This window comes from Vipera berus (genome assembly GCF_964194415.1).
Source record: "Vipera berus genome assembly, chromosome: 3".
NCBI lineage: Eukaryota > Metazoa > Chordata > Lepidosauria > Squamata > Viperidae > Vipera > Vipera berus.
The window spans coordinates 110,286,127-110,410,428 of record NC_138204.1 but is presented as its reverse complement, the minus strand read 5'-3'; the positions used below and the strand labels follow the sequence as shown (position 1 = coordinate 110,410,428).

The window sequence follows — 124,302 nt, the reverse complement described above, 5'->3', positions numbered from 1 at the left end:
TATAAATATATAATACATGCTGTTGTCACCCACAGATTCATGCATTCATATACCTGAGTGTCATTTCCCATTTTTAATTTCCGTGCAAATACAGGCACGATCATTGTGTATACTAAATGTAATTTAGTGTAAAGTGAAATTTTAGCACAGTGCCCAGTGAATCCTTTAGAAGCTTGTCCTTTTTCCATCAGAGTTCAGAATGGACTTAAGCAGCATAGAGGAGTTAATTATGACAAAGAATCACTAATTGTCTTGGAGAGTATATCCTGATTATATTATATTATGCCCAGCCATCAGAATTCACTTTGGAGAAAAACACTGACAATAATATATATATAGCACAGCTAGAAAATATGGACTGTGAATGCTGTTTTATTCTGTATTAAATGAATTTTTGAGGAAAATTGCATACCTCAAAATGTATGCAAATATAAAGAGCAACAATCTTTGTGGATCTGTTCCTGACCTATAGATTTAAGATAAAATCCTCAAGATGTCATATTAAAGCTCAATTTAAATGTAAAACCATCACCAAGAAAACTATTTCATATGCTTTTGTATAATCGCCATTTACTTCAAAGGGAGGCTTGAATAGCAAAGTGGTTCCATGGATTGTAACCTGTCGCCTTTTCAGTGCTCCAGTATTTCAGAAAATTTAACAGCAAGGTTTTATGGCCTGTTTGGCAAGGGGGAGGAGGACAAATGGATGATCTTCAAAAAAAAGTGGCCTTAGCATTTTTGCAATACTTGAATAAAAGTGTGTATTCACTAAAGAAATACCATAGCACAGCATTCAGAGACCTTTGATGTCACTGCACAATAAAGCCTTTTTTAAAGCAAGTTTATTAATCAGAATTGAATTATGTTCCAGCAGCAAAAATAGTTTTTATGGTTGTAAAGTAATTCTTTGTAAATTGTACATTGTCAATATAAACAGGGAAAACTCATCTGAACTAATTTAAAATCTCATGGATAGAGTGAAAAACTATACATTATAACACATTGGAGTAAATAAAAGTTTTGAGAGAGCCTTTGCTTACATTTTCAGAGTTGTCTAGGAGAAAGTATTCTTCCTTGCATACTGTGCTGTGCAGATACTGTTCCTGCCTATGTGTTTATGTAAGTAACTTATTCATAGGTTTCCAGGCCAATTTCAGCCAATGTACACACTTCTTTGTGTAGTACGGCTTGGTAGAATACAGGGTGTTAAGGTTCATGTAATTTTGAAATGTAAAATAAACCAGAATAGTCTCTGGGTACACCAATGTAAATACCTTTGTTATTTTGAGATGTACTTTAAGAGTATAAAGTCTGTAAATGGTTTATAAATTATACAAATAGTTTATCGGTCTTTAAAATAAAGTATATTTATTCATATGCTGTTTGTTCTGGGTAAATGTAGGTCCCAATTCCCTTAAAAAATATTCACCAGTGACAAGTGTGTTTTAATTACCCAGATTGTTTTCTTGATCAAACCAGTGTCTAATTAATCCAGTATCATGTTTCCAAGATCAAACAAAGACCTCTGGACATTCCAACATGAAGATATTTGATTATTCCTTTAATAATGGAGTCTCCTATATGCAGAAAATATGTTTACTAATATTAGCAAGGATTATTTCTTCTCAGTTGCCACTTAAGGTTCTTTAAGCCTAGAAAAGAAACAGAGAATAACTATAGCAAAAGGCCACATTGGTCTTCATAATCAATGTTCTGAGTCAATATTCTGAGTTTTCATTACTAATCATGGCTTAAATTAATAAATACAGACAAAATTCTTACTAAAACAAATTTATTGTAAGAAGCAGCAGACAGTATATAAAATGAGAAAAGGTAATGGGATGTATCGTCGTTTGTAGTACATTGCTATACAGTCACAAAATCACTCAATATAAACTTTGTTCAGAGTATTTCAATAAGAGATTACCTGGTTCCAGCCAAAGCAGCAAGTAGAGGAATCATGGAAGAAAGGCTGAAGGGTAGAAGAAAAGTATTGGTTTTTTCCCCAAAAGTAAATATTCCTTATTTGATTTTAAAATTTATTTTCATGTTATTCAGGCCAGTTAGAGAGTGCATTCACCTGCTCAGATGAGAAGTTAGCCTACTTAGAGTAGTCATATTGGGAAGTCCATGGGGGCAAAGGATGCGAGTCTTCATACACATTCCTAGTACAGTATCTGATACGATTAAGCCAACACATAGCTGAAGGAACAGACTCAGAAGACAGGATGGGGCAAACTTGCATTTTCCCTCATACCTTGGAAGTCTGTTATTGAAGGGTCCTTAATGCTCTCTGAGCTTGGTTGTTTTCTTGCAGACATTTCATTACCCAAACTAGGTAATGTTATCTAATTTGGGTAATGAAATGTCTACAGGACAACCACCAAGCTTGGAGAACACCAAGGACTCCTCATTTCAACCCTCAGCTACAAATATTTTCCTTTATTGATAGGTTTCTTATTTCCACAATATTTTAAATGGATGGCCATTTTCATATCTTATTATATGAAGTTATTTTCTCTTCTTGAGTCTGAAAACACTCCCAGTTAGGCTGCTTGGATGGCCTTTAATTCTAGAATTATGAAGAAAAAAAGGAAAGGAGTCAAGCAAATCCACAGTTTATAAAACAATGGTCCAATCTCTGAACATGCAGGACTTCCAGATTTGGATTAATTTCACAGCGAAATAAATGAATTTTTTTTCACCTCCAGCTTTCCCCCCCCCCCATTACTACTTTATGTACTGAAATATGATTTCTATGCACTCATGAATATCATACCTTCTATTCTTTTTATCCATATTCAGTATTCTTATCCCACAATGCTGAATATGGCATACTACGGTACTGTTTATGTGATTAGGTAAGAGGGGAAGACTATCACCAAAGCTGAATTCCTTCAAACAACTATGTGTGTCTTAAGAATATATTAAAGTAGTCCCTTAGTCAGAAAGGTGTTTTCTCATTTATAGTAGAAAATAAGTGTTAAGAAATACTGTGTTGGGTACATACCCAGATATTAGTTAGAAAGAAGAACTTAGGGCTGAGCTGAATGCAGATCCCATGAGTCACTCTAATACTGATGGAAACGAAGGAAAATATTAATAAATGTACGAGAGCAATTCGGAAATAACCCTCCGTTTGGTTATCAATGACAGACACTCGCAGATACAGAACTTTTATGATATACATTAGAAAACTATAACATTACTTTTTGACATTATCACCATTCAAATTGAGGTGCTTGTCATAACATCTTACAAAGTTTGAAATTCCTTACCTCAGTGCCAAATCTGGGCTATGGAGGGGGAGGTGATCAAAAACATCCCAATGGAACTGCTTCGAAACTCCTTGGGTGCGCCTAGTGGTGTGTGGGTGAGTATTGTTGTGAACCAACACCACACCAGAAGTGGTGCCACAGAAAATCCCATCAAATGTGAAGATGCCAAAGGTGTACTGCTAGTGAGGTTCATGGAGCATAGTTCAACCATCAGTTCAGTAGTCTACTGTGAAATGTTACGAAAACTCAGACAAGCCATCCATAACAAGCGTTGGGGCATGCTGACTCCTGGTGTTGTGTTGGTTCACGATAATGCTCGCCCGGACACCTCTAGACGCACACAAAATTTTTTGAAGCAGTTCCATTGGGATGTTTTTGATCACACACACACATACACACACACACACACACACACACACACACACACAATTAGCCCAGATTTGGTGCCGAGCAACTACTACTAAAGAATTTTAAACCTTGTAAGATGTTATGACAAGTGCCTCAATTTGAACGGAGATTATGTCGAAAGTAACGTCGTAGTTTTCTAATGTGTATAATAAAGGTTCTGTATCTGTATATCCACTGATAATTTATTTCCAAATTGCCCTCATATTTAACTGATAGCCTGTATTTGCCTCATCAAGGGCAATCTTAATTCCTTCAGATTTCACTATTTTCCCCCTGTTGATGGTCAGTGTGGCACATTTTTTTCAGTCTAAAAGCCATTGCAATATCTTGGTTGTATATATGGATAATGTTGAGCAGCGATTCCATTTCAGATGATGTTTTTCCATATAGCTCCAGATCTTTCACATTTATTTATTTATTTATTGATGGGATTTATATCCCGCCCTATCTCCCGAAGGACTCAGGGCGGTGGGATAATCTGGCAGACATTTTTAATGTTTGATGGCCATGGCCTGACTCACATGACTTTCAATGACTCTGGGTGGCTCACAACAATTGAAGAATTTGCAATAAATTAAATAAAAGATAAAAGATGCCAGGTTCCTTCAGATTGTGCTCATAAAGATATCCTCAAGTCCTTGTGTCTTTTGTCACGTTGTTCTTAACCTATTCTGACATATCAATATCGTTTTGATAATTTAATATTTAGAACTGTACACAAAACTTTAGGTGTGGGATTACTACTGCAGAATAGAAGGGAATATGAACTCCATACATCTTTGATACAAAGCTTTTAACACATCCCAAAATGGCATTAGTTTTTGTAGCAGCTATTGCACATTGCTGCTCATGTTCATTTGCTTCTAATGACCTACTTAAGTTCTTCTCAGATGTGTTTGCAAGTACTGAACTCCCCTTCTATTATGTTTTATTTTTCCTCCCTGCATGTAATATCGTACATTTCTACATGTTGAAAGACATCTTTTTCCTTTCACCCAGTCTTCCATCTTGTTTAGATTAGATTACAATCTCATTCTACCATCTTAATTGTTGGCCAAATCTCCTAATTATATGATGTAGTATCACACATTGTTTGGACAGTTTAAATGTATGTGCTACAAGGAAGGGAAAGCTCTGTCAGGCTTTCAAGGTTCTCTTACTATAGACTGTCAAAAATGGATCTCCAGTATTTCTTATGGAATCAGTTTCCTGACCTAACCTACCTCAAAGGGGTAACCTGAATTTTGATAACTGGCAGTGTTGTACCAAAGAGAATGAAGGCAGGAATAATTTTCTACTGTTCCATTGCTTAATAATTTTTACTATTAGGAAACTCCTCCCTATTTCCAAGTTTGGATCTGCCTCTGACAAGCTTCCACTCTTTGCTTCTTGTCCTATCTTTGGGTGCTATGAAGAATAAATTGACACCATCTTCGCTGAGGCAGCCCTTCAAATATTGGAAGACTGCTATCATACCTCCCCTCAGTCTGCTCTTTCTTAAGCTAAACATACCTAGTTCTCTTAACGGTTCATCATGTTCATCATTTAGTTTCTAGACCCCTTATCATCTTTGTTGTTCTATTTTTTATCTGTATCACCTTGAAGATATTTAAGCAGCCCTTCCACTTCTTTTGGGGTTATAAAACCATATGGAGATATAACCTATTCTGAAATTCATGTTAAGCAGCTGGCAAGGTAATACAGGATCCAATTTGGGTCAGTCACCGGGACCATGAGGTTTTGTCTTCCTAGCTTTCGTACTTGTGCTGAGCCCATTTTCAGGGAACCTCTCTCTAGCAGAATGTGTGCTGTTCTGTGTGCGATATTTCTAGTGCCTGTTGTATGTGGCTTTTTAGATGTTGATTGGGGTGTATTGATGATTGGCTTTGAAGTCACTAACTGTTGTTTGCTTGTATTGCCCAGCTCTCGCCTTCTAAGTACTTGATGCATATTGCTATGCATGCTCCATCAGCCATGTTAAAATCTCTTTAGGCTGAGCAATTATAATTACAGTATCAACAGCAAATAAATTCATTTTATGTTCTTGTGCAGTTATTTCTGTACCAAATTCTGTTATTTTGGTGTAGCTGAATTTCCAGTGGTTGCTGTGCCAGTAAAAACAAAACAAGAAAGGGAGGACTTCCGGGTGGCAAGGTTCCGTCGATGGCGGCTGTTCTGGCCGTCAGCCCCCGCTGCTTTCCATTGGAGCCACTAAAACAGCGATGATCAGCTGTTTTGCAGCTCGGAAACCCTCTCCTCAGGAGAAGAAGGGAGGGTGAGTGTACAGGTAGGGGTAGAGCTCCCCTAGACCCCCAGAGTTTACATTCTGGGGGTTGAATGGTGAGAGCCCCCCTGAAGCCTGAATTTGCTCCGGACTCGGGGACTCCTCTGCTCCAAGGCTTTGGAGCGGAGCAGGACGCTGCAACCATCCCTGCAATCAACAATTAATTTTGGATTACTTGGATGCAGGAAGAGCTGTGCAGGAGAATATTGAAATAGCAAGTATTTGAACTTTAACTCTGGTTTACTTTGAAAGAAAAAGTTGCAAGCGGTGTGGAAAGTGAAAGTGCGCAACGGAAATTAACTGGGTGTTAAGATGGCTTCCCCCTTCATGGATTACTGCCTTGTTGTGGCAAAGGGGCTTCCGTAACTCAATGAAGCTATGAGCTATGCCGTGCAGGGCCACCCAAGACGGACAGGTCATAGCAGAGAGTTCTGACAAAACGTGATCCACTGGAGAAGGAAATGGCAAACCACTCCAGTATCTTTGCCATGAAAACCCTATGGACAGTACCAAAAGGCAAAATGATATGATGCTGAAAGATGAGCCCCTCAGGTCGGAAGGCGTCCAATATGCTACTGGGGAAGAGCAGAGGGCTAGTACTAGTAGCTCCAGAAAGAATGAAGCGACTGGGCCAAACCCGAAAGGACGCTCAGCTGTGGATATGTCTGGTGGTGAAAGGAAAGTCCGATGCTGTAAAGATTCTTTCTCCATAGGAACCTGGAATGTAAGATCCATGAATCAAGGCAAGCTGGACGTGGTCAAACAAGAGATGACAAGACTACACATCGACATCTTAGGTATCAGCGAACTAAAATGGACAGGAATGGGTGAATTTAATTCAGATGACCATCAGGTATACTACTGCGGGCAAGAATCCCTCAGAAGAAATGGAGTAGCCTTCATAGTCAATAAAAAAGTAGGAAAAGCAATACTGGGATACAACCCTCAAAATGACAGAATGATCTCAGTTCGAATCCAAGGCAAACCATTCAATATCACAGTAGTCCTAGTCTATGCCCCAACCACCGGTGCTGAAGAGGATGAAATTGACCGGTTCTATGAAGCCCTACAGCACCTTATAGAACTAACACCCAAAAATGATGTCCTTATCATCATGGGAGATTGGAATGCTAAAGTAGGAAGCCAAAAGATAACTGGAATAACAGGCAAGTTTGGCCTTGGAGTACAAAATGAAGCAGGGCACAGGCTGATAGAATTTTGTCAAGAGAATACGATGGTGATAGCAAACACTCTTTTCCAACAACCCAAGAGACGGCTTTACACATGGACATCACCAGACGGTCAACACAGAAATCAGATTGACTATATGCTCTGCAGCCAAAGATGGAGAAGCTCTATACAGTCAGTAAAAACAAGACCAGGAGCTGACTGTGGCTCAGACCATGAGCTTCTTGTTGCAAAGTTGAGGCTTAAATTAAACAAAGTAGGGAAAAGCGCTAGGCCAGTTAGGTATGAATTAAATCATATCCCTGTTCAATATACAGTAGAGGTGACAAATAGATTTAAGGAATTAGATCTGATAGACAGAGTGCCTGAAGAACTATGGACAGAGGTTTGCAACATTGTACAACAGGTAGCAACCAAAACCATCCCAAAGAAAAAGAAATGCAAGAAAGCAAAATGGCTGCCTGAGGAAGCTTTGCAAATAGCTGAGGAAAGGAGGGAAGTGAAAGGCAAGGGAGAAAAAGAAAGATACGCCCAATTAAATGCAGAATTCCAAAGAATAGCTAGAAGAGATAAGAATGCCTTCTTAAATGAACAATGCAAAGAAATAGAAGAAAACAATAGAATAGGGAGGACCAGAGATCTTTTCAAGAAAATTGGAGAGATGAAGGGAACGTTTCATGCAAAAATGGGCATGATAAAGGACCAAAATGGCAGGGACCTAACAGAGGCAGAAGAGATTAAGAAGAGATGGCAAAATTACATAGAAGAACTATACAAGAATGAGTTTAATGTCCCAGATAATCCCAATGAGTTGGTCACTGACCTCGAGCCAGACATCCTAGAATGTGAAGTGAAGTGGGCCTTAGAAAAGCTGAGCAACAACAAAGCTAGTGGAGGTGACAGTATTCCAGCTGAGCTATTCAAAATCTTAAAAGACGATGCAGTAAAAGTGCTACACTCAATTTGCCAGCAAATTTGGAAAACTCAACAGTGGCCACAGGATTGGAAAAGATCAGTTTACATTCCAATTCCAAAGAAAGGCAGTGCCAAAGAATGTTCAAACTATCGCACCATTGCACTCATTTCTCATGCTAGTAAAGTTATGCTTAAAATTCTACAAGCTAGACTCCAGCAGTATGTGGATCGAGAACTACCAGAAGTACAGGCAGGATTTTGAAGAGGCAGAGGAACTAGAGATCAAATTGCTAACATACGCTGGATCATGGAGAAAGCTAGAGAGTTCCAGAAAAACATCTACTTCTGCTTCATTGACTATGCTAAAGTCTTTGATTGTGTGGATCATAAGAAACTGTGGCAAGTCCTTAAAGAGATGGGCATACCAGACCATCTTATTTGTCTCTTGAGAAACCTATATGCAGGCCAAGAAGCAAAGTGAGAACTGGACACGGAACCACTGATTGGTTCAAAATTGGGAAAGGAGTCCGGCAAGGCTGTATACTGTCGCCTTGCCTATTTAGCTTATATGCAGAGCACATCATGAGAAAGGCAGGGCTAGATGAATCAAAAGTTGGAATTAAGATTGCCGGAAGAAACATCAACAACCTAAGATATGCAGATGATACCACTCTAATGGCAGAAAGTGAAGAGGAACTAAAGAGCCTCTTGTTGCGAGTGAAGAAGGAGGTAGTGACAGATTTTATTTTCCTGGGCTCCAAGATCACTGCAGATGGGGACTGTAGCCAAGAAATTAAAAGACACTTGCTCCTTGGGAGGAAAGCCATGGCAAATCTAGACAGCACACTAAAAAGCAGAGACATCACCCTGTCAACAAAAGTGTGTATAGTCAAGGCTATGGTCTTCCCAGTTGCAATGTATGGCAGTGAAAGCTGGACCATAAGAAAGGCTGAGCGCCAAAGAATTGAAGCCTTTGAACTATGGTGCTGGAGAAGACTCCTGCGAGTCCCTTGGACTGCAAGGCGATCAAACCGGTCAGTCCTAGAGGAGATCAACCCTGACTGCTCTTTAGAAGGCCAGATCCTGAAGCTAAAACTCAAATACTTTGGCCACCTAATGAGAAGGAAGGACTCACTGGAGAAGAGCCTAATGCTGGGAAAGATTGAGGGCAATAGAAGAAAGGGACGACAGAGAATGAGGTGGCTGGATGGAGTCACTGAAGCATTAGGCGTGAGCTTAAATGGACTCCAGAAGATGGTAGAGGACAGGAAGGCCTGGAGGAACATTGTCCATAGGGTCACGATGGGTCGGACACGACTTCGCAACTAACAACAACAACAAGATGGCTTCTAAATCAACCAAAGTTCCTAGAAGTGCTGGTGCTTCACCAGTTCAGCATTCTTCATTACAGGGTTTGATGCCTCCTCCTGTGGCACCCGCACCCGCATTAACATTAAAAGATTTACAAGATGCTTTAAAAATACAATCCCAGCAAATAGGTGAACTTATTGAGGAGAAGAATACTGAAATAAGAGCAGACATTTTAGCTGCATTTCAAGGGCTTGCAGTCTGTATTGAGCGCCTGGATGATCGTATGGAAGAGCTGAATCAAAATAATTTGAGACTGGATGCTAAAATGTTGGAAGCTGAAAATGTGATGGAAAAGATTGATGATGATGTAGTTATGATACAATATAGAGATATGGAGTTTGCTTTGAGGATTAGAGGATTGAAAGAGGACCCAAAGGAAAATTTGAAAGAGTTATTGGCACAAGCCCTCGAACCGATTTTGGACCGTCAAGCAGAAGATATTATGGGGGATATAGACAAAATATTTCATGTCAATTCTTGGATTGCCAGACAAAGAAAATTACCTAGAGATGTGGTGGTTTACTTTACAAAGAGATCAATCAGAAATGTGATTATCCAAGCCTTTTATAACAATAGATTTAAAGTTGCTGAGCAAGAGGTTTTAATTCTGAAAGAGATTCCTCCAAGAATTTTAAGGAGAAGAAAAGAATTTGCTTTTTTGGCAGATGAATTAAAGAAACGGCAGCTTCAGTTTAGATGGGAGATTCCAGTAGGCTTGGTGGTGAATTATGCTGGCACGACATATCGTCTTAATACAGTTTTGAAGGCACAAGATTTTTATTCTAACATATTGAAGGCAGGTCCTCCGCCATCTCCAGAATTCAAAGGAAGGAAGGACGAAGGAGAGCATCAGACTCAAGTGGAGAGTATACAAGGAGCTGAAGGAGTTATTTTGCAGAAGGTTAAAGAATCTCAGCAAATTTTAGAAGTTGAGCAGTCCCAGACGTCGTCAGAAGATGTTAAAGAACAAAGAATGACACAGGCTGCAATTAGACAAATGAGACAAGAACAACAGAAAGCTACAATCATATCTCAAGAACCTACTTATAGTGAAGCAGTGGGAGGAGCGAAACCGAAGAGGCAGGTGCAGGTGGTTTTGCAAGAGGCGCTCCAAAAGCTTCAGGTCGCAAAAGTTGGCGACAACTTTTCTAACCTGGAATGTTAATGGATTAAATTCCACGCACAAGAGAAAGAAAGTATTTCAGTATTTGAAACAATTTAAAAATGATGTTATTTGTTTACAGGAAATGCACATTCGTGCAGCTGATCAAAAATATCTGATAAACTCTAGATTGGGTACACAGTTTAGTGCGTCTGCTCCAGATAAGAAAAATGGAGTAATCATTTACGTGAAAAAGAATTTAACAGCTAATTTAATTGAAACAGATAAACAAGGAAGATATATTATAATTGAACTGTTAATAGAAGGCAAGAAAATACTTTTGGTTGGATTATATGCTCCTAATCAACAGCAAGGAGAATTTTATAAACTTTTACATAGTAAGAAAAAAAATTGCGCATGCCCAAGGTGGCGGACGTGCTGGGCTGAGCTTCGTGGAGCGTTCCCAGTTTTTGGCGTCCTTGGTGGTCTTTTGGGGGTCCGACGGGTCCGCAGAGATGTTCTTTCTCTGTGTCGAGGTTCGGAGGGACGAATGATCTGAGAAGAAAGAAAGGTCGGCATTTTCGTTGGAGTTGCAGCCCTCCATTTTGAATTCCATCTGAGAGCTTCGGCACTTTTTCGGAGGTCCCGGTGGAGCTGGGAGGAGCCGCAGCTTGGTGTTGTGATTCAGGGCCAGCCTGTGGGTCCGGCAGCTGGCTCGGATGTCTCGGATGACTCAGACGAGGGGGAGGAGGAGGGTGTTGAAGACGAACTTGCTGATGATGGCTTGGAGGCTTCGCAGAGCCCCCAGCCAGGGCCCTCTTCTCAGCTGCGCGAGCCCGACAGTGCGGATGATGATGACCCACAGCTGGCCCTGTTCAAGGACGCCCGACGCAGGAGGCAGTCAAGCAGGAACAAGCAGAGAAAGGCTGTGGGACTCCTCGGAAGGAGGCACAGGGAGGCCACGCCCTGAACTCTAATAAAAGGAGTGTTTGGGGAAGGGCTGGTTGCTGAAAGCAACCGCTCCGTTTGAGGATCAAAGTTCCGGTATTTTGTTTCTTGTTCTGTTGTTTTGCTTGTGAATTAAACTTGGCAGACGCCTTCCAGCCTCAGTTGTTTTCCAGTCTCTACCGTTTGTACAGGGGTTGCCTTTCTGCAAGGCCGGTAGTAGGCTGGTACAGAACACTTGGAGGGCTCTGAGCAGTGGATCTTCGGAGCCGATAGAGCCGCGGACTAGAGTGGCCTCCGGAATTGCCGTATGCCTGTGAAATGGAAAATGGCCCGGCGTTGCTGTGGAGCGGCAGGCAGTGAGTTGAATGGGAGCGTCATGCCGGTTTATGGTTTCTTCGCGGTCTGTTTTCAGTGGTTATCTGAGGCTGTTTTACGCCTGTTTTCGGCCGGGGAGACCTACGGCTGGTGTTGGACTGTTGGACTGTTGGCGCTGTGTGTGGCTGGCCGGACAACACAGGTTAGCTCGTGCCTTCTATGTTCTGGCCATCTGGACTTCAGCTGCCTGCTTTGGGGTCCATCCATCTGCTGTTCAGCCTCTCTTGTTCTCCCCGCTTTGAGAAGAACCGTGCTCTCCAACTTGAACATTGTCATCTCCAGGTTGTTATGCCTGATAATTGCTCTTTTTTCTCTTTCCCCCCATGGACCCACTGGACTTTAGAAGGTCTTGGATGAGCCGCTGTGAGAGGGTGGCTCGGATGTACTATCATCTATACCAACCTATACCATCTGCTGCCTCCCTAGAGGTGAGAGATCTAGGGAGGTATGCCTTATTTGGGTTGGTATTCCGTCCGCTCCAAGATGGATTTGGGCCCTCCGTGAGAGGGAGGTGCCTGTTCTACTTTGGAAGTTACTTGAAAGGTACCCAGCTCAGTGGCAGGGAGCTGGTGGACTGGACACTTTCGACCTTCTATTTTTCATCTTCCTGACTGACTGACTATGGGACTGCCTAACTGGACCTACCTGGACAATGGTCCATTTGTCCTATTCTAGCACAGACTTATTTGCGCTCAGGGGTGCCCCACCTTCCTGGGCGCGACCCGCCTTTGTTTCCATTGTTTCTCTTGATGACGGGCCCAATTATTGGGACCCCGAGAGATGGTTGGGCAGGGACAGGAGCCTCTATCACAAATTTAATAGGAGGCCCCTGGTGCGCTTTTTAGCAAAAAATTTTGTGGGGTTAGGGAGGGGGGTGGGTTCACAGGTTTGGTTGGAAACTGGGGGGGTTCCACCAACCGTTTCTCAGACCAGGCCTGGGATTGATCACGCCGTGACGGGGCTTGGGTTGGGTGCCTATGGGGCCCCGGAGTGGGGTGTGGGATTGCCTATTCCCACGGCGGTAGGGAATGGCCACAGGTGCATGAACAGAGGGCCGTATCAATATCTGGGAGTGCATCCCCGCTGTCTCCAAGCGGTGATGCACTCCGACCCTCTGATTTCGGCCCATGGTACCGGGAGCAAGGATGAGCAGCCACCTGAGCTCAGGCTCGTGTATTTCAATGCCAGGTCTGTAATGAATAAGGCTCCTCTCATTCGTGAGTTGGTTGAGGAGGAGCATGCGGACCTGGCTTGCATTACGGAGACCTGGTTGGGCCCAGAGGGCGGTGCCCCCCTGGCTGATCTTTGCCCATCAGGTTTCCGGGTGCTGCACCAGCCTCGGGCCCAGGGTAGGGGCGGTGGAGTGGCAGTAGTTGCAAGGGAGACCTTATGTCCGCAAGAGGTCACCATGGTCCAGGTAGTCGGGTGTGAGTCCCTCCTCCTGAGATGCGGCCCTAGAGCTCAGTTGGGCTTGCTGCTGGTGTACTTTTTGCCTAGTCGCGTAGCAGCAGCCCTGCCTGAGCTTCTCGATATCCTCTCAGGGTTGGTGATTGAGTTCCCCAAACTTATGGTTTTGGGTGACTTCAATCTACCATCCCTGGGGAGATCATCTGAGTTAGCTCGGGAGTTCATGGCTTCCATGACGGCCATGGACCTGATGCAGGTTATTCAGGGCCCAACTCATGGGGGGGGGGTCACATGCTCGATTTGGTTTTTGTATCCGGACGGTGGTTAGATGATCTGGGTGGGGGCTCTCCAATTGTTACACCCCTGTCATGGACCGATCATCATCTCCTGCGGCTGGTCTTCTGTTTTGCCACTCCCTGTCGTGGGGTTGTTGAGCCAATGAGATGGTTCCGCCCTAGGCGCTTGATGGACCCTGAGCGGTTCCAGGCGGTGCTTGGGTCCCCACCTGCCTCCTTTGCCCATAGCTCGGCCGATGCCCTAGTGGAAGCCTGGGAAAGGGCGGCTACAGAGGCACTCGACCGAGTTGTACCCATGCGGCCCTTGACCCAGCACAGATCCCAATGGGCTCCATGGTTCTCCATGGAGCTCCGGGAGATGAAGCGTCAGAGATGGGGCCTAGAGAGCTGTTGGAGGTCCAGCCGATCCGAATCCGACCGGTTGTGACTAAGGTCGTTCACAAGAACTTATCTCGCGGCAATGAGGGTGGCAAGGTCTAACCATTTTGCCACCCTCATCGCATCTGCAGATAATCGCCCAGCCGCCCTGTTTAGAGTAACTCGCTCCCTCCTTAATCAGGAGGTGAGGGAGGAGCACTTGCAGGGTCGTGCCAAGGAGTTTAGCCGATATCTGTCGGACAAAATCGCTCGGATCCGGACCGGTTTGGACTCTGACTGGGCAGAGTCTGACGATGAGGACACGGGCAGTCTTGTCGATGTCATCTGGGAGGAGTTTGACCCTGTGACTGCTGAAGACGTAGACAGGATCATGGGGAAGCTGAGCTCCACCACGTGTTTGTTGGACCCGTGTCCCTCCTGGCTGATTTAGGCGGCCCGGGATGGGACACGAGGCTGGCTCCAGGCAGTGATAACTGCTTCCTTGAGTGAGGGTAGTTTTCCTGCCGCCTTGAAGGAGGCGGTGGTGAGAATTCTCCTCAAGAAGCCTGCCTTGGATCCAGCTGTATTAAACAACTTTCGTCCGGTCTCCAACCTTCGCTTCCTTGCGAAGGTTGTTGAGAGCGTGGTGGCGCAGCAGCTCCCTTTGTTCTTGGATGAAGCTGATTATCTAGACCTGTACCAATCAGGCTTCAGGCCCGGGTACAGCACGGAGACGGCATTGGTCGCGCTGGTGAATGATCTCTGGTGGGCTCGGGACAGGGGTTGTTCCTCTGTCCTAGTCCTATTAGACCTCTCAGCGGCTTTCGATACCATCGACCATGGTATCTTGCTGCGACGTCTCAGGGGGTTGGGAGTGGGAGGCACAGTTTTTCAGTGGTTCTCCTCCTACCTTCTGGGACGTTCGCAGTCGGTGTTGGCAAGGGGGCAGAGGTCGACCTTGAGGCCTCTCATTTGTGGAGTTCCTCAGGGATCGGTCCTCTCGCCTCTCCTGTTCAACATCTATATGAAGCCGCTGGGTGAGATCATTCGTGGTTTGGGGTTGGGTATCATCAATATGCTGATGATACCCAGCTTTTTATTTCAACCCCAAACCACCCCAGTGATGCCCTCGACGTGATGTCCCATTGCCTGGAGGCGGTCTGGGTCTGGATGGGGAGGAACAGGCTTCGGCTCAACCCTGACAAGACTGAGTGGCTGTTCGTTCCGGCATCCCGGGAAATTCAGATTACTCTATCTCTTGCCATGGGGGGTGAGTTATTGTCCCCTGTAGATAGGGCGCGCAACTTGGGGGTCCTCCTAGACTCACAGCTCTCTTTAGAAGAGCATATTGGAGCTGTGACTAGGGGGGCCTTTGCCTAGGTTCGCCTGGTGCGCCAGTTGCGGCCCTATCTGGACCAGGATGCCTTGCGTACAGTCACTCATGCGCTTGTGACCTCTCGTCTGGACTACTGTAATGCTCTCTACATGGGGCTGCCGTTGAAGACCACTCAGAGGCTCCAACTGGTGCAGAATGCAGCCGCGCGAGTTGTGTTGGGAGTCTCCCGATACTCCCATGTTACACCTTTGCTCCGCGAGCTGCATTGGCTGCCGGTTTACCTCCGGGTGAGATTCAAGGTGTTGGTAATGACTTACAAAGCCCTACATGGCATGGGTCCGGATTACCTACAGCAATACCTGCGGCCGGCGTCAACTTCCCTCCGTCCAGTGCGCTCCCACAGAGAGGGCCTCCTCAGGGTGCCTCCGATCAAAGAATGTCGACTGGTGGCCCCTAGGGGGAGGGCGTTCTCTGTGGGCGCACCAGACCTGTGGAACCGCTTGCCGGTTGAGCTCCGGATGGCCCCCGACCTTCGCTCCTTCCGGTGGGATCTAAAAACTTATTTATTTGAGCAATCCGGCCTGGTTTGATGGGTTTGGGGGTTGGGGTTTTAACATGGTTTTTAATTATTGTATATATCGGGCATAATATTTAATTGTTTTTTAACTTTTGTACTCTGTTTTTTAATATTTATTGCCCTGTACACTGCCCTGAGTCCTTCAGGAGAAGGGCGGTATAAAAATTTAATAAATATAAATATAAATATATAATTCAATGGGATTATAAATCATGTATTTTGATGGGAGACTGGAATGGTGTCCTGGATACACAGAAAGACAAAAAAGGTCTTTTTAAAAGTATACCAAATCATACTAGATTGCCTAAATCCTTTTTTGAGATGAAAGATGACTTGGAATTGAGAGATGTTTGGAGAGAAAGAAATTTGGAAGAAAAAGATTTTACCTTTTTTCCGATAGACATCAATCCTTTTCTAGGATTGATTTTGTATTAACTACTAATGATTTTTTTCTAGGATTAAGAAGATTAAGATATGTCCAAGAACTCTATCAGATCATAGTCCAGTATGGTTGGAACTGGAAAAAGAGAGTGGAGATAGGAGGTCTTGGAGATTGAATGAAAATCTGTTTAGATATCAAGAAAATGTGGAAGAATGTAAAAAACAGATGAAAGAATTTTTTAATATAAACATGCATAAGGGTACTTCTATTGAAATGGTTTGGGATGCAAGTAAAGCTTATATGAGAGGAGTGTTAATATATTTGAATAATAAACATAGGCGTAAATTGGAATATAAGCGAAAAGAGTGAGAGGAGGAAATTAAGAGGAAAGAGAAGGCTCTAATTTTGAATCCATCTGATAAGAGGATTAAAGAGGCAATTACTTTGTTAAGAGGTCAGTTTAATATGTTGATGGCAGATCAAGTGGCAACCAACCTAGGTATGTTAAACATAATACTTTTTGTAATGCTAATAAGGTGGTTAGCTTATTTGTTAAGGAAGAAACAAAGGTCACGTAACATAGATAGAATAGAATACAAGGGTAAAGAGGTGTTTCAGCAAAATCTTATTAAAAAGACTTTTGTTGAATTTTATTCTAAGTTATATGTTAGGGATAAGATTCAAGGTGTAGATATAGATAGATATCTACAAGAAGTGAATATCCCTGTTCTTACACAAGAGCAAAGGGAAGAGATGAATCAACTGATTAATGCTGAAGACATTATTTTACCAATTAAACAATTAAAGGTGGGGAAAGCACCAGGAACAGATGGCTTGACTGCCGTTTACTATAAAGATTTACAGTTAGAAATGGTGGAACCTTTAAAAGAATTATTTAGAACAATCCAATCTGGAGGAGAAGTGCCTCCATCGTGGAAAACAGCTTTCATATCGCTGATTCCGAAGGAAGATCAAGATCTTACCCAAACCAAAAATTATAGGCCAATATCGCTCTTAAATACTGATTATAAGATATTTGCAAAACTTTTAGCAAATAGATTAATGAAGGTAATGCAGCAAATGATTCATAGTGACCAAACAGGATTTATAAGTGGTAGACAAATGAAGAATAATGTGAGACATATTGTATATTTATTGGAATTTTTGGAAAGAAATTTTTATTTAAGGTACTGGAGAAAATGAAGTTTGGGGATAATTTTTTACAACCTATTAGGCCAATATATCAGAAGCAAACAGCTCAAATAATAATCAATGGTAGTTTGACAGAAATATGTAATATTGAAAAGGGTACAAGACAGGAGTGTCCGTTGTCACCTTTGTTGTTTGTTTTAACATTGGAAATATTATTGATTAAGATACGAGACTCAAATAAAATTAAGGAAATTAAAATAAGAGATCAAGATTATAGATTGAGGGCGTTTGCGGATGACTTGGTTATTACATTAAGTCAACCGACTTACTCAGTTGTAGATTTGATGGAGATAATATTGTCATATGGAAAGGTTTCTGGATTTAAGATAGATATGCAAAAAACTAAAATATTGTCTAAAAATATGACTATAGAACAAAAGGTTGTTTTAGAAGAATTAACGGGATTTGAAATAGTAAAAAAGATTACATATTTGGGGGTATATCTTTCAGCTTCAAATGTAAAATTATATAAAAATAATTATGAATTGTTATGGTTAAAAATACAAAAAGAGTTAGATAGTTGGAAAAAATTACAATTATCCTTATTGGGAAGAATTGCAGCAGTACAAACGAATGTTTTGCCAAAATTTTTATTTTTGTTTCAAATGATACCTATACTTAAAAAAGATTCAAATTTGGAGGAATGGCAGAAAGGTATTGGTAAATTTGTTTGGGCAGGGAAAAGACCAAGAGTTAAATTTAAGATAATGCAAGATGTACGTGAAAGAGGTGGTCTTAAAATGCCCAATTTTAAATTATATTATGAGGCTGCTGCTTTATCATCAATTAGTGATTGGTTTAATTTAACACAAGGGAGACTATTGAATATTGAGGGTTATGATTTGTTATTTGGTTGGCATGCATATTTATTGTATGACAAGAAGGTGGATAATGTTTTTAAGACACATATATTAAGGTATGCTCTGTTGCGAGTTTGGAAAAAATATCGACATAAGTTAAATTATAAAATACCAATTTGGGCAATACCTAAACATGCAATAGAAAATATAAATGTGGGATTTAAACATGATGTGACTACATATAAAGAAATTCTTAGGATGGAAAGGAATGTATGGCAATTAAAGCCATATAATATTTTAAAAGAAGGGAAAATAGTACAAACTTGGTTCCAGTATGGGCAGTTACATGCAAGATGGAAAGAAGAGCAGAAAGTTGGTATTTCGATAACTGATGGAAATTTGGTAAAACAAATTAGAGATCAAGGTCAAGCACATATAAGAAGGATATATAATGTACTGACAGAAATAGACTCAGAAACGGAACTTGTTAAAGATTGTATGATAAAGTGGCCCAGAATTTTCAGGAGGTTATAACAATGGATATTTGGGAAAAGATATGGGCCAGAAATGTAAAATTTACACAGGCTCAAAATTTAAGAGAGAATTTTTATAAAATGTTTTATAGATGGCATTTAGATCCTAAAAAATTAGCAAGTATGTATCCGAACTGCCAGCCTAAATGTTGGAGGTGTGGTTGTGAGGATGCAACGTATTATCATATATGGTGGACTTGTAAAAAAGTCAAAGCTTTTTGGATTAAAATTTGGTGGAACATGCAGAAGATATTTAAGAAAAAGATAAGGTTTTCTCCACAGTTATTCCTGTTGGGTATTATTACAGATTGTACTGTCATAGATACTAAATTGATGTTGAATTTAATTACGGCAGCAAGACTTTTAGTAGCGCAATATTGGAAGAAGGAGGAACTGCCTACTATAGAAGAGTGGACTTTGAAAGTTTCAAACCTGTCGGAAATGGCAAAGATTTCAGCATATTTGAAAGAACAATCGCAACAGAGATATATTGTGGAATGGAGAAGATGGATCGAATATATTCAGAATAAATATGGGGCTAAAAAGTTTCATTTAGCATATGAATAAGTATTAGTTTTATATGATGTCTTATTAGGTATTCATTATTAGTTAGTTATTTAGTTATGTTTAAGGGGAGTTAAAGTGTGATAGAATTTAATGTGTTTTGTTTTAGTTAGTTAGCATATTTTAGTTTAAGTTTGTAAAAGTTAATACCCTGTATTCAGCTCTGGGAGATCGGGGGGGGGGGGGGAGGGGGAGGGAGAGTAAGTGGGGGGGGAAGGGGAGGGAGGGAGTTTATGTTTTTAAAATGTATTCTAAAACTTTTCAATAAAAAAAAACAAAATAAGAAAGGGAACTCCCTTGTCTTGTCCCCTTGGATTTTGCACATTGCTATGTAATAAGATTATTAACAAAAATGTTGCCTTTTTTCTTTATAAATGCTCTGTACCCATGGACAAAAATTACGGTTACAATCTGGTTTTTTTCTTCCAAAACTACAAAATAAAAAGGCAATTCCAAATTGCCAAAAGCTTTTTTCAGCATCAAGAAAAGTCATAGCCACTTTTTTATTTTTCTGATTTACCTTATCAACAACAAATATATTTCAAAGAGATACACAAGAATCTAATATTATATCTTCTATAATTCTTTGAAATAAAGGCCATCTTGTCAGGATGTATCATTTCAGTTAAAAAGCCATCTAGTATCTTAGTAAGAATTAATGTTAAAACTGTATAATCCATATTCAGTAAAGAGATGGGCTTCAGGATGCATTGAATCTTTCCCTTTTCTACAAATCAAACAAATGAAAGCTTTCTAATGAGAGGCTGACCTCCAAGTAGCTTTAAAACTGTATTTTTTAGGTAGAATAGTATTCTTTATTGGCCAAGTGCGCTTGGACACACAAGGAATTTGTCTCCAGTGCATAAGCTCTCAGTGTACATACATGCAACAGTGATAAGTCATAGATCATAATTCATAAGATACAAGCATCAATTGATAAATTATAATATACCAATAGGAGAAGGTAGTAGGAAAAATGAGAGGTGAGAAAGAGGAGATGACATGGATAATAGTTCTACTACATGGGTAAAATATCTTTAGGCATAAGTCGGTGCTGTGGGAGTTAAATGTTCAGCATAGTGATGGCACAGGGGAAGAAACTATTTTTGTATCTAGATGTTTTGGTGTGCAATGCTCTATAGTGGCATCCTGAAGGGACAAGTTGAAATAGATTTATGTCCAGGATATGAGGGGTCTGTAGATATTTTCACAGCTTTCTTTCTTGCTCGTGCAGTATACAGGTCCTCAGTGGAAGGCAGGCTGGTTGCAATTGTTTTTTCTGCAGTACTAACTATTGAAGTCTGTATCTATCCTGTTTGGTTGCTGGGCCAAACCAGGCAGTTATAGAGGTACATATGTAGGTAGAATTAGCTGATTAGTTATGAGTTATGGTGAAAGTTAAATGAAACTACGATAAGAAATATCCTGAAAATCAGATATTAAAAGCAACCATTGGATGTGCTACTTCATACTACTGTATATTTCTGAAATTTCCAAGGAAGCTACCTGGCTGCTGGTGAAGGACAATGTTTATTAATAGTAAATCAGATGAATTTATTTTTGTGGAAGAACAGAAATGTCCTTTCAAACCAGAGGGTTAATCAGAATGACAAACTCTGCCTCTATTGTACACTCATGCCAAGATACACACTTACCAAAGGAACAGACTAGATGCCACAGTGTTGCAATGCATGCTTCTCCCTTTCCTCCCTCACAGTCCCCCCCCCCCGCAGATACCCATTTTTTTTACACTTTTGCCTTCACCCCAGCATAGTATTCTAGCAAGAAAAAGTATAATGAAGTCATGGATACTTGTCTTCAGTTTCTATCCCTTATCTCTACAGACAACAAAAGAGATATTTTGAATTCCTCAGTTCCAGGGCCAAAAAAGCCTTTTGTAGAGATGTCCCCAGCAGCTATGCTGTGGGATATGATGCCAAATCACTGAGAGAGGAGCAAACATTGGTTTCAAATCTGCAAGGAAAAGCAACAGCTGCAGTCAAGATTTTTAGCCTAGCTTGGAATGTCCTTTGGCTGAAGACCAGCTTCTGATTTTGGCACAGACTGAATTCATTTGGAGAAGAAATTAACCCACATGAAGCTTTATTCTTGCTATCTTGGATTCTCAACTATCTGAAAATGCAGCAGGGAGCAAAGTTCATCTTCAAAACATCTTCACATTTCAACAATAAGGAGAAGTGAAAAGTTCTAGACCAGTTTCCCCCCCCTCTTGGACTATGACAACTGAGAATTAGGAGAAATAAAATCCATATCATTCAGTGTTGCAGGTTAGAGAGTGACTGCAAATCTCTGCCAAACGTTGGATTTGTTCCTGAGCTCTAAGGTGAATCATTTTACCAAGACAATTTATAACAACTCTTTTGAACACACCAATAATATAATGGGGGATAGCAACAGCCTAAAAAGAAAGAAAAAAGGTCTCATGTGTCCACTGAATCTGTGCTATTCCTTAAATGGCCCCAATTTTTTCAGGTGTCAAGGGAGACCAAAATACTCTTGTAGCTGCTCTAAGAGTCACAATTGAATCTTAAAACAAAATCCCCTTCTTTAAGTTCAGACTGCCATATTCTACCCCATGCTCAATAGAAAGGAAGCAAGGAAGAAAAATACAGGTAATCTTCAATTTATAACGGTTTGTTTAGTGACCATTCGAAATTACAGCATCATTGAAAAAAGTGAGTTATAGCCATTTTTCACACTTACAATGGTTGCGGTACTCCCATGGTCACGTGATCAAAATTCAGACACTTGGCAACTGACTCATATTTATGACGGTTGCAATGCCTTGAGGTTGCATTGCCTTTTGTGACTTTCTGACAAGCAAAGTCAATGGGGAAACCAGATTCACTTAACAATCATGTCAATAACTTAGCAACTGTAGTGATTCACTTAACAACGGTGGCAAGAAAGTTGTAAAATGGGGCAAAATTCATTTAACAATTGTCAAATTTTGGGCTTAGTTGTAACTATAAGTCGAGGACTACCTGTAGAAGCCAGTTGTTGGCCTCCTACTCCTGGCTTCTCAAGAAGAGAGGATGCCTAACAACCATTCATTGATTTGTTTGTTTGTTGATTTATTTATTTATCACCCATCTGGTTTCAAAGCAACTTTGGCTTTGTAGGTGGAGATGCAAAGTCCATAAGCTCACATTTATCTTGAGGACAGAACTTCCTCCAGCAAAAATATGGCTGGTTCTAAATAAATATAAGGCCTTTCAGAGCAGCTTGTACTACCCTGAAGTTGAACTGCAAATAAATCAGCTCAGCTCTGCTGGCTGGATAAACATCCCTCTGGAGTTGCTTTCAAAGTGGCACAGAAATCCACTAATTCAGAAGGCTGTTGGTGTCTGAGTTTCCACAGCATTATTCCTGACTGACAAAACAAAACTGCTGTGTTCGTATGACACGCTGCACCTAAAGGCAGAAACTATTACAACTTATTGTTTCTCTTGGTTTGACATGGTGGGTTCAGTAGTATGGTTTAGTGCAGGAGTTGCAGCTTGTCAGGAGGGGAGGGGGCAGAAGTTCCCCCCCCAAAAAATAACTTATTTAGTCAAGAGAGAACAACTCACTTTGCACGGTTGCCTTACTGCCATATTTAAGCTGCCCAATGATGTATCACTTAAAATGTAATGGTTAAAAATGTGTTATTTCTTGGCCAGTCCTAACACCAAAGAGACATCAGATCACGAAAATGTCTCTGTCTGTAGCCCTAAATACAGATCCCCTTCCTTTCAGGTTTTTGTGATGACATTTAGATGCCTTCAACATGCCTCTATATTATTTTTACCTTTTGTTGATCTTACTGTGATTTATTTGTTTGGCTCTTGTGAGCAGCCCAGAGTTGGGCAGCATATATGTTTTATGAGTTGTTGTTGTTGTTATATTGTACAGACAGTGTTGAAGGCAAAACTTAGGTCTTAAATTCATCTATTTTTACAACAACTGAAAAGAGTTCAGGATAAACAGTGAAAATAAATTGCTGTTATTTGAAGACAACCATCCATTTGAAGGAAGCCAAGTTCTTCAAATTTAGCTTAGTTTTTACCAAGTCTGAAGGTGCATCCATGAGGTTTTCTTGGCAACGGTATAGAAGTGATTTGTTACTGCTTTCTTCTATGTCCCAGACCAGCTTATAATGTTGGGATCCTTTGGTCATCCCCATTTAAGACCTAAACAGGTGCAACATTGCATAGCTTCTCAGCCCCAACAAAATACCCCACATGCTGCCACTTTCTGGCAAAAAACAATTTCAAAAAGGAAACCATTAGATTCAGAGTGGACAGAGAAGCTGTGGAGGCACAGCAGCTGGAATGCAGTATTGCAGGCTAATTTTGCCAGCTGCCAACAGTTCGATCCTGACCAGCTCAAGGTTGACGCGACCTTCCATCCTCCTGAGGTTGGTAAAATGAAGACCCAGATTGTTGGGAACCATATGCTGACTCTGTAAACCACTTAGAGAGGGTCGTAAAGCACTGTGAGGCGGTATATAAAGCTAAGTGCTATGGATACCACTGGGGTTGGTTGGGGCATATCCACACTTTTTTTTAAATCTTGCAGTTTTATTATGAAACTTTCTGTATTATAATCAACATTTGCACACATTTTACTTGTCTGTGATTAAATTGTCATGCAATCAGATAGAAATCTGACTTTTTAAAAATGTAATTATTCATCACCTAAAGCAAATGTATTTTTAACTTAAAATATTCCCTGCACAGCCTTATGCACTCACACGAATTATTTATAATTATTTGTAAGGAACAAGATTAAGCATACTACCTAAGCTGCTCCTGTTCTGGGCTCATAACATTGATTCAAAATTGGCTTAAGAAAATCTTATATGAATTGAGGCCTTTAGAGCCAACAGGTTGCAAAGTATGGAGTTTCAATAATAGACTATCATGTCCTTTCCACATTTCTTTTCCAGGGAAAAAATAGCAATTGTTTTCCCTTCTTGTGGATGGGTCTTTCCAAAAGAAACCAGTTCAAAATCCTAAACGTTTTTCCCCCTCATTATTATTTTCCCTGACAGGTACTTTCCCTGCTTACTTTTGTTTTATGCTCCAAGGATTTATCGTTATACTGTTTTCCTGTCCTGGGAGGTAGAAGAGTTTTACCTCCAGATCCCAAATAGCTCAAACAAACCTATGATCTACCTGAGAACTGGAAATGAAACCCTTCTACCTTGCATGACTACAAAAAAGATAAATCTGTGGACTTATTTTAAAAAAATACAAAGGAAAGCCCAGGGGAAGGTTACCTACTCAAAAAAGGGGGGAAATGTCAATTTTCTCTATGTTAGAGAAAGATCTTAATAGCTATGGTGTTTCGTCGGTACTGATGAATGGAAATATAGAAATATGATAAGCATAAGTTTAATTAAAAGGGCAGACTTTTTTTGGTCAAAACAACCAATGAACTATGGGGATTAGCCTACAAACTAAAGGAATCTAACCCCAAAAGACAGGATCACTCAATATGACCTAACAGAGAAAAGTCTTCTTCAGAAGTAGAGCAGAGAAACATGCCCTAAAGTCATTTTAAATATCAGTATAGGTGACACCATCTATTTTTCATTTCAAAAAATAGTTCCCCCACCCCCAGCAACCCCCATTCTGCGATGGGGTAAATGGGCAGTGCACGGAAGTCCTTGATAAATATTACCAGAATTGTTGAATTGATTGGAAAACAAAAGTTATCATATACATGTAGTCCTTGACTTACGACCACAATTGAGATCAAAATTTATGTTGGAAAGCAAGACACTTGTTGAGTGAGTTTTGCTCCATTTTATGACCTTTCTTGCTACAGTTGTTAATTGAATCACTGCATTTGTTAAATTAGGAACATGGTTGGTACGTGAATCTGGCTTCTCGATTGACTTTGCTTGTCAGAGAGTTGCAAAAAGTGATCTCATGACCCCTGGGACATTGCAACCGCCGTAAATATGAACCAGTTGTCCAGCATCCAAATTTTGATCATGTGACCATGGGGATGTTGCAATAGTGATGTGAAAAATGGTTATAAGCCAATTTTTTTCAGTCCTGTTGTAACTTCGAACAGTCACTAGACATATGGTTGTAAATTGAGGATTACCTGTATATGTACTATTTTCAGATGAAACCCCCCCTCCCAAAAAGCAGTAGTGGTCAAAAATTATGGTTCTCCAGTTCAGTCTATGACCTGCACTTGGGAATAACTTAAAATGCTGCACCTCTCAAGACTGAGCCTGTTCCAGACAGCAGAGCTCAAACACTTAATTTTCCAAATTAAAAAAAAACATAACTAAAGGATGTTTCATAATTTTTTAATAAACATAATTAAGATTCTTATTTAGATGAGCTGCTAATATTGCAGAAGTTCTTTTGTTATGCTAATGCTTGTATGTTGTAGTTTCCAAGAACATTTCAACATCATCCTCCGATTCCATTTTCTTTTTTTTTTTTTACACATTGCAAAGGAGGCTTCAGTCTAACTGGCTAACATTCCAGGTTCTCCCCTGTTCATCCCTTTCTGCCTGCTATAGTTCCTGAATACCATGTGGCCTTTTGAGGTAAAAGCATAGCAGTTTTCTGTTGTAGACACTTACTTCCAGGAAGACAGTTCCCAATGTCAGAATCCATTTATATTTCATTTCTAACTCTCTTTCTGTGCAAACCCAAATCTCACCCCACCCCTCTTGGATTCTGCCATTCCCAAGGAGGAAAGGGAAGAAACATGGGAGTTTATTGCCTCCATTTCCTCTCCTTAGATTTAACTTTTTGTTTATCTAGACTGCCTGTTGCCCATTACAATAAGTTCGATGAAAGGCATTCTCTCTCTCTGATCTTACGAGCAACTAAGAAAGGGGGTGGGGAGATTCTGGTTTGTTTCTCCGGATGGAGTGTGAAGGGGAGGGAGTGATTGTGCTACGAATGGACTGATGGTTCTCCCTTTCCCATGAGGGGCTTACCACCTGAAACTTGACTGATCCAGAACTGACCAAATGAACTGAGGAGTGGGGTTTTGCTTGGGGACACTTTAAAAATATTGATCTGTGAGGAGATTTTTCAGATCTTGTCTACTATACCTTCTATCATCTATGTCTTTAAAAAAGTTCCTGCTTGGACAATCTTGTCTCCAAGAGTCTTTCTTTCTTAAGATGTGGATTGGAGTGGGTTCTGAAAGTTCCCAGTAAAGCAAGCCATAGGAGGTAAAAGGCTTAGCTTAACTTCTTTTCATCTTTTGACATTGTAATTGCCACTAAAAAATTATCTTCCTACAGCTGGCAGAACCTGTCATGCAGACTTACTTGGTGGAGTCTTAGGGTGTAATATGCTGAACGAATCAACACAGCTGAGGAAAGACAAGATGCACGAACAAGGATTAACAAGTCCCATGAGCACAATGGCTGGGCGGAGATGTTGAAGGACAGACTTGGGTGTTACCTTAGTCGGATCAAAGTCTCCCAAGTAAAGGGTGCACAATTAGCAAGAGCAAATCATGACCCAGGTAGAGAAACGTTGTGGGCCATAGGTGTCTTGGAAAAGGCTGGTACAGGACCAAGGAGAGCTACAATGAGCAAGTAATTGGACTGCAAACACTTTTGAAAACATACTTGATCATGTCATAAGGATGATAAGAATGTGGCATAATGGATCTTTCAACATTGTTTGTATTACTGCATTTAGCTCATTTTAGGATTTGGGTAACTCCAATGGAACGTGCATGAATATATCAGAAATATATTTTGAAAGAATAATTTGCAATCAATACCTTAGAAATGATTCAAATGTTGTGACCTGAGTTGACACTTTATCTGACTATGGAGTTTAAAATGTGACTACATTTTACTTCCTTGCCAACTATTTCAATTATCTAACTATGGCAATTGAGAGAGACAGTTTGTTCTAGTCTAGGCTAAAAACCAGAGGAGTGTGAGTTTTAGTCCCACTGTAGGCATGAACTCAGTTAGGTGACCTCAGTCTTAGCCTTAGAAATAAGGCAGTAACAAAGCACTTACAAAATTAAGCAGTTACTAGCAATCAAGCTTAACTCAAAATCTCTCTCTCTCTCTCTCTCTCCCCCCCCATCCACCCTCCCTTTCTCTCTCTATCCCCTAGGTCAGGCATGTCAAACTGCCAGCCTGGGGGCCAGATGCATCATACTGAAACCGCACCCACCCCATTGCCGGTAACGGGGAAAAAGTTGTGATATGTCACACGATGTCACATGACATCACGAGTTTGAAATGCCTGCCCTAGATGATCTGATCTCCCTATTGCTTAAAACATTTTTTGATTATACAAGTCAAAATCATATTACTTTATTACTCTCAGACTATAATCTCATTATAATATATAAAGCTACTGTTTTGTGCTGGATTCTACAAAATCTCTGAGAAACTGATTGCAAATAAGAGCCAACAAAAGACAGTAGATTAAAATGTCAAACTATACTTTTGCATCTGTGTGTCACTAAGTCCTCTAAGTTTTAATTTTTATTACCATCAATCTTCTCTATATCACAGCTGTTATAGTTGTAATATTAATTTTGAGTACTACATACAGTATTTTTTTTCTTCTATTCAATCATGTCTGAAACTTGGAGATTGCCTGTACAAGTCTCTGACGTTTTCGTGGTAAAGTGTTTCAGAAGAGATTTGCCATTGCCTCCTTCCTAGGGTTGAGAGAGAGTGACTGGCCCAAGCCTGGCTTCCTTTGTGCACAAAATGGAATTAGAGCTTTTAAAAATGTTCATACTTTGTGCTAGTAGTGTTATCATTATTTTTGTACTTTTGAGCTTAGTCCATTTCTGTATAGCAGTTGTTTTCTTACTGTTTAGTAAGTTGTTATTTTATCAATTTGTTACTATTGATTTTCTAACTGTAAACATTAGATATCAATACAGTATATAATTTATGAAGTAACTTTTTCTTCTATATAGTTTTAGTATAAATATTTAATACTAGCAGACATATCCATCATTTTTTTACATTTTATAGCCAAACTTGATAAAATTACCGGTTTTAAATTTGCAGTTTTATGTTATTTTATGCTGGCCCATGACAGGAATGAAAATTATTCATGAGAGCTCTCTGACTAGATTAAGTAGCATGGATTTCTTTTTCTAAGAGCATCTGTAGACACAAGCAATTTGTACTACTTATATTTAAAATTAATTTCATATGGCTTTCACTTGCAAACCCACTGAGCACTGGGGAAAAGCTTATTCTTGAGGGAAACCTCATCTTCCATATTTACAACTGCACCACACAAAATGTGGGCCTAATTCATACTTTCAGCTATAATCCTCCTCTGAGAGGAAAAGTTACAGACATAATGGCTATGTTTACAAATTCTATGTTATTGCATTAATTCATAATGAAGTTTGTTTAAAAATATACCACTTAATATGTGTCTTTTTGGATAGAGTCTTTTAACTGGTTTCTTTTAATCATGATTTATTGTATCTGTCCCAAAGGCTGAATTCATAACAATGCTAAACCATAAACCACACTTTACAAACCACCATGACTAGATTAGAACATGTTAAGCTTAAACCAGTGACTGAAATGCAAGTCACAGTTTTTGCATTGATTCAGGGACTGAATGTATGAGGAGGCTGTAGTAGATATTCAAGCAATGAGATAATTTCAAATTGCAATCATTGGCACCTGGGATGGGACTCCAAGCTAACCTCTCCAATGGATTGGGACCGGTAAGCCCCATCTTGCCAGCAGCAGACCCCTTGTGTCTATGGATGGGTTTCCCAGGCCCTGCCCATGTGGAACCAGGGTAGTAAAGGAAGTTTTGGGTTTGAGCTCAAGGGCTGCTTTGGAAAGAAGGTGAAGGTGAGTACCTCTAAATTTTAACTTTAAAGCCCAGGGAAGTGAGAGAAATGTGTGTATGTGAGTGAGAAGACCGTTTTCCCAATCACAGTTGGATTTTGCTCCCTCTGGCCTTTCCTAACTGCAGAAAGGATTTGTTCAAGTGGCAGACCTTGGAAAGCCTGGGGGTTTGGCCACAGTGCAGGACCTTTTGTTAGGGAAAAGGGAGAGGCTATGTGAAAAGGGAATGGAATGAGTGAATGAGAGAATTGCATTGGGGCAACCAGATGGTAAGGCCCTGTAAGCAAAGCTCATCTGTAGGAGGGGCTCATACTACTGCACAAAGCAGTTTTCCTCCTGAGTCTGAAAACTGATGGTAGGTGAGGAAGAAGGAGGTGTCAGTACCTGTTAGAGCTGTGAGTAGCAGGTCCTCCCCAGACCCCTTTTTGGTCTGAAAAGTGCGGGCGGCGGAGTTCCCTAAGTAGGAGAGGCCCGTACTTCATTAGGGAACTGAAGTCCTCCTAGGCAATTTTTTTGTGTGTGCCCAAAAACTGACAGGTGGGGCAGCAGGGATAATTTTGCTAAGAGTGGCTGGGCAGTGCTGCTAGGACCCAACTAAGCCGATTGAACCCCGCATCGTAAGGGGAACATGGTTAGCTGTAGTTCGAGGGTGGGAATTAGGTCACCTATTGGAGATTTGCTTGAGGTGTGGAACGAGAGGCGAGTGCCCGTCCTGGATGGCATGAAAAACAAACAAGCACAGAAAATTTGTAAAGAATTGGCTTTGCTCAGGGCTTTGCTAGGAAACCAATTTGGCTAAATAAAGGTACTACTTAAAAAGGAAATTAAAATATAGAAATAGTGATTTTCTTTCTCTCTTTCTATGCAACCATGTGATATGTTTAAGATTTGTGCCTTCCCTAATTTGAGTTAACTTGAGATTTATGATGGTCCCTAATTTGAGTTAACTTGAGATTTATGATGGGAGTGACTAGGATGTGTAGAACTGAAAGTTCTGTTTCCTTTTCTGTTCTCTTGTCTTTGTGTGTGTATGTGTGTCAAAGTCTTTGTGTGTGAGGTAAATTCAAAGCCTCAAACAGGAACAGGAAACAACCTCAAGAGCCCCAGAGGGTATAAAAACCCATTCCCTACATGTGCTCTCACTCTTTTCTTCCAGAGCCATCTTCCTGTCCGGCTCTCCTCTTCAATAAACTGCAACCTTCTTTCTAAAGCAGTCACCATGTTGTTTATTCCTGGCTTGGACTGAACCATGGTGAAGACTTTTCCTTCAACAATACGTACAAATTTAAATTGAGCTATAAAAATGGCAACTGCTACAATTAAACTAAACTATATACTGTTTCAAACCGTATATAGAACAATTTGTGGTGGTTCAGAACAGCTCTAGAACTGTGTAACCAGCCTCATCTGAGAGCAGTTTTTTTATGCGTCTACTGTGATTTATTTAAAACTAATGATGCTGGTGCTTCCTTTACACTCCTGAAGTGTTGTTGGTTAACAAATCACACAGAAATAAACTAGACATTCCAGGAAAAGAAACTGTACATTTGGCAAAGATGACTTGGACTCAATGTTTGGCATATAGCAGCATTCACCAACTTTTGCAATTTGGTAGCCTGGCTGTGGGGGGGGGGGACAGGGCAACTGGGCCATGTGAGTGGTGGGGTGGTGCAAACAGTTTGACTTGCACAAGTGGAGGGCTGGTGCATAAATGCATGATTGCCCACAACCTGCCACTCATGCAAGTTAAGTGCGTGCACAAGCACATGCTCCAGCCAGCCACTCGCATGCCCAATTCCAAATAAGCCACGGCCTGGTAGTTGGGGACCCCTGGCATACAAGACAACCTGGCTCAGTGCTTGTAGAAAAAGCCACATGTTGAAGGCTCTCTTGAAGACAAGCAGGGTCAGGATATATATTTCTCAAGAGGGGATGCAGTTCCAGAGCAGACACATCTCTTGGCCTGATGAGACCCAAAGTCCATAGTTGGACATGAGCATTCCTGCAAATATCCATACACTATGCCATAGACTAGAGGGCTTTGTAGACAACAACTAGTACTTAGAATTGCACCTGGAACCCCACTAACCAGTGCAGGTTGTATAATAGAAATGTTACATGGTGTACATGTTACACTAAGGTTTATCCATCATTATTTGCACAGCTGCATTCTTGATCAGCTGTGGTTTGCGAGCGATGCTTGAAAATAGTTGAGCTTACAAATGAACCGATGGAAACTCTTGCCACATCCTGCCTCCTGGTTCCAGATTTTAAAGCAATCAATATTCTCTCCCTTCCAAGAAAATTCAAGCATACTGTTCTAGTATCTGCCCTTTGGCATTCTTCAGAATTCATTTCCCCATCTTTCTCATCCTTGCTACCCAAAAAACATTGCCAACATAGCAACACCTACTGTTCTGGGGAAATATTTGGTTGCAAAACTGTTGTTGGCTTATTCAGTTGTCATCCTAGTTTGCAGTAGCAGCAGGAGGAAAGGCAGCTTTTGTACCCAGAAAGCTTTTCCTCATAGTACCTGTCCCACGATGAAGATGATGACAACGATGATAATGACCATCATCATCATCATCACCCATTATCATGTTCAAACAACCAGACAATTGTACACAGCAGGAATTTAAAAACTGAATGAGATGTGAGGAATTTATTATATTTCCCTTTTGCAGTTGGTGGAGAATGGAGAAATGCTTGTAATGCCAGAAATGGAGGCAGCATTGTATTCTATTGATTGTATTTTCTAATGATTGGCTAGAGAAAGTTTTCTAGACAACACCAGCCTTGCTCGTGGTTTTCTCCCTGCACTCATCCATTTGATATGGCAGATCTGAAGATGACTGCGAGTCAGACCTGAACTGCTTTGGGGAAATTGGAAACAGAAATAATAATTATGTGGAAGTGTCCATAATAGAATAACATAGAATAACAGAGTTGGAAGGGACCTCGGAGGTCATCTAGTCCAGAGGTCCCCAACGTTTTGGGCACCAGTGACAAGTTCCATGGAGAGAAGTTTTTCCGTGAACCGGAGGGTGCGTGGTTTTGTGTGCTGCCTGCATCCCGCAGATGGGGCTTTGTTTGTTTGTGCGGACTGGTTGCTGGCATGCCGCAGCCCACTACTGATCCACAGACCGGGGGTTGGGGACCCCTGATCTAGTCCAATTCCCTGCACAAACAGGACCCTCTATACCATTTCAGACATGGCTATCCAGACTCTTCTTAAAAGTGTCCAGTGATGGGGAGGCTTTTTATACTGTTCATGTAGTCCTTATGATTGGTCATTTAATGATTGGTCCTTATGATTGGTCATTTTCTGTGGCCTTGGAAAGGGTGATTTATGGCCTATAAAGCATTTTTGGTTCAATGACCCCATTTTGAGCTTTTGGCAACTGCCTCATATTTATGACTGGTTGTAGTACTCAGAGTCACATTATTGCAATTTGCAATGATTTTTTTGCCAGTTTTCAGCAAAGAAAGGCCCATTCAGAAGAATGGGTTCACACTTATGACTACATGACTGTCTTAATGACTATTGCAAAAATGGTAGTAAAATCGGGTCCTGTCATGTGGGTGCCTCAGCTTACAACTATCACCACTTATGACTGAAATTCTAGTCCCAATTGTGATTGTTAAGTCAAGCACTTACCTGTAGTCTAAATCAGTGTTTCTCAAACATAATGGCTTTAAGATATGTGGACTTCAATTCCCAGAATTCCCCAGCCAGTCAAGCTGAACAAAATAAGAATCACACTAAAAAACAAAACAATTTTTTGCCTGTGACTCAGCTAAGATCTGCTTTCATATTTAGAACACAAGGAATAACAATACTGTCTTTTGGTGAAATGTGTTGAAACACATTGAAAAAATGCACTTTGCAACAGCAAAGTAATAAACACAGTTTGTACTTATTTGTGTCCTTGCTTGTATACATAATCCAATCATTACTCACTGTTTAAAATTATTTTCTATGTCTGGAAGCCTCTTTTATGATCTTAATTTTTTAGACAGCATGCCAAAAGTGACACATATTTTCTCAGGGAGAGAAATATTATTCTATTTCTGTTCTCATTGACTGATACAGATTACTACATGGATTCAAGGGTGAATTTTTTCTACAAGGGCACTTCCTTCCTAGCCAAAGCTTATATAGTAATCCCTCATATTCCTTGTCTAAGACTAGGATGCCTTCCTGAAATCTTTGTCTCCATTGACTTAACCTTTTTCATCTCCATGCATTCCATCTTCTCTCTCCTCACCAACTCATATATAGCTTTTTGGCTTCAGATTCTTTCTGCAATCTCCTCATTCTTGCTTTCTCCACTCCCACTCTCTGCCTAGATTTCTTTTTTTCTTTTTTTTTTACTTTGTACTGAGTCTAAATATAATTTTATTTTGTTGGCATGGCATGCTGTGTGTTACCATCCAAAAGAACATGGACATCTACAAAACCCATATGTTCAAATAATGTTTACCCAAAAGGATCCCCTGTAACAGGGATCTCCAAACTTGGCAACTTTAAGACTGGTTGACTTCAACCCTCAGGATTCCTCAGGCAGGAATTCTGGGAACTGAAGTCCTCAAGTCTTAAAGTTGCCAAGTTTGGAGAGCAGTGCTTTATAACACAAAGCTATATTAAATACTGCAGTACTTTGAACACTATATTTCCAATTAAATTAATATATAAAATTATTTGGGAAAAGATGCATATGTATCTAATAAACAAGTTTTTGTTGAATTAATCATAATTTGTAGCTACTTAAATGTGATAGCACGTGTACATTTCAGTTCTTTGCTCCAGGTCTCTTATGAATATCTATATCTATATATCTATATCTATATCTATATCTATATCTATATCTATACCTATATCTATATCTATATCTATATCCATCCCTCTATCTATCTATCTATCTATCTATCTATCTATCTATCTATCTATCTATCTATCTATCTATGTCCCAAGTTTGATAATAGTCTGTTTCTTCTTTTTCTTTCAGTCTCATAGTCAATCTGTCCATCTCTGCACATTCTAGTATTTTTTAAATTATTTCTTCATCTGATGGTATTCCTTCATTTTTCCAGTGTTGTGGAAATATAATTCTTGCCACTGTTATGACATGTAAAGTCAAGTATAAGCTTTGTTTATTAGTCTTTTCTGGCATTATACCTAATAAAAAAAGTTCAGGTTTAAAATCAACTTGTTCTCCTAACATCTTTTCTAACCAAGTATGTATCTTTTTCCAATAATTCTTTACTTTATCACATGTCCACCAAACATGATAATACGTGCCTGACTTATGTTTACATTTCCAACATCTGACATATTTTTACACATTTTTGCTAATCTTGCTGGTGGCAACTGCCATCTATAAAACATTTTGTATAAGTTTTCTTTATAGGAAGTTGACATTGTCAATTTATAATTTCTTTCCCATAACTTTTGTCATTTTTCTAATTCTATATTATAACCAAAATTTTTCACCCATCTTATCATTATTTCTTTGACTTGTTCACTTTCCATTTCTAAAATTAATAAAAATATACATTTTCTTAATTAATTTTTCCTCCAAAGTCAACAATGTCTTATCAAATACAGTTTGTTCCTTATAAAATCCATACATATCCACATATATTTAAGAGCCATTGATAAACAACCATTATAAAGTTGTTATATTATACAATGTGTTAAAACCTCTAGTAGAGCTGGTTCTCAGACTTGGGCCATTATTTAAGATAGCAAAAGATGAAAGATAGTGCCTCTTTGCTCTTTTCAGGTGATGACTGTGTTGCAACTCATTCCAGACAAATATTCATCATCTTATTCTACACACTGATCTAAGATATTGCATTCCAAACTCCACCCAGGTTTTCCAATAAGAGGATTGCCTTGATTGTTTCAAATTGAATTCTTCTATAATGCTAATTTAGTTGAATGTAATGACTGGAGTTGGAATGTTACTTTATACCAGGCCTCCCTAACAGCTAATATAGTTGAAGAGAAACTCCTTACTTTTCAAGGATCTTTTTTTTTCTTCCATTCAATCTTGTCCAATTAGTTTTAGTTTAGTTTAGTTTAGTTTTATTAAATTTTTATACCGCCCTTCTCCCGAAGGACTCAGGGCGGTGAACAGGGCATATAATAAAAATACAAAAATACAAAAGTTAAAATAGAATTAAATTAATGCCCAAAATAAAACAATAAAATATACAAATATTTAAAACCCTAAATTAACTCCCCATCAGGCCAGGCCAGCTTGTTCGAATAAGTGGGTCTTTAACCCGCGCCGGAAGGAGCGGAGATCCGGTGCCATCCGGAGCTCAACCGGCAGTTGATTCCACAGAGCCGGGGCGCCCACAGAGAAGGCCCTCCCCCTGGGGGCCACCAGCCGGCATTCTCTGACCGGAGGCACCCTGAGGAGGCCCTCTCTGTGGGAACGCACAGGGCGGAGGGGAGTTGACGCCGGCAGCAGGTGGTCCCCGAGGTATTCCGGACCCATGCCATGTAAGGACTTAAAAACCATCACTAAGACCTTGAACCTCACCCGGAAGACAACTGGTAACCAATGCAGCTCGCGGAGCAAAGGTGTAACATGGGAGTACCGGGAAACTCCCAAGACAACTCTCGCGGCCGCATTCTGTACCAGTTGGAGCCTCCGAGTGGTCTTCAAGTTTTCTTGGCAAGGTTGTTTAGAAGTGGTTTGCCATTCCCTCCTTCCTAGGACTGAGAGAATGTTGCTTAAGGTGTGACTAGAACTCATGGTTTCATGATTTGTAGCCTGATGCCTTAATCAGTACATCAAACTGGCTCTCAGTTAGATCATAAAATCCTTTAAATCAGAAGGGTGTCTCCTTCCACTGATTCTGCCAACTGCTTTCCTCATTAGTCCAGTTTCAGCCAACTGAAACTCTTGCTCCCTTGATCCTCTCCCTATTTCAGCATCCACGGGAATCTCTGATGAGCAAACAAATCTCTGTTCTTCCTTTCCTTCTCTGAACTTATTTCTGAGTTGGTTTTTCTTTTCTTCATTATTTGGAACACTGGGTAGACCACAAAATGCCAAGCTCCAACATGGGACAGAGACTGCTAAGGAACCACTATATCAAACATTTATAAGATTTCATCCAGATTTCATCCAAAAGGGTTGTCAGGATGGTTCAATAAATTATGTCCCAGAGCTGTCTGGATTATGTTAACTAAATCAATCAGCTTCCAAAGGAGTGGTCATTAACTTATTCTGATCCCTCCCTCTATGGAGGGACACTTATTGGAACAACTGAAACCTCAGTAAGTGGTGGTTTATCCATGGCAAGGATCTTGTACATAGACCCCTTATCTTTAAGATAAAAACAGAACAAAGTACAAACTCTTTCCTGGGGAAGTTCCAAAATGAACTGAGTAAACTGCATGAAAGCCACTGAAGCTATCAGTTCCTCAGCTGTGCCTGTTAAGGCAGCCTCAGTATATATGTTGAAATTCCCCAAGACCAAAAGTCTTGAAGTTTCCAGCACTACCCCAAAGATTATCTCTCTGAGCTCAGTCATCAACAAAACTCCCATTTTCCCATCCATTCAGAACAAGGTAAACATCCTTGAACTACTAAAGCCACACATGGTTGTTGAAATAACAGTGAAACAACACTTCTCAACCCTTTTAACATTATCTCCAGCACATTGAGAAGATTCTGAGGCATATATCGTGTCACTCAATTCATAGGACACAGTGATTGATCTTTCGGGGTTCTGCCCAACAATCTGCTGTACATTGCAAGCAAACATTTGGTACTGCTGAATAAAGATTCTCCATCATTAGCAATATAATGGGAATCTTCCCAGTGACTGCAGAAACTCAGGACTAGAAAAAGGCAACCAAAGGAATCAATAGGCTACTTCTTATAACAGGAAAATGCTGGAGATTTGAATTCAGCAGGAGCCAGTTAGAAGTTGTGCTCCCAAGCATAGGCAGAGTGCTAAAACAAAACCAACTAATTTAGTATCTCTCTCTCTCTCTCTCTCTCTCTCTCTCTCTCTCTCTCTCTCTCTCTCTCTCTCTCTCATGCTAACAGACATTCAGTATATTTGAAGCAAAAAAACAGATTTATGAAAAAGTGCATTGAACAAGAGAGCCTCCTTCTCTTATACTACTACTTGAAGAAAAAGACAAAGGGGAAGGAGAGATGAAGTTCTTCTGTCTTTTAAACCCATAGCTTCCTTTTACTAACAACAGGCCAAGTGAGAGATAAGCAGAGGTATGAAACTCTGCCTTTGACTGAAGAGATAATGGCTTTTCCAACAAAATGTTTTGAATTTTAAGACATGGGGGGGGGAGTGAGTAAGATAAATGTGGGTGTTTTTTCCCCATTTTCTTCATAAAGTTAGAAGCCACACTTATAGAGTATAATGAAGCTGAACAGTGGGACATGTTTTTCATGTAATGCACACCTAATCCAACCACTGGCTGATACCACTGCTATTAATTAGGAACTGGTAAAAAGGCAAGGAGAAAAAAAGGACAGGGGTGAGAAAAATGTTACTAGAAGATCACACTCTTCTGTGTAATATCCGAGGCAACAGCTTCTCTGAATAATAGTTGCTATGTGCAACAGAACCGCAAATATGATATTAAGTGGTCTTGTCCTGCTTGTCAGCATTTCACTGGCACTTGGGCTGAGCAGAACAGAATGCAAGATTAGATAAGCTTTTGGCCCAATCCATCCCAGCTTTTTTAGTATTTCATAAATGTTCTGTCAGTGCTTGGCTGAGGGACTAGTTGAAAAGGCAGAATATTATAGAGAAGAATATGAGCAATCTTAGGTAATTCACAACAGGCCGAAGACAACTGATTCAAGTATTATGCATTGAATAAGCTCTTCAAATTAATGCAAGCAAAATTAGAAACAACTCTCAAATAGTTGGCATAACTGGAAAGTCTAACAAAATGTTGCTTTATTGAAGCCTTCTCCTCTTTTAGCATATTCCATTCCATTCCATCTCCTTACTGCAGTTCCATCCTCTAACAATTATTCTTAGTCAATAATTTTGGGCTTTAATAGTTTTGCTTCTTGCACACAAAAGTAATGTCTTCATCAAGTCCAGCTTAGTTCCTGCTGTCTTTATGGACAGACATGGCCCAAACCTGCTTAGTTTCCAAGCCCAGAAAAGCTTGGCTTGCTGAGAGTCCCACCCATCATTTCACTAGAAAATATTCCAGAGTTCATCAAGTTCCTCTCCACTCACCTCCAATGTCTTTACCTTTTTCCATAACAGCACTATAAGTCTTTGCTCTTTGCCACTGAGTTACTATTGGGCTGTTTGGGGAAGGTCCTTTGGAAGGGGATGGTTTGTACATTATAATTTTTTTTTACTACTTTACAATTTTACTGCACTCCAAATGCGCATTGTCAGTGATGCAGTTTTTGCTTTCCTCCATCTTTCTCAATTGGATACCCTGCACAAATGTTCAGGATGAACCTGCCAGAATTCCCAGCCAATACGTCCAGCAGCAGGATGGAGTAGGAGAATTGGAGGAGATATAAGGACAATATATTTGGAGGACACCGACTTGCAAAAACTGGTTGATGATATTGGAAGGAATGATTTGAGTCTTTGGAGTGTGCATTCAGTTTTAATGAGTCTTACAGTAAAAAGTTCCGGATACAATGTCGATGAAAACACATCAGGCATTTCCAGAAGTATATGTTTTTTTATGAGTCACATTGTGTGTAACTTGCAAATCAGCATTTACTGTAACCTCATAGTGTATACCTGTCATTGCAGCAGCAACTTCACTATAAAGACCAAAAACACTTCTCCAGAGCAGGTGATTTGTTGAAAAATATTAATCACATTATGAAATAGCTCAGCATTTGTTGTTTGCTTTGTATGTGTACGTATGTTCAATCACTTTCTTCTCATTGAGATATTGAACTATTCCTATTAAAATTGCGCTCACTATCATGTTTATCTATTTGAAGCATAATTTTGATTTTTTTTTCCACTTATAATATCACAAGATGATTTTTCAAGGAAGAGCATAACTCTATCATTTGAGAACAGGCCTTTGGCAATCTTATTTAATATTTCTTTACCAAAAACAACTTTGCAGGCATCAAATATTGTTGAGTTTGTTAATATGTTTCCTGTTGTATATGGCTTTTTATATTTAGCAATAAAGGGGAAAAATTACAGTACTCAAACGACAGCAAAGTCATTATTTGACAAAATGAAAATCATTTTGTTGAGATTTCATTGCTGACTGAAAAACTAAAAATACTCAATTTATGCTTGAAATAAGTATTTTCCTCCAAGTGCCTCTTTAAATTACTAGTCTTCATTGTACAGTTACTAACATTCCTCCATAAATTGTGCACATTTAATTTGAAAGAGATGTTACAAATTGTCTTTAATCTTTGATTATTCCTGTGGGAACGATTGGGAAAGAAATCTAATAATTTCTTAAGAAAAAATATTTCAATTTCATTCAGTTACATTAAATTAAAGTTAATATTTTCCTCCTTACTATTTACTTCTGGTTTCTAATTTCATAAGTCCAAGCTTAGTTGTCTGTGATGAAGCAATGCAGACATGGAATTTCAACCAGAGGAATAAAGGGTGGTGCTTCCAACCAGTCACAAAATCAAATGCTTTATATTCATAATTTGCATATTTTTTTAAAAAAAATATCAGCTAAAATATATACTTGGAGATCTAAATACAACATTCTACAGCTGCTGCGATGATCAGAGCTGTATTGTCACATAGAATTGACAATACACTCCCTGGATAGTAATAACTGAATAGCTTCTTCCCCTATGCATACTATGGGGCTCTGCATTATTTTCTGAGGAGTTACTCAATGTTTTCCAGTAGCAGGCTTCTGTTGAATCAGGACCAGCATCAATAAATCATGCAAAAATTTATGGGTTTGATGATTAGATAGAATATAGAAAGAAGCGAGTCATGATATAACTTTAGAGAGTGTGGTCAATTTATAATTGTACATCGAACTGCTGTAAAGGAGATCAGAAGTTACTTGTTTGTGTTTTTTTATGGTTGGGCTACTTTTTTCTTTTTTCACTTTTAGTTTTTCTTTTCTTTTTCATTTTTCTTTTCTGATCTATTTTAGTTTGTATTAGACTTATTCTATGAACACAAAACTGGAAGGAAAATGAACTCTTAGCAACTGTTAACAAAGCCTGTACTCAACTTAGTCTAGTACTGTTGGAAAGATTTCAGGAGTGGTTTGCCATTGCCTTCTTTCTAGGGCTGAGAGAGTGACTGGCCCAAAGTCATCCCCCCGGCTTCATGAGTTCAGCAGGACTAGAACTCATGTTCTCCTGGATTCTAGCCTGGTGTCTTAGTCACTCTGCCAAACTAGCTGTCTACTAAGTCTGCTGAGAACCACTGCTGTAATTCCTCAGTATGAAAAAAGAAAATAATTGAATTTTATGACAGAACAATTAATAAGTGGAATGACTTGCCTCTAGAAATTGTACAATGTAGATGCTCCAACACTGGAGCTTTTTAAGACGATATTGGACAACCATTAGTCTGAAATGGTATAAGCTTTACTGCTTGAGCAGGGGATTGGAATAGATAGAAGACCTCTAAGGTCCCTTCCAACTCTGTTATTCTATTCTGAATAAAATGTTATTCAAGTTGCATTGTTTTTTAAAGCTTTGAACATCTTACCTGGAAAATGAATCACCCCGATACTTGAGCATATAAAGGAAGTTGCTTTGTTTGTTCTGAATTGGGTCATTAACCCTGGTAACAGATTTGTTTCCACTGAGACCTATAAAGCAGTTCTTCCTGGCCCATCTCAATTTTTAAAATGAAGTTTCTAGAGCAGGAGTAGGCAACCTCGGCTCTTTTATGCTGGCTCAGGAATTCTGGGAGTTCAAGTCCACGAGTCATAAAAGAGCCGAGGTTGCCTACCCCTGTTCTAGAGTTTGAGTCTAGGCTTTCTGTTTGTAAACAGCTCCCCCACATAAAACTCAGTTCTTCCTGTTCCTTTTGTAAGGCCATCTTTCCAAACTGCTTCTACCGAATGCCAGCTCCCTGCAGCATCTGGTCAACTCGTCTACCTACCAAATCACTTGCACCCCTGTAACTGGCATTATAGTATCTTATCTAAGATTCAGGAAGTAGTACAAGATTCATAACCTCAAGGAAACCAATCCTCCACTAGTGCTTGCAATTTCCTTTTGAAACCATGGTGGCCATTACCACATCTGATGGCAGCAAATTATAATTTAATTACGTTTTCAGAGTATGCACGCTTTCTTATACTTCACTCTCCACTCATTCACTTTCCTATCAGGCTAATAAAGCTTCCTCTTTTGTCAGAATGGAAAGACTTCAGAGGTATTGCAGATGCAAGGATAGTGCACTGAATCATAACGATCCTGTACAGTTTAAAATTGTTATGTATGGGGTGTGAGCAGCAGCTCTGCAGGTACCATCAGGGGGCGCTGTGCTGTGGCCGGATTGGCTGAAAGTGTTTCGGCGGGAGATATGGATGGATGGATTGGCCAGAGTATCACCTGGCTAAGTATATAAGGGGTCCAGGTAACCCCCTTTGTCCAGTATGCGCCTACCACCAATAAAGAGCTGACATGCGGTACTCATCTGCCTCCTCATTTCCATACGGTCCACAACCCACAACACAATAATGGCAACGAAGGTGGGATTGCTGTTTCGCGCAGAGCTGAGCACTAGCTGAAGTCACTAGCTGAATCACTGGATCGGAGGAGAAGAATTCTTTTTCCTGATCTTGCAGAAGCAGCATCCCAGGACCTGTCAAACCATGGCAAAAATAACGCAGATCCGCGAGTTCGACATCCACCGGCCCGAGCGATGGGAATCACACTTGGGCCAGGATGAAGGCTACCTCCTGGTCAACTGGATCATGGAGGATCGCATGAAGGTGGCGGCGCTTCTATACATCAGCGGGTCTGCTGTCTATGATGTGGCCGTGGGTTTGTTCGCACCCACACCTATCGCATCTGTTTCCTACTGTGACCTCATAAGCAAGCTGAATGGGCATTTTATGCCTAAGAGGTCGGAGATGTCTTGGAGATTCCAGTTTGTCCAGCAGGTCCAGAGGCTGGGCAAGTCAACAACTGATTTCATTGCGGACGTGCGACAAGCCGCTCGTCTCTGCAAGTTCCCTGATCTAGAGGACCGCCTGCGAGATCGCATCACCTTCGGGCTGAGCGACAAGTGGCTGCGGCAGAAACTGCTCGCAAAGCCGAAAATGAGCCTGCAAGAGGTCTTGGACGAGGTCCAAGCACACGAGGCAGCCAGCGGCGACGTTCAAACAACCCACCAACCCAGCAGCAGCTCCGGGGAATCCGTGCACCAGGGGAGCACTGCGTATGGCGGATCGGACGATGAGGCGGCGGAGATCAACGTGGTAGACCGGAGGGCAGCGCAACAACAACCAACAGGACCACGGGTAGACCAGGGGGCTCACCGGAAACCGATGGCAGCGCAGAGAGCTGCCGGTGGGGTCGGCACCGACACCTTCCTGGGAGCCAGAGCGTTCAGCCCCAAGTGTGCCAGCTGCGGGGGAAACCACGCAAGAGTGACCTGCAGATTTCGCTCAGCTAAGTGTCGAATCTGCGGAAAAACTGGCCACATCACTGTGTTCTGCCAGAGCCGTCAGAGGAACGAGGACGCGTTGTTGAAAGGTACTGGGTCACCCCAAAACACGACCTCCAACGCCGTAGTGAACCTTAAGGCCATTTCCTATTTGGGGGTCCATTGGTTACTCACTCCCAAAATTATGCTAGAAGTCCACTTGCAGGGCATACCCCGTAAGATGGAGTTAGACTCTGGTGCCGCGGTCTCGATAATTTCAGAGAAGACTTTTAAACAAGTGTGTGGCTGGAGCAACCGGTGGGCTATGTTAAGACTGACTAACCTAAAACTAACTGACTTCCAGCATGCTCCCGTAAAAATCAAGGGGGAGGCCATGCTGTCGGTGGGGTTCAGAGGGTTCCATGGGGACTTGGATGTGTTGGTAGTTATGGCCGCAGGACTAGCCTAGAGGGGCTGGACTGGTTCGGTCCGCTGGGCATAGGCATCTCAGGGATACACAGGGTCCAGGCCACGAGCCTTGAATCCGTCTGTGCAGACGTATTCGAGGACAAGCTAGGCACATACACGGGGCCACCCATCAAGTTAAAGTTAAACCCCAACATTATGCCCATTAGAATCAAACCCCACAGGGTTCCCTTTGCCCTTAAAGGTAAAATAGAGAGGGAGTTGGACAGGCTAGTGGACCAGGGGGTGTTAGAGCTCGTGGAAGGGGGTGAGTGGGAAACCCCTATAGTTACCCCACTAAAAGCTAATGGGGAGGTGAGGATCTGCACTGACTACAAATGTACTGTGAACAGGGCCCTAAATTCGCATGCTTACCCGGTTCCGTCAGTCAGCCACATCCTTGCTTCTCTCCAGGGCAGCGCCATCTTTGCAAAGCTAGATTTGGCGCAAGCGTATCAGCAGCTCCTGGCTGCCCTGGAGACTGCTGACGCGCAGACCATAGTAACGCACAGAGGAGCTTTCAGAGTTCACCGTTGCAGTTCGGTATCTCTTCAGCACCAGGGATTTTTCAAGAAGTGATGGAGAAAACACTGAAGGGCATTCAGGAGTATGCCCTTACTTTGATGATGTCCTCATAGCTGGAAGCTCTGAGGAAGTATTAGCTGAGAGATTGCAGGCTGTTTTAAGCAGATTTCGCTCTGCAGGGCTCAAACTCAAGAAAGATGAGTGCAGCATAGGGGTAACAGCTACTGAGTTCCTAGGGTTCAGAATAGATGCCAAGGGAGTGCATCCTGCTGAATCCAAGGTGAGGGCAATAAAAATGCCCCCCACTCCAAAGAACAAGGGGGAATTACAAGCATTCCTGGGGCTCCTCAATTTTTACCACTCATTTCTTCCACACAAAGCTGCAATAGCTGAGCCTCTGCACAGGCTCCTAGACAAGCAAGCTGTGTGGAATTGGAATAAGCAGCATGAAAAAAGTTTTAGACAACTGAAAGAACTACTGTCTAGTAACTCCACTGTCACCCACTTCATAGAGTCAAAACCCATATGCATCGCGTGTGATGCATCACCATACAGAGTGGGTGCTGTTCTGAGCCATCTTGAAGACAATGGGGACCAAGTGCCCATTGCCTATTACTCACACACATTGTCTAGGGCAGAAAGGAACTACATTCAAATCAATAAGGAAGTCCTGGCTATAATGGCCGGGGTCAAGAAATTCCATGACTACCTCTATGGCAGGGAATTCACTATATTCACAGATCATAAGCCTCTACTGGGGTTGTTCACAACGGACAGACACCTCAAGTTTTGTCACCCAGAATACTTAGGTGGTCCATTTTCCTATCTACATACTCTTGCAAGTTAGTTCACAAGCCGGGTAAAGAGATGGGCCATGTGGACAGGCTAAGCAGGTTGCCCTTAGACAAGGCTGAACCTGATCCAGCACCAGCAGCCCAGATACTGTCCATTCAAGATCTACCAGAGTGCCCCCTGCAGGCAAAAGACATAGCCGTTAAAACAGCAGCAGATAGAGTCCTAAGCAGAGTCCAGTCTTGGGTAGTTACGGGGTGGCAAGAAAAGTCTCCAGGAACTGATTTCCAACCTTACTTCAACAGGAGGCATGAGTTGTCGGCACACAAGGGCTGCCTCTTATGGGGTAGTAGGGTCATCATTCCCCAAACACTGAGAAACACGGTCATTAAGTCATTACATGAAGGACATCCAGGAATAGTCAGAATGAAAGCATTAGCAAGGAGTTATCTGTGGTGGCCCGGCCTCAATAAGGCTATTGAGGAACAAGTTAATGGTTGCTATGGCTGCCAAAGGTCCAGACCTGAGATGCCCCATGCACCAGTACTCAAGTGGGAAGAGACACACACTCCACGGTCCAGAGTGCACATTGATTATGCAGGCCCCTTCCAGGGACAGCTGTTCTTGGTGGTGGTAGACAGCCACTCTAGGTGGTTAGAAGTGATACCAGTCACTAGCATGACCTCGGCCAAAACCATCCAAGTGGTTAGGGGGCTCTTTGCCACACACGGCCTTCCAGACTTATTAGTCTCAGACAATGGGCCTCAATTCACCTCTGCTGAATTCCAGGCATTCACCAGAGCCAACTTGATTAGGCATGTTACATCGGCGCCCTTCCACCCATCGTCTAATGGATTAGCAGAACGCATGGTAAGAACAACCAAGGACGCATTGCAGCGCATCATCTAGGCAACTGGCATCAACGGTTGGCACAGTTCCTGTTAGCTCAACACACCACACCCTGCACGGCCACAGGCAAGAGTCCAGCGGAACTTCGGTGGGGCCGGAGGCTCATCACCAAATTGGACAGACTGCACCCTGACAGAGTGGCTGCTGAGACTGAGCGTCCCAGAGTCCCTAGAGAATTTCTCAACAACGACTTGGTTTGGGCAAGGTCATTTGTGGGTTCCAGGGGTGGTGATTGACAGAACTGGGTCATTGTCCTACATTATTGGGGTGGAGGGGAATCGCCAGATCAGGCGTCATGTAGATCAAATCAAGAAGCGGGTTCCCGAAGGGTCTCAGGGGGACCAATCACAACAACAGACATTTGAACCAAATAGGGGAGACCAGGAACGGGGTCAAGCAGAATTTTGGGAACAGGACTCAACCTTGACCAATGATGATGTGGGAGACCAGCAAGGGCCAAGACGGTCTACCAGGACCCATAGACCACCAACATATCTTGCTGATTTTGAACAATCCTGAACAGGCCAGAGCCGGTCACCGTTTGGGTTAATGTTGTGTTGTAATGAATTATGCATGCCAATTGTTTTTTTTTTAATATGTATGTGTCATCTTTTAAGGAGGAAGAGGTGTTATGTATGGGATGTGAGCAGCAGCTCTGCAGGTACCATCAGGGGGCGCTGTGCTGTGGCCGGATTGGCTGAAAGGGTTTCGACGGGAGATATGGTTGGATGGATTGGCCAGAGCATCACCTGGCTAAGTATATAAGGGGTCCAGGTAACCCCCTTTGTCCAATACGCGCCTACCACCAATAAAGAGCTGACATGCGGTACTCATCTGCCTCCTCATTGCCATGCGGTCCACAACCCACAACACAATAAAAAATATTTAGGTAGCTATTTGCATAATATTGCTACCAGGGGAAAACGTCTTTAATTACAGCTCTTTGGAGTCCAGGAGTCGGGATGGCTTTAATTACATTGGTCCAGCTGGAAAAAGCGGGTCATCCTTGGAATGCTGGCCGGTTGCAAAACCGAACCGATGGCATCGTGGGATCGCATTTTGACCACAATCTAGAGCAGTCTCCGGGCGTCTCACTTCTTCAGCCACTTCCGCATTCTTTTCAATCTCCGCTGGAAATCCTGGTCTGGCGGCTGCTTTACTGGCACTCAAGTTCCACGGATGAGGACCTTCTTCTTGCTAAGATGCCGGGTCCTTCCCGCCCCGCCCTCCGCTTTGCGGAGCCCCCCCTGGTTCCTTCCGCACGGAGGAGGCGCCTGATGGCAACCCGGAGCCCCACGTGCGGGGCGCTTGGGGGCGGAACCTCCCCTTTCGGTTTGGGGAAGGGAAACGCGCCCGCTCCGCCTCCAGCTCCGGCTCCACCCGCGCGAGGCCGAGTGGCTTTCCAGCCCGGCACGGAGCATCGGGCGCATTTCTCGTCGTAGCTTCCCAGCGGCGGCTTAAGCGCGATGCACAGGCGGCTCTCCGGTGCCGGACCGCGGCAGCAAATGCCGCCCGCCGCTTGCATCGTCCGGGCGGTCGCCTTCTTGCTGTTGGTGCAGGTCCCCGGGGCGCAGAGCCTCGGCCTCTACGCGCCCGATGACTTGTTGGTGCAGCTGGAGACCACGACGCTGGAACGCCGCATCTTCAACTCCACCGGCGCCTGGGTGGTCGAGTTTTACGCCTCCTGGTGCGGCCACTGCAAAGCCTTCGCCCCGGTTTGGAAGGGGCTGGCCGACGACGTGAAGGGTAAGTGGAGCAGCCGCCCGTGGCCGAAAGCCAACAAGCTGCCCGCGGGGGGATCTTCCCGGTCCCCTTCGCTACTCCCCGCTCCGCTCCCGAGCAGATGTGCGCCCGGGAGGGGACGCCAGGTCGCACCAATTCAAGAGATGCTCGCTCGGCTGGTCCTGGCTTCGCAGGTTGCCCGCAGCTGGCGGTAGAGTAAGTCCGAAATTAAGTCCTGGTTAACGAAACCAGCCGCTGCTCCCATTCTCAGTGAGCTGAATTGCAGCCTCTTCCCGGAACAGGATTTTGTCCTAGGGGCTCGTTTAATTGGTGTTTGCTTGTTTTTTTAAAAAATCACGTTTTCTTTTGCCTGTTTGTGAAACGCAGCCTTTCCCAGCCAGGTGCCTCCCAGTGCACTGTATTGCAACGTCCGTAATTCCCAAACATGACTCACCGAGCTTCCTGGATTATAAGAGCTGCAGTCAGTGCAGGAACAGAGAATTCAGAAGTTCCCTAGGTCAGGGCTTTTCGCTATATTTCCTGTGAAGCAAACCTAATAGCGTTTTATTCCAAGTAATTTATTTTTCTTACCAAAGAAAAGATGAAGACAGAACTATTGATTTTAAATTGATCTCTCTCTCTCTCTCTCTCTCTCTCTCTCTCTCTCTCTCTCTCTCTCTCTCTCTCTCTCTCTCTCTCTCTCTTTTCCCCTGGGCATTCTGTGTCCATTAAAAACAGAATAGTTTGGGCTTTACATTAGAGGAGTGTGGGGGGAGGATTAAATTCCTAGCTATTTCCAGATGCAAATAAAAATCCCTGAAACTGTGAGGAAGAACTAAAAAAGGGTGGCCTTTCTTTCTAATTGCAAAGAACTTTGTTCTACAAGTCCCCTCCACCTATAAGATGCATTTCCGTGTCTCTGTCCTATACTGCTCTCTCTCTCTGCTAATTACTTTCCTCACTCCAATAAGCTTGTATTAAATTCTTAAACGGTATATTTAGATTTGTCTTGTTGTACTGACTGTACTTGCTGTACCAATTCATTCCAACTAAGTAAATACAGTTTAAAGCTTTTCCTGCTTGTTCCTAGCACCAAATACATTGTCTGCTATGTACAGTAGTTCAAATATCTGGAGGGTGTCTGGTTAGAAGGATGCCTTCTAACAGGGAGTCCTTGACTTGCGACCACAATTGAGACCCAAATTTATGTTGCTAAGAGAGACAATTAAATGAATTTTGCATCATTTTGTGACCTTTCCTGCCACAGTTGTTAAGTGAATCAATGCAGCTGTTAGGTTAGTAACACAGTTGTTACGTGAATCCAGCTTCCCTTTTGATTTTGCTGATCAGAAGGTTTGCAAAAGGTGATCACATCATCCCAGAACATTGTAACCGTCATAAATATGAGTCAGTTGCCAAGCATCCAGATTTTAATCACATGATCATGGGGGATGCTGCAACAGGTTATAAGTGTGAAAGACAGTCATAAGTCACTTTTTTCAGTGATGTTGTAGCTTCAAACAGTCCCTAAACAAACTATTATAAATCAAGGACTACCTGCATATGCTAAACATACAACCTGTGAAACCCTGACATTTTCTAGCTTCTTCTTCTTCCGACTGCATGGATTCTGTGAGGGTGCCCTGAATATCACAGTTGAACAATTGTTTCATCTCTGTTTTGCTTAAAAGAAAACAAGAACCCACAGTTTAAATCTATTTTGCTTCTCAGCTGCAGACATGTTAGTGCTTTAAAGCTAATCTTCACAGTTATTACTATTAATTGGTACGTTTGTATAATCCTGTCATAATTTCTCTTTTAGAGTTCTGTATGAACATTTACCACCAACTGTCATTTTTATTACTTTTTCAATTATGACCAAATGTCTTTGTTATTACTGTTACTATTTTTACATCTCTGGAACAAATATTCCCCCTCTTTTTCCTTAGGCATCTTTTGTGGTGCCTTTATAAGCTGTGCCAATCTATTTCATTAACCCTTGGCTTTAGGATTGCAATGAGCCTCTTGTTCCTTTGTATCCCTGTGTTTTTAAATTATTTTTCTTTTATTCTAATTCAAAAGAAGAGGTAGGTCTTTTTTTTAAAGTTTCCCTTGATGGATCAGTATTTCTTTTAACAGACTGTCTGCTATAAGTGTTTGTGTTCAAGTTCTGAATGACTATAGGATTGTAGTTTGGAACCTTCAGGCCAATTTATGGGAATTATTATTTATTAAATGTATGTGACCTGACTCCCAACAATTCTGGGTGGGAATCTTCGTTCCCATCTGTCTTTCAGAATAGGTAGGTGTATCTCAGTTCATGAGGCTAAATTTAACTTGAAACCATAGAATGGAATCGTGGCTCAATTCTTATTGTATCTACTTTTATGCTTCTGAGCCATTGTTCTGTGACAGTTTGGCAACTGGATGAACAAATCAGCATAAACAACCCTTGCACTCAAAACTCAACTCTGCTCTATCTTCATTCGGCAGTTTTGGGCAGACAACACAGTGTGCCTTGCCTGTTGCAACCTAAAGGTAAAAATAGCAAGGATGATAATCTCGTGGTATGTTTTGAGCACAAAAGCACTTGTCATGGATGCCCTTCCTTTTTCTCTGGACAGGAGGAAATGAGCAGAGAAGTAAGAAACAGCAAGTTTAACATTTACATGTGTTATTTGCATACATAACCGTGGGGGATATAAGAGGCCATGCTGGGGAGCTGGACTGATAACCTATCTTTGCTAATCAGCTTTAGTAAAGAGAACTCAAGGTACAAGCAAGCAAAACTGGGTAAGGACTTGCAAGCAAAAAATATGGAAGATATTTACAATGGGAAAGATATTGTAGGCCTGGCTGTTTCTCTCTTTTTCTTTAATGTGGCACCTAAAGTGGCAATGTAGAATAGTTTAGTGATAGATTGTACCTCAGAAGGCAGTCATACTCTCTCAACTGCGCCTACCTATCAGAAGCCATTCCCTAGTCTGACGTATAGCAGTGGTTCTCAGCCTGGGCCATGTGGCCCCCAGAGGGCCATACCATGTTTCTAAAGAACCACAGTGTATATATGATACAGTTTAAATCAAGGATTCCCAAACTCATGAACTCATTGACCCCTTTATGAAGTTTCATGTTGTTTATCAACTCCCAAACATTATTATATGAAAATAATTTAAAAATAGCATTTTAACTAATAGTACTACCAGTTATAATAACAATAACTATCCTGGGTTCCGGACTTTCGGTACTCCCAGACGCGCAAGGGAATCGCTCCTCGTGTCGCCTGGATTTCTTCATCTGGGGGGCCCCTGTAAAGGGGTCAAAAGTTACCCTGGAGGGGCTGTGAGTTGGGGAGAAGTCTCTCTAGTCCCTGGTAGAAGAAAGGATCAGCCACTCCCATGGCTCATCATTTAGCCATTTCCTGCCTAAGCCAAAAGCACAACAAAGCACTTGAAAGCACTTGAAAACTGGGTGAGAATTGCCTTCTTGTTTTCCTAATTGTCTACTTTCCCTGTCAAAAGCTTCTTGAATTCCCCCCCACCCTCCTTAAGAGCGGCCTTTGTCTACACTGGGAGAGAAAAGAAACAGCCTTCTACTAAATTATACTGATTTATTGGACTTACTGCCTTTTTACTTTTGGCCCAAAGTTCCTATATTTACAGAAATGGACTATTTTACCTATTAGTCTAAAAAAGGGGACAAAAAAAGAAATAAATAAGATACTGTCTGAAAAGGTTGAAGTATTCTGGAGACATCTAGTGAATACTATTGGCAAACAAGCTTGCTTACATTTTGGACTGACCTTGGCATTAAGATAAAAACCTGAAACAGCTGGAGATGAATTTGGCTTAGACATGTGGAGGTGGACTCTTACTGATTTTTGTTTGAAACATAGCCTCCACCAAGGACTTTTTATAATTATTACAAAATGGAGAAGGATCAGCCACAAACCTTGCTTGATTATAACCTCATACTCGAAACAATCTACAGAGTCACTGAGATGTCTTATCTCCAGATTTAATAATTTACATGCCAACCTTAAGTCACAAATTGAAACCCAGACTGCAACTAAAGAATTTATACTTCAGAATATAACAAAATTGGAAGATATTACTATTGAGACAGAGGAATATAAGCAACAACTATCCAAAGAACCGACAACTCTAAAAGTACAAGGAACTATCACTATGGCAAATAACCTTAAGGACCAACAACAAACTATGGGAAAACTTAATACTCAACTTGTGACTCCATCAAAAGAGCCTATAACTTTAGAAGTATACTATGTGCAAGATAGTGATGCTAACATAGAGGACATGGAAGATCAACAAAGACAGTTTTCTGAAAGCCTGGATAGCCAAGCATTAATTACAAAATTGGATAAGACTCTTTACTTAAAGCAATGAACCCAGACGGAAAAGGAATCCAGACTGAACTGAAGATAAAGTTTTTAGAGCAAATACAGAGACTAGAACTAACAGGGCAACAACATAATGATTACAAATGGTTTGGTTTTTGTGGATCACTGATGGCTAGATGGCCTCCTTCGATTCAAATAATATGTATTGGAGCAAAGGGAGACCTATCTGGCAATTCAAAGGCCTTGGTTTGGAAATCTGATTGGCAAAAAAAGAAACCCAAAGTTAGATTTAAAAAGTGAGTTAAAGGTTATCCTTTTAGTAATCAGTGATCTATTAGGATCTAAAATAGAAAATGTTTATGAGATAGAACTAGAATGTGTTTATGTATCTATTAGGCTTATTTTAGACATTATAATTTGTGCACTGACATAATGGTAATTTGGTTTATAGATCCCACTTGATGTTAAAAGACATTTGATTATTCTATTTAAGAATTAAGAATTCTATTTAAGAATTAAGAATTAGCTAAAATTTAAAACAGAATCTGGTTGTGTATAAATAGTTGTAGATTGATAAACATAGGCTGTGGTCCTGTCAGTAACGTGTGATGTATTAGGATGTGAAACAGACAATGTTTGTTAGGTAGAACATAGCTACTCAGCCACTGCGTACATGTTAGATGCTATAGTTTTTGCTGTAATGAAATAAGGGAAATTTGGGTTGTGAATATTATTTGGGATGTTAAAGGCTAAATTTGAATAATATAATTAAAATTAAAATTAGGTAAACTTTAATAACAGGACATAAATATATTTCAATGAAATTGAATTGACAATTTTTTCAATTGACCATGCTATTTCTAGAAATTTACTAGTTTAAACTGGTTGTATGAAATGTTAAGGGAAATTGAGAAGGATGTTTTGATAATGTAACCTGAATTATGTATTGAAAACTCTGTTACTGAATCTCTGATTACCAGTCATCATGATGCTTTCTAAATATGTAGATTTTAACTGAAAAACCAATAAAACGTGTTTAAAAAAAAGAACAATCCCAAAGCAACTGGAGTACCACTTCTACACCATTGGTATTGACAAAATTATCATTAGTCAGTTGCAAAAAGCAGGTTTACTTTGAGGAGCTTACATCCTGCAATAATACCTTTAGCACCATTAAACAACTTCTGCCTATCCAGGCCTTTGGGAAGGACTTGATAGATGAATTAAAACGCCAAAGCCAATATAAACTTCTGGCTGACTGTTCAACCAACTATAACAAAAACAATTATGGATAGTTGAATTGATTCTTGGGGGTCAATATTAATTACTTTGGGGAACCCTTGTTTGATTGGTGTGTAGTGTAGATGGAGAGAGTCTTCAGAAGTGAATGAGGGGGCCATGAGCAAAAAATGATTAACAATTTCTGTTAGATAGCATCTTCCAGTATCAACTGATAATTTTTGTGCAAGCATGATATAAATAAGGATAAACTTTATATCACTTCAGCATTAGGTATGTGATGCTGTGAAGATGCTATTTTTCTAAGCATATTTGCAATAAAAATATATTCTGTACAATATATTCTTGCATAAGAGTATACTGTATTTTTATTTATTTATTCAGTATGTTGAGCCCATCTCAAACTCTGGACAGTGAACAATCATATAGGCAATTAAAACACAATACAGGGGGGAAAAAATACAAAGAGCAACCAAGAGATATTGTAATCTGCTCGTGTCCACATAACCAGGAACTGGGCCCTTCACAGACTCAGGGCCCCAGGCCTGGATACATAGCCAAGACTTCAAGGCCTTCTGAAGTGCCAACAGGGTCAGGGCCATCCTGACTGCAGGAGAGTAGGTGCTACAGCAGAAAAGGTACACATCTGGTTACCCACCTGGAGAATGCCCATCCTACCAGACCAGATTGGACCAGATACAAACTATTGGAAAAAGACAGTCCTTTAGGTAACCTGCTCCCAAGCCATGGAGGGCTTTAAAATTGACAACCATCACCTTGAATTGCACTTGAAAAGACACTGGTAACCAAAGCAAAGCAATAATGTTAGGTGTTGTAAACAGCCAATGCTGTTTACAACCCATGCAGCTGCATTCTGTTTAAAGTTGCCTCCCAATTTCCCCATTATCTTACAAGTGGTCATGCCTGTGCGCACATCCACAGGTGTGTGTGCGCGCACACACATCCTCCATACCAGAGAAACAACAAAAAAGGGAAAAAATCAAGAAGATGTTGTGCTGTGGGAAAGTTGCACCTGCACTGAGAGGAGAAGCAAATAGAAAAGTGGGAAGAAAACAGATTAAGAAGATATTAAAGGAAGGTGTAATTGAATGGAGAGAAAAGAGAGAGAGAAGCCCTATTCTGTTCTTTCAAAAAGGATTACATTTAACAAGTAAGAGGTCACTTCCAAGGAAGGGATCATCTTCAGGATAGATATTAAAGGCACTACAATGCAACTCTTTTAAGCAACCCTGCTTTAATCCGTTTGTCTGTTATTTGCTCAATGATTTGCTCAGCAGATACAAGATCTCTGTGATAGACTACAGCAGAGGTGTCAAACTGCCAGCCTCCGGGCTGGTTCCATCATGCAGAGGCCACGCCTACCCCAGCTCTGGCAATGCAAAAAAAGTTGCAATGTCACGTGACAGGGCAAGTTTGACACCCGTGGACTACAGGTTCCCAGGAAGGAGGGAGTACCTTCTTAGAAAGGGACGAGACAAGAGCCAACACAATCCGGATCTGGATCATGAGAAGAGGAAGGGATTTAGGATAGCCACTCTCTAGAATCTCCCAGGATATATACTTTAGATTGGAGTAGTGTAAGTTTACTCTGGCAACATTCTGTCTATGTGGTATGAGTAAATAAGAAACTGAACTTTGACTGGATTTTTTTACATCATTCTTAGGCTGAACCTGACAATGAGGCAAAAGCTGGGGGAAAACCCTCATTTTTTCAGGCAAATAAGATAACCTCTTGGAACTATATACTAGGTCAATAGATCTTATTGACAGTAAAGTTCAAGAGTGTGCTGGAAGTGTAATCAGAACAAAACCATTATATTTTTATTGCAAGATCTGCAACTTGAATGTGGCAGAGGACTGTCTAATGTTTAAACTGCTGTCTAATTTAATTTAGTAAAGTTTTTGTTTAATAAAGTTCTTACGTTTATAGATTCTACTTCTTGAGCAAGAATTCTAAGTTGGAAACTTAGAAATCCACTCAATCAGAAATGATCCCATTCATTTTTCTCTTTTTCTTCATGGTTTCTTCTCCTTCTCTTTTTCCTTTTTTTATGGTTCATTGCACAGTCAGGCAGATGTTCAAACTGGATTTGGCATTTTTATCCACCTATTGAATTCTTTCCATGTTGGTGTTGACGTTCAATAGTATTGATAGTATTGTTGCAGGATGTAAGCTGTTCTGAGTAAAGCTATCTTTTGCAATTGACTGATGGTGATTTTTCAATGCCTCGTTATTATTGGTAACAACGCATTGTGCTTTCTTTAGCCACAGTTGTTTTGCTTTTGTTTGCAGGCTCTTGTATTTTGTGATTTTCCCCCCCCCCATTTCTTTTTCTTCTATTTTGCTGTCTCCAGGTATTGCTGCGTCCACTGTCCATGCTTTTTGGCTTTCTTATTGAAAATGGTTACGTCTGGGGTATAATATGGCTATTTAAATTCTAAAGTCCCAGAGCACTTTAGCTTCTTCATTTTCTATGACTTACTTTATTTTATGATCCCACCAATTCTTACTTGCAGGCAAATGGTATTTCTTGCAGATCTTCCAATGCACCATTGTTGCTACTTTGTCATGCTGTTGTTTGTAATCAGTCTGTGCGATCTTCTTGCAGCAGCTAACCAGGAAGTCCATTATTTCTTCAACTTCTTTCAAAGATGGCACTTTCTCTCTATTACTGTCTTCTTAATTCTGACTTTGTATCCATTTGTTCTTAAGCCTTGACCTAGTGCAGCCAGAATTAGCCTGTTTGTCTCTTTCTTCAACTTCCCTGCTCTTAGCCATTGCCAGGTCCTGTTACTATCTGCTATTTTTTTAATGTACTGAACATGTAATTCTTTGTCTTCCCATGTCTCTTTGATTCTTCATTTGGTCTTTCTTGTAGGCAACTTTGGCCTCTCTAGTATTCAGTAAGCCTTCCTGCTGCTATACTAGCTTCAGTGCATCTTCTTCACTGTCCTTCAGGTATTCTACCAATGCCTTTTTTTTGTCTGATGTACTTGCAACATTCCATGCCCACCTATTTTCCTTGGTAAGTAGAGTCTGTCAACATCACTGTGAGAATGAAGGGCATGATTTATTGTCATTATTTTTCTGGTCTTTCTATCAAGGGATTTTAGGCCTGCTTGAGTCCAGTACATATCACAGCTTGAGTCCAGTACATATCACAGCTGTGTATCTAATGACTGGAATTGCCCAGGTGTTAATTGCCTTGATGGTAAAGTACACTGATTTGGGGCTTTTAAGATCTTCACTCTCTTGATATATTCACTTCTGACTTTTTTCTTGACTTCAATGTGCTTGATGTTGTCAGCTTGAAGGATGCCCAGGTATTTGTAAAATAAAATAAAGCTTTTACTTTTGGGGGAGCTCTTTACAACCTTTGCCGCCTGTCCACCATCTTGGCTCCCCCCCAGGTATTTGTAGTGATTGTCTTCATTATGTTTTTTATTTTATTTCCATAGGGCATCTTTATTCCTTCAGTTTTCACTATTTTCCCCTGTTCATTGGTGCACATGGCACATTTGTTCAATTGACAGCATTGAGCAATGATGGTGTTTTTCCATATAGCTTCAGATCATCCATTAAAGGAAGTGAGATAATCTTGCAGATGTTTTTCATATTTGAGAGCCATGGTCTGAGTTATTCAGTACCATTGATAGAGGAACCACTGCAATGACAAGCAGTAGTGGTGATAGTGAATCTCCTTGAAAGATTCCTCTCTTGATATTAAGCTCTCTCAATTCATCATCATTGACCAGCACCTAAGTCTTCCATTGTAGTATCAGTCTTTGCATAAGCTTCTGATGTTTCATTTGACTCCTTCTAGGCACTTGATTATCCAGTCATGTGCCAGGGAGTTGAATGCCTTCTTGTAGTCAATCCACGTTGCATTCAAGTTGGTCATCCTTCTCTTGTAGTTTTTCAAAATCATCTTGTCAGTTAGGAGCTGGTCGTTTGTTCCTTGGCTTTTTGGCCTGTTTCATTTCTGCTTAGATATTAAAGAGCTTGTTTTCAACTAAATGCTGCTGAACTGCATCAGTTACCACACCAGTTAACAATATGAAAGTTGTTGGTGAACAGGTAAATTGGTCTATTGTTGTCTGGGTGCCCTTTGCTAGATTTTTCATTATCAGATAGATTTTGCCAGATGTGAAACCACTCTTCAGTTTTATCTCCTTCCAGTGTGTTATTAAATGCTTCACAATGAGTGGATGTAGACCAGTCAGATGTTTCAGCCCAAAACCAGCAGTTCTTCTTCACCTGGTGCTGACCAATTCCTGATAATTCCTTGCACTTTTGTCCACCATTTCTGCTATTATTACAAATTCTTTCATTTCAGTTTCTTTTTTACTTGTATGTCTCCTTTAGCCAAGCTGCATTCTTGCTGTATTTCTTTAGGTTGACCCATATCTGTGCCCAGAATGGCACCGTTTCTTCCTTGTTAGGTATTGATTGATTTGCTGCAGTCTCTCCATTGATGGATTGCTAGAAACATTTCTGAATTAATTAAAACTGGAGATTCTACCCTATAATAATTTGTTATTTAAGCCTCCTATCTGCTGACCCTCTTGGCTATGGCTGTTATTTGCTGCTATATTATTTCCAGTGCTTCCCTTAATCTTCCTTGTTTTATTACTATCAACTTTATTTCTATATTATTATAACTTTGGGCATGTCCAGGTCAAAATTATCTCCCCAAAACACTGAGAATTCTTTTGATAACTTATTACAGTAGATAGGACAGTCTGAATCCTTTTGCTAGCTACAGGTAGTCCTCAACTTACAACCACAATTGAAACTGGAATTTTGGTCAGTAAGTGAAACATCACATGACTGCAGCGCTTAGCAGTCACAAGCCTGGCACTCCTGGTGCCATCATTAATGGAGGATCACAGGTTGTTAAGCAGAGGGAGCCACAAATGAGTGGGGAGGTGCCACAGGAGGATGGGGAAGGCTCGGGGGGGGGGGCGGCGGCGGGGCAGCATAGGCTGTGCCTGAATTGGGAGAGAGCTGCAGGACAGCACAAAACTGCAACTGCTCTGGGAAGCCTCAGGCACCTCACCTGACCCAGCAGCACTTACGACTGTCGATAATAAGGTCTGATAATAAATTTCCTTTTCATTTTGCTATAAGGGCTTAGGCTGTTTCTGTAGTGAACTGTCCTCCATTGTGCTGCAGAAGTAGAATATTAGTGCTCAAACCAGATTATTTAAGACTGAAAATGGCTGTGCAGTTTGGACAGGTTTATAATGTGCTGCTATAAAACCAACGTAGGCCAAGTCATTTATACACTTTATAAATGCTTCTTCCAGCATGTCCATTTGTCACAGAAGATAGTATTCAATTCAATTCAGTTTCAAACTGGTGGGTATCCAAATTTGGTCAGTAGCAAATTCCTAATTTTCAGTGCCACATTTTCTTTCGCTTACACAGATTGAAAAGAAGAGTCTAAAGTTAAGTGGATTAAGGAAAAAAAAGTGCGGTTCCTTGCTATAAAAAAATTGTTGGCCTCCAGGACAAAGCCCAGTTCCTATCCCTATCTGTCTAAAACCCAAATTTATTTGAGATGATAGCCAGATTTTCTTTCCAAGACTGAGAAGAAACTGCTAGAGACTTCTATATTTAGGATGCATCTTTGTTTAGAGTTCTCAGCTCCACAGGTAGAATGGAAAATTGCCCAAATGTAAGTGTGCCACATTACTGCCAAATATATTTTGTGGCGAAAATGAGGAAGAAACCTTTTTCTTTTATGTGATACTGTATTTACTCTCTGGAATACTGTATGCTGCCTTGTGCTACTATTAAGAGGCTATAATGATATATTATGCCTGGGATAAAAAAATGAAACAAATGTATGGGAAAAAGCATTACATGTTTTTAGAGCCAGAGTTATTAAGGGATAAATATATTTCCTTTTTTTTTTTTAATTCCATTTATATCCCGCCCTTCTCTGAAGACTCAGGGCGGCTTACAAGCTTAGCAGTAGCCTTCATTCTATGTATATGCCTGCTTATTAGGGCTTTCACACACACCCCAAGCGGCATTATTACAAAGTCAGCTTAATTGCCCCCAACAATCTGGGTCCTCATTTTACCTACCTCGGAAGGATGGAAGGCTGAGTCAACCTTGAGCCTGGTGGGATGCGAACCTGCAATAATTGCAGGCAGCTGGTGTTACTTAAGGAGGCATTAGCCCACTGCTCCACCAAGGCTCTTTTTTTTTATATGTTTTCTGATCTGAAATTAACCTCTTGAGAGGAAATAATTGTAGAATATTCCTCCTCCTCCTCAATTATGTTAAAACATTTGTAGCACAGTATATCATCCCTGTTAGATGAGATTTAGATCTCACTACAATAGCAAACTCAAGTGATCTAATGCAGGGCTTTTCAACCTTTTCACCCATTGTACCACTTTTAGGATATGGCAACATCCGAGTACCACCAGTCGCCTAGCAAAGTGTCAAAAACTTGACCAAAAAAAAAAAAGGAAAAAAGTGATAAAGTACAGAGTCCTCGACTTACAACAGCTCACTTAGTGACTGTTCGAAGTTACAATGGTACTGAAAAAGTGCCCCCTAAGCCACAGCCGAGCAAGACACCTGCCTGCTCACCCGGCGGCGCCCTTCCTCCTGTCCAAGGTTTTCATTGTTGTGAGCATTTCTGTTGAGGATTGGCAGCGGGGGTGGGGTGGTGGTGGTGGGTTGTTTGGTTTTTATTCCCCCCCATCTGCTGGGTGGTTGCAGCAGGTTTTGGTCACTTCACATGACCCTGGGACACTGTGACCATCATAAATATGAATCAGTTGCCAAGCATCTGAATGTAAATCACAAGACCCTGGAGATATTGCAACATTCCAGCTGATGGGCGCTTCTTCTGGGCTCAGCAGACACGCCAGGATCAGTGCTTCTTTCCAGCTGATTGGTGCTTCCTCTGGGCTCAGCAGAAGTGCCAGGATCAGCGCCGAGCTCCAGGTGGATCCTGGCGCTGATCCTGGCGCTTCCTCTGAGCCCTGAGAGCCCTGCAGCTCCAGCTGTCTCTCGCTCAGGCTTGTGCGGTGCTGCCACCAGTTCAGCTTATTCCCCTCCCCCACTACCACTTTTCTAGGATGGTCGCGTACCACCTGCCAGGTGTCAATGTACCACAGGTGGTACCCGTACCGCTGGTTGAAAAGCCCTGATCTAATGCAACTTTTAGATAACAGATTAAAAAAAAAAGTTGTGCATTGTATATCTGTGTCGTCTGCATTTTTGGAAAGAATACTAGTTTGGGAGAGGAAATAAATTAGGCATAAATTGGAAAGTAAAATTGAGCAAGTGTATTCAATTGCCTCCTTTAAGGGGTTTTCCTTGCCAGCAAACAGTACAGTCAAGGTTCTGACTTAACGTCTTAAACTCTTTCCTTGGCTCTGTTCAGGAAAGTCTTGGCTCTTGAGGCAGTCACGTTCTGCACCACACACTTTTTTCACTCGTAGTTGCAATTTTGTTCTCCCTCTGATCCCGTTTCATCCCTACCAGTGGAGACAGTTTCCTTGTTTTTGTTTTCAACAGAGCCTATTTGGGAATTTCTTGGGATGGATCATATGTAGGAGTTGGAAATATTCCACTCTGGCAAGAGTTGACAATGGCAAAACATCTTTTAAAGCAAAATCTATGCAGAGGCAATGGAAAGAGTAGCTTGCCAAGTCTCCCTTATGTGCATTTCATGTAAAAATAAAAATAATTAATATAGAACATTTGTTTAAAAGTAGCTTGCCGGTTGAGTGTCTCTTTCCCAAGCATAGGCTGTGGACAACCTGATTTGAGTCTACTCAAGGCACGGCTTTTTGAAGACATTTGCAGTGAAAGTTTAAAACTCAAACTCAGCAGGCAAAATGTGTTGTTCTGTGCAGTAGTTATACCAATTTTTTGTGCCTTCAAGTCAGTTTTTGACTCCTGATGACCGCTTGATCTGGTCCCTGCAGTTTCCCTGGCAAGATTTTTGACCAGTTTCCTAAGGCTGGGTGAGAGTGACTGGCCCAAGGTCATCCAGCTGGCTTTGTTGTAAGGCAGGACTAGAACTCACAGTCTTCCAGTTTCTATGCCTTAATCACAACACCAAACTGGCTAGCTTGCCTAATGCTGAAGCTTTGTGTTAGCTGCCGCTTACACGATCTGGTCTTCCTTAATGCTGGTCACATCATACACGTAGTCCTTGACTTACGACCACAGTTGAGCCCAAAATGTATGTTGCTAGGTGAGTTTTGCCCATTTCCCCACCTTTCTTGCCACAGTCTTAAGTGAATGACTGCAGTTGTTAAGTTAGTAACAACTTTTCAGTACCGTTGTAACTTTGAATGGTCACTAAATGATCTGTTGTAAGTCAAGGACTACCTGTACTGTACCCAAGATAACATGTATACTGCAGAAGACAGAATGCTGAGGAAACCTGGAGCAGCCCTGAAAAGCTATGGAGTGTAGTAGCTTATTTTGCACTAGGGAATTTCATTCTAACTTACCTCATAGGGTTTTTATGAAAATGAAAAAAGAACTCTCTGAGAACAAATCATAATATAATGAACAATACAATACAATACTTTATACAAATCATAGCCCAGTGTGTATATATATAATTTATGTGAGCAGGAAACTTTTGTGCGGGAGAACATTTGTAGCTTTTGCTTATGATCCGGGAAAAATACAGTCCTAAATCCATAGATTAACTTGCTGCAAGATTTCTGCCAAAAAGTCTTTCAAATGGTTGACTGGACAGAATGACATTTTCTTAAACCTTCCCGTGGAAGTTAATTTGTGTTTTCCCCCCCCATGTGGAACAATTATTGCTTTGTGCCTAGAAATCAGGAAGTAATTAGTACCTAAGCCAGCATTCTTCTGTCTTTTCATTCTTCATTGTGTTGGATTGTAGGTTCCATATTTCCCAACCAATGTCATACAAAATTACAATAAGGGGTGTAGTAGTCGACAAGGGAAGACCAAGACCTGAAGAAAAAGGTTAGCTTAGGTCTTTCTTACAGAGTTGTAAATCCTTCCACGTGGTGAGTGTGGAAGTTGCAAATGTTCCATAAAAGCATAACTTGTAAAGTTCTATATTTTATATTCAAATAAATGCCTTGGTTAGATCTTTTCTTCCCCGTCTTCTGTTTCTTGTGTGGAACTACAGGCTATGGAGTGACAGGAAGCTATTGGATCAAGATAGGGGAAATAAAATGAATGGTCCATAGTAGATCCCAACATTTGCCTTGATCTTTAAACGGGAAGAATTAAGCTGTTTTCATTCAGTGTTTCCCTGGTTCTTTGTCCCTCTTCCTTAGGGACTTTTAACTTATGGTTTCCAGAATTTGCAAACCTGAAACAGGTCCATAACCCTCTAGAAAAATCAAAGGTTCAAAGGGGATCGGAGGGGTACCCACTCAGTGCATATAAACATAGAACATGTTAAAGATCCTGCCCTAACAGTAGGAAGTAGAATAGAATAGAACTCTTATCTTGACTAGTCTCTCTTGCCCTCCCTTCCCCAACTACAAGGCACAGAGCAGAACGGCTACTCTATAAATTGTGTTCTCCTGATTTCCCTCCTACCCATTCTCTTCCTTTCTCTGCTTATTTCTTCAGCTCATATAGTTAGTCCTCGACTTATGATCACAATTGCACCCAAAATGCATGTTGCTAAGTGAGACATTTGTTAAGTGAGCTTTGCCCCATTTTACAACCTTTCTTGACACAGTTGTTAAGTGATTCACCACAATTGTTAAATTAGCAAAACAGTTGTTAAATGAATGCAGCTTCCCCATTCATTTCGCAAAATATGATCACATGACCCAAGGAAACTGCAGCTGTCATAAATATGAGTCAGTTGCCAAGTGACATATTTGATCATGTGACCATGGGGATGCTGCAACAGTCGTGAATGTGAAAAATGGTCATAAATCATTTTTTTCAGTGCTGTTGTAAATTCAGATGGTCACTAAACGAATGGTTGTAAGTTGAGGACTCCCAGTATGCTGCTTCATTTCTAAAGACACAGAGCAGTTTTGTACTCTTATTTCTAGAAAAAACACTTGACATGTCAGGAAGCAAATGTAATCCTTTTAACCAGGAGAAGTTTTAACAGTATTCTGATTACTGAAATTTTGCATATGGGGAAGAGGAGATGAAAGGATTTTGCTAAGATCCTGCTGAATCAGCGGCAAAATGGAAAAAAAGGAATGTGTTCTGTAGAAAATAGTTATTGGCTGCTTTTGGATCTATGGGAAGAGATAACTGTATCCTTTGTCACATTCCGTATGTTGATCTTGGGGATTAATCTCATAGTCCAACTTTCCTCAACCGGGTGGTTTTTAGATAATTTTGAACTATTCATAATCAGAACTCTGAGGCATCTTTGTGACTATATTCCTGTCTTCTCACTGTCATTCCCATCCTTCTTATTATGAAAAAAAAAACATGACAATGGCCTTTTGGGAGAAGAACACATGCTTGGTTTTCTGATTAAATATTTCTGAAACAGCAAAACGGCTTTTCAGGTAAATTCGGATCAAGCTAAAAGCTACAACTAGCAGGTTGATTTGAATTTAGGCAATGCAGTTTACAAAGTTCAGTCATCGTGTGATGAAAATACATCATTTTAAGTTGAAATATGATCCCTAGACTTTGTCTTACATGGCTTAAACAGAAGGCCTTTTATCACATGCCTGGTGTTAATCAGTTCTTCGGTGCAGCAGTGTCCCAGGACCTTGGAATCCTTTGTATTTATCTTCATTTATAGAGGATAACGAGTCTCTTTGCTAGTCAACCTGTACTGATAATGGCTTTACTGGCTGAGAGATGTCACTATCAGGCCAGCATGGCTTCATGGCAAAGGCCCATCATCATTTGCTCAGTCAATTATACCTGCATCTGTTGAGGCCAGTCAGCCTCTGGTTTTTGTCCACTGCCATTTAGTCATGGACCTTTCCAATAAGAACAGATTTTTCCCTTATTTAAAGGTCTGACCCTTAATTGTCTTTTCAGGGCTATCTCACTATTTTGCCTCAAATTATTTGGACACTAAAGCTTACCAGCTTCCAAGTCAATTATGAGAGACTTTTCTTTCTTTTTGGGTTATAGAATTCATGGGACCACGGTAAATAGCCACAATCTTACCACTGCTATAACTAACATGTATATGTAAGGCTGTTTCCACAAAAGAGTTGGAGCCAGCTTCTTTGCCTATTAGGCACCCTGCTATGGGTGGTAATCTTTGTTCTACTTTCTGTGCATGAGCATAAAATAATTCCTCCTCTTGTTTCTCCTTATGTCAAGGAATCCTTCCATTCATGGCTGACTTCAGACAATTTCCCCAAAGCTGCTTCCTTTATGCCTCTGCCGGATCCACAAGGTAGATCAGACTAAGGCACCAGTACCATATAAGTCAGAACTACTTTCACTGTAGTAGTTATAGTAACAGAATCTTGCAAGTCTGAACATATTCCTCCCCCCCCCCCCAACCGCCAACATCTTCATGTGGACTAGGTAGGGCTTGTTTGTCTGAGGCATTTTCTCAAATTAGTTTCTGCTCCAGGTTCCAGCCCTATTTATCTGACTGTTGCCTTGTAGTGACTCTTCCTCCTGTCTTTCAAGGTCATTTCCTATACCCTCTACAATCTCCCTCCCTTATGCATGTTTTCATCACCACTATTTCCATTTCCTCCACACCCTCTGCATCCATCCTGGTCTAGCAATGAAGCATTGAGACACACTCATGAACTTGAGGCACTTCTAAGACTGTCTTTGTCATCGGTCTACTTGTCAGTCTTTCAAGGTAGCCCAGGTTGGGAAATAAATACAAGAACTACTGGAACTCTTTATTATTATTATTATTATTGTTATTATAGGATACACAAAAGCCTATGTACATTTCCTCTCCCCTTATACCATAAAGCAGGGATGTCAAACTGCTGGCCCACAGGCCGGGTGCATCATACCGAAACTGCGCCCACCCCATTGCCGGCAATGGAAAATCGCCATATGTCGCATCCCTGCCATAAATAATCAAGTCATAGAGTAGTCTTGATTTTTCCCCCTCATCCTTTCCTATCTGTTCAGTCTTAGCTCATGCTCACATAATCATTTATTGAATTCCTTCTTCAAGGCCATCCCCCTATTTCTCTACTTGACCTTAAACAAGCTTGAACTCAGCTTGAACCTTTCCAGAAACTAAACACCAAACACTGCATGGGTATGACAGAATTATTATTATAACATCAAGGTCAAAGCCCTATTAACACAGTTGCCTCTTACACTTAAGGTTTTTGTTCCACTTTATAACAACTTGGATTAGGTTTTTTTTTTCTTTTTTTGATGGCTTAGCAGGAAACCTACTTTATGCTTCCCATGGTGTGTGCTATTGATATTATCCACATTCCTATCCTGAGAACAAAAGTATATGCCACTTCCATTGCTGGATTTTTATGCAGCTTAATGAAAATACTTCGAGGAATTTATCTAAAAACTTCGGTTTTATCCCATGTAATGCCAGGTCTTTCATATTTTGGCTTTTCTCTTTCATCTGAAAAAAGTAACACGTGGCTCCAGTAACATTCATAAACAGCCACGATGACATCAAAATGGACCATATGCATCATGACATCATCATGCAAATAAGAAGAGCTGATGTTGAGTCCCTTGATTTATGTGGTAATGGATGCATAGTTGTTATTTCCTTAGCCTCCCACACCCTTGTTGAATGCCATGTTTGGTTTCCATAACAATATATCTCCTCCCTTTTTCCTTTGCGAAGTGGCCCTTTTCTTTCCCTCCTTACCACAGTATTTCGTGGAAAGCCTAGTGTGTCCCTGCTGTTTGTGACTTGGAGCATATCAAAAACCTCTGAGTACACTGAGGTACAACTCCCTAGCTAGGAGTTGAAAATGATTTGATGGCACTTTTATTGCTGGACTTAATGGAATGAGTAGGAGTGATTGTAAATAGGTGGTCCCTAAAATAACCCTGCCGTGAAGGGCCTTATAGGTCAATCAATCAGGCTTGGTGATAGAATTTTGCTTTTAATCTATTGCAAATGTCCAACAATGTTGGGGCCAATCTAATGTTTGTGAGAATGATGTGTCTTCCAAACAGCAGGCCCCAGAGCAAAAAAAGCTCTCATTTGGGGTCCTATCAGATGGCATTCCCTAATAGATGGGACCCGGAAAGCGCTTTTAATGCTGGACCTAATGGGATGGGTAGGAGTGATTGTAAAGTGGTGGTCCCTAAGACAACCCAGCCTTGTGTCACGAAGGGCTTTATAAGCTATCTTGAACTGCGCTGGAAGTACACTGGCAAACAATGTCGCTTGTGAAACAGAGATATAATGCAGCTACATTTTGTACCAGCTATAACTTTTTCAACTGGGCAAACCTTTTCCTTTTCTTAAAAGTTTTTATAGCACCTTTCATTTGAGAATCTTTTGGAAATTACATCATGACTAAGTTAGTAGTAATTTCTTAAACAAGGTCCAAATATTTTGTCTAAATTAGAATGGGATTCAAGATGATTTTGGGTCATATAGAGTTTTACAGACTACTGCCAAAATACGAATTACTCAATTTGAAAAGCTAGAGTTAATAGTTAATAGCCAGCGATTTTTCTGCTTGTTCTCTTGATGTCAAAAAGGATCAGCAAATCTCACAAATTGGGAAACTATTTCTCTCTCTCTCTCTCCCCCCCCATCTCTCTGTCTGTCTCTCTCTGTGTCTCTGCCTCTCTCTCTCTGTCTCTGTCTCTCTCTCCCCTTATGTCTTGGATGTTGCACAGAACAAAAAATTAAGGAACAGCTCCTGGCTATCTGGTTATTTTATAAACACTCAGTTATATGTTTTCACATATTGGAAAAATATGAATTTTTGTTGTCTTCCTCCCTTCTAGACTGGAGACCTGCTGTGATGCTGGGAGCTATTGATTGTGCTGATTTTTCCAATAAGAACATCTGTTATAAATTTGGAATAAAGAGCTATCCCACTGTAAAGGTAAAAATTCTGTTGCTGAGGGTTACAATTCCTGTTCTCTCCAACCAGCATGATTTTGGGAAGTTATAGACCAGGATCCCAGGAACAGTTGATCTAGATCTTTTTGCTCCATTGGGGACCAGCATTAGATTGCTGAGCATAGCAAAGTCTGGTAGAGAGGCATACGGTACCATCTGGTACATCCTGTAAGGAAGTTGGAAGCACTTGTACCTGATGATCTCTCAGGAGGGGCAACTTGCAGCATCCCCAAAACCTCTTTTTGTGTCCTTTATAAATTTGTGTAGCTGAATTCAGTTGGCAAACTCTTCAGAAGTGCTACATGATTTCTTCCTGGAATTTTTGGTGGGGAAAAAAAAGAGAAAATTTGGCACTATACACTTCGATGATCTCACTAACTTACATGTTGTGACCTGTGCCCACCCTTTTATCTATTGGTTAGTGATTAATTGTACTGTACAAATGTGACTCTTACCACAGCCAGAAACAGACATGGATCCAGATTACAAGTAGCAGAGGACAATCTAAAGACAGTTCACTGCCTTGCAGTTCATAGGCCAAAATGAATCCCAGATAATAGGGTTAGAGGGTGTTCTAGTCATCATTAAAGACTTTATTTATGAGGAATCAAAACTTTGATGAATCTGAGCGATTTTGTCAGTGAAATACTATACAATTAGTTACAATAGCCAAGTGGGAAATTTCTCTCTTGACTTTTCCCTAAAAGAGAATTAGAAACTCTGAACAGGACTAATGGATGACCGTTACTGACTCAATTAGAGAAAAAAGGAGCTTACTTTTGCTTTAGCGAAGACCATGCTTTGTTGGATTTATGTTTTATCTTTCTCTATTGGTACTCCTGATATCATTTTTGGTACTTCATTTCCCAGGGCTCAGCCTTCCAAAAGAGGCACCTTAAGGCTGATCTTATTTAGTATCCAGTTTGCCTCCCATTGCAGTGGCACACCAGACATTGAACTAAACAGCTCACCAGAGATCTGAGAAACTGTTTAAGCTCTCTGGAAAGCATTTGAATCTATTGGGTGCTTGGGGAAAGTCTATTAGACTGGGTCCCTTTGCCTCAAGGAGGTTTTAGGTGGTTATACATCACACCTGGAACATTTGGATCTGCTCATAGCAGATCTCTTAATCACTTTGAGATAAAAATGAGGTCGTATATATGCCTACCTAGATGTTGCAACCCTGAAATTAGAGAAACCATTTGTTGCCACAGAACCAGGAACGTCTAGGCTTTGTTAGAGCCAGCCTCCAGCACATCAGGGTTGAAACTACCAGCCCTGAATCCTGCCAGGTAATACACCTGTAAAATCCCCAGCTTGCCTCCACAGCTGCACTGAACATGCAGAAACTCCTATCCCAGTATCTCAGGAGCAAAGCCCTTGATCCACAGGTAAGGTACCACATCAAAGACACACCTTCTCTGACCTTGGTGCTGATCTTGCCGAAAGACACAAAACTCAGCTGAAGATATTTCAAATAAAGCAACATTGTTGCCCTTGGCCAGCCATGTTTCAGGTGCCAAGTCTGCCACCCCTTTCACAAACAGTTTATGGATATAGGTGATTTTTCTGCACTCACAAACTGTTTGTAAAAGGAGTGGCATCTTTGCTGGCACCTTGAAGCCAAGCCTTCAGCAAGCTGGCCATATAGCCTCTAAGGATGAGTGGTTGGGTTGAGATAGCTACCAATTTGAAGTATAGAAATTTACTGTATAGTGTGGATTTCATGGATTGGACACAACTTGCATTATTAGGTTACTTCCATATTGTTGATTGGTTGGCTGGAGGGAGCCACTGCATACTTCTGAGATTCATTATAATTATTGAAAAGAATGCTAATATATAGTAATGGTAGACATCCATGGATTCAAATTTATTTCTTGGCACCAAAGAAGCTGCATCATTGGGTGCCCTTCTGTAAATCTGCTTCTCCTGAGTCAAAGCTTTCCTTTGTTGAAGGTATATGAGATAGTATTACACCTACAGAATGTTGCCCAGGATCCTTGTTGCTGAGGTTTTCACTGTAAAGAAACAGAACAGAATCCTATTGCCTCAATTTTCAGGGGGAAAAGCAAGTAAATTAGGCTTGGAAGGGGGGAAGCTGATAATAATAGACAAAGAGGGTAGTTCTCTTTTTAGAATTTATGACCCCGCATCTGAATTAATCCTCACCATGCAGTTATTTAAGAAGAAAAGCAATCTTATCCATCTCCAGGAACTTGCCTCATCTAAACTGAATTTTTTTATTTACATATATAAGTGTTCTTCTTTCCCTTTCTTTCCTGGGTTTACATTCAGGTTTTGTTACACGCTGATGTGGCATTTTCTGCTTCCTTTTCCTTGTATTTTGTTAAATCTCTAAAGCCTGACCTATTACACAAGCTCTTGATTTGTGTACATTTGATCAGGTGGAATGCATACAGCTGGCAGGGCATGTTATAAACCTCTCCAAAAGAATCAACATAGGAAAGGGAACGCATATTTGCTTGGTAATTGAGTTCTCTTACTTTGCCTATCCAATGCCACTGGCAGCATAGGGATGGATTTTTCCCACGGAATAATTAGAGACTTAATTTGCAGTTTTATTTCAAATGGGTGATAGATATATTTTGGAGGAGATATAAAAAGGGGCAAAAAAGATAAATATTCACCTTAGCACACACACAAAAAATCACATCCTCATGCTCAGATATGATACCTGCACTGAGGGAATGTAACTGCCTGAGACAATATAGTTTGAAATTTTCTGGGACAATTTTATTGCAAACCAGTTGGAGAAAAGTATGTGTGTGTGTGTGTGTGTGTGCGTGCGTGCTCATGCGCATGCAACAAACAATTTTAAAGAAAATACTGTGAGAGCATATTAATTTTTTAAAAATGAGGGAAGTAGGAAGGCAAAACGAATATTTTTTATTTTTTTATTTTTTATTTTTATTCCATTTATATCCCGCCCTTCTCCGAAGACTCAGGGCGGCTTACAAGCTTAGCAGTAGCCTTCATTCTATGTATATGCCTGCTTATTAGGGCTTTCACACACACCCCAAGCGGCATTATTACAAAGTCAGCTTATTGCCCCCAACAATCTGGGTCCTCATTTTACCTACCTCAGAAGGATGGAAGGCTGAGTCAACCTTGAGCATGGTGGGACGCGAACCTGCACTAATTGCAGGCAGCTGGTGTTACTTAAGGAGGCATTAGCCCACTGCTCCACCAAGGCTCTTTTTAATAACCTAACAGGACCTGGGTGAAAAGAGAAGCTTTATAGATTCCCTACAAGGTATTCATGTAGATGTGTGCTATGATTAGGAACAGATGGAGAACATTCTAGAATGCAGCCCCAGTTACAAGAATTAGGGTTTGATGGGGCATAAAAACACCTGAAGAAATAGCATATTTATTGACAACTTTGTCTGGTTTGGGGGCAAATATGACAACAAAGTTAGGAGTTAAGATATCCTTTCTCTGGAGCCTATAGAAAGTTTTTACTGGTTACAATTACTGGTTCAACTGAGCCTAGCAATTTTATATTTCTGGCATAACCTTTTAATATCTGTAACTACATAAACTATTCTTTAATCTGGTATTTTTGCTAATAAATAGATTATTGATTAATTTTTCCCTCTGGCATTTTTTCTCTGTTGATATTAGCTTTCGTGTTAATAGTATATGTCCAGAACTTTGGAGGAAAAAAATCTGTTAAATTAGAAACAATTAGGATACTGGAAGTAGTTTACAAAACAAGATACACACACTGTCTCATACTACTTGTACTTTTTAAGATCTCAAAGAACTTTCTGTTCTATATTAGAAAAATGTGGAAACCCCACAGGTGCAGCATATACATCAGAGTGTTTGAATCAATTAGCAGTTTCCTGAGCAACACATAACCCATAAAACAAATGTAGCTATCAAGTTGGAAAACAGTGGAGCTCCTGGTAAGTCTTCTATAATAGGTCTATAGCTGTTTTATTTATTTATTTTATTAAAGCTACATTATTTTTCTTGAGGATGCTTTTCCAGTTCTGTCATTACATCCTCCCTATTCAATGACCAGCATTCTTTGGTTGCTTATCTGCAACTGAAAATGGGGTATTTTATCTGGATTTGTGGGGAAATTCCCTACTTGGCAAGGAGGAGGAATCAAATGGCGAGTAATCCTAGAACTGTTGCACAGTCACGAGAGATCCAGGACTACACCCACCCACCCACCACCCACCCCAGCTTCATGGAACCTTATTTATCTGTTCCCAGAGGAAGACAAACAGTCTGGGGAGATTCCTGTATAATAGGTAGAATTCCTTGAACTTGAACTCTTCATATGTTGATTGTCGCTTGGGCCTGACAGGATCCCAGAACAGAATGCAGTAGAATTGAAAGAAGCATTTTAATTTTAATTTATTTTTAAAATAATTCACAGGGATTTTTAAATCAAGGTATAATATACACAATGATTTAACAAAAGGACAGTTTTGAACAGAAAGATATGGATATATTGATAGATTGATAATGTGCCATCAGGTTGGTGTTGATTTTTAGTGACAATATAGGAAGATTTTCTTCATGATGATCTGTTCCTAACCTAGTTTTTTCAGATCTTCCAAAAGTGAACAGAGAGGGAAGATATCAACAAAAAACAGCCTTGGTAATTTTTCCCCGTCTCAATCTATATACTTCTCTCCAGCTTGTAGGCTGATGAGTGAGAACTTCAGATTACAACTGGGCAATTGTGTTGCTTAATATACTACAAAAACAATGTTTAAAAGCAGAATCTGACAACCTGGTTTATTTCTTTCCAGTTTTTCAAGACGTTCTCCCAGAAACCTGAGGATGGCATAAAATTCAACAGTATGTACCATATGCAGAATTCTTGTCAGTAAAGTGGCAACTAAATAAATTGTCTCTTTCTATACCCCAAGGAAAGTCATGCTTATCAAAGAGAGAAATGATCCACCATGTAATATGACTGTTCTTGTAATACAGTTTCTTTGAGACATCTCATTCCTTTTCCACACTTCTGTTACCGTACATATTTCATTTGGGCAAGGACTGAAAGATATTTCTGTCCTTCTCAGATCAGCAGACTGGGACTTCCATTTTGAGATGCCAAAATTCTGCATCCAGATAAATAATATGGGTTATGGGTAAATCAGAACCTGATTAACCTATTTAGAAAAGAACATATGGATTGACTTTCTCTTGTGTATTAAGGTTAAAATCTACAGGCTTAACATTCTTCAGAATAACACATGCTTTCTTTTTGTTTTGAACAAAATTAAACTATAACCAGTTGTGGTTGGGTTTTACATTTCCAGATAAACCATGCTGACTTATTTTAGCAGCTTTCTGTCTGTAGGGATAACCAAAAAGTATTTCTCTTTGAAGAAACGTAAGAATCTGTAACAAAGAATTCTCAGCATATTCATTAGGCTGCAATATGGACATGCCATAGTGTGTGTGTGTGCGTGGGGGGGGGCATCATAGAATCAAAAGCTCCAGAAGAAGAAGCAAAATCTAAAAGCTAAGTAGAAAGTGCTAATCCATTGCTGCATGAAGATTGCTTGCTGCAGCCCAAAGGCCAGCATCTAAGTTCATCTCTTCATGAACTCCAATAGATGCTGTTGATTGTTTCTTGAACTACAGAAGGATTAAACAATTATTCTTCCTTTATTGGTGGTACTTGTTAGACAACATTTATGAAGTTCTTAGTCAAGAGAATTACTCAGACTCTCTGTAGAGGGAATCCCTCTTCAGGAAGTACTGTACTCTGGGATGAGCCATGTAAGAACTAAGTTGGGAGGGGCTCCTTGGCAGAAGAGTTATGTTTGAGTGGCTAGTCTCAGTTTCTCATGTTTACTTTTGTCCCTCAATTCTCAACTGACAATTGAACTTTAGGGGGATACAGCAGGCATAGAGAGATAAATAAGCTACTGTAAACCTATTGGTGACTGGAACTTATCTTCCTCTAAGCAGCAGTTCAGGGAGGAAAAACCAGCTCAGTTCCTCTTGTTCCATATTTAGAGATTTGACCTTGAAAAAATCTATAAAGGTTATTTTCGTGATGTGACCATTTCCTGTGTACTCTCTACATGGATACAAATGATAGACTAATCAGGAAAAAAAAGAATCCTTTTACTTAAGCAGTTGGAAAGCATGTGTCGGCAACAGTCCCCAGTAATCAGATGGTAGAAGCTGCTGGGACTTTGCCCATGCATGATATCTTCTGGGGTAACTTGAATTATCTTGGGTTACCTTGACAGTCATACTGGTTGACTGGGATTTCACAATGGTATGCTTTCTTTCCTCTACAGATAATGAAAAAAACATTGAGTCTCTAAGAGGGACCATAATCACTTTAATGGAGAGTCATGAAGATAAGTGGCCTTCTGCCAGCCCACCTCTGCGGCCAACAAGGTAATTTGAAAAGAGATTGCAAGACAAACTATTCCTTTTAAGCATCAGTATGCATGCTAGACGTTTTTCCTTCAACCCAACAGAATATGTAAAAGGGCTTTGGGTTCTGAAACCTGAGCATTTACATTGCATTAGATATTTGAAGTGCTTCATTACAACAATCTTATATCATAGGATGTTGTCCTATACAATTAGCAAACTGAAGGTATCAGATCCCTGTACCAAAGGAGATCTAAAATCATTTATGAGAAGGATAACAGAGAAATGGAAAAGAAAGTAGAGACTATAGTGAATCAATGTGAACAGATAAATCTGGTTTGTGATTTGTACTGCTGAGTGTGTATTACTTATATATGTATGACACACACACACACACACACACATCTTCCATGTTGAAAAATCATCATGGAGAATTTGCCCATGCCAGCAAACCATTTTAGAAAGTCACTTGACAGTGGGATGGATGACATAAAAGTTTAATAAATAAATAAAAGAGAACATTAAAAAATGAGAACAATGTATATATTAAATTAAAATCAGCTTGTACTGTGCTGCATGGATTGAACGTACATTATTAATTATTTATGTGATTGTTGATCTTGATACAATAATTAATTTCTAACGATTGTAGAAAAATGTTTTAAAAATAGCTGTTATTTTTGTTTTCTGGAAGGTTTCTAATATTTTTATGTTGACTAGGTTTTTGAATAGTAATAGAAGATGATGTTACATCACAGTTATTATCAAGTCAGGAGGCTACAGGAATTGATGGAATATTTATAGAACTATTGCAAATATTTTAACCAAATTGCAAGATTTTAACCAAGTTAAGGGAGCAAATGTGGACATAGTGGTTACCAGATTGAAGAGATCAATCTACGTATTGAGACCAAAGAAAGGAGACTTAATAGAGTGTGTGATCTACCACACAATAGCCTTAATTTCACATGCTAGCAAAATAGAATCGTCCAATGCAGATTAGAGCCCTAAATGGAAAGGGATGCGTCAGATGTTTAAGGTGATTTTAGAAAAGCCTAAGAAGCCCAAGACATTTTTGCTGATGCAGGCTGGATAATTGAGAAAGTCAAAGAATTCCCCAAAGAGGTCAATATGTTTTTCGCTGATTACCAAAATGCCTTTGATTGTGCCAACCCAGATTCTTCTCCGCCTTGTGAAAGAATACTGTAGGAAGAATATTCTAACGTTGCTTGTCTTACAAAAGAGATTATGTCTTACTTCTGTAATCCAAGTTATAATTGCCTTTGATAAAATCTTTATTCAGCTTGATTTGCCTGATTCTAAATGACTCTGGGTGGCTTGCAATACATGAAACAGTATAAAAAGAATATCACGGAAACAACAGACCGTAAAACCAGGCTCCAAGGGAAAAAAGGAAGAGCAAATGGCAAACCCCAAACCATCTTATCAGTGTCTAATATCCAGGAAAGGAGGCACCAGCCTCCTTGGGAGAACAGCCGTGGTCCCATAAAATAAAGCAAGTGTCCCTTAACTAGGAGAGCCTTGTCAACAATGGGCAGTCAGCTGCCCCTCTTTATCTGGTTAATCAATTAGTTATATAGACCCACAGATGCAGGGTCATAAATTCTAAAAATAGAACTACCATCTTTGTCTATTAATATCAGCCTCCTCCCTTCTGTGGCCTACCCGAATGTCATGTTTGTTTGTGCCGAAGTGTATAACTTAGTTTTCCTCAGACTTGCACCTCCCCCCAGATAAGTTGAATTAAGATTTCCATCTTTCCCAACCAATAGGTTCTTAAGTTAATTTTGTATTTCACCATGAGGGATGATTTCCACATTGTTGTTGAGTCCCAGAAATGAAGAAAACAGTAGGTTTCTTTTCAAAGATTCTGCAATTTTATCCTTCTCTGACAATTAACAGTTTAATTATATTTGTTTATCCATTCATAATACGTTCATATTCTCTTGTAAGGAATTGAGTGATTAGCGGAACTGACTTTTCATTATTTGGTGTTGTATGTTTTGCAGATAACCATCAGTTCGCAAATTTAGAATATTACATATGATTCATTTTATAAAGTTTATAAACAGTGACTCAGTAAATGATGCGTAGTTGTTAAACATTGAAAGACAAGTTATAGCTTATAGTATTTGAATAATATAGCATTGTAACAAGTGCTCATTTAATGAATCATTGTCTATAAATCATCTTGAGACTTCTACATACCTATCAGATTTCTTAATATATTATAATATATTATTTCTTAATAATAAAGTAGAGTTTGAGTATTTCTTGTGGTTTTCTGTTTCTTGAGCTATTCTATCTTGAAGACCTGACAACACACTGGACAATCAAACCTATTGATTTTTCATTTAAAAAATGTTTATGCATTAGAGCTGATAGTTCACTTGGAATGTGTGATGAGGCTTTTTCTTACCTTAGTGGACAAGGATTAGAAGAATGCAAATACGTTGAAGTGATCAAGGAAACCTTGGACAGACATCTTAGTAAAATCTGACATTTTTTTTCTTGGTAAAGGTTTGACATAAAAATGTATAAAAAAATGTGACTGTAAGGCTCCTGTAAGGAAGCAAGCCTAGAATGACTTGAATTGGATACCTAGACATGGGAGACATACCAGATTGGAGTTTAGCTGGCTGTGGGTTATTTATTTATTTATAGAAAGAGTACAGAAAAAAGCAACAAAGATGATTAGGGTACTGGAGGCTAAAACATACAAGGAACGGTTGCTGGAATTGGGTATGTCTAGTTTAATGAAGAAAAGGACTAGGGGTGACATAATAGCAGTGTTCAAATATCTCAGGGGATGCCACAAAGAAGAGGGAGTCAAGCTATTATCCAAAATACCTGAAGGCAGGACAAGAAGCAACGAATGAAAACTGACCAGAGAGAGAAGGAACCTAGAACTAAGGAGAAACTTCCTGACAGTTAGAACAATTAACCAGTGGAACAACCTGCCTCCAGAAGCTGTGAATGCTCCAACACTGTAGGTTTTTAAGAAGAGACTGGACAGCCATTTGTCTGAAATGGTATAGTGTTTCGTCTCTGAGCAGGGGGTTGGACAAATGACCTCCAAGGTCCCTTCCGACTTTATTATTATCTTTGCCTTGCTTTTTCTCTGATTCTGGAATTAGGGATAATTTTTTTTAAAAAACTCAAAACAATTATTCATAATTATGTAAAACTGATTAAGTATGAAAAGGCATTCTTTCTTCTGTTCTCTTGGAAAACATTACAGGTAGTCCACTACAATTGAAACTGAAATTTTGTTCGCTGGGAAGATTTGCAAATTGTGATCCCGTGACCACAAAACACTTCAACTGTGAAAAAAAAGCCGGTTGCCATGTGCCTTAATTGTGATCAGATGACTTGCAGGGGTGGTGCAGGACAGGAAAGCCAGAGACCATGAGTTCAATTCCCGTTTTAGTCAGCTGGATGTCGCTTTGGGCCTGTCATTCTGTCTCAGCCCAACCCACCTCACAGGGTGGCTGTTGTGGGGAAAATAGAAAGAAGGTGTATTGGATGTATTCATCACCTTGACTTATTTCTAAACTAATAAAAGGCAGGATGCAAACAAATAAAAGCAAGCCAAAGCAAATGTCAAACTATCATTAAATCAATCACTACCTTGTCAAAAGAAGGAAAAAAGAAAAGAAAAGGGTCCTAATTACCAGAGGAAGGATCTTTAGAAACAGTGATTTCTCCAGACACATGAAGTGCTTTCTTCCTTGCTGTTCATTTTTTAAAAAAAATCCACCAGAAATAATACCCTATCTTGGTTCTCTGCCCCAACTCCATAACATACATCTCACCTATTTCAGGACATGTTGGTTTTGCATTTCAATGTAAAAATAATCTTAAAATGAGATAAACCAGCCTTTTTCAACCTGGGTACACTGTCAGTACTGGATGATGAAGGCTGGGGGTGATACCAATACAATGAGGTATTGGCTATATGAAGGAACACTGATGAAAGCCCTAGTTAGATTTTTGTGGAGGTGGAGACTTTGCACAAGAATGTCACTTTTGATAGTTGCTCTTTATTTCTTGTAATACTAACAAGTACAGATGTAATAGCTGAAATTTCCCCCCCCCATCGCTGATATATATTGAGCTGCCGTATTTGGAAAAGAAAAAATAGGCCAGATTTTTTAAAAGGTAGAAATTTGCATTCCTATATTCTCATATAAGATCAAAACTCCAGTTAGATTAAAAATTTATTGCTGTTCCTTTGAGAAAGAAATGCTTAGCAGTTGGTTGGGTAAAATCTCCTATAACAGGAGGCAATGGGCAAGTTAATTTGCATAAGAAATATTAATCTGTATTTGGAACAGTATATAATGTTCTTCTTTTTCAGTGTGACGGAACTTCGTGATTTCTTCCTGGTAAACAACGTGACTTATTTGGCCCTGATATTTGATGAGGACGACTCCTTTTTGAGCAGAGAGGTGAATCTTAATTGATTGTTCAACATACACATCAGAGTCAGTATTATTATTGTTTATTAAATTTATATCTTGCTTCTCCACACAGAAAACCTTTGAGGCCTCTAATATAAAATTAAAAAAGACTTGAAATTGGATCAAAACTTAAAATACAGGTAGATAGCAATTAGTGTGAGTTCAAATAATATATTTGGTTTAGTGGTTGTCTTTTTTTTTTTTATTGAAAAATTTTAAAATACAATTTTCCTTTAAAAATCCCCCCTTCCCCCTCCCTCCTCCCCCCGCCCCTACCTCCCCCCCTCCCCCCTCCCCCCCCCCGACTTCCCAGAGCTAAATACAAGGTATATATATAAAAAGCAATCATAAACAATCATATACTAACAACTATAAACTCTAAAATCCATCACTCTCTAGCTTATAGAGGATAAAACAAGCCTTAATAATATTGAATATGTATAAAAAGAAACTAAGATAAGAAAAGAAAAAAAAACGAAAGAAGACTTATTCAAATGCTACGTAAAACTTCTTAACCCTATACTTGTTCTGGATAAACTCAATCCATTTTGTCCATTCCATAATATAGCGTTCTTGCGAGTGATCTTTCAAATAGGCCGAAATCTTCGCCATCTCTGCCAGGTCGGAAACCTTTAAAGTCCACTCTTCTATGGTCGGCAGTTCCTCTTTCTTCCAATACTGACCTATCAAAAGTCTTGCTGCCGTAATTAAATTCAACATCAACTTGGTGTCCACAACTGTAGCATCTGTAATTATTCCCAACAAAAAAAGTTGCGGACAAAACTTTATCCTCTGTTTAAAAATCTTCTGCATGTTCCACCAGACTTTTATCCAAAAAGCCTTAACCTTTTTACAAGTCCACCATATGTGAAAATATGTTGCGTCTTCATCACCGCACCTCCAACATTTAGGCTGATAATTCGGATACATACTTGCAAGCTTTTTAGGATCTAAATGCCATCTATAAAACATTTTGTAAAAATTCTCTCTTAGATTTTGAGCTTGTGTAAATTTTACGTTCCTCACCCAAATCTTTTCCCACGTGTCCATTGTGATAACTTCCTGGATGTTTTGGGCCCATTTTATCATACAGTCCTTAACAAGCTCTGTTTCTGAGTCAATCTCTTATCAATGCAAGATATATCCGTTTGATATGTGCTGGTCCCTGATTTCTAATTTGCTTTATCAAATTTTCATCAGTCATTGTAAATCCATTTTTCTGGTCTTCTTTCCACCTGGCCCGTAACTGAGTATATTGAAACCAATTTTGAACAACCTTCTCTTCTCGCAAGAAGCTATATGATTTCAAACACCAAACATTTCTTTCCAAGCTAAGGATCTCCTTGTACGTAGTCACATCATGTTTAAAGCCAGCATGTATATTTTCTATTGCGTGTTTTGGAATTGCCCACAATGGTATCTTGCAACTTAACTTATGTCTATACTTCTTCCAAACTCTCAGCAATGCCTGCCTTAAAATATGCACCCTAAACACGCTGTCCACCTTCTTATCATACAACAGATATGCATGCCAGCCAAACAACAAATCATGGCCCTCAAGATTTAATAACCTCCCTTGCGTCAAATTAATCCAATCACTTATTCCTACTAATGCAGCAGCTTCATAATATAATTTAAAATTAGGCAATTTAAGGCCACCTCTCTCACGAGTATCCTGCATAATCTTAAGTTTAACTCGTGGTTTTTTCCCTGCCCACACAAATTTATTGATACCTCGCTGCCATTCCTCCAGATTAGAATCTTTCTTAAGAATCGGTATCATTTGAAACAAAAATAAAAATTTAGGCAGGACATTCATTTTTACTGCTGCAATCCGTCCCAACAAAGACAATTGCAATTTTCCCCCATAGCTTTTCATAATTATTTTTATATAGCTTTGTATTAGAGGGCGACAAAATCACCCCCAAATATTTAACCCTTTTAACAATCTCAAATCCAGTTACCGTATATACTTGAGTATAAGCCGACTCGAGTATAAGCCGAGACCCCCAATTTCACCCCCCAAAACTGGGAAAAGTTGTTGACTCGAGTATAAGCCGATCCGCGCTCTGCAAGCCTCTGCCGCCAGCAGAGGCTCGATCCGCCATTTTGCAAGCCTGAATACACAGGAATACCCTGTGTGGCCGCGGCTCTCGGGGAAGCCCTGGCTGTCCGCTTCCTTGCTCCACGCTGCCATTCGGGGCCCGCGCGTTCCCCGGGCAAATCGCAGCGCCCAGCAGGCGAGGAAACACGCCCGCTCCAGTCGCCCCCCTTCCCTCAGGAGACGCGAAGCAAGTGACCGCCCGGAGCTTACCGAGGACTTGCGCGCAGCCGAGGCTTCGGTGCTTCCAGGATCGCGCGCACCTCTCCCAAGCCGCCGCCGTCCGGAGACCTGCCGAAGTTTGGGGAGGTTTGGGGAGGTGCGCGCGCACCTCCCCAAACCTCCCCAAACGTCGGCAGGTCTCCGTTCCTCCGCGCAGACCTGCCGACGTTTGGGGAGGTTTGGGCGCCTCCCCAAACCTCCCCAAACGTCGGCAGGTCTCCGTTCCTCCGCGCAGACCTGCCGACGTTTGGGGAGGTTTGGGCGCCTCCCCAAACCTCCCCAAACGTCGGCAGGTCTCCGTTCCTCCTGCCGACGTTTGGGGAGGTTTGGGCGCCTCCCCAAACCTCCCCAGGTCTCCGTTCCTCCGCGCAGACCTGCCGACGTTTGGGGAGGTTTGGGCGCCTCCCCAAACCTCCCCAAACGTCGGCAGGTCTCCGTTCCTCCTGCCGACGTTTGGGGAGGTTTGGGCGCCTCCCCAAACCTCCCCAGGTCTCCGTTCCTCCGCGCAGACCTGCCGACGTTTGGGGAGGTTTGGGCGCCTCCCCAAACCTCCCCAAACGTCGGCAGGTCTCCGTTCCTCCTGCCGACGTTTGGGGAGGTTTGGGCGCCTCCCCAAACCTCCCCAGGTCTCCGTTCCTCCGCACAGACCTGCCGACGTTTGGGGAGGTTTGGGCGCCTCCCCAAACCTCCCCAAACGTCGGCAGGTCTCCGTTCCTCCTGCCGACGTTTGGGGAGGTTTGGGCGCCTCCCCAAACCTCCCCAGGTCTCCGTTCCTCCGCGCAGACCTGCCGACGTTTGGGGAGGTTTGGGCGCCTCCCCAAACCTCCCCAAACGTCAGCAGGTCTCCGTTCCTCCTGCCGACGTTTGGGGAGGTTTGGGAGCCTCCCCAAACCTCCCCAGGTCTCCGTTCCTCCGCGCAGACCTGCCGACGTTTGGGGAGGTTTGGGCGCCTCCCCAAACCTCCCCAAACGTCGGCAGGTCTCCGTTCCTCCTGCCGACGTTTGGGGAGGTTTGGGCGCCTCCCCAAACCTCCCCAGGTCTCCGTTCCTCCGTGCAGACCTGCCGACGTTTGGGGAGGTTTGGGCGCCTCCCCAAACCTCCCCAGGTCTCCGTTCCTCCTGCCGACGTTTGGGGAGGTTTGGGCACCTCCCCAAACCTCCCCAGGTCTCCGTTGCTCCGCGCAGACCTGCCGACGTTTGGGGAGGTTTGGGCGCCTCCCCAAACCTCCCCAAACGTCGGCAGGTCTCCGTTCCTCCTGCCGACGTTTGGGGAGGTTTGGGCGCCTCCCCAAACCTCCCCAGGTCTCCGTTCCTCCGCGCAGACCTGCCGACGTTTGGGGAGGTTTGGGTGCCTCCCCAAACCTCCCCAAACGTCGGCAGGTCTCCGTTCCTCCTGCCGACGTTTGGGGAGGTTTGGGGAGGCGCCCAAACCTCCCCAAACGTCGGCAGGTCTGCGCGGAGGAACGGAGACCTGGGGAGGCGCCCAAACCTCCCCAAACGTCGGCAGGAGGAACGGAGACCTGGGGAGGTTTGGGGAGGTTTGGGGAGGTGCGCGCGCACCTCCCCAAACCTCCCCAAACTTCGGCAGGTCTCGGACGGCGGTGGCTTGGGAGAGGTGCGCGCGATCCCGGAAGCACCAAAGCCTCGGCCGCGCACAAGTCCTCGGTAAGTTTTTTTGTTGACTGGAGTATAAGCCGAAGTGGAATTTTTCAGCCCAAAAAGTGGGCTGAAAAATTCGGCTTATACTCAAGTATATACGGTAATCCTTCTAAGAGGGCCTTTTGCGGTGATGTCATATTTTTGGCCAATATTTTCGTTTTTTGTACATTAACCTTAAATCCAGAAACCTTCCCATATTGTGTTATTATCTCCATCAGGTCCACAACAGAGTTCTCTGGCTGGGTCACTGTAACAACCAGATCGTCTGCGAATGCTCTCAATCTATAGTCCTGATCTCCAATTTGAATCCCCTTAATTTTTTCCGAATTCCGAATTTTAACCAATAATATCTCTAATGTCAACACAAATAACAAGGGCGATAACGGACACCCTTGCCTTGTGCCCTTCTCAATATTACATGCTTCTGTCAAGCTATTATTAACTATAATTCGGGCAGTTTGTTTTTGATATAATGCCCTAATCGGTTGTAAAAATTTTTCCCCAAAATCCATTTTTTCTAAAACTTTCAACAAAAATTTCCAATTCAATTGATCAAAAGCTTTTTCAGCATCTAAAAAAATTAGCACCGCAGCAATCTGGTTGTTCCTTTCCAAAAACTCTAACACATCAACTATATGCCTCACATTATTTTTCATTTGCCTACCACTAATAAACCCCGTTTGATCCCCATGAATCACCTGTTGCAGAACCCTCATCAGTCTATTAGCCAAAACCTTAGCAAATATCTTGTAATCTGTGTTTAAAAGCGATATCGGTCTATAATTTTTAACTTGAGTAGCATCTTGGTCTTCCTTCGGAATCAAAGAAATAAAAGCAGTTCTCCAAGACGGTGGCACCTTTCCCCCCCTCTGGATTGTCTGGAACAGTTCCTTTAACGGTTTTATCATCTCTAATTGTAAATTTTTGTAATAGGCCGCAGTCAAGCCATCCGTACCTGGTGCTTTATCCACCTTCAATTCCTTAATTGCTGTAAAAATTTCTTCTTCTGTGATCAGTTGATTAATCCCTTCTTTTTGTACTTGCGTAAGAGCCGGGATGCTAGCATTTTCCAGATATATATCAATGTCTTTTTCATTAATTTTCTCCTTAGCATATAATTTAGAATAAAAATCCACAAAAGCGTCCTTGATAAGGTCCTGTTGAAACACAACCCTTCCTTTGTGTTCAATCTTATCTATATTAGAAGCCCTTTGTTTTTTCCTCAATCTGTAAGCTAACCATCTACCTGGTTTATTTGCGTTGCAAAAAGTATTATGCCTGGCAAACCGCATATTGGTTGCCACTTGGTCAGCCATTAATTTATCAAATTGTCCTCTTAACAATTTAATAGCCTCCTTAATCTTCACATCCTCTGAGTTCAAAATCAAAGCCTTTTCTTTTTCCTTTATTTCGTTCTCCAGTTCTTTCCTCCTGACTTCCACAACACGTCTATGTCTGTTATTCATATATATCAACACCCCTCTCATGTATGCCTTGCTAGCATCCCACACCATATCCATAGAGGTACCTTTGTTCATATTAGTTACAAAAAAATCCTTCATCCGCTGTTTGCATTCTTCCACATTTCTCTGATTTCTAAACAAATTCTCATTTACGCGCCACGAGCGCCTATCTCTTTTCTCCTTATCAATCTCTAACCAAACTGGACTATGATCAGAGATAGTTCTTGCACAAATCTTCACCTTTTTAGTCCTCAAAAAAAAGTCATTAGTCACCAAAATAAAATCAATCCTCGAAAAAGATTGATGTCTATCAGAATAAAAAGTATAATCCTTTTCCCGCAAGTGTCTCTCACGCCAAATATCTCGCAATTCCAAGTCATCCTTCATTTCAAAAAAAGATTTAGGCAATCTAGCATGACTTGGAATGCGCTTAAAAGCTCCAGCCTTATCCATCTGTACATCCAAAACACCATTCCAGTCTCCCATAAAAATAAAAGATTTGTAATCCAACTGGGTAAGTTTTGTATGAAGTAAACTAAAAAAGTCAGCCTGTTGTTGTTGTTGATTAGGAGCATACAGTCCAACTAAAAGTGTCTTTTTGCCTTCTAGCAACAAATCTATCAATACGTATCTTCCATGCTTGTCTGCTTCAATTAAGTCCGCTGTTATGGCACTTTTAACATAAACAACCACTCCATTTTTCTTATTCATTGCAGAGGCAACAAAGTGCGTGCCCAATCTTGAGTTCATTAAAAACTTTTGGTCCATAACCCTAATATGCGTTTCTTGCAAACATATAACATCTATCTTAAATTGTTTTAAATATTGAAAAACTTTCTTTCTCTTCTGTGGTGAATTTAGTCCATTAACATTCCAAGTCAAAAATTTAGTTGCCATGCATATCCTCCCAAAGCTCTTGAAGCACTGCTTTAATAGGACTATCTTCTTTAGGCCGTGCTCCTCCCACTGCTTGGCTATGAGTACGTTGTGAAGATTCTGAAGACTTTTGCTGGTCTTGTTCTTTTATTTTCTTTGCTCTTTTTAAAGCAGCACGCGTTACCCTTTGCTCTCTAGGATCATCCAAAGAAGTTATAGCTTGATCTCCTCCAGCACCATTTTCCTCTGTTTCCTCCTCTTGATGTTCTCCTTCACCTTCTCCAGATCCCTTTGCAGCTTCCAGAAGTGTTAATGGGGTTGCTTTTAAAACAGTATTGTAGAAATCACGCGCTTGCTTCACAGTAATCAACCGATACCTTTTGCCTTCATACATCACCATCAGCCCATCTGGAATCTCCCATCTGAACCTTATATCTCGTTGCTTGAGCTCTTGAACAAGAAATGTGAAGTCTTTCCTTCTCCTTAAAATCTTTGGAGGGATTTCTTTTAAAACCAAGACTTCTTGATCAGCAATCACAACTTTAGCATCATAGGCAGCTTGTATAACTTCATCTCTAATTTCTCTTTTTGCAAAGTAAACCACCACATCTCTAGGCAACTTTCTCTGTCTGGCAATCCATGAGTTAACACGAAACACTTTATCCATAGCTGCTCTTATTTCAGATGCTGGCTGGTTCAACACCACTTCAAAAGCCTCAGAAACCAGCTGCTTTAAATCTTCCTTAATGTTCTCTTTTAAACCTCTGATTCTAACAGCAAACTGCATCTGGTAATATTGAGCAAGGCTTAACTCCCTTTCCATTTTGTCTCTTAAATTTTCATTCTCCCGTACTTTAACTTCTAATATTGCATTCTTTTGAGTCAGATCATCCACTTTTTCATCTAAATCCTCCACACATTCCGCCACTTTATGCACTGAGGACAAAATGTCTACCTTCATCACGCTGCACTTCTGTTCCATCCTCTCTTCTAATCTCTCCTCCAGTTTCTCCAATTTCTCCTCCATCTGTGCAAATTTATCAGCCATTGATTGGTTAATTGATTCCAGAATTACCTGGGCATGTTTATCCAGCGCATCTCGTAAATCCTTCGGTGTCAGTACATCAGGAGGATGCAGCGCCTGTAACGATGTTTGTTGCACTGGAGAAGATCCACCACTCCAAAGAGTTTTAGGGGGAGGTTTAGCCGCCATCTTTTACTTTTCAATTGTGACGCACTTTCACTTAAAGTTTAAAAAGTCCATCAAGCTCGAGAGTATAATAAAATAATCCTCTTCACCTTTCCCTCTTGTACCGCTCTGCCTGCTCCTTTAATCCATAGTCCTTTCTTCAGGCAGGGGTGGTCGCAGACGGCTGGCTCTGCTCCAAGAAATCCGGAGCAGAGACGCTGGCCAGCTGGGAGCAACCCAGGCTTCGGGGGAGTTCAATCCTTCAGCCGCCCAAGCTCCAAGCTCAGGCGGCCCCGGAGAACTCTACCCCTACCTGGGGCCTCACCCCCTCCTCTTCTCCCGAGGAGGGGGCTTCTAATTCGCCCGAACAGCTGATCGGCGCTGTTTCGGGCGAAAAAACAACAGCTGAGCCGCGGGCAGCCCGGGAAGGCTGTCTCCGTCGCCGCGGAGCCACCGGAAGTCCCCGGTTTAGTGGTTGTCTTTAATGTGATCACATTAACGGAAGGCTATTGCAATTGAGACTTACATATGTGCATTTGCAGTTGGGGTTTTAGACGCTGCCAATCTTTGTGTGTGCAAAATGGAGAAAAGAAAGATTCTGTCAGAAGAGTACAAGTTTTAAAAAAGAGTCTTGTTATAATACATTGGAGCAAAAATTTGATGTAATTGAACACATGAGTGTGGTTGTAGCAACATTAAAATAGGATATATTGAAACACTCATAGATTTTTTTTGTTTTTATTTTGCTTTTTGTAACTACTTTGTGTTTTTGTTAACCATAAATTTTAATCAAAAGTATGTTCTTTTTATCCTCTTTATGATATTTAATTAGTTTAATCTATCGGGCTAGAACCAATTTCCATATTTTCCATAGAAATATCACTTTGAATAGTGCAAATTCAAATAATGTGACCATTTTTGGAATTCATTAACTGCACTAATTGAGATCCACTTGCAATCATTATCCAATTCAAACTGAGAAGTTCTGAATAAAGAGGAACAACACAGCCAAAAGAGTGAAGTCTGAATGTAATTTCAAAACAAGAACGTTCCACAGGATAAAGACTAAGGGAGATGACCTTGAAAGAAATATGCAAGAGCTGTTATTTAGGCAAAAAACTTTCTGTAAGTCTTGGGAAGCAAGATAATCCTTAAAGTGGCTCAGGTAAACTGCTGATTCACTAAGGCAGGGATCTTCAAACTTGGCCCTTTTATGACTTGTGGACTTCAACTCCCAGAATTCCTCAGCCAGGCACGCTGGCTGAGGAATTCTGGGAGTTGAAGAGCACAAGTCATAAAAGGGCCAGGTTTGAAGACCCCTGCCCTAAGTTATAAGGAGAGGAGGTAAAGCATAATCAGACTTGTAAGATATTGCTGCATTGTGCTTGGAAAATAATTGGCAACCAATTACAGGGTTTTCCAAACAGGCACAATGAGATTTTGATATTGGGCATCTGTTAGTACTCCGTGTGCTATATTTTGCACTAAAATTTCAGGACAGTTTTGAAGGCATTGCAGGTGTCAAATGACTAATGGTTCCATTCCCTGTAACATTTGAATGACCTTTAATCAACCTGACCAGAAAACCTGCCCAAACTGAGTTTTTAGGGCACGCTCTCATGCACAGATAAATAGGCTAATTAAACATTATTATGTTGTTATAGACCTGTAAGTTTTGTGGAAATAAATAAAAAGTATATTGGCTCTTCCTTCCTGTTCCTTCCTAAAAATCTTATGTGGGTCAAGCACTGTGTGGTAATATGATCCCTTAGCAAATGTCTGACATATTAATCTAATCCCTGATACTGTCCACAATAACTATTATAGGGATATTTCCCCATCTCTACTGTTTAATTGTCCTGTGAAGTCTTTGGTGCATTCTGAGTTTGATTGTTGCTTGCAGATGTTTCATTACTTGACTAGGTAATATCAGTGCTAGTGAATGTGAGGTTTGTTAAGACATGTAGTAGCTTGCCTGCCAGCATTGGTGGAGGTGTGATTTTCTCCTTGGTAGTTTTTACACACCATTCATTTATACACCATTCAAAAGAGTCCATAGAAATACTAAAAAGGAAATAAAAAGAGCGGAGCACATCCTCCCCAGCAGCCTGCACCCAAATAAGCAGGGATTAACCAGGCAAATATCCATGTAAAAAACAATACCCTAATCCAAAGTTCCCCAACTTTTCTGGCTTTTTTGGCCAGGAGAGGTGGGGAGACAGGAGATGGTTTGGCAGGCTTGGTTCTGAAAGGCTTAAGGCCCGGAGTGAGCCATGGACCAAGGGTTGGGGACCCCAGCCCTAATCAAGGAACTACCAAGGAGTAGTTGCCCCCCCATACTGTACAAAGTAGGGAGGAAATCCCACACCCACAAGCACTAATGATTTTATCTAGTTGGGTACTGAAATGTCTGCAAGCAAAACAACCAAGCTCAGAGAGCTCCAAAGACTCCATAGTTTCACCTTGAACTACATATATTCTCTTCTATTTGTCCTGTGTTAGGTTAAGTTAGTATTTCTGAGTTATTCAGGAAATATTTGTTTTACAGCTTTGGGGGTGCTTCCTCTTCCCTGGCTGGTGCTTCTTTTATTAAAGGCAATGAATATGCATTGCATATGCTATGCATATGTGTCCAGATATCATCTCTTGACAAGGTTAAACTGAAGGAAGCAAATGGTATAGTTCACAGAACACGTTTTCTTAATATGAACAAAGTAATCTTTAACTTCTAATTGCTTCATCTCCTGTGAAAGAATTTCGTTTACGTAATCCACCCCCACAACCCACAGTGAAATCAAATGAAAGGAGAAAACTAGGGCAATACTTCTTCTGCTGGTTAGCTTTTTTCATTCAAAGTGACAGGGACATCCCTTTTGTTTCTTCACAACAGTTACGTATGTATGGTAAATTAGAATATTATTTCTGTTTATAAACAGTATTTCCATTTAAAGTAAACATGGATAACATTGACAATAGGATTTTGTGAATTTCGCCCAGATTTTTTGTTTTAATCTTTTTTGACAGACTAAGCAAGCGTGAACTTCTGATTTCAAATTAAGTAGAGAACATCAAAAAAGTCTTTAATGTAAAACTTAATGTACATGTGAAAGGATTTAAATTCTGATTCTTGCAACACTGACATGTGGTGGCAAAACAGAAGATTTCTCCATGCATGAAAACGTGTGGATGAGCAGTCCCTGATTTCAGCTCCAAGCATCTTAGTTATTTCCCTCCCAATGTCTCTTTTTAGCTGCCAGGTTTTCTAAAGATGGAAGAATCATTTGTTCCTGGAAAGAGGAGAAGGGGGAGCTGACTAATAGACAGCCATTATGTTGCCCTTCATAGTGCATGCTAGTGTTTTTATGTACCCTCTGGTTTTCTAAGCCTATTTACTTCTCAAAGTCTGAACACAAAGACTTCTACCATAGCATAAAAACACCAGATTCAGTTTTGGCAATAGAGGTATTGTACTATTTGGAATGCTTTTCCCATAGACCAGGACCCCAAGTGGCTCACCAAAAGTGATAGTAAAATCTTATGTGTATTATGACCATTATTGGGCTGTAACCCTGACCTAACATCTGAAGGTAAAGTATAACCTTTAAATTGATGATGCTCTCTGATGCAAATCAGTACAAATGAGTTCCTGCATAAAAGAAGAGAGAAATAAGCTATTTGTTTATAGATATGTTTGCACACTGAAAAAAAAGTTGTTTGTTATTCTGAGTTCTTTGTTCTCAGTTCTGAGTTTCCTCTGGCTGCTTTATTCCCTTCAGTGAACTTTGGGATAAAAGAGGAAGCAAAGAAAGTACTTAATTGTCACAAGTCTTAAAAGAAATAATAGGTTGTATCTCCTGGCTGTTAGAAATATAAACATAAAGATTACGTTAAGAAACTTCAATTGTGTAATCAGTACGCTGAATGTATGTAATGGTATTTTCTATTTCGGGATTCAAGGGAGACTTTGGCAATGGATACAGTATATCATTGCTAAAGAAATAATAATGGAACATTCCAAAGAACGTGTGTGCCTTTTATTAATCCACAAATATGTAACGCAACACTGTTTAGATGTGAATAACCTGAAAAGATTTCATTGGTAGCGGACCATGAGAATGAGGGAGAGCTGCAACAGAGTCATTTAGAAGGTTAATTTTTGTATTAGAGGGGGGAGGAAGTAACTTCTTGCATCCAGCTGAGCAATATTGACTCGTGCCTTGTTTAATTCTAGGTAGCACTGGATATGTTTCAATATGAAAATATTGCAGTTAGACGAGTCCTACAGAGCAATGAAGAACTAGTGAAGCAGTTCAACATCACTACCTTTCCATCTGGCCTCCTTGTGACCAATAATGGTTCTTGCAGAAGCATCCCTGGGTGAGATGTTATCATAGTCCTAAAAGCCTCCCTTTTCTCTCTTATCTAGTACTGTTGCTAACATGCATAAATTCTCTTGTCACCCATGTTCATTCTCCTGGAGTTCAAGAATTCAGGTTCTTGTGACAATCCAGAGAGTTTCTGTGAGGACTTACTATCCGATTTACGATTTCTTTTAAATATGTTACAAAAATTGAATGTCTATTCTTAAATTTTGTTTCATAATTATTCATGTAAGGAATTTGCAGAATATTTATATTTTTGGAATTCTCAGACCAGTTCCTGTGTGAGGGATATTGTTTAGAATTTATTTTTTTATCTTATTTTATTCTTATTTAGAAGGGGAGCTTACCAAATTTAAAGATGACGCCAAGCTGGGGGAAATTGCTAAGACTTTGGAAGATAGATTCAAAAATCAGAAGGATCTTGATGGGCTACAGCAATGGGTCCTATTCAATAAGATGTGGTTCAGTGGTGAGAAAAATAAGGTCCTACATTTCGGCAGGAAAAGCCAAATGCACAGCCATAGAATAGGTAGTACCTGGCTCAACAATAGCAACAGAATGAACAAGGTGTCCCCGTGGACTACCACTTAAGTATGAGCCAGCAGGGTTGTCAAAATAAATAAATACAGTCCTAGGCCGCATCAACAGGGGTAGCATCAAGCTCATGAGAAGTGATAGATTCAAGGTGCTGGTGATGACCTATAAAGCCCTAAATGGCATGGGTCCGGATTATCTTAGGGAGCACCTGCTGCCAGCATCAATTTCCCATCATCCTGTGTGCTCCCATAGGGAGGGCCTCCTTAGGGTACCGCCGGTCAGTGAGTGCCAGCGGGTGATCCCCAGGGGAAGGGCGTTCTCGGTGGGCGTGCCTACCCTGTGGAACGATCTGCCTGTGGAACTCTGGACCGCCCCCGACCTTCTTTCATTTCGCCGGGACCTAAAAACTTGGTTATTTGATTTATCTGGCCTGGAGTGAGGGGTTTTAATTTTTAAACTTTTAAATTTTAAACTTTGGGCTACTAATTGTTATTTAATTTAATTTTAATTCTATTTTAATTCTTATTTTGTCTTTTAACTTTGCCCTGTAAACCGCCCTGAGTCCTTCGGGAATAGGGCGTTATATAAAAATAAATGAATGAATAAATAAATAATAGATGATAGATAGATAGATAGATAGATAGATAGATAGATAGATAGATAGATAGATAGATAGATTAGATAGATAGATAGATAGATAGATAGATAGATAGATAGATAGATAGATAGATAGATAGATAGATAGATAGATAGATAGATAGATAGATAGATAGATAGATAGATAGATAGATAGTACTGCTCTTTACTGTATTAGTGAAGCCACACTTGGAATACTGCATCAAGTTCTGGTAGCCACAAAAGAAAAAAAGATGCTAAGATCCTAGAAATAATGCAGAGAACAGCAGCAAAGATGATAAGGGGTCTGGAGGTTAAACCGTATGATGAACCGTATGGTTAAGGGAACCATGTATGTTTAGTCTAACAAAAAGAGGGATTAGAGGAAACATGACAGCTGCCTTCCAGTACTTGAGGGCCAGTCACAGAGATGAGGGGATTGACTTATTCTCCAAAGTACCTGAGGGCAGGACAAAAAAGCAATAGGTGGAAGCTTGTTAAAGAGAGAGCCTACCCGGAACTAAAGAGAAATTTCCTGACGGTGAGAGCAGTTAACCAATGGAACAGCTTGCTTCCTGGAGTTATGGATGCTGGAGGTTTTCAATACAAAAAATTGAACATCCATTTGTCCAGGATGGTATAAGAATCCTGGCAGAGGGTTGGACTAGAAGACCTTCCAATCCTATGATTTTATGATTTAGGCATCTGCAAAAAAACCTGCAATGGGATAGATTTCTACAGAACCTCTGTGATCATTGTATAAGAGATCAGTCTTCTATATCCAGATTCATTATAATTCAGACAGCTGCATTGTTAAAACCTGTTTTCAGCCAACTGCTTGGACGTGCAAGTGTTTACCTGTTATCCGGGTTGGGAATGATGAAATCTCCACTGATGGGAGGTTCTTGTTGTGTGTGAAGCAAAAAACCTGCATTTTTCTTTTGGGTATTGCTCAAAAAGATATCTTCTGGGATATAAAGGATTTATGTACTGTATGGAGGGTGTGGGTATGGGATATGTCTTGCTAATTTCTTACTAAAGCATTGAGAGTGCTGTCATTCCAGAGAGGCACGCTGTGTTCCTGTCTTGTTATTACATCTCTCTCTCTCTCTCTCTCTCTCTCTCTCTCTCTCTCTCTCTCTCTCTCTCTCTCTCTCTCTCTCCCTCTCTCTCTCTCTCCCTCTCTCTCTCTCTCTCTCTCTCACACACACACACACACACACACACACACACACACACCCCTCTCTATAAGATATCAAACCTGGTTCTGTCTAGATAGGAGGAACTGTGCCTCCGATTACTATGATAATTTTTTTACTGCAGTCCTGTAGTTTAATCTAAGTCTCCCCCAAACTAGATTTGAGCAAATTATTTGTGGTGAACTCCTGTATCCTTTAATGTTATAACAGCAGTATATATTGGATTTATGCCATCTGATCTATACAATTTCTTGTCTTGTACATTCCTTCCCCTCAATGATTTATGTACACTGACTTTTTTGTGGTTAGCTGCACATGTTAGGAGATTTCCTTTGGAGATAACATTTCAAAATCCGGCACTAGTTATACTCACTATCTGAAATAAACAGTTCTCACTTCTAACGCTGCAGTGTAATGTGTCAACACAAGTAAATTGTTAATTCATTGTGAATCTTCTGAGAAGAAAGGTGATTCCCTAGTTGTGGAGCATTCAAATTTCTTGGCATAGTAGCTTGGAAGCTGAATTTTGAGGCATTTGTACATTTGTGCACAACTAAATAGATATCAGAATTTTACCTTTTGATATACTCAGCAACTGTAAGTTAAATAAAGCTGAACAACTGAATTCTGAATTCTCAAACTAGAATGTGAAATTTATGTAAGGCCTATCAGATTTCATTGTAGTTGATTCATTCCATTCATCAGGAGGCCAACAGCTTTTAATTACCATCTGCAAAATTACAGCCCATAGAAAGACATAACTTAGGTGGTTGGCTCAACTTGTAAGTGTCCCAGCTGGTCATGAAGCACCTGTCTTCTTATTTCAAGCGGGACAATGAAAGGAATGGGAAATGGGCCATGTTTTTTTTAATATTTTCTCTTTCCCACATTCTTGCTTATTTTTTCTTCTGGAGTTAAACTGCGATGATAAAATACTTAGAGCTCCTTTTCAGATTTCCCTGTAACTTTGAAAACTCTCTGAGAACATGACACAACTAGGAAGGCCTCCGTTGACTATTGTAGTGAACAAGAACATTTATGTCAAAAAAAGTACGCTGCTAAGTTTATGAAGCCAGGTTTTAGAGACTCAGGAAGTAGAATTAAATCCTTCAGCTTCACGCAGTAGCAAATCCATAGTTTGTGCAGGTCTTTCAGCTGTGGAAATAGCTGTGAACAAAGGACTTTGCTGCTTTCATCACTGCAACTTGTGCCCCCTTTAGACATAAGTGCAATGAAGAGATCTATATGAATAGGGGCATCACTTTTGGCAGCATGCTGCCATACTCCCCTTAAGATGCTGCTGACTGTGGTTGTATAGGGCAATGACTCTTTTGTTATCCAGGAAGATAATTCCACATTGAACCCAGTAGAATTAGTGACTATATATATATGTATGTATGTATGCATGCATGCATGCATGTATATATGTATATGTATGTATATGTATATGTATATATATGTATATGTATATATATATGTATATGTATATATATGTATATATGTATATATATATATGTATATATGCATATATATGTATGTATGTATGTAACTGGCATAAACACTCTTTGGCATTAAGGTGGGTATCTCCAGGCCATGTACCTGATGCTTCAGAGGGCATTCAGCTCCATCCACAATTATTCATTTCCTTGATTTAGAAAAAGTTTCCTGATACTACCTTAATCTCACCAGGATACAGGCACAGTGCACAGTACTGATCCCCTTCTAGTCTATTATTGCTGTTGGGCGTTGCCCTAAGCCTTTTCACATTCTTTATCATGCCTTCTAATGCTTGACGTAGATACAGTATTAAATAGCATCAAACTACTTTGTGATTTTCTCTGGCAAAATTATCAAGGAATTGAAAAATATTCATCCAGTGCTACCTTTTGTGATTAGCCCTGCAACTTGTAATACTCTGCCTAGTTTGCAGAAGGGAAGTTATATTTCACATTATTTGGAAACAAAGATAATTGAGTGTGGTCTTCTGAAAACCTGGCAAATGATCATTTGTGTTCTGACCTACCACCTCACATCCACCCAGCTGCTCATCTCCTCCACATGCATTTCTAATTGCAGAAAAGTTCATTAGGAGCCAGACAATGGCTGCTTCTGAGATGCTGACAGAGAACAATGGAACCTGTGCTTGGACCCTCTGGTGAATTCCTGCTATTGAATAGTGCATTAAACAACAAGCAGATGGTCTCCCTCCCCTCCCTCCCCTACATCGCTCTTAGCAGATGATTGATGTCCACCTGGCAGTGAAGGCATTAGTGTGATGGGCAAAAGGGCATGTTGGCACTGTTGATTTCCTCTGCAAGAGGTTTACCAATGCGACGGCATTACTCACTCCTGGACCAGAGGGGAATAATTGGTGCATGTGAAATCTGTATGCTTTCTTCTGCACTGAACTAGCTAGAGTGAGGTAACTGGCTCGCAGAGAGGCGGTCATCTTGCTTCTCTCCTGCCAGCTTCACCCAACAGGAGAGCCATTGTTTTCCTTGCTGCAGAACTGGCAGAGAAGAGAATTATTTGTGATGATGCCGACTCTTGGCCATCTGCTCGCAGAGAGCACCAGGCCGAGAAAACAGAGTATAAAGTGACTGTTCCTGGTTGTGCTTCCCTCAGGGATTATTATTATTATTTTTGCTGGTACCACTGCTTTCTGCACTGGCAAGCAGCTTTCTCTTAATTTGACGCTGCTTTGGGATGTGAGGGAAATTGGCTTTGTCCAGCAAGGTTATTCAAAATTCTCTGTTTATATCCTAAGCCACCTGGTTTGTAGATAAAGGGGTGGCTGAGATTAGGCTTGTCTCTGTTTGAGTCTCTCTATAGCACGGGTGTGAAACTCACCGCGTCATGTCACAATGTATCGCGATTTTTTTTGCATTGCCAGAGCTGGGATGGGCACAGCCTCCATATGATCAAACTGGCCTGTGGGCTGGCAGTTTGACACCCCTGCTTTATAGTATATTTCTGGTTTCAAAGGGAATCAGATGGGAGAGAGAGAGAGAGAGAGAGAGAGAGAGAGAGAGAGAGAGAGAGAGAGAGAGAAAAAATGGAAAAGAAACCCATGGACCCATTTAGGCTATTGAATTCAGTTAGTAATAATATTCACAATCTTTTCTGACAGCTCTTTAAATTCAGCCGACCAGATTCTAAGTGGTGCCAGTTATAAGTCAATGTCATCCTATCAAATATTAAGCTCTAGAATACATCTATATTTTTCTGATATTTGTTAGGTACAATCCATTTGCTGAACATTAAACAGAAATGAAATGTGGATCATTTCATCTGTACATGTGGTATTAGTAGGAAATAATATACTGACTAGCTTCATAATTTAAAAAAAATATGGGACTCTGTTTCTATATATGATCATTCAAGCAAGACATTTCTACACACAAAGATGAAAAGACTTACAGATTCCTACAATGAAAGAATGGATAGTGAAGTCAGCGGAACGGGCTTATGATTAAATTAACTTCATTGATTAAAGGACTTTTTGCTAGAAACTGAAAAAAAATGCTACTTTAATTTTGGGATTTGACAATTAGAAATGTTTACGATTATAGACATACTATTATTGAATTTTAACATCAAGAGATTAATGTATTTTATATTTGTAATTGTAGCAAAAAAAGTTGGAGGCTATTCTTTCTTTTCATTTTTCTTTATTTTTAGCACCTTCCCTTCTCCCTATCTTTATCCTTCTTAATAATTTGCTTTTTACATTTTATCTTTCTTACAAAGTAAATACAGTATATAGCATATCTGGTAATAATGTGTATTTGATCATTCTAGGTAACAGGTAGAGCAGCAAATGATCTATGGCATACCTATTTGAAATTTACTAGTGCAAAGTATTACATCTCTTTTTATTAGTGGTATATACTCATTTGTGTACTTTGATGCTTAAAGAGAATTGACAGTTCAGTTTTCTCTTTTGTAATATATCTGTGGCTATGTGTGTTATAACCACACAGAAATGGAAGATAGTAACTAGAAAGGACACAAATACATATTGTTAAAGTTTGTCTCCATTTATGCTTCCTTCCAGGCATGCGGATTGGAGATCCCAGTATACTAATTTTCTGCGGAACTTACCTGGGGTCTATAGACGAGATGTTTTCATACCAACGGTGTCCCCCACTGCACAGTCAACAACGGCTTTTACAATTTGGAAGGTGGCAGACCAGTGAGTGCAGCTTCCCTGAATGGTTTAATGTTTCTTCTTTCCGAGTGCTGTTTCAGATGTTCTCATGATATAGGCTAAGACTGGTCAGTCTCGCCATTCATTAGTTATGAGGAATAGGGTGTCCAGCCTGTCCTCAACAATCTTATAAACAAAAAGGGGGCTAGCAGATGCAAGAGCTATACATCATGGATGTACAGTGCTTTGCATCCAAAGTGGAAAACTTACTTTAGAGGTAGCATTGGAATATTCTCTGCACCTTTCAACACCTCCTTAAAAAAGCTACATCTTTTCCTGTGTAGACATGCATCTCTGGAAAATCTGTGTTTAAGCTAACAGCATGTTATGACAAATGTGCCACATCATTTTGGCACCTCATTAATGCCAGTGCATATTTTCTTGGGACTGAAGTTGCTGTGCCAGCCCAGGAAAAGGTGCAGCATTTTGAAAGAGGTCATGACAAGTTGCAGTGAAATCTCACATGTAAACACCTTTTTTTGGCTTTGAAGCCAGGTAGCTGCACATCACTGCTATACTTGCATGCATAGTCATCACCTGTTCCTTTTCAAGGTAAGCTGCTTAATGTGGAATGTAGAAAGGCAGTAAGCCAAAGAAATTTAAATTGTGAATTTAGAAAAAAAAACAAAGCTCAGTTTAGTTCACAACAATATCCTCTCTATACTTTTCTGCAATGGCAACTGTCTTTGTTTCTTTCAGAGTTTGATATACTGACTTTTTTTCTTTAAATTTCTCACTTCTGTCTAAGGACCTCAGCAACTCCAAACACCTTTCCTCTTTGTCTTTCATAGATTTGCTTTATTATTTAATTCTTATTCATTCTTCCTATATGACCAAACCATTTCAATGTACTTTCATACTTATTCATTTCCGTAGCACTCATATGGCACTCATTCATTCTTGATTCTTTTTCTTGTTTTACCACCATATTTCTTAAATACCCCTTTCTTACTCCATCCAACTTAACTTTTATGTTCTCTTGATATAATGAACTCCCACTGCCTTATACAAAAGCATAAGGATGTTCTTAATGCATAGTCATTCTTGCTTCTTCCAACAGTCATTTTTCACCACAGACCACAAATTATCTACTAAGATTCTACCAGCATTTGCTATTTCTCCATCCTTTTTTCCTTCTTAGGTGGCTATTGTGTCAAAAATACATAAATTCATTTACTTGCTTTAGTTCTTTGGCATTTATCTATAATTGTTCATTCTCTCTTTCCTGTCCAACACATCTTATGTTATTTTCAGATCCATATTCCTTGTTGCATCACACTATTTATCTAACGTTCATTGCAAATCCATTCTGGGTCTTGGCCAACAGAATGGTATCATCCGCACATGAAAGAACACAGAAGTTTATGTCCCTGTTCACCATATTGTTAGTGTCACTACAAGCATTCCTTATACACATTGGCAAACCAAATGGATATTATACACCCATGTCTCACTTTCCGCTCAATGCTAAACTATTTAGTAAGCATTCTGTTTGTATCCACACAATTTATTTACTTCCCCCCCTCTATTTTGGTTAGTTTCCAACCTTCAATTCCATCTTCATACAAAACATATCATACTTCAAACCCATTCACTTTTATCAGTTTCTCCAAAATCAACAAATGTACAATAAATGTTCTCACAAACAGCACAGGATCTATCATTTAAGAATTTCGCAAAGAATGTCTTAATACTGAAATCATTCTTCTGTGCAACTGTGATTGAGTAGGATTTTGATGAAATTTCAATGTGGGATTAATTTTCATCAAAATCCTACTCTGGACAGATAATTTGTAGAAAAGCCATTCCTGCATTTTAGAGCATATTTGGGCATAGGTGGACAAAATACATGATTGAATGCAGCTCTACAAAAGTACGCACATAAAATCTGAAAGCTGGAGAGAACTGTTTCTTGAGAGAATATCTTGTTATGTTATTCTACTCATTCTCAAAGCACATTTGTACATAGACATTAAAATGGTGTTCTCTGGGGAAAGTAGTTAGCGCTTCTTTCTTTTGTTCAAACTAGTTTTCATGTAACTTGGATGTCAAGCTGGATTATCTGATGTCATAGAATGAGCTACTTACACATTCATAGTGGATTTCACTGAGACCAGCTCCAATTATAATCTGGCAAGAAATCTTTAAAAACAGCAAATAATTTGGGGAGGAATAAAACAGTGATTGGTACAAAGCATGAGGGCAAGACACTTAAGTATTAAAAGAAATAGAAGCTTAGTTCAAGTTGTAATTTGAAGGGGGTCCAGTCAGATGGAAATTAAATTATGGAAGTCTTATTATGTGCAGGAGACTCACATTTGTGGATTTAACAAAGAATGTGGATGTCAGTGCAAATTTATAGAAAGTAATCTCCAGAGAGAGAGAGGAGGATAAAGTCCCATTTCTTTTTCCAAAGAAAATTGTTACTAGTTCTACAGCCACAGTTCAAGCTAGCTTTATGCATCTCTGAACTCTGTTGACAACTGGTGGGTCAGATAGTGCCAAAGGAGGTGTGAGATTACATCCTAGAATTGCAATTTTATGTTGTGTCAGTAATTGATACATTTTCCCCCTTGTTAATGTTTGTGCCACAGGAAAAAGGTATACATGGCTGATGTAGAATCTGCAGTACTTTATACCCTAAGGATAGAGGCTGCAGTATTTGCCAACCTTGAGGGAGAGCAACTCTCCACTTTGAAGGACTTTGTGTCTGTTTTGGTCCAGGTGAGTGATGTGACACCTTTCAACCTGAGAGACTTTCCAAACAATTCCTCTCTCTTGCTGCTCTCTCCCCTTTTACATAAGGGCAGCACTCAAATTGCCACCATTTGTTCAGCAATTGTTTGAAATTAGTGTGATGTTAAACAAATGGTAGTTACACCTGGTCCCCCAAATTATGGCTCTTGCAGCCCCCCCTGCTGTCATGTGATTAAATTTTGGGCACATGGCAACCTACTTGTGTTTATGATTGCTGGGGCACTTCAGCACCCTCTATCTGCCTAACCACCACCCCCATCTCGGCCATTTTGGCTGCCCTGCACTCACTGGCCTTGTCATCTCTGCTAGCCTTGCCACGCCCTTTTGCCCTTTTCTTCCTGCCACTGTTGATAAGACACACTGGGCCTGGCTCTTCTCAAGTGGGCTGCTGTCTGTCCCAGGACTATTTTTTGAATTTGTGCTGGCCCCTTGTCCAAGTTCTGTTTGAGCTTCTCACAGGAATGGCAGGGCCAGCAAGCGCAGGGCAGCAAGGCCAGTAGAGCTGGAGTGTAAGGCAGCCAAACAGGAAGAGAAGTGAGGGAAGACAGGTTGATGGGGGTAGTTGAAGAGAAGACAGTCTCTTACCAAAGTATGGCCTGGAGAGACTACATTGGGAATGGTTTGAATTGGGGTAGGTCTTTGGCTAACTAGCTAATCAAATATTATTTGGTTAATGAGAGCAACTGGGATTGCTGGGATCACCATCGCTAAGCAATGCAGTCATGAGACATCAGGGTTTACAACTGCATCACTTAGTGATGGAAATGGGCAGCAAATAAATTTAATAAATAAATAATAAAATAAAATTTGAGTCCCAATTGCCATCATATCTTGAGGACTACCTCTATATATTTCCTTTTTTATAATCTTACCAGTGACTCTGCCTTTTTAAACTTAGATGAAAATGTTTCATTTGGAGAGCAAGTTCAGTTCTAAAAGTCATCCATAAGCTGTTAATATGCTCCTTTCTCTAGACAAAAATCTTAATTTCCCCATTAATAAAATGCTGGTTCTGAATAACCCTGTTTCTTGAGTCCTTTTACTTTTTAGAGTTTTATGAATTTTATGTAGCATCCCTGTGAATTTGGCTTCACTTCATGGTGTTTCCTGAGCTGTGCTCATAACCCTGCAAATGGACAATTCTGCAAAAGCAATAAAAAGAGTTTTATTACTAAATATTTTTTAAAACGTTTAGTTTTTTAAAAATTTAAAGCCTACAAAATTCAATAATCTTGGTGAAATTTTATTTTTTTAATTAAAAAGAGCGACAGGGAGTACATCGCATCTGAAAAAGTTACTTTTGGAAAATTGTGTACATGTTATGGGGGCTCTTACAAGCTAACTGCTATGGTGGACGAGGCCAGTCACATAATATTGACAGGAGACCAATTCATGGAGTTGCTGTCCAAGTCCTGCTTTAGCCTTTTCAGGATATTCCCTATCACTTCAGTTGACCTGTCTTTTTCTGGGCACATGGCCATGCTCCTAGAGAAAGCATGGAGCTACTGCCCTATCATTTTCATTTTCTAAGAATAGCTCCAGGATTGTTGGAGAAGAGTAGGCAGAGCTGAGAGGTGGAGTTAAGCATGTCATCAGTTTAGAATCCTTGAGTTGCTACAAGCATTCTAAATCCATTGCCTCCTGAATTCCATTGATCCTTATCAGGTGTCTATTTAGTGTTGAACTTTAGTTGACCAGATTCTGGTATATAGGCTTGAATAAGCTGCAACCTTACGAATGGTCCTGATACTTTGTGCCCGACAAGGATTTATGCATTCTTGGAAATAAAGATTATGCTTAAGGCTGCGGCTTCATTTTCCAGCATGTTAGTTTCCCATGTATGCTTTTTTTTAAAAAATAGCATGATTTAAAAATCTGTGTCAGCCAAAATCTCTGTAGGCAACACATTGAGAAATGAGGGCATAATATTTGTGGTTTCAACTCAATATAAAGATTTGTTTCTCTCTTGAATATCTATACTTTATTCTAGTTGCATTTCAGGATTTCGCTGAATACCATTTTTAAAAAATCTTTTTTCTCACTCCTCACTTTTTAGAATAACTTTGGTTAAACAAAAAAAAAAGAAGAGAGCTGTCTAATAGTTTTGAACAATTGGAGAAGATAATTGGTTTGTCCAACTTTAACATGGCCCCAACTAATACTGTTTGATCTTGAACAAAGCTAAGCAGGGAGGTCTATCAGAAATCCCAAGGGTCTAGATTAGAGAAGTCCAAAATTATCCTGAAAGAAGGCAATGGCAAGTGACTTGCGTATTGTTGCCAAGAAAAATTACATGGACAGAGTCCTTAGGAGCTGAGCTTGGATTTAGGACAGTCAGATTAAATGGTAATATTGTATAAGATTTATTATCTCATTTCAAAGCACTTCTCTTATCTACTTACCCAACTTCTTCTACAATTCACTTCCTCAGAATGGCTGATATAAATCAGTGAATTTCTTTCCCTTTCCAAACAATGGCAGAGAAAAATTGATCATGATTAATTCATGTGTTAAAAAGTAAAGCAATTGTATATAAAAAGCATACTTGTACCTCCATATAGTCTGAATCTTTCAATCTCAATTCTTTGTAAATTGGAATAATGCTGATAGGCCAATCTATAATGAAAGAACTATTCAAGTTCCAAATTTTCATTTCTGACTACCAGTACCTTATACAATTTATTTTAAATTTACTCCTATTCTTGTATGTTTGAGCAAGCATAAAACTGGGGGGGGGGAATTCAAGCATTAGCAGAACATCACATTTGAAGATCTGCTTTGACTGCTTGTAAATTTTAATGCAGTGTTTCTCAACTGTGGCAGGTTAAAGATGTGTGACTTCAATTTTCAAAATTCCTCAGCCAGAATGAGGAATGGCTTGACTGACTGGGGAATTCTGCGGGTTGAAGTCCATAGATCTTCAAGTTGCCAAGTTTGAAAAACATTCTTCTAATGACTTCTAAGATATACCTGCTGCTTCTGTAATGTGGATATCAAGGGAAATGCCTAAATATGTTTACAAGACTTGAGTATAGGCTCCAAGATTTTTTTTAATTTTTTTGCTAAACTGTAATTCTTATTGTGACAGGAGAGGAATATTGTTAGTTTATATGGATATCGAATTTATCTGTCTGGCCAGGGATTTTCATCATTTGAAACTGTACAAATCTTGGTTGGATAATAAGACATGCTCTTTGATGTGTCAGATTTCCTATATTCACATGGGCAAAACCTCCCAGTGTGACTGGGAGATTATTAAATCTGCCCTTCAACATTGCCAAAGGGAAGGTCTTAAAAACAAGAAAAGGCCAGTAGTATTTAGGTAATTTGCAGGGTAGTAATTTAGGCTTTCTCTAACACTTCTTTATGACTGAGCTCACACTGTAACTTTGTAGCCTTAGTCCACTATTAATTACCACCTTGATTCTTATTTCCCTTTGGTCTGTATACATTAAACATACTCATCAAGTCAGAATTATATGTAATTTCTGGTTTTAACTGTAGCATAAACTTTGGTCAACCAATGTTTTAGCTTTTGAAAGAGCTCCTGACTTTCTTTTTTCCCATAACCAATTTACCTTTGAAAAAGCACAGTCAGTGCTGTATCTGGTGCAAGGTGTGCTGCTAGATTTGGGCCACAAGGTGGAGAAGTCTGACTTAGGTTCCAGCTACTTAACTCATTATTAGCTAGAGAGAACTTCCCTGAGGATCGGCTCCGGCACAAGGCACAAGTCCGAAAGCTCGGGAGACAAAACCTCTGGTCTCGGGGACTGACCCAGATTGGATCCTGCAACTCATTATTTCCTTGGTCTTTTTCTTGCTGGGTTTTTTGTTTCATTTACATCCCTTGGAATTTGGCTTCTCTATATCCAAAATAAAACTAAAGCTTTGGAAGTCAGTGTTGTTGTTTTTTCTCTAGAAGGTCCAAGATCTCAACAGGCTTCCTGCAACTTAGGCATGCTACTACCAGTCTGACTGTACTATGTTAGAAAGATAGATCTGTGTCACTCTAATTCCCTATAAAGCATGTCTGGCTATACATTCAAAAGAGCTAGTGTGTAATCTTCAGATAGAAGAGAAATTTTTGGTCCGTTTCAACTCTCTCTGTGGTCATGTTTTTTAAAAAAAATCAAACAAAAATCTTTCTTTCATCAACATCCATTGCTGATTTACTTCAATTGCCACCCTGCCATTTAATACTGCTTACATTTGCTCATTGAGAAACAAAACAGGTATTTTCCTTTTATACATCCTCTCAATCAATTTTCTTGTTTTCTCTGAACTTGCTCCCCTCCTCCAGTCAACCTGTCATTTGCCTGGCTTTCTTCTAGTGACATGGCTTTTTCTGCTATATTCTCCCCCCCCCCCCCCGCCCCAGTTGGAGCATATAGCTCTTTGATCCCTCTCCTCCTCCCAGGAGTGCTTGTGGTTTTAAAGTGCTGATGCTAATCGGATTTGAGTTGACTTATTGTCAAAGTAGCTTTCTGTGATCCTTGGAGACTATTTTGGACTTAGAGTCAAGATTTGGATCTTGGCTGTAAGCCCATAGGGACCGACTTGTTTGCTACTGCGGCATCTTGAACACCACTCAAAAAAGCCCCTCTTAGTATTAGCAAGTAGTGGGCTGGATTTGAGAGGAATGCCATATAGCCCATTGGAAGACAAGAGATGAACTACTGAGTTTACAGGGCAACTAGCTGTTCCCTGTTTTCAATGCCCCTTTTTCAAGAGCTGTCAAGATCTGCCACCAATAACTGGACAGACAGTGCACGGCTTTTTCAACAGAGTTGGACCTATATAGGAAAGAAGGGTATGGTTTTGGCTCAAGTTACTAATTCTTGCTGACTTGTGATCTCTGTGTGATTGGACCGACAGATGTTCTTGCATTTGGTGTTAACGACATTAAGCTTTTGGTGCTAAAGAATGTCAGGGTCTGTGCCAATAACTCTTTGCAGCAACAGTTCATGGTTGTAACTGAATATTTTTCACACTGCTTTGAGCCTTATGTGTGCCAGCTAATATACTTCTTATAGTAGTTTGAATAAGATGGCACTGATTAGTAGTATCTCAGTGATTCTGTTGTAATAGAAAGATTGCTACAAGGTTTAGACTTCAGTTGTCTATTGTGGCTTAAACTGGCTTGTCAGTCTTTAGTCTGATGAAGGCTAATGGGTCTTAGATTATTTCCTCTTAACATGCTTACAGCTTCTATCAGAACCCTGGATGGTTTCTGGAATAATATGTTTTGCACAATAAATATGAGCCTGGCTAAATGTTCTATTTTATATTTGTTGAATTTGAAATGCCTGGATGAATTCCATTCTCTCTCTCCTCCACTAGGGAAAAGGGTCATGTTATGTGGTTGATTACTCTGGTATCTGCATATGTCCTACTTGTAGCTGTGGTGTTTCTCCCTAAATTAATGTAACATTGTTTTTGTTGTTCTTTTAAGAAATTGAATTTGGCATGCCATCCAATATACTCTATGTAGCCACACCATGATACCATGCACATATGCTTCAAAGCTTGACTCCATCTACACCTTAATCTTTTGCTTTCTATTCTTATTTTTATATCAGCATTTTGCTGGGCGGTTAGTAGTCAAGAATTACCTTTACAACCTGGATTTGTGGCTGAGACCAAAGACAAACATTTCACGGAGTGAATGGGAGGAAGCTCTAAGGAACAAAAAGGAGGTGGGTTAATTGAACAAGGAAATGTTCAGAGGGGAGGCCAGATTTACTGATTAAGTCTGATAGAACTCAGTTATCTACCGTAGATTCTATCCAGAGATTCAGCTAATGTTTTTTTAAGATATTGATAGTGTTTGTTTCCAAAACTACAAGCTCCATGTGTAACTTGCTAAATGTCATCATTATCATATATTATGGAGCTGTCCCAAGATACAAATTTATTGCAAATATATATTGAATTTCATTAGTTTATATTATGAATAGTGTAAATATTTTCTGTGATCCACAGACTGTTTTGTTTAAGTGTTTTTTTAAAAAAAGCAGATTCTGCCTTTGTTGTTATTCAATAGTTTAGAAAATATGGAATTAGTGCTTTTAATAAACTTTATGTTAATAAATAGTGTGCAATTCTTGCACTGATTGGGTACATTTATTGAGAACTGAACAATGTTCATAATAGCTTAGGATTATAATTAAGGCAGAGTATTTTGCTGTATTGTTTTTCTTTGCAGGTGTCCATTTTAATGTTGTTTACCACTGTTTTATTTTGTGTACCATAAAAATTACTCTCCAAACTGTTGGTATGCAAGTGGCCAGGATGGCGTAGAGGTGAAGGTGTTGTAATGACATTGAGCAGATCCAAGTTCAGATCTACCTTCTGCACAGAAGCTTCTGGACAACACTAGGCCAGGCACACACTCTCAGCCCAGCCCATCTCACACCATTGTTGTTCTGGGGGAAAATAAGAGGAAGTTCTATAACAGTTTGTGAATGAAGGGAGAAATATAAATCTAAGAAATAATTAAATTCAGTTAAAACATGGGGAAAAAATCCTCACTGCTGTATTCCCACTGAGGCAGATAATGGTCACTTTGACTGTTATTTACTATTTTAATGTTTTTCATTCTGCTCACCATCCAGAATTACTTGGGTGGGATAGGAGGTGAGAATGAATGAATGAATTTATTAATGGGATGACACAAAAACAGTGAGCAGCCTTTGTTCAATCTATGTTTTTGTCAAAAAGTTTTGGTAGGGGGGAAAAAGACAAAATCCTAACTATCCATTGTATGCAGGCAGTAAGAAAGCTACCTGTGGAAACAACCTGGGAAGGCAAGAAGATCATGGCCCAGCACTAAGATGCTATAGGAGAAAAAGGGAAAATCTCAGAAGTAGGGAAATGTGAGTTCCTTACCTATGGAAAACCATTAGGGGAATGCATGAAACAAAACAACCACATAATTGTTTTGAACCTTGGACAATCCACTGTGTACATTTCCATTGAATGATTCCAAATCAGCCATGGTTTGGCAGAAATTTAACTCAGAACAGATTGGTTGTTCCAAGTTGCAAATGAGAAAAAATCAGGATGAGATGAGTAGGGTGAGAACATCACATCCTCTCTCTCTTAAGCGGCTCCCAGCTGCTTTTTTGTTCCATCTACCTGTGCTGGCCGGAGACATGAATTCAAGGACTGTGAAGGAATGTAGCTGCATACCAAGGATGACCATTCCAACATCATTTAGTTAGAACGTGACTGGACACGTGGGGACTAATGCAGGGAAGGATCTTGGAAGGAGGAAATTACACTTGGGAATTTGGTGTGCAACTCTGAGATCTGGCTTTGCTCTACTGCACTGCACTTGACCTTTGGTAAGGTATATCTTTCTCATAAAATGGGATCATGGATCATTCTTGCTTAGGGTTCAAGGCAGGTGTGACAGGTATTTTGTTCTGCGCACAGCCTTTTTTCTCCAATCTCCCTCCTATCTTTCAGTTTCCAAATGCCACGTTACCTGAGAAACCTCACTGGATAGGATGTCAAGGAAGCAAATCTAATTCCCGGGGTTTTCCATGTGGACTCTGGACTCTCTTCCATCACCTGACAGTTCAAGCAGCATGTCAAAAACAGCCTAGTAAGTAACTTGAAAGCTCTATATCTCATTCATCACACTGAGCTTCAGAATAGAAGGCCTGATTCCACAACCATAGTCCTTGATACACTACTCTACCATTTTGAGATTTGTTTAACCATAAAATACAGTCAGAAATATATTTACAATGTCCATTAAATTCATCGTGTTTTCACCTTCATCTCTTACAGAGGATTTTATATGTATTGTATTTATTATTCTTTTGCCAGATTTATATCTTAGATCCCCGCCCCCCCCCCCCCGGATCTCAAACCAGTGTGCATTGCACTCCCTTTTATTTTCCCCCCCAACAAGAAGAACTCCATAGGGTAAGCTTATGCTGAGTGATAGCGGTCCAAAGTAACTCAGTGAGGTTTCCTTGGGGAGATGCATTATCACCTGGATCTTTGTGGTCCTTTTCCAAAACCTTACTGAGCACACCATGCTGGCTCTCAGAATCACAATTTGAACATACTTACAGAACATTTTGGGAGTTGGTTCATCATTGAATCTTGGAGCCATGCTGGTGCAGTGGTTAGAATGCAGTATTGCAAGCTAATTCTGCTGACTGACAAGGGTTTGATCCTGACCGGCTCAAGGCTGACTCAGCCTTCCATCCTTCCAAGGTCGGTAAAATGAGGACCCAGATTTTTGGGGGCAATATGCTGACTCTGTAAATTGCTTAGAGAGGGCTGTAAAGCACTGTGAAGCAATTTATAAGTCTAAGTGCTATTGCTATTGGCAATGTTCTGTTTTTGCCCATTCATCTCTCAGATTAAAACAAAAAGTAATAAAATGTCACAAATGTTCTCATATCATTTTTAATATTATTTGTGATGATTAAAAAATCTATCTTCCTTTTCTTATGAGAAGTTATCATAAACCATGACAGTTCCTCTTTAATTCTATTTTTTACAACCATTGCCCTATAAAATCCCCTATATTCTCATTCATTCTCTTGTCTGTCTGTCTGTCTGTCTCTCTCTCTCTCTCTCACACACACACACACACACACACACACCAAATCACCATTATTGCTATTTCTTTCCAGATACCAGGCTGGTCAGATAGCATCAGTGAGCCCTTGAACCAGTCCCTCTAGTCCAAGTCCAGCATTGCAGCTACTATGCTACTGCTACTCTACACCAGTTCTGCACTATTTTGTCACACCTCATCCAAATAATTGTATTACAATTTTATGCCTTTAAGAGAGAGAAGGAAGCATTTAAGCCGGAAACATAACTTAGACAAGAAATGGCAGAAATGGTGTGTCAACACTGTAAACACTGGATGTCCCCGCTCTGACAACTGATGGAAATTGCAGCCATTTTCTCTTTGCTTTTAACATGCTTTTTCTGGTATTTAGAAATCAGGTGCAGAAGGGGAGGCGGGTTGGGATAAATGCTCAAGCTCAGGTAGCCATAATAATACACACTCCTTTGTGAGAACCCAAGGACAAACTGATAACGTTTTGGCGGGTTGAGCTGGGGAGAAAGCTCACGTTTCAGGCTAATTGGAGAATGTGATTTATGACAGCTTATTGGGGGTGGGAATTGGACTTTGTTACTTTCTATCAGGGGAAGGGAATTCAGTTTTTGGGTTCAACTATGTAGTGCTGATACTTGTTTCCTGAATAAAATGTTCTTTAAGGAAGAATTTTTGCCTTGAAGTTCTTTTGATAGGTTTCATCTATCGGAACCATGACATGGTGATTTGGCGTATATATATATGAACATGCTGGATACTTCTCCATTTACATTCATATAGTGGTCATTTGCTCTGACAGTAAAATATTTCATTTTTATGTGGACTGCCTAGCCACTTCAAAGTAGCAAAGAGAAATAAGTTGATTTTTGATTAACAAGTGATAAATTATTTTTAATAAATAAATTTTAGTTGTACTTCTTTTTCTCCTACAAGATTCTCATTTTTATACCTGTTTTGATAAGGTTTGTCTCTTTTAAAAAAAATATCAGGGGCATTCTTCCCCTTTCATCTGTTGTAAACCAAAATCAGCTCTGCTTTGGAAAAGAAACATGATTTGAGTTTACTTTAGGAAGATGGTAGTTGTTGTGGGTTACTTTTTTAACTTTTTTTTTTTACTTTGGTGTTAACAATTCTGTCCTGGTCTCATTTTCAGCTTCCTCAGGTACACCTGAAGTTCTTCCTACAATGAGAAGATACATCCGCAGTTTCTTTGCCTGCAGGCAGTGTGCAGAACACTTTGAAGCGATGGCAGCTGAGTCTATGCATGAAGTGAAGAACAGGGATCAGGCTATCCTGTGGCTTTGGTCAAGGCACAACAGAGTCAATGCCCGCTTGGCAGGTGAGGATTCTGCTCCTGGAAGTGGACTTGTTGACCATTTTATCCAGCAGATATCCTGTTTCTCTAGCAATATATAGGCTTTCAGAAGCTTACATAGTTGTTGGATTTGCCTCAGAAGAATGGCCCTCGGAGCTAAGTTGGTATGGAAAGAGAACAAGCTCACCCATTGAATTTCCATGATTGAGGGTTGACTTTAACCTGGTCTCCACGGTCTTAGTCCAACATCTATACCACACTGGCTGTGTCATTGGACTCCCAAGTCTTTTGGGAGCTGGACTCCATAACATCTAAAAGAGTACAGCTTCCACCTTTGAAAAAAGTACTCAGTGTAGGAATTTTAAAAGAACTTATAAGTCAGTGGCTACAATAAGGACAGCAACTCCATTGTTAAGCACTGTGGTCATTAAGCGAATCACCATGAATCATTTAGTATGATATGACCATGACCATGATTTACAATTTCCTGCCGGCTTCTCCATTGACTTTGGATATTGGAAGCTGACTGAAGGTTGCAAATGGCAATCCCATAACTGTGGGATGCTATGGCCTTCATAAATGTGCGCTGGCTTCTAAATGCCCAAATTGCAATCATGTGACTGCAAGAATTCTGCAAGTAGCTGCAACTTCAAGGACCAATTATAAGTCTCTATTTTCAGCACCATCATATGGCTGGTCAGCAAGGACTACCTGTATATTCTGACTTGAGTTCCATAGAACATAGAATAACAGAGTTAAAAGGGACCTTGGAGGTCTTCCATTCCAATCCCCTGCTCAAGCAGGAAACCCTATACCAATTCAGACAAATGGCTGTCCAGTCTCTTTTTGAAAGCTTCCAGTGATGGAGCAGGTAAATAGGGATGTGGTGGCTCAGTGGGTTAGGACGCTGAGCTTGTCGATCAGATGGTCGGCAGTTTGGCGGGTCGAATCCTGAGTGCCGCATAACGAGTGAGCGCCTGTTACTCGTCCCAGCTTCTGCCAACGTAGCAGTTCGAAAGCACGTAAAAATTGGAAGTTGGAAACGACTAGCACGCATGTGCAGGGAAACCTTTACCTTAGTGATGGAGCACCCACAACTTCTGAAGGCAAGCTGTTCCACTGGTTGATTGCTCTCACTGTTAGGAAATTTCTTAGTTCTAAGTTGCTTCTCTCCTTGGTTGGTTAGCTAGTTATCTTGATTAGTTATCTCCCTTAGCTTCTTTTTACAACAGTTGATTGCTTCTGTCAAAAGAGAACTGTACTCTATCTCTGCCCCCCAATAGCTTCCTCTTTTTGTCTAGAAAATTTGATTTCAGTTTACATGGCAAAAATTTCAAATATGAAAACTTTCATTTTAAATATTGTTCTGTAGTTTTCCTTGAAGACAGTTGATTTTGAATGTGTATCGGGGAAATTGAACATAAGTAGTCTTGACCTATAATCACAATGGAGCTCTAAATTTCCACTGCTAAGCAAGACAGTTAAGTGAGTTTTGCCCCATTTTACGATCTTTCTTGCCACAGTTGTTAAGTGAATTACTGCAGATGTTAAGTTAGTAACACGGCTGTTAAGTGAATCTGGCTTCCCTACTGACTTTGTCAGAAGTTGCAAATGGCGATCACGTGACCTGGGACACTGCAACTGCCATAAATTGCCCTCCGGGTGAAATTCAAGGTGCTGGTTATCACCTATAAAGCCCTACATGGCCTGGGTCCGGGATATCTGAGGGAACACCTGCTGCCGGCATCAAACGCCCTTCGCCCAGTGCGCTCCCACAGGGAGGGTCTGCTCAGGGTCCCGCCGGTAAGAGATTGCCGGCGGGTGACACCCAGGGATAGGGCCTTCTCGGTGGGAGCGCCTGCCCTCTGGAACCAGCTGCCGGTGGAGCTGAGAACTGCCCCCGACCTCCGATCATTCCGCCGGGGCCTGAAGACCTGGCTCTTCGAGCTCTCGGGCCCAGACTGAGGAGAAATTTTTAATTTGGGGTTCTTTTTAACTGACTACAGGGTCAATTTAATATTTTTTAATTTGGTTCTTAATTTTTGTATTTTGGATTTTTAATTCCCTGTAAACCGCCCTGAGTCCTCAGGGAATAGGGCGGTATATAAATATAACTAACTAACTAACTAACTAACTAACTAACTAACTAACTAAATAAATAAATAAATAAATACATGCCAATTGCCAAGCATCCACATTTTGATCATAGAGAGGCTTCAACAGTTGCAAGTGTGAAAAATAGTCAGAAGTCACTTCTTTCAGTGCCGTTGTAACTTTCAATGGTCACTAAATGAATGGTTGTAAGTTGAGGACCATCTGTCATAGCTTGTTTCTAGAACTGGTTGGCTTGGTTACCTGTTCATTCTACACTTTAGTGCAGTTACCTTCCAGGATGTGCTAGCCTTTTTAATAGACACCTCTCCTCCACTGGATCTATTGCTCTAATGCTGGGGTCTGAATTGAAAAATAGACAGTGGCCAATTGATTCTGTATTGTGATGGCACAAACTAAAGATGATCAGAGTTCTTGATAGAAGAAGCTTCCTCATCTTTATTTGTTAGTTTGCACTCGGGGACTGATTGAGGGAGAGATTGTTTCTTGATTTAGATAGTTCCAATTATAAATGGAAGCATTTTTGAAACACACATACACAGAGAGAATTTTTATTTGACTGAGTTTACATGCTGCATCTGTTTTGCTGTCTCTAAAACAAAATAAATATTTTTTCTTTCTGAGAACGCTTTGCTTAAGAACTCTATTAGGCCCAACAGGCTAGCTTTCTGGCTTGCGGAGTCCTCTAACTCCCTCCTTCAGCAGCCCTGAGGAGGCTGCCATTTGAAAAAGGGCACCTCATCACCACCCACCATGCTGAAGAAAAGCCCCCCCCTCCTTCCCTATAAAAGGAGGAATTGTAGCAAATGTTGTGAGCAAGAGAGAGAGCATTGTGAGTTGACCCTGCCCGCCATAACAAAAAATTCACTGAAGAATACTTGGATCAGAAGGGGCAGAGAGGGTCAGACAGTAAACACCAATTCTTGTTGCCAGAGAGGAGTCAGCAGCTGGTGGTTTTGAACCAGCGACTCAGCTACTAAATCTTCTTCATCTTTTCTACTGGGGGCTTCTAAAGGCTGACACGTGTCTTGAGAGGACCTTCCTCCAGGACTGCTGCCCAAGTGCTGTGCTTTTCACCGACAGATGCCATCCCTTGTTCTACAGTCCTGTTTTCCCTGACAGGAGGAGGAATAGGTGACTCCCCTTGACAGATGATTGTGAGAGGAGACTCATTGACCAAGCAGAGAATCAAAGGAGTTATTTACTCTTTGTTTCTCTTGGGGTTTCCCACCCTCTCTGTCTATCCCTAGAGTCATAATCTCTGATCTTCTAAGGCATAGTTTCTTACTCCCTTTACACAGCTACCCATCCATACATTTATTCCTCCAAGCCCAGGGTAAATAATAACCACTAAACAGGCTAAATCCTCTTCAGAATTTCACCAGAGCCTTTAGAAGATGCCCGTTTAAAGTCAGTCTCTTAAACGTTTTGGACTGTCAACAGTCCAAGGGAATGTTGATGGCAAATCTACTAACCATAAGGTAATTGCCCAATGAATGTAGACAGCAAATTCTTTATTGTAAGCATTTACTAAAATTATTATGTTATATTTCAGATATCCACAAGTTTCCACAGTTTAAATCTTTCTTTGTTCTTCTCAGCAGATTCTCAATATAGAATGCTTGTCTGCATTTTGGAACGCAAATTCCACAAATTCTGAGAGTGATCATATCCATTCAGAATTAAACCAACTCATTTCATCTAATTCAGAAAATCAGGGTCAGCCCACTAGGTAGACCAGACTAAGAAATTGACTCCAAAGAAAGACTGAAATTACTTTGACTGAAACTGACCGTAATAAAATAATCTTATAGTCTGATCCTGCTGCACCTTCTTCTCCTTCTTATAATCTGTCGAATTTCTCTGGACTTAAAAACTATTTCAGCCCTTTTTTCCTGAATAGAAGCTCTTCCATATGTCTATAAAGGTCGTGTTCCTTTTCCTCTATAGTTAGAGATAAAAGGTTGACTTGATATAATTGGGTGTATTTCAAATATTGGATACTTAGAAATGATAAAAACTGGGTATCCTTTGCATGCCCCATTCTGAAAAAATATGGGGAAGCAAAAGTTGTTTATTTATTTACTTTTGCTTTTTCAAAACATTTATATGGCCATCCAGTTCAAACAGTTCAACTATGAGTGGTGTATAAAATTCAATTAAACAAAAATGCAAAAGGAAAACAGTACAGGTAGTCCTTGATTTATGACCACAATTGAACCCAAATTTTCTGTTGTTAAGTTAGACATGTTAAATGAGTTTTGCTCCGTTTTACAACCTTTCTTGCCACAATTATTATGTGCATCACTGCAGTTAGTAACACGGTTGTTAAGTGAATCTGGCTTCCCCATTGACTTTGCTTGTCAGAAGGTTGCAAAAGTTGATGCCATGACCTGGGGGCACCGCAACAGTCGTAAATATGAGTCAGTTGCCAAGCAGCTGAATTTTGACCATGTGACTGTGGTTTTGACCATGCAACAATGGTGGTAAGTGTGAAAAGTCACTTTTTTCAGTGCTATTACAACTTCGAACAGTCACTAAATTAACTGTTGTAAATCGAGGACTACTTACATGTGCCACTAAAACAAAATAAAACAGTTTAATGGTTTGTTGTATTTCACCAAATGTGACCTCGGTTTATCTTCACTCAAGTTCTTGGATTTTAACTGCTTAAAGTTCTTACTGTAGTGGTCCACTTTGGCAAAGGCAAGTCAGATGTTAGATAATCTACATGGTGCTTTTTTCCCCAAAAACAACAACAACAACCTGGCACTAAGAAAAGCTGATTCATTTCTAAGATAGAATCATGCAGTTTTACTTTTGTAAGTGAAAATAATAGTATTATTTCCATAATGATCTGCTGCAGTCATTCCCCCCCCTTAGGAATAGCTTATAATTTAAATTTTGGAAGTTCCTTGCTTGCTTTTGTTGTCAGAGTAGAATTATCTATATATGCATATATACTATATATCTATAATAGACATAATAGATATAATATTTCACATTTCACAACCCATAAGGTTGGACAGGACAGGATAGCACCTTCAGTCAACTCACTGAATTGGAACATAGAAAATATTGGAAGGCTTGTAATAACAAATGAATAAATAAGGTTATTTTTATCAGTTTTTTCATCCAAGCTTTTACATCCTTATCAGGAGATGGATTATTGAAGCAATTTTTCTGCAGAATTTTTTTCTTGGCTAAGAACCAGGGAGTTCAAAAGTTTGCACTGCTTTCAAAGTAAGCAAATATTTTTTCTCTTCAAACCTGTTTCATTGTCAACCATTTTGAACATGCTTTTATGGAAAAGCAGCGTTAATATTTTGATGCGTACTTCTCTTCATATTTTATGTCACAGTTACTGAAAACACAGTAAAAATTGTTGAAAGCATTAGCTTTCATAACTATTTCCGTAAATATTTAGAGACATCATCTTTGGGTTATCTTTTAATTTTTGAAAATGAATTAGCATTGATCAGCTTTTAAAGCAAATCACTATATACTAGTAGCAGTTTTATTTAAGATATGTTTATAATTAAAGGAGAAACTTCCTGACAGTTAGAACAATTAACCGGTGGAACAACCTGCCTCCAGAGGTGGTGAATGCTCCAACACTGGAGGTTTTTAAGAAGAGACTGGACAGCCATTTGCCTGAAATGGTATAGGGTTTCCTGTCTGAGCAGGGGGTTGGACTAGATGACCTCCAAGGTCCCTTCCAACTTTATATATTATTATTATTATTATTATTAAATGCAGTACAGATAAATAAAATTGTACACCATATACACCAACACCATTGTAGGAAATTAGCTAATGCAATATAATAATCAATATAAATGTTACCTAATACTAGAAAAACTTTAGTATAATCTACAGTGAATAATGAGTTAAGTTTTCTGGCTTCATAAATGTCCAACATAAAGAAGCATTTTAAGGGCTTTTTAACAATAAGGTACTGGATGCAGTAATTAGTCATAAGTCAAACCAGTCATTTATAGACTAATTAGCTTGTGAATATTGATGTGTATGAGAATATTATTTGAATATTCATGATAGTAAGACTTTCATTTTTTTGTTCAGGTACAGAAAGTGAAGATCCCAAATTTCCCAAGATCCAGTGGCCTCCCAAAAGTTTGTGTCCTTCATGTCATTGCACCTCAACTGATAGTTCTTTGCAGGATGGGAAAAAGTCTATGTGGGATGAGAATCGAGTCTTGATGTTTCTCAAATGGCATTTTTCTGAAAAAAACATTTACATGGATTCTCCCCTGGAGCATCAAAGAAGAAATGTTCGAAATGTTGCTCAACAAAATCATGAAGCTGAACGGAACCTGGAAGGGGGAGGAGGAGGTGAAGAGAATGACCAAGACCATCAAAAGGAACCAGATGAAGACAAGAAGGCAGAGCAGCTAGAGGCAGGGAAAGTGGAAAAGAAGAAATATGATTTGGGGAAACCTGGTTCTCCAGAGTGGCATAAACCAAGCATTGTCAAGATGAGCACAAAGGCAAAAGAAATGGTGGAGGATATTGTTGATCTTGATACATTTAGTGAGCAGCATTTTAAGAGCAAAGCCTTGAAGCTGGCAAGACAGATTAATGACAGAGAGAGGCGGACTAAGAGGGACACTCGGCTGTTCCTGATGGAGAATGAGGGCCACCACTCACTTGATTATATTAGAGAGTCCCTGAGGCACAAGAACTTGGGAGCCAAACAGTTCTCTGGCATCCAAGTGGAAAAAGAGAATACTATGAGGGGAAACCAGTGGTTCTATATTCTGGGAATGGGTTTCTCCCGGTTGGATGTCAGCTTGTGTGTGCTCTTGTATTTGCTTTCTTCTGTCTGCCTGTTGGGCATGTACACCTTCTTTCGCATGCGCAGGGGTTACCGCAAGGCCCGGCTAGGCTACTCATTGACATGAAATTGAAGCAGAGGTACAGCAGCCATTAGGTAATGGAAGGGGCATTTGATGTGGTGATCTTTCACTAAACTAACAATTCCTATACTGAATACACACAGATGAAAGAGTACCTAGTGAACAGACTGGTCTGTTTTGTCACAGTTGCTAGATCCTTTATATATATTTGTACCAGAATAAAATAGCTGAGTGTAGTGACAAAAGGGGCATGGGGTCATATTTCAGAGCACACCGTGACAGGCTGTTTGTCTGAGGAATCGGGGGCTCTTTATTGTTTTGGTTTGTGGTGATGGGAGAGGATTAATAAACGGAAAAGATTCAGATCTCATTAGATAAATGTAGTACGATCCTCTTTTTAACAGTCAGAACATAACATAGAAACTATTGTTGTTTTAAGAGGAAAAAAAGCATGACAAGTTTAGGACCAGCAACAAAGTTGTATTTCTGAAATCTTTGTGCCTTGTGTTTTGAGGTATGTCCAAGTCCTGTAACATTATGAAGAAACCTTATGGCCTAGGTATACAAAAAGCCTAAAATACTGTGCTCGAGGATCTCTTGAACACTTTCAATCTGTTTTCCAAAGCTTCTGTGCCACTATAAAATTACACTTAGTAAAGCCAGATATATGGTGTTGTTTGCAAATGGCAGTAATCACGCAAACAAAAAAGAATTAGGTTCTCCCTTCCATACCCATCTAAGATATAAATTGAGGGAGTTTGCTTGCCCTTCTGCATGACTTCTTGGGGTCCTGCATAGAATATACATTGCTATACGTTGTATGTATTTCCCATGCAGCCCAGCTTCTTCCCTTGATCAGATGACAGAAGGCAAAACAGCCCTTAAGGTTTTTGAACTTGAACTCATGGTGTAAAGAATTAAAAGCAGCTGGCAACAAGTTCGGGTCAAGACGGTGCAGTGGAATAGATAGATCAGTATGAGTCAAAACCTCCTAACCAGGGCAGCAGTTTTTACTAGCTGCTATCTTTGTTCAGTCCTTTTGCTGCGTCCTTTCTCTATATATATATCCTGGTAGCTTCAGATTTGATGTCATTCCCCTTTTCTATCCTACCCTGTAAACTTACATCTGTTCTAGTTTTTTAACCAGGTGATCTTCATATTTTACTTAATAGGAGAGAAGAAGTGAAAGCAAAGATGCATTTTTTAGGAGTGCATCTATCTCTCCCTGAACCATGAGTTGATGATTTTTGATATCATTAGAATTATCCCTGTTGGGGCACCTGCATTCAACTGGAAAGAGTTCTGGAGGAGAAGAAATTAATCAGGACCTCTAAGGATCCTTTTGGCCATTGGTTTGATTGCTGGTGATTACTTTCTAAATGTTTTTCAGCTGCCTCAGTGTGGAAAGAATAGCCTAGTCTAGTTTAAAAAGAAAGAAGTTATTGATAAGTCAGATAAAGAGTTAATCTAGCAAGATTTCTTCACTGGGGAAGAAAGATAAGACTTTAGAAGGTAGAAGACAAATGATACACCTAGGTGTCTAATAAAGACATTGCAAACTCCTATTCATTGCAGTTATCTGGTGCCATTACCCTAGGACAAGGATGAACAACCAATTCTGGGAGTTGAACTCCAGAGATTGTAATTTTACCATAGTTGCCCATCCCTATACTTGGAGGAAAGTGACTAGTCTAAAATGTTGTATGTTGACAAAACATCCAAAGTGAATTAATCACTAGCATCCCTCAATTTCTTAGATTTTTCCAGCTCATCAGGAATTGAATTTCTCATCTGGCTGAGATCAGAGAAAGCCATGGTCTGAATTTTAGGATCATATTGAGCTTGGTTTGGGAGCTTGAATAATTTAATCCAATCTTAGATAGCTAGAATCTGTAACGCTGATGTCAGTTAGTTGAAATGACCAGTATTTTACTCTTTTTTTCAAATAATCTTATTAAGAATTACAAGTAGGAAAAATAAAAACTAATACAAACTATGAAAAATATAAAAATAGGAAAAAATACAAAAAAGAAAGGAAAAACAAGTAACACTCCCCTTCATCTTGGCAAGTAAATACAATTTCAATAGTTTAGGACTATTTCTCAGTTCATCTACTCTATACAGTCATAACTCATTTGTTCACTAGAAAACAAAATTCAAAAGCTTTGCCATTTATTCTTTGTCAGCAAAAGTCCAGTAAAGTCCAGATATCACTAATTTTCTATTTTATGCTTGATTGAATAAGCCAACACTGAATTTTTAAAATTCTTAAGTTTTAAACCCTTTAAATATAGTCCCAGACTTTAATTGGTCTCTTTTGTAAGTCCAGTAAGAAAAAAGTTATTTTTATGGTTAATTGTACATCATTTGGCAGTGAAATATCTATCAGTTTCATTTGCATATTCAGTATACCTTTATATATTTTGTCTGCTTGACACAGTTAAGTCCACATTATAATTTCATACTTATCCATTGTAGCTTATTCTTTTTGTCTAACTTCATTGTCCCATGTTCCATCATATCAAATAGCTTTGAAGACCAATATTCAAAAACTTACATTAAGCTTGTTGCTCCGTTATTTATTTCTTTGTTAACAAAATAAATGTATTATCCTCTAGCTTCCTCTGGTGTCAAACCTTCATGGTCCCATTATCATGTTTCCTCTTTAAAAAGCCCAAACAATCACCAATTCCCGCAAGAAGAATTCTTCTAATTAATTCAAAATTATAATTCCAAGACTATCTGGACTTTTAATCCTTGTTACCATTCCAAAATCATGTTCTATACATTTTTTTGCTGTTTAATTCAAATGTTAATATTTTTCCAGAGCCTTTAAAATGACATTTAAAGCATCTTTCTCCAAGGAGAAGGCAACTCACTCAATGAATATAGCAAATATTTTCAGGACAATAAAAGAAATAATTCAAAAAGTGATTAAGAAATGAGGGCCAGGCAGGCTTTATGTCTTTAAAAGGCATAAAGTATGAGCTTGATAGTTCAATATCCCTCCTCTTTCAGCCACTCAACACATAAGCTGACCACAAAACAACCATTCCCTGTGATCTACTCACAAGGAGGAGCTGTCTGGAGTCACATGGGTTATCTCAACAATCTCTCCTTCCTCCAGAGAGATTTTGTTGGTCATTCAGCAACAAATTTCCTCGTACACCTGGTCCTCCTGCCAACAGAATGTTTCTCAATCTCAGGAACTTGCTGTCTGGACTTCAACTCACAGAATTTACTAACCAGCTTGCTGAGGTTGAGAAACACTGGCCTAGACTAAGTTTCATTAGATGGTAGTATTTCAAATGATATGAACTCTGATATAATTTAATGCTGTAGAATATTTAAGGCTTCCCTTGGTACTTTCTAACAATTATGTGCCATATGACTATGTGTCTGAAGTAATAGTATGGTTAAAATAGAGAACCGAAGGGTCAGTAAAATTACTACCCCCAATTAAAATGTTATGGTCTGTGGGTCAAAGACTTAACTAAATGTTTACTATGAATCATATTTGCACTAAATGAGAAACACTAGACTTTCACAGGTAGCATATAGTTCAGACCAGCCTGGTTCTATATTGTAGAAAAAAATTTCTGAGAGTTTTGAAATACAGCTTTTTGATAGAACAAGATATTTCTTTAATTGTAAATTGCCATTGCATTCTCTTATGGTTGTTTAATGTTTGTTTAATAGTTGTATGGGTGGTCAAGGTAAGATGTACTCTATACTCTATATAATTCAAATTATATAAATGTCTTTCATAGGCTCTGTGGTGAAAATGATGCTACCATTGCCTTGTTTCTTGTCTGTTAACATAATTGTAGTCTTGACTATTAATTTATTCAAGGGACAGTAGATTTGAAAGACTATTCTAAAAACCTGTTAATTATTCTTTGCTATCATCTGTTTAAGAGGTTATAATTCGGTGTGCTTTTTAGTCAGATTTTAATAGCTAGGGTAGGAATTAATTCTTCTACTCTCATGGAACATAGGACCATAGGACTCTCAAAAACTGTGTATTGCCTCAAAAATTAATTTCAGAGTTCCTCAAGTCCTATTTAGTACAAATTGTACATGTATGAGAGTATGTGTGCTTGGACAAGGATGGGGAGTTTAAATGATTTACCAAATGCAAAGGACTAATACAAATAATAGAAGTATTCCTAATAACTATGTATTCCTTCTTTTCCCTTTATGAGCAAAACTTAGAACAGTTTTCTTCCAATTCACACAGAAGACTATTAGAAGCTGGAATGTATTCTATTGATCAGATGTATCTTGTAAACGGCCACTTGACTATCCTATGGTGACAATAATGATGTCTTCTTCATTCCTTATAATGTAAAATGTGGATGAGGTAGGTAAAATGAGGACCCAGATTGTTGGGGGCAATTAAGCTGACTTTGTAATAATGCCGCTTGGGGTGTGTGTGTGTGTGAAAGCCCTAATAAGCAGGCATATACATAGAATGAAGGCTACTGCTAAGCTTGTAAGCCGCCCTGAGTCTTCCGAGAAGGGCGGGATATAAATGGAATTTAAAAAAAAAGACTAAAAACCAAAATCACAGAGTAGGCCAATAAGATTAAATAGTATGTCCTTCTTGATCAGATACATCTCTGACTCCAACTAAATAAGAACATAGTACTGAATGATGTTGGCTGGTCACATTCTGCTTCATAACAAATGTGGTTGAGACTGGGATGGAGGATGGGGAATTACCAAGCCACATATTAGTGCCAAAGACTGACTGCCCAATAAATGAGTAAGTGTTATAAGTATAGTCTACACTGAAGTTGCTAATTAAATGATCTTCACAAATATGCCTTATGTTTCCCAGAATTTCTGTGGCAGTCTACCTCAAAGGTCATTGTAGAGATAAACTGTCCTTAACCATCTTGCCATATGATATAACAAATTTGTCTGTTAGATTTTCTCCTATGCTATAATGCTGGTTGCCTTGTAAAGGAACACTGAAGGAGCCACTTTAAACAGGAATGAAGACTTTTTGGTCAGCTTTTACTTCTTTAGAGCCATGTGAGGCTGGTTTATGGGTCTAGGACAACTCAGCATGGCCAATTCACCACAGTTAATTTGCTGTGGCCAGTTCGCTGCAGGACAACTCACCACAGGACAAGAGTTACATTAATATCAAAGAAATGGTGGAATAAAATCATTAAAGAAAGGATGTAAAAGGAGGGACAAAATGAAATGTGAATGATAAAAATTAAAACATTTTAAAAATTATTTTAAATACTTAAATTGAATTGTTGAATTATCTCACAGCAAGTTGCCCGCTGGTGAGTTGGCTGTAGCGAGTTATCCCATGGCGAGTTGGCCGTGCCAAGTTGTCCCATTCCACTGGTTTATTGCATTTTCTTTGTATTCCACCATGCTGCGTGGAAATGGTCCAAGAAGCCTCTGTTTACCCAAATTATTTGACCTAGTGGAATAAATTTATTTTTGCTAATAAATAAATGTGTGTATGTAGCTGTGTATTTGCTTTATGTTTCTAAGATTATGATACATTGCACTGACTAGTGGGAAGGAAGTGGGAAGTTTATAAACTAAATCATACACACAGGCACAGACACACACACTGAGAGATTACACAACTATTGAGTTTTTTCTAAAATAGATTTAGAAATAGAAATTGAAGTTACTCCATAAAACCTGGTATAAAATTCCTTTGTACCTTTAAATTTTGGGGGAAAAAACCGATTTCTTTTGTTCTTTCTTTTTAAAAAAATAATTTTGTTAAAGATTATAATTGCAATAGTAACAACGTGCTAAAGAACTAAGCTAAACTAAAGACAGAATGGAAAGAGTAAAAAGTACAAAGGAAAAGATAAAAAGAAAAGAAAGAAAAGATTGACTTCCAACTTTAATCACAACTTGTGTAAACAATTGAGTTTAATTCATCTCTTAATTTGCAACCAATGAGCTCTTCATCCTGTGGCCATCTCTTACCTATAAGCTGACAGTTTTACCGTCAGCAAAATTCCATCAAGAGTTGTCAGAAATTACATATTTTAACCTTGATCAAATAAACCAACTTTATATTCCTGCCTTTTACTGTACTCCTGGCAATCTTAATCTTTAGTCCTTTCAAGAAATGCTGTGGAACTTGATTTCATTTCTTTTTTGTCCCTTCTCACAAGATTCATCCAACCTTTCAACAAATCTTTTTTGTAAATCCAATATAAAAGAATTACCCAGATAGTTCTTATTTTATTTTTTGTAATTCCCTTTTAATTTTCAAAGACATCTTTTTCCATATTCTTGTAGCCTGTCATTTGTAGAGCCACTTTCTGTGTCAACTCTGTCAGATGAAACCTATTCCTTGTCTGCCATTCCTTTCATAACATTTTTAGACACTTCTAAAAGCAAACATTGCTATTGACATTGTTACTATTAACTTCTGATTCCATTTTTTCAAAAGTGTCCTTCAGTATTTCCAATGCTATAATACAGAATACAGTATTGCATCATTCTATACTTGTTAATCAGGTCTATGTCTAGTTCCCTCTAATGTCCAATTTTTAAAATTTAGATATCTCAATTACATTTTAGAAAAAATCAAAACAAATCCCTTTTCCCATGGGAAGGATTATTTACAATTAATTCCAAAATCTTATTTCGAATTTATCTGGACTTTAATTCATTTAAAATTCTGCAATCAAAGTCTTAACTATTTTCTGTTTATTTCAAACATTTAAAAATTAGTAAAAATGTGTAGTTAAAACTTTTTTTCATTAAGGATTTACGGCAGACTCACTGGTTGCTTTCAGACTTGTTGATCCAAAAGTCTCAAATAGCTGAAAAGTAGTTAAGAAGCAATTTCCAAATGCAATTATAAAACTATATATGCAAACTTAGTACCCTTTTTAAAGGCATCAGTTACGGAACTTTTATATTTCAGACACAATACAATTGATACTGTAGCTGAATTTATTCAGCAACGCAAGAAATTGGACTGCCCTATGTGCCATTTGTCTCCTACCCAATAATGCAAAAGGGAATATTAATTTTGAAGCAGGAAATTTTAGTTCTCTGGATCTTGTACAGCATTTTATAATCAGTATAATATCAGACTTTTCTATCTCTTGTGTTATACGATGGTACTGAAACGGATTACAACACTGAAATTCTGAATGTGATGCTAAGAACGTGTTTACAGGTTTCTTTGGTACATTCCATGCTCTATGATCCCCACCCCCAGATGTTTTCTTTCTGTGATTGGACAAGGCCACCAGAACGGTTATTGTATGAAAGAGCATCTTCTTTCATCACTGCCATCTTCTCCATAACATGAAGTGTGAATTCCAAAGGGGCCTTCAGTCCTAAAGCTCAGAGAGGCCTATAACACAATATTAATGTAGTATATATGAAAAGAAGATGACAGGTGAGAGTTGCTAGCCTATCCTAGAATATTACTTTCATTAGTTTCCTTGATATCAATGCGAGGCTAGAGTAGCAGGAAAACGTATCCTGCATGATATTCCAAACAAGTCATTGAGATGTTAGAGAAGTGACATTGTTAGCACATTAAAAATGGACATTGTTTCACTGGGGGAAATGTATTTTATGATAGCTACTGACAAAGCCATATAAAATTTAAGAACCTAAATTTTACTGTACTCCCATAGTTTATACTGCCGAACATGCTAAATAAAGTAGAAGAAGCCTGTCTTTGTCAGCTGGATCCTGATAGAGATCTTGCAAGCAGGGACATAAGTGTAAGAGCCCTTAGAAAACATGAGCTGTGTGAATGGCTATTTATTATCAACCCTGAATGTATCATTTTGCCTTTTTTATAAGTGCCTGGGCTCCAATATAATAAGAGGAAGGAAGCCTGTCCGTTTCCTCTCAGTTTCTACCACTGTGCATAATGTTATGTATCTAATATCTCCTCTTCTTGCTAATTTGTAAATTATCATCAAAAAGAAATTGTACCATTTCCTTGGATGCTTTGATGGCCTACACCTTTTCTAGCTCTCCAGTAGCCTCTCAGAAGTTGGGTTAAAACCATGCACAATATTTTCTATATGGCGATTCCTTGGATTAGCATAAAACAAGCAATTTGTGTCTCTCTTTGTATTCATTCTTAATAATTTCCAGAAGAGAGTTTCTGCTTTCACGACACCTATACACTGGAATAATGTTTCACCAAAGACCACAACATTTCTTTCCTGGTTGAATCACTGTTGAGCCTATCACTTTTTGCTCTGGAATGCATCGCTTTACCCTAGTTCACACTGAACTGCATTTCCCATTTTAATTTGGAGAAATCTACTATTTTGTTTTGAGCACTCTAAATAATTTGTTGTCCTTGAGGAATTTGATCACCTCCTCCTTGCTCACATCCAGTGTGAGAGAAACCCCCAATCTCTTTCAGTGCAGAATGTTTCCATGGTGGGAGCTTTTCTCCCTTGTGCATCCAATTTACTTACTTTCAAGATAACTGTCTGATTGTATGGAATGTGATGAGT

General features: G+C 40.0%; 1 protein-coding gene across 1 annotated transcript; it reads left to right on the top strand.

The window, feature by feature from the left end:
• Window positions 1-46,936: 46,936 nt before the first annotated feature.
• On the top strand, window positions 46,937-121,294 carry QSOX1 (quiescin sulfhydryl oxidase 1; the record flags this gene model as incomplete). The annotated part of the gene is made up of 12 exons (XM_081324165.1): window positions 46,937-47,216; window positions 66,710-66,810; window positions 71,624-71,672; window positions 73,136-73,238; window positions 77,599-77,689; window positions 89,442-89,587; window positions 96,001-96,138; window positions 98,748-98,877; window positions 104,490-104,606; window positions 106,381-106,519; window positions 108,657-108,842; window positions 115,014-121,294. The coding sequence occupies 12 exons, from the start codon at window positions 46,937-46,939 to the stop codon at window positions 115,850-115,852; spliced, it is 2,319 nt and encodes a 772-aa protein (XP_081180291.1). The 3' UTR covers window positions 115,853-121,294.
• Between the last annotated feature and the right edge of the window lie 3,008 nt (window positions 121,295-124,302).